This window comes from Ovis aries, chromosome 4, assembly GCF_016772045.2.
Source record: "Ovis aries strain OAR_USU_Benz2616 breed Rambouillet chromosome 4, ARS-UI_Ramb_v3.0, whole genome shotgun sequence".
In the NCBI taxonomy this organism is placed as follows: Eukaryota; Metazoa; Chordata; class Mammalia; order Artiodactyla; family Bovidae; genus Ovis; species Ovis aries.
Genome location: NC_056057.1, coordinates 51,476,654 through 51,603,834, shown reverse-complemented (window position 1 = coordinate 51,603,834; position 127,181 = coordinate 51,476,654). Strand labels below are relative to the sequence as shown.

At 40.1% G+C, this 127,181-nt stretch overlaps 1 protein-coding gene and 1 gene segment (V, D, J or C); one reads left to right on the top strand and one right to left on the bottom strand.

Moving 5' to 3' along the window:
- Positions 1-6,344: 6,344 nt before the first annotated feature.
- LOC101108647 (T cell receptor gamma constant 2-like) lies at positions 6,345-31,449 on the top strand. The segment is given in 8 exon segments: positions 6,345-6,503; positions 6,590-6,893; positions 16,279-16,331; positions 20,973-21,302; positions 26,886-26,945; positions 27,475-27,522; positions 27,807-27,848; positions 30,849-31,449. Coding segments are annotated over 8 exon segments (1,056 nt in total).
- On the bottom strand, positions 18,161-95,254 carry STARD3NL (STARD3 N-terminal like). 8 transcript variants are annotated; one of them, XM_012176754.4, is made up of 9 exons: positions 95,058-95,254; positions 60,680-60,962; positions 53,760-53,837; positions 51,098-51,175; positions 49,131-49,184; positions 48,908-49,025; positions 46,101-46,196; positions 40,274-40,347; positions 18,161-22,809 (listed from the first exon to the last, which is right to left on the bottom strand). In XM_012176754.4, the coding sequence occupies exons 2-8, from the start codon at positions 60,902-60,904 to the stop codon at positions 40,289-40,291; spliced, it is 708 nt and encodes a 235-aa protein (XP_012032144.1). In that variant the 5' UTR covers positions 60,905-60,962; positions 95,058-95,254; the 3' UTR covers positions 18,161-22,809; positions 40,274-40,288. The 8 variants fall into 8 exon arrangements, with proteins under 8 accessions (XP_012032144.1, XP_042104501.1, XP_004007917.1 ...); XM_004007868.5 differs by lacking the exon at positions 18,161-22,809 and adding an exon at positions 35,518-39,095; XM_042248561.2 differs by lacking the exon at positions 18,161-22,809 and adding an exon at positions 35,518-38,406.
- Positions 95,255-127,181: the final 31,927 nt, after the last annotated feature.

The following is a 127,181-nucleotide window of genomic DNA, read 5'->3' as shown; positions in this document are numbered from 1 at the left end:
TCTGGTCTCAACATATCTACTTCCTTGGATGTCAACATGGTGGAAATCCTGCCTTATTCTATGTGTGTGGTTTTACAGCTTCTTTTTCTTTTCTGCTGAAATGTTTGTTCGTGTCTTTCAACCATTTTTCCTATTGAGTAATAATATTAATAAACAGGACACTCACTTTATGTGTTTCTGTGTATTTCTGTAAGTGCAGACATAAAACAAAAAGGTAAATCCATGGTAGAAGGAAGAAAAAATAAGTTAGTGTACATTTTCTATTTTCTCTAATGAATCCTTTTAAAGGAAATTTTTTATGTATTAGAATTGAAACACTGTTTTATTTAAAATTGGAAAAGCTTTCTGTTTGTTTCTTTGTGTATAATCGGCTTCAGTGTGTATGAAACAAGTTCTTAGGAAATTAAACAAAGGTTCCCATTTGAAAACAAAAAGAGACCAACCAGATAAACAATGGTTTTTTTTAGTTGCTAAGTCTTGTCCAACTCTTGCAACCCCATGGACCATAGTCTGCCGGGCTCCTCTGTCCATGGGATTCTCCAGGCAAGAATACTGGAGTGGGTTGCTATTTCCTTCTCCAGGGAATCTTCCCAGCCCAGGAATCAAACCTGGGTCTCCTGCATTGCAGGCAGATTCTTTACCGACTGAGCTATGAGGGAAGCCCTTAGATTGAGCCCTTCATTCCCGTTAATTTGATCTGTGCTCTTTAGGTAAAATACATTGCCCTCAACTTAGAGATCTGGAAATATTTATTCACTGGAAAGAATAATGTAGTAAGTACAGAAGCCAAGAGGGGAAACTCACCTTGGCTATTGTACAAACTGCTGTGATGAACTTTAGGATGCAAGTATCTTTTCAGATTCTGGTTTTCTCCAGATATACATCCATGAGTGGGATTGCTGGATCATATGGTAGTTTTATTGCAACATGGATGGATCTGGAGATTAATATACCAAGAGAGGTAAATCAGCCAGAGAAAGACAAATATCGTATGACAACACTTATATATGGAATGCAAAAAAAAATGATACAAACAAACTTATATTTTAAAAAACAAATAGATCACAGACTTAGAAAACTGTTTTACAGCTACCAAAGGGGAAAAGTTGGGGGAGGGATATATTAGGAGTTGAGGATTAACATATACAAACTGCTAAATATAAAACAGATGATCAACAAGGACCTACGGCATAGCACCAAGAACTCTGCTCAATAATCTGTGATAACTCATATGAGAAAGGAATCTGAGGAAGAATGGATATATGTATGTGCATAACTGGATCACCTTGCTGTACACCTGAAACTAACACAGCATTATAAATCAACTATACGCTACTATAAAATAAAGATTAAATTTTAAAAAGGAAGCAATAAAAATTTTAACAAGGGGAAATTTGCAAATCTCTGAAAAGTTGTGTGCAGCTGATTTCCCAGCCAGGACCATACTGGACAGCGTCTCCTGTGGTCTCCAACTTCCTGCCCCTCTCGCCCTGGGCTGCCCTGGCCTGGGAGGGGTGGAGAGGGGAGGGCAGTGGGGCTGGGGCGGCAGCCTGAGTGGCAGCAGGAGGGCGCTGGTGTGGCTGATGGGGGTTCATTCTCTCCGGCTTCCATTTTGTTCACATGCTCAAAACCACATTTTGGTTGATTTGTGGAAACTGTTTAAAGTCAAACAGGCCCTACTGGTTGAAACTGTACAAGGGGTAGCTGAGGTGTCAAAAAAATATAAGCACAGTTAAACCACAACCAACTTTACTCACTTTCAAAAGGTCACAGCTAATGGAAGAAAAGATCTCTCTACACAGGCATGTAATTGTTATCAAACACACTAGGCTGTGGGTCATGGTTCCCCATTATGGAAGTATACACAAGTGGATACTCAGTTGCTTCAGGCGTGTCTGACTCTGCGACCCTATGGACTGCAGCCTGCCAGGCTCCTCTGTCCATGGGGACTCTCCAGGCAAGAATACTGGAGTGGGTTGCCATGCCCTCCTCCAGGAGATCTTCCTGACCCAGGGATCGAACCCAAGTCTCCTTTGTCTCCTGCATTGCAGGCAGATTCTTTACCGCTGAGCCACCAGGGAAGCCCATTTAAATATACAGTTCCTCCAATTAGCTCCTAAGTGAGTTGGGAAACTTATGCCCAGAATGTTCAGATGCTGTACCTTCAACCACGCCCTTGACCCTGAAGGAAAGAGCAGACAGGACTCCTTGCAGCACTAAGATCATCCTTGACATTCCTCCAGCCACTAGTGCTCTTCCTTAATCTGTGACTTACTGAGGGTGGTACTTCTTGGTTTCATTTTCTCAGTGTAGATGGGAGGACACAAGACCCAATCCCTGAACCAAGCTGCATGGACAGATGTGAGATGCTTTTTTCTCACAAGAAAATAGACACAGAAGACCAAGGTTGACCTGTGCAATTGAGTGTCATATACTGAGTCACCCAAGACTCTGTAAAGGGACTAAATGATTTTAGAGTCAACCTGAGCAAGGCTTACTAGGGGATAGTAAATCAGATGACAGTATGACAGGTGAATAGCAGAGGGTTGTTCAGCAATGTGAGCATGAAGAGCAGGTGTCTCCCCCTACACACACCCAGTAGGTCCAGACCTTGCACTCCATCCATCCAGTCCCAGAGGGAGGCAGGGCTTCACGGCTGAGGTCAAGGCTTCATCTCTCACAGTCCGACCACAGGGCACATTCAAGGCGCATCCTCATTCCTCTTGTTTCTGCTCTGAAAGCCAACATCTAGGGGGACATGCCCTCCTAGGGAGACTAGCCGAGTCATACTGGTCCAGCCCAAGACTTCGGGGGAGAGCATTTCTCAGGTTAAAATCACACACTGCTGTCTGGCTCAGGCCCCAGCTATGATCATGGTGTAGACACGGGTTCACTCCTGGGACAGGATGCTCTCATCTAATAACATCACTGAGGTTTTAGTCCCAGGCCAGACCCTGGAGCTCCCCCCTACCCTCTCTCCATGTAAGAAGCTCCTCCTGGTGAAGCCCCAGATCCCCAGGGAGCCTCCAGCTGCATTTCTGTCCTGTGGCCCATTCTTAGACTGAGCATGGGTGGAGTCAAATATATCCACACAAATGACCATTTCCACCCAAACCAGTGCCATTTTATTTATATACAGCTAAGTGTTTCCTGACTAACACAATGAATATATTAAAAAAAAATCCAAAAATGAGTAGACATGCCGCCTTCCTATGAAGCAGTATGTTGAACATTCTTGTTGAAAAAGACTATCTCACAATATAATTGAGTTTATTTTTATTCAAACTAACTAAATACAAGGGAATATGATGGCAATAATTTCATGGCGTAGTTTCAAAGAAGAGTATCCAGACTAATTTAGATCATTCTCTTAAGATAAAGAAACTGTTTCTGGAGAACTTTGGTATGTATTCATAATCCCTTGTGTCCCCCTTATTCCAACATGTTAGGCCAAATGCATGATGCAAAACAGGAAAAATAAAATTAATTATTTTGATATGTAAGAACTTGTTACTTTTTAAAACTGTACAAAAAGGGCATATGCATGAGTTGGTTTTTTTTAAAGGCAAGACAAATGTAGGGTCTTAAGAAGTATTGGAGTAGGAATGGCAACCTCTCCAGTATTCTTGCCTGGAAAATTACATGGACAGAGGAATCCAGTGGGCTACATCCATGGGGTCCCAAAGAGTTAGATACAACTGAGCACATACACTAAGAAGAAATAGAAAAGAAATCTCAGACATGAAACAAGAAATTCCATTCTACAAGTCAAAATAAAAAGATATTTTGCTTACGATGAAATACTACTGGCAACTTTTCATTAAGAGATCAGATTCAGTCTCCTCTGAATACAGGGTGGACCATGATATTGTCTTACCATCCTCAGGCAGGTGACTAAATGTATATGGATATGGCACTATGTCGTGAGATATTACATTCAATAAATTCTTTATTAGCTGTTCAATAACATCAGCAGTGAATGGCACCTTTTCAGCCTTCAAAAGGAAGATCTCATCTCTGGTGTTTTTCTCTTTTTTGGTGACTTTCAGTGAGGTTCTTCGGAGAAGGTGATAGCAGCCCACTCCAGTACTCTTGCCTGGAAAATCTCATGGACAGAGGAGCCTGGTGGGCTGCAGTCCATGGGGTCGGCCATGACTGAGCGACTTCACTTTCACTTTTCACTTTCATGCATTGGAGAAGGAAATGGCAACCCACTCCAGTGTTCTTGCCTAGAGAATCCCAGGGACGGGGAGCCTGGTGGGCTGCCGTCTATGGGGTCACACAAAGTCGGACACGACTGAAGTGACTTAGCAGCAGCAGTGAGGTTTTTTTCACAGTTACAGAGAAAATAAAAATATTTGAGATGTGGTGTAAAAGGGCAAAATGGTACATTTTGCCCTATGTTTTCATTAAGAAGTTTATGTACTGAACATGAACTGTGTTTTAGACACTTAAAGAACCATATGGAAGGCTATCGAAGGATTTATTTTTAGAATAAATTTTAGAAAGGGATCTACTATTTACATGCCCACATTTTTGTTTTCTGTCTGAACACTATTGAAGAAAGACAGGTTGGAGTATGTTGAGTACCCCTGATGCAGTACAAGGCTTCCAGCTGCCACTGCTTGTCTTTCTTTCCACTGTTGCTTTTCTATGTAGATGTCACCTCAATTGTCATTTTATTTTCAACTCAACATCTTACCACAGCTGGGCTATACATCTCAGGATGGTATAAATGATAGTCCTGGAATACTCTTTCAGCAAGTATTCCATTAGCTTTTTATTTGGCCCACACCTCGCCAAAGCCTTCATTTCAGGACACTGAGTCTTGCATCTAGGTTGCAGCTGAGCATGTCTGAATTTGTGCTGCAGAAGAGAAGCTCAGCAACTAGGCCTGGTGTGCGTGCTGAGGGACTCAGCTTCCCTGCCCAACCCAAGTCCCTTTTCCTCACCATACCTTCACCACCCCTTCTCCTGGGCTTCAAGGCATAATTAGCCTGAAAATTAGCATAGCTATACACACAACTGTGTGATTAAAAAAAAAAAAATACTAAAGAGGCCTTGGGTACAATTAATATAACTGGAAAGGAACTTGTATTTCATGGGGTCACAGACAGTTGGACACAACAGAATGACTGAGCATGCACGCACGTCTGGGTTCAAGGTAAACAATAAGCCCTACCATTTCCTGACTTCTTCCTCTGCCTCTGGGACTGGACTACACACTGCTCACATGATCCTGTTTACTCTCCAAGCAAACCCATGACTTCCCTTTTCACAGACGGAAAAAAGCAGGTGAAACCCCTTGCCCAAAACTACACAGCTTTCATATTATTAGGAAAATTTAGTGCTCCTCTGATGGGATCCTTGGAGGATACAGCCCAATGCTGTCTCAGATAGTAGCAGGACTTTTCAGCAAGGATGGTTGTTCTGAGTTTGTCTTCTCCTCCCAAATTAGCAGGGCACTCATTGTTCTGTGGGTATGAAGTGGCCAAAGAGAGCGTGAGATTTGTCTCCAGCCAGACCTAGCTTCAAATCCCAACCTAATTCTTCTTGGGCATGCAGTGACTTAAAAACCATCTCCTTTGGGGAAGGGATAAATTAGGAATTTGAGATTAATATATACACACTACTATATTTAAAGTGGGCTTCCCTGGTGGCTCAGTTGGTAAAAAGTATGCCTGCAATGCAAGAGACCAGGTTCGATCCTGGGTTGGGAAGATCCCCTGGAGTAGGGCATGACAACCCACTCCAGTATTCTTGCCAGGAGAATCCCCATGGACAGAGGAGCCTTGTAGGCTACAGTCCATGGGGTCGCAAAGCAAAGGACACAACTTTGAGACTAAACCACCCCACCTATAAAATAAACAAGGACCTACTGTATACCACAGCGAACTCTACTCAATATTCTGTAATCAACTATATGGGAAAAGAATCTGAAAAAGAATATATATATACATATATATGTCACTTTGCTGTACAGCTGAAACTAACACAACATTTTAAATCGACTATACTATAAAATAAGTTAAAACAAAATGAAATAAAATAGCCCCAGCTTTCCCCATTTCTAAACCGAAGATATTATTTATCCCACAAGGTTTCAGAATTTAATAAAACAATGAACATAAATCAGTTAGCACACTGCCAAAATATATTTGATGCCCAGTCACCGATCTCTATATTCCTATTTCATTATTCCACCAATATTCGTTAGTGTTCCTCAGAACATTCTCGTTTATCATTCCTCCCCTCACCCTGTGGTCAGACTCTTGTCTCCTCCCTCTGGCTCCTCCCTCCTCCACCCCTCCCTTATTTCTCTCACCAGTTCCCCCGGGGAGCCTGGGAGAAGCACCACTCAGACCCTGACCTGACCTCCATCACACGCCCAGGTGTGGAGCCTCAGGGCAACTTGAGCCCCACCACCATGGGCTTTTCCCTCGGGGCAGAGGGCAGAGCCGTGCTAGGCCGCCTGGCCCTCCTCTGGGCCCTCATGGTTCCAGGTGAGTCCCCGCGGCTTCCCCGGTGGGCCGAGCGGGATGCACCCGGAGGCTGCGGACTCAACCTGCCCTCATCTCCTCCCTTGCAGGTATCCAGCAGGAGATCAGGCTGTCACAGCGGTCCGTGATGGTGGGGTCCGCGGGTGGAGCTATGACTATGCCTTGCCATGTCAGTAGGTCTGTGGATTACGTCCACTGGTTCCGCCAGCTGGAGGGCCAGGCCCCTGAGAGGCTTCTCTATCTAGCCTTGTCCAAGCGGGATGTGCAGTGGGATTCAGTCCTAGGAGGTGATAAAGTCAGCGCAGCCCGCGGCGGGGATGGCAAGAGCTGCACCATGTCCTTGAGGAAGCTGGCGAAGAGCGACGAGGGACTGTACTACTGTGCTGCCTGGGGATCGGCACAGCAGTGTGCGCAGCCCCGGGATCTGCACAAAAAGCACTGAGACCCACTGCTCGCCCAGACCTGGCAACTGCCACCGCCTCCGGGTCCCTTAGGTTGCCTCGGGGTGATCTCTCAGTATCCTGATGACTCCCCCTACTCTAGGGCTTCTGCAGATAAAATCTGATGGGAGCTGAAGCTGACCTGGGTAAAAAGCTGTGCAGGTGGCAGGGACTTTTCCAAAGATCATCCAGTTCAGCTTGTTTGGAGCATTTGGAGGAAAATTTGGGCTGCTCAATCCACCAGCTACTAAACACATCCAGCTATTGAGCCCTTGAAGTGTATTTAGTTCAAGAGTCCAAGCTGAGATGGGCTGTATGTCTACAACACAAGCTATACATTGAAGATAGTCACGGAAAAAAAAAGTGGAATATCTCCTTACTTATTTTTATATTGACTTACTGTTGAAATATTTTGGATATCTTGGACTAAGTAAAAATAGTCCTAACATTCATTTTAAGTGTCCTTTTTTTAATGCAGAAGCCAAAACATTTTCATCTATGGCTTGAATTGGTGACTCACATTTATTTCTAACGGACAGCTCTGGTATTGACTGAAAATATAAAAATCCAACCATTTCCCATGAAGGATGCACAGATAAAATGTCACATAAATGGTTTCAATGGGTGAAGGACTGTCTAGATCTGCCACAAAATATTTGAAAGCTGAGCCTGGAAGTGTATGCCTGATTCCAGTCTCTAAGTTGTTCACCCATTGTTACCATTTTGTGGGGGAAGAGACAGCAGTTAGTAGCCCAGGAAACAATATTGGCAATGTCTCAGTGTCCTCATCTATCGGCATGCCTGGCACTCATGGGTTTGAGTTGATAAAAATCCTCATGGTGATGAAGTTAACCCTGGATGAGACATCAGGTTCTCTGCTTTACACTTCTCTTTGTTGTTGTTTTTTTTTAATTTAATTTATTTTCATTGACGTATAGTTCACAATAGCCCAAACATGCAAACAACCTAAACTTCCATCAGCAAATAAATGAATAAAGAAGATGTGGTGCATATACACAATGGAATACTACTCAGTCATAAAAAGGAATAAAATAATGCCATTTGCAGCAACATGATACAACCAGAGATTATCATACTAAGTGAAGTAAGTTAAAAATAGAAAGAGAGACACCCTTTTATATCACACATATGTGGAATCTGAAATATGGCACAAAGGAACCCATCTATGAAACAGAAACAGACTCAGGGGCAGAGAGAACAGACGTGTGGTTGCCAAGGGGAAGGAGGGTGGGGGAGGGAAGGACTGGAGCTTGGGATTAGCAGATGCAAACTATTATATACAGAATGGATTGGCAAAAACGTCCTATTGCATAGCACAGGGAGCTATATTCAATATCCTGTTATACATGTCTCCTTGAATGTCACCACAGATGGAATTTTGAGTGAATCTCTGGCTACTCTGCTCTCTTCTATAAAATGAGGAGGCTGAACAGCTAAAAGTATATGCCTCTGATCTCTGCATTTATAGCAAAATCACACAAATCACTTATCACTATATTCACTAACTTCTTATGAAAACAAGAAGAAGAAAAAAAGAAAGCCTGTTGTCACTGATTCTTCAACCCCCAAACAGGAAAGCCCTTGATGCTGCATGAGGGAGAGAAAGAAAATGTTTTTGAAGTTTAAGCTGAATTTAGACCCTTTTCAAGTGGAAATTCAAAGTTTATGTACAGCCTAATAGCAATGGTAAAACAATTAATAAAAGATTCCTAAACTCATTGTCTACCTCCCTGAGCTCTGATTTTGCGGTAAGAAATGTATAATTCATATATGCTTTCCTTCTGAAAGAGCCCAACCCTTCACTGAAGGCCTAATTCAAAGCTAAGATCCCCTGGTATGTGTTAGAGAAGGTGGAGGTAAAGGGGACAGAAACTTACTCTAGCTCTGTTTCATGTTCGTTTGCTTCATCTTCCCCATCTTGCTAATACAACTCTTTCCTATTCTTGCAGCCACACCAATGCCTGACTCCACAGAGAGTGAATTTTTTGAACTGGTGACAATGTGGCCGACAAGAAGAACCAGCTCGTCACCTGTGTCCTTACAGAGCTATTAGTACATGGTCCACAGTCCCTGGGAAGAGACAGCCCAGTGCCTCTGCTGTGAACCTCGACTATGGCGTGAACCCTATTCTCACCCCTCACTGACTCCAGCTTTTCCCTTATGAGCTCTGTGACCTTGAGCAAGATCTTCACGCTTTTAGGCACCAGTTTTCTCAGGTCTAAAACAGAATATAACCGTTCCAAAATGTCTCTCTCTTGGAATTATACCACTTAATGTCAGTTGCAACCTCCACAGTGATAGAGCTCTTTTCTGCATGAAAATCCTACTGAGACATATTTAGAAACCTAGCGTATATCTTTCTTGGGTCATCTCATTTTCAGGGTAATCACTGCCAGGATGAAAGAAATGGCCCCAAGACTGTCACTTACTTTGGGAAGCATTTCAGCTAGTCGTCTGCATTTCAGCTAGTCGTCTGCATTTCAGCTAGTCTGTCTCTCTCAAAGTGGGGGATGTAGGATGGCAAAGGCATGGCTGTATATTGTGCTGATGCCCCAGGTCATGTTCATTGAGGGCAGTGTGATAGAGTAGAAGAGTAATAGATTTTTACTAACTTTTAAAATCTTTATTGGTATATAGTTATTAACTTTTGAATCGAACTTTTCTGACATTAATTTTCCATACCTCTTTGGCACAGAAAAAATAGGACATTTACAGTCAGCTCCTTCCTTGCTCGCATTAGACGGATGTGGCTGCGCCACAGCCTTGACCATGAAGCTCCATCACAGAGTGCATACTGGGAGGCAAGGCTGAAATCTCTAGCACCCTATGACAGAGAAGTCTTCTGTCAGGAGATACCAATGATATCATTCAAGTCAAGGAATTAAGGGGATGCAAAGGGTGTACCCCAGTCCACATTAGGTCCCCTCAGTGGTATCTCTGTGATCTGCCTCTTTCCAAAAAGAGAAGGAGCAGAGAAGAAAGAGATCCAGGTCATGGATCCACTGAACTCCTGTGCTATGTCTGAATTGTGCTACGCGTCTTCCTTATAATGATGTGAGACATAGGTGTTCTTACTACATTTTCAGAGTTAGAACACGGAGTGTTAGATAGCAAATAAATCAAGCAGGTAATAGGCAAAATTAGAATTAAAATCACTTTGTTGTACACTTGAAACTGACCGAACATTGTTAATCAACTATATTCCAAAAGGAACTAAAAATTGTTTTAAAAAGAATGGAAAGCAGTATTGAATGATTCCCTATTCCCTTTGTAGCACACTGTGGGCACTTGGTATTACAGAAATGTTTGCATTCCAGCTCTATCATTCTCTACCTGATCATCCATCCTTATGTTACATCCTCATCTCTGTGGAGACTTGTTTCTTGGTTCAAAATACCATCATTTACATAAAAGGAGCTAGTGAGTATAACTGGTTTTGAAAATATAGTGTAAACACTATATTAAAGAATTACAGTTTATTTTAACATTTTTCTTTTGTACCAATAATATCGATCATATAGATTTATCTCCATAGGGAAGGCACTGTGCTTGATACATAAGGGATTTAACAACGACAGGGTGGGTCTGGAGCGGACTGGGGAAATCAGGGTCGGTCATGTCTCTCTCCTGGCAAATGGACAGCTTATCTGTGCTCAGAGGAGCATTCAGTTATTTCTGACGATTTATTTTTCTCTTTATCCAATTGAGTGGCTTAAGATTACAGAACAGCCTGGAAGACATTTCTTCTTTCATCATAAGAGAACTGGCCTTAGCTCTCAAATTTTGGTTTAAATAAAGAATCTATAATTTCAAGGAAAATAGTATTCTACAAATTTGTTCTTTTATCCTATGAAAGATAATAAGTCATCACAGAACTTGTGTTCTCATTTCTAATTATTGTGGTAAAGAATCATGTTGCCTGTCACTAATTATTACAGAAATGCAAATTAAAACAATGAAGATTCACCTCACACTGGTCAGAATGTATCATTAAAAAGTCTACAAATAACAAATGCTGCAGAGATGGTGCAGAAAAGGAACCCTCTTACACTGTTGATGGGAATGTAAGTGGCTGCAGCCACTGTGGAGAACATTATGGAGGTTCTTTAAAAAACTAAAAATAGAGTTGCCATATGATCCAGCAATCTCATTCTTAGGCATATATCTGGACAAAACTATAATTCAAAAAGATGTATGCACTCAAATTTCATAGCACCAATTATTTACAATAGCCAAGACATGGAACCTACCTAATGTCCACTGACAGAAGAATGGATAAAGAAGACGTGGTATATATACACAGTGGAATACTACTCAGCACTAGAAAAGAATTAAATAACACCATTCGCAGTGACATGGATGGGCCTAGATATGATATGCTAAATGAAGTCAGACAGAGTAACACAAACACCGTGTGATATCACTTACATGTGGAATCTAAAATATGACACAGATGAACTTATTTACAAAACAGAAACAGACTCACAGCTACAGAAAACAAGCTTATAGCTACCAAAAGGGAAAAGGGTGGGAATGGGATAGATTAGGAGTTTGGGATAAGCAGATACAAACTATTATATATAAAATATATAAACAACAAGGTCCTACTGTATAACACACGGAACTATATTTAATATCCTGTAATAAACATATTGGAAAAGAATATGTATATGTATATACATCAGTCAGTTCAGTTCAATCGCTCAGTCGTGGCCGACTCTTTGCGACCCCACGGATTGCAGCACGCCAGGCCTCCCTGTCTATCACCAACTCCTGGAGTTCACCCAAACTCATGTCCATCGAGTAGGTGATGCCATCCAGCCATCTCATCCTCTGTCGTCCCCTTCTCCTCCTGCCCCCCAATCCCTCCCAGCATCAGAGTCTTTTCAAATGAGTCAACTCTTCGCATGAGGTGGCCAAAGTACTGGAGTTTCAGCTTTAGCATCAGTCCTTCCAAAGAACACCCAGAACTGATCTCCTTTAGAATGGACTGGTTGGATCTCCTTGCAGTATATATGTATAATTGAATCACTTTGTTGTAAATGGTCTATTAAGAGCCAAACACTTTCCTGAATTTTCTTTTCTCTATTGTTTAAGATAAAAAAAAATATCCTTCTCCTTTCTCCAATAATTTGCAAAATATGTATTATTGGTTTTCATTTTAGAAACTAACAGCATTGTAAGTCAAGAATACTCTCCCTCCCCCAAAATAGAATTATGTTACTCAATGAATGGAGAACTTTGTCCACATTGCTCAAGTACACTTGAATTGGCAAATCTGCATTTTCAGTTACTGAAGAGTTTCCTCCTTTCAGAAATATATCCCCAAATCACTAACTGAGCAGCCCTGGTGTTTGTGAGAACGGAAGAGCTTTTCCTTTGATGTGAACTCCAAGCAGTTTCAACACAGATGAACACCTGGAAATTGTTTTAAAAATTCTTAATTCTTTGAATACTCTTCCTGGAAATATGGGAAAGCAGAACAAGTGGTTAACCTACTAGCGTCAAACTCTTCTTTTCCTGCTTTTATCCTTTTCATTGTTAATCAGTATTGTCAATGATTAGTCCACCATGCTGCTGCTGCTGCTGCTAAGTCGCTTCAGTCATGTCCGACTCTGTGCGACCCCATAGACAGCAGCCTACAAGGCTCCACCGTCCTTGGGATTCTCCAGGCAAGAACACTGGAGTGGGTTGCCATTTCCTTCTCCAATGCATGAAAGTGAAAAGTGAAAGCGAAGTTGATCAGTCGTGTCCGACTCCTAGCGACCCCATGGACTGCAGCCCACCAGGCTCCTCTGTCCATGGAATTTTCCAGGCAAGAGTACTGGAGTGGGGTGCCATTGCCTTCTCCGTAGTCCACCATGGAAAACAGATATTTGGGCCCACTGATCTGAGGAAAACTGATAAAATATCAGATGCCACAAAACCCATTATCAAGGATTTCCAAAAGAACTCAGAAGGTCAAATTGCCAGCCCAAAGTTGTTAAACTGCTAGTCACTTCATGAAGGTAGGAGAAGGCTGAGCTCACTGTAGGAGCCTGAACCAGTGTGACAGCTCAGGTTGGAAGATGTTTGGAGAAGGAACTAAGCTCATAGTAGCTCCCTGTGGTAAGTAACTTTTTTCTATTTTTACCTTATCATGAAAGACTGATAGCTGCTTTTCAGAAAGAATAAAAATAAAACTTACAACCCCCCTTATCTGACTGCCACATACTTGCCCTCAGCATGCAAAGAGCAATTTTGCAGCTAGTGGTCACTGTATATGGATGTGCATGGAAACAAAGCTACTTCCTGTTGTAAGCCACTGAAATTCATCTTTTAGAATACACACACACAAACATACACACATGCACAATAGACTCAGGCTAGATATTAAAATATTTTAAGGACCATATCTGTTTCATTGTTTCATTTATGTTTCAATATACTTACACCGTTACCATAATATGTCATTATGTCAGTAAAGTTGTTGGCAAAGTTTATGTCAGTAAAGTTTTTTTTGTAAAGGAATTTACAAAAAAAAAATCCTTTTCTTATAAATGGTTTATTAAGTGAGAAACATTTTAAATTTTCTATTCTGTATAGTTTTTCCCCAATAACCTTAAAACCTGTATTACTGATTTTCACCTAAGACCTAACAGCAGTGCAAACACAATTTCTTATAATAAGTGACTATATAACATTTGCAAATCCCACTTCTTAATACTCTAGTTTCATAGAGGGAAGCTGAGAGCAGTCATGACAATTCTTGCTGCATTGCTTGGAAATGGACCACTGTAATGGAATTTGTGAGCTCAAGCCATCTCAGCTCCAAAGTCCATGAAAAAAGTCTGCATGGTTGAACATCCTCACTTGCTCATTCTCTCAGCAAACATTTTTTGAGGACAGTTTCTATGTGGATGCTGGAGACAGAAGTGTGAACAAGACACAGACAGAACAAATCCCAACACTCAAACAGCTTATAGTCTAGTGGAAAAGCATTCTAGATGCTGGCTTGAGTGGGCTCATATTCAATGGCTTGTGGCTACCAGAGAAACAACAGATCTTGGATTGATGAACTTGTTTCTTTCTCAAATGATGTAATATTTGCCACAGTAAGTATTGCTTATAAAATTCATATATTTTATCTGTCCAAAGAATTTGATAAAATGACCCCAAATCATCCCATTAAAGAGAATAATAATAATATCAGCTACTATTTACTGAGGGCTAGACGTCATGATTTCATGCATTGGAGAAGGAAATGGCAACCCACTCCAGTGTTCTTGCCTGGAGAATCCCAGGGATGGCAGAGCCTGGTGGGCTGCCATCTATGGGGTCGCACAGAGTCAGACACGACTGAAGCGACTTAGCAGACATCATGATACGTAGTTTCAGTGCCTTATCTTTTCCTCAAAAGGAATCCTTGTCTTCCCATTCCACAGATAAGATAACTGAGGTTTAGAGAAGTTCAGGTGCTTGCCTAAAGTCACATAACAAGTTACTGTGGCAAATATTGTAATTCAGTAGAGACTTGTTTATTCCAAAGGACAGAGTCTGGACCATTACATAAGGTGAGAAAAATGAAGTCTAAGTTTTTATATTCTGAACATTTACTCCTCTGTAGCTTGATCTTTTAAATGGATTATTTAATTGACTTCTTAATTTGTAATAGGTTATAATTTGTATTATTGCTCATGTGTGAAGACAGTGCTTCTGTGTATTTAAATTGCGTGTTTCCAAAATTTGTTTGTGAAGACCTAAGATAGAAAATGCCATGTACAGGAAGGGCATGAAATAAGATCAAAGGCATTCAGGGAAGCAGGAGGGAAAAGGACTTCTAGCAGAAAGCACAGGTTAAGATTTTAATGCTCAAGGGTAGGAGAGTTATGTGTCTGCTCTAGCTCAATTAAAAAAGTGAATATAAAAAATAAAAAAATGAAAAGGTGGTGGAATACATACTTTTTATTAGCTGATAAAATAAGCACACCAAAATTTTTAATATGATTTGTTCTTACAACATAAAATTAGAAAAGGACTTAAATACAAGAAGTTAAGAGAAAAGTGAAATAAAGATGGGATATAGTCTTCAACATCCACTTTATAAAATGGAAGAAATGGTCTTTAATCAAACCCATTTATACTACCAGTTCATCAATGCTATGGATACCATAACATTTAATGCCATTCACAGATGGTGACCCTCAGCAGATAGGGTCAGGCAGGTAAGGTTTTCACAACCCAACATGAAAATAATAGGATTTGAGAACCAGGCATCCTACCATTTCTCTTATCATCTTGCCTTGAAGACCAAGAGTTGCAAGCTCAGTTCTACACATGAGCTGGAGAGAAGTCAGTCTGAGGCTGAAATTCCTAGTAAAAGCTTGGAAAAACATTAATTGTGCTGTTGATTGGGCAGGAGGGGGAAACCATTTGTTTTGGACAACAAAAGTGAAGTAATTCCATATACTGACTATACATATTAGGCTTTAGACAATGTTCCCTTATTGCTTCCCCGGTGACTCAGAGGTTAAAGCGTCTGCCCGCAATGCAGGAGACCTGGTTTCAATCCCTGGGTCAGGAAGATCCCCTGGAGAAGGAAATGGCAACCCACTCTAGTATTCTTGCCTGGAGAATGCCATGGACGGAGGAGCCTGGTGGGCTATAGTCCACGGGGTGGCAAAGAGTCAGATACGACTGAGTGACTTCACTTGTTCAATGTTCCCTTTGAGTTGCTTAACCCTGGAAATACAGTGGGTAAGACTAGACAAACAATTGCCTTTAAGGTGTGTGTATGAAAAGCACGTGCCCTATGACAATGGCGTTAAGAATTCCTGACATGTGGAACATAGCAGAAAGCAAACAAAGGAACGAATCTTCAGTTAATTGCCATAGACTCAGCTGCAACCCCAAAACACTGAATTCCCATCAGTAAGGGCAAGCCCTGGTCCCATGATATTAGAATATTATGTTGGAGCACACAATCAGCTAGTAATAAGAAATCACTAATAATAATGATAATAATAATTATTATGGTCTTTCTTTTCCATAGCATTTTTAATACAATCACTTTTTCAAATCTTATTTCATGTTGGTCTCACTTCAGCATTAAAAGGGATGTCGAACTGATTCACGCTTTTTACACTATGTTTTCAAATAAACAGACACCGAAAGCTTTAATTTACCTGATTAGCTCAGCCATGGAACCTGTTATGAGCAAAGTGAATCAGGACCAGAAACTTGGTCTCTTGTATCCCAGGCTGTCATGATTCCACTAGGATTTAAAGAACTCAGACAAGCTAGATTAGTCTAAAGTTTTTGCCACAGGTTGAATCACTGTGGAATTTAAACTACATGATCTTTGGTGGAGGAACAAAAGTTTTCGTCCAAGGTAAGTACCTGAAGAAGGGCATTTTTTGTCAAGATAGTGAAGGGAAGGTAAGAAACAAATTGGAATAATAGTTTAAAATGTTTGGGAAAATGGGAATGCGAATGGTGATTAGACGTAGGAGTTTAGGAAAGATATTAAAACAAATCCTTAGAGCATACCATAGACAACTGTGTACAAACATAGTCGGATTTGGCTTTCTGAACATGCGGACTTATATAGAGGGATATATGTGATCATCATGAAAGTGTTTGGTTCAAGGCCAAAGTTGGTTATTACAGGTAAGTTTTGTGAGCTGACACATTTCCTTTCCTGATGGCAAAGGGGTGTTTTCAAAGAACCTGGCTTTGGAGTCATCAGATCAGGATGTCTGAGTCTACCATTTCCTGTTTATGAGCACTTGGTCAGTTATCTTTGCCCTCAGTTTCTGAATCCACAAAATGGAATAGCCGTATGCATCCAGCAGGTATCGTATGAGAATTCAGTGAAACTGTCAGTAGTGTCCCTGACACACTGTGTAACACATCGTCGGGGCTGGATAGGTGTATCCACACTCTATTCAAATGCAAAGGGAAAACTGCACTCAGGAAGGAGAGTTGTTTGCAGCCAAAATATTGACAGAAGAGAAATTCTTCAGAGGATGCAGTTGTACTTCTAACTCCTTGAACAAAAAGTTATCTTACTGTCCACTCACACACACAAAATTGAATTGGGAGGTATTTGTCTCTCTTTAACAGACTGCTTTCTATTTGTCAAGAAAAATGAAGTTAAAATGTATTTGTTTTTATATTTGTTGTTCTATATGTTTTACATCTGAATCCTTTCACTTAATTGATATCATCTCTAACACAAACATTTATTGGCCCTTAACCAATAAACTTGGGCTTCATGATCATATTTATCAGAAAAATTTTAATTCATAAATTAAATGATCATGATGTGAAGTCAATTAAATACAGATGCAAAGGTCATAATGTAATTTGCTTATTTAAATGTGAAATAGTTGTAATTAATTTATAGAATATAAGGAAAAATAGTACTCTTAAGCAATAAAAACAAAGTATGTGATAGGAGAAATATACAGTATCTTACTATTATAATCAATAAGATACTATTTACACCATGAGTAAGGTGTATAAAATTAAACACATTAAGACCTAATTGTATTTACAACGTAAGTTTTAAAATGACCTCTGTTTGCTTACTTCTTTAGTAGAAAACTCAGGAATTTTGCTACAGAGTAAAAACTTCTCAAAAATTTTTTTCTTTTTCTTTTCAAATGAGAAGTTTAATTTTTCTGTTCTTAAGAAACTGCCCTCAGAATGATTAAACCAACTCTAAACTAGCTCAAAGAGAATATGAGTAAAGTATTTGTGTTTCATTTGGAAATAAATTGGAAAGAGTTTTAACATTTATAATTCCAACCATTACTTTAACCATAAATATATAATCAAGAAACATTCCAGCATTTAAGTGGGATCATTTATAAACTATGTTTTTGTTATATATGTTGACATCATGTCTATAAGAAATTCAGGAAGCATACATTTAATTTTTAATTATATGTATACTTTATTTTGGAGAAGGCAGTGGCACCCCACTCCAGTACTCTTGCCTGGAAAATTCCATGGGCAGAGGAGCCTGGTAGGCTGCAGTCCATGGGGTTGCTAAGAGTTGGACATGACTGGGCAATTTCACTCACTTTTCACTTTCACGCATTGGAGAAGGACATGCCAACCCACTCCAGTGTTCTTGCCTGGAAAATCCCATGGGCGGAGGAGCCTGGTGGGCTGCAGTCCATGGGGTTGCTAAGAGTCGGACACCACTGAGGCAACTTAGCAGTAGCATACTTTATTTAGCAGGTGAAAACACAGTAAACCATGGAACTCTAAAGAAGTTCATCAATCTTATAGGGTAGATTTAACACTGGGGGAGATACAGAGTCAAAATACTGGGCATTCTTAATCATGCTTAAACTTGAAATTTCAAAAGAAATTGGTAAAGAATTGTGCTTTGGTAAACATTCTCTAAAGTGAATCAAAATTCTGATAAATGCATTACTTGATAAGGTTTATATAAAACATGCCAGAAAATTATACATTTTTAATAGAAGTTTTGGAAATATTGCTGTTTTGTTTCCAAATTCAAGTCCCCCACAATCAACTCCTCCACTCAAAAATCTGCAAGTTTTCAGATCTGAAGGTCAGATGTTATATAAAATTAGAAACCCACCAGAAGAATCCCATCACTTCAGAAACAGGCAGGTGATCCACATTTGAAGCTGTAAGTTCAACATCACAGATTGTCAAGTACACAGGGACACTAATTCCCATTATAAAAAATGACTGTATATTGTTTAAAAATACAAATAAATTTCCTACTGACATTTATTTATATGAGAAGTAAGATCAGTTCAGTTCAGTTCAGTCGCTCAGTCATGTCTGACTCTTTGCGAACCCATGAACCGCAGTACACCAGGCCTCCCTGTCCCTGTCCATCACCAACTCCCGGAGTTTACCCAAACTCATGTCAATTGAGTTGGTGATACCATCCAACCATCTATCTCATCTTATGTTGTCCCCTTCTCCTCCTGCCTTCAATCTTTCCCAACATCAGGATCTTTTCAAATGAGTCAGCTCTTCGCATCAGGTAGCCAAAATATTGGAGTTTCAGCTTCAACATCAGTCCTTCCAATGAACACCCAGGGCTGATCTCCTTTAGGATGGACTGGTTGGATTTCCTTGCAGTCCAAGGGACTCTCAAGAGTCTTGCCCAACACCACAGTTTAAAAGTATCAATTCTTTGGCGCTCAGCTTTCTTTATAGTCCAACTCTCACATCCATACATGACTACTGGAAAAACCATAGCCTTGACTAGATGGACCTTTGTTGACAGAGTAAGATAAATATGGTTCATTCCAGGGTAGTTAAATGGAGTTCCACAGAGTTGCAAAACATGAGGATGAGTTATGTGGCCAAAGAGAGCACAAGTTACAAAACAGGATAGGAAGGGAAAGCAGTGGAGAGAGGAGAACTTTCCTATACTGTTGGTGGGAATGCAAATTGGTGCAGTGACTATGCACAACAGTAGGGATGTTCCTTAAGAGACGAAAAATAGAGCTACCATATGATCCTGCAACCCCACTCCTGGGCATATTCCCAGAGAAAAACATGGTCTGGAAAGATACAAGCACTTCTATGTTCATAGCAGCACTATTCACAATATCCAAGAACTGAAAGTAACTTAAGTGTCCGATGACAGAAGAATGGATAAAGAAGATACGGTGTGTGTGTGTGTGTGTGTGTGTGTGTGTGTGTGTGTGTGTGTGTGTGTGTGTGTGTTCTGGAATATTGCTTAGCCATTAGAAAGGATGAAACAATGCCATTTGCAGCAACATGGATGGACCTAGAGATTGTCGTACTGAATGAAGTAATTCAGACAGAGAAAGAGATAAATATCATATGATATCTCTTATATGTAGAATCTAAAAAGAAATGATACAATTGAAATTATTTACAAAACAGAAACCAACTCTCAGACTTACAGAACAAACTTGTGGTTACAGGGGGGAAGTGTGGAGGGAGGGACATTTAGGGACTTTGAGACTAACATATACACACTGCTATATTTAAAATGGATAACCAACAAGGACCTACTGTATATAGCACAGAGAAGGGAACTTTGCTCAATATTCTGTAACAATCTAATTGGGGAAAGAATTTGAAAAAGAAGAGATACATGTATACGTATAACTGAATCACTTTGTTGTACATTTGAAACTAACACAGCATTGTTAATTAGCTATACTCAAATATAAAATAAAAAGTTTGCAAAAAGAAAAAAGTCAAAGATTCTCACCTCTAGAGAAAGTATCAGAGTTACCCGGACTTCTCCCCCATTCTCATTCCCACCACACACCCAAACGCTTCATTTTTAAGCATAATTTTATTTTTTTAATTTTTGCCCTTGCTGCATCTTCTTTGCTGTAACATGGGCTTTTGTCTTTTCAGAGTGGGGCTACTCTTCACTGAAGTGCGGGCTTCTCATTGCAGTGGCTTCGCTTGTTTGAAGCTTGGGCTCTAGGGCACAGGGCTTCAGAGTTGCCGCGCAAGGGCTGAGCAGTCATGTCTTCAGGGGTCCAGAGCACAGGCTCAGTAGTTGTGGTGCAGGGGCTTAGGTGCTCGAGGCCTGTGGGATCTTCCGGATCAGGGATCAAATGTGTGTCTCCTACACTGGCAGGAGGATTCTTTAGCACTGAGCCATTAGGGAAGCCTATCCATCCACTTTAAACAGGCTCCACTATGATAGAACAAAAGAGATGTTAAAAAATAAATGTGTTCATGAATTTTGGAAGGAGATAAAACTCATACCTCATCTTACCATATGGAAAAAGAACAAAGGCCAACGTGTGATCCAGGTTCTACTACGCTAGCTGTGACTTTGGTCAAGTTACATAACCTCTTGAACGTCTCTTCCTACTGAAAATAAGGATAGTAAGTCCCTCACAATCTACTGTGAATGGAAACCATGGCGAGCACTAGTTCAGTGACATGTTTTCTTCCTTTTATTACACGCTAGTTTATTCCATGGTTCTCCGTGTTTCTCTAATAACTATTTTAAATTCTTTTCTATCTCCCTCTGCAGATAAAAACCTTCCTACAGATATCGTCCCCAAACCCACAATTTTTCTTCCTTCAATTAATGAGGTCAACCATCAACAGACTGCAACATATCTTTGTCTCCTGGAAAATTTTTTCCCTGACGTTATTAAGGTTTCTTGGAAAGAGAAGAATGGCAAAAGAGTTCTGCCATCCCAGCAGGGAAATACCATGAAGACCAATAACACATACATGAAGTTCAGCTGGCTGACAGTGACAGAAAACTCCATGAAGAAAGAGCACATGTGTATCGTCAGACTTGAGAAAAACGCAGGAGGAAAAGATCAAGAGATTCTTTTTCCTGCAGTGAATGAAGGTATGTGAATAGAAACATAAATATAAATATAACCTCCTTTGGGCTTCCCTAGGGGCTCAGTGGTAAAGAATCCATCTGCCAATGCAGGAGACATGGGTTTGAGCCCTGGGTTGGCAAGATCCCCTGGATTAGGAAACACAAACCCACTCCAGTATTTTTGCCTTGGAAATTCCAGACAGAGGTCACAAAAAAAGGTCACAAAAGAAGAGTCAGACACAACTTAGCAGCTAAACAATAATAACCTCTCAGAACACAGTGTTTCAAAGACAATACCCCAACTTTTCTGTCAAGTCAAATAAACACATCTTTCTAAGATGTTGTTGTGTTTAATGGTAGCATAAATGTCCTGAAATTTCCACTAGAATTAAAATAGTAGAGTCATGGGAACATTAAAACAAAAAAGAAAAAATATTTTTAAGCTTTCTTAGCCTCAGTTTCATCTTCCAAAATGTTACAGTCACAATGATGATTTTAGGGTCTTTGTGTGGATTAAATGAAAGAAAATATATGAAAGCGTCTAGCAACTTAGTGCACAACAAATTTGCAAAAAGAGATTCCACTTTTGATTGTCTTGGTTGATCAGGAAATAAGAACATTTATATATCTTTCAGGAATGCTCTACTCACCAAGCAAAGTCATTCTCACCTTACTCCTGCTTTTACTCAAAGTATAAGTCAGAAACAGTGGGTTATTAAACGACACAATGATGTTGTTATGAGGAAACCAGATTGCAGTTCAACAAAAAGTATTGAGTTGGCTAAAAAGTTTATTTGGGTTTTTCATAAGATGTTATGAAAAAACTTGAAAGAACTTTTTGACCAACTGAAGAGAATAATTTATTGCTGCAGTTTTATTATGGTCTTAGTTAAAATTTGTACTTTATTTACTACCTTGAATTTAACATTTGTAATTAAAGATGGGTGAGACTAAAGTGTGCAAACTTATTCCCACTGTACATAATGAATGTATAACTTGCCATTAGAAAAGGTCTTTCAAGATACTTTTACTGTAGCCCTAGCACATGCTAGGTCTGGAGGGATGTGTGGATGGACACACTTGGGTGAATTATTGTCCTAGGGAGGATGCCCTGCAGTCAAGAGAATATACACTTTTCTGGATGTCTCAGGGTCACTCGTGATCCAGGCATGATGTCCCAAAAGCAGCCCCTGTGAGCAGATGTTAGACATGTCCACACAGGGGGGGCAAAGTGCTGGGTCTATCTTGACCTAGACAGTGGTCCTCTAACTCACTGGACTCGGGGCTTAACATTCTGAGTAATTCACCTAACAGACCAAAGGCCACAGAGTGCACATCAGAGGAATCGTTTTGTGCTTTTCTCTGTGGTTAGGAAGCCTTTTTAAGCAGTGGGAACCAAGCACATAAAATGTGCACAGATGTTTGCTGTGCACTAGTTTGAATTTCTGAAGTAAGTCTTTATCTTCTCTGATTCTTAGTTTGTCCAATGATCAAATCAAGCTTGAACATTTGCCTTGGCTTTGTCCTGGGACTGCAATGAAGAGCAAATGAAATAAAGTCAGCAAAAAAATTGCATTCTAAAACATAAATGGGTGTATTTATTCATGCATCTACTGTTATTATTTATATTCTTTCATTAAGCTAATCAAAACTAAGATTATAGAAACTGCCCTAAATCTCTATTTCCATTCATTCTACTCTAAGAAATACATGATAAACAAATTTGCTAAGTGCAGTTTAATATAATCATGGTTCTAACTGTCCTATTAGGTTTTAACTTTTCTGGGATTAAGGAAAAATAAAAAGGGTAGTAAGTCTCATGGTGATAATTATCAAAAAGGAGACAAGTTCCCTTTTATCATGTGTGATACTTGGCACTTAATTTCTGAAATAAATGTTTTCCATGGATTTCATGCCCATATAGCTAAAGAGGACATTTCTGTAAATGTCACTCTTTGACTCTTTGCGACACTATGGACTGTAGCCCACCAGGCTCTTCCACACATGGGATTCTCCAGGCAAGAATACTGGCATGGGTTGCTATTTCCTTCTCCAGGGGATCTTCCTGACCCAGGGATGGAACCACTCTTTAGTAAATTTCTAATGCTATTTTTGGGAAGTTTCTTGTTTTTGATAAAAGTTAAGAATATTATATGGGCTTCCTTGGTGGTTCAGATGGTAAAGAATCTCCCTGCAATGCAGGAGAATTGGATTCTATTCCTGGGTTGGGAAGATACTTTGGAGAAAAGAATGACAACCCACTCCAATATTCTTGCCTGGAGAATCCCATGGACAGAGGAGCCTGGTGGGCTAGTCTATAGGGATGCAGAAAGTCGGACTCGACTGAGAGACTAACACTTTCACTTTCAAGAATAGTGTGTTGTTGTTCAGTTTCTCACTTGTGTCTGACTCTTCGCGACCCCCATGGACTGCAGCATGCTAGTCTTCCCTGTCCATCACCATCTCCCAGAGCTTGCTCAAACTCATGTTTATTGAGTTGGTGATGCCATCCAACCATCTCATCCTCTTGTCCCCTTTCTGTCCTGCCTTCTATCCAGAATCAGGGTCTTTTCCAATGACACGGCTCTTCCCATCAGGTGGCCAAAGTACTGGAGCTTCAGCTTCAGCATCAGTCCTTCCAATGAATATTCAGGGTTGATTTCCTTTAGGATTGACTGGTTTGATCTCCTTGCAGTCCAAGGGACTCTCATGAGTCTTCTCCAACACCACAGTTTGAAAGCATCAATTCTTTGGTGCTCAGCCTTCCTTTTAGCCCAACTCTCACATCCATACATGACTACAGGAAAAACCTAGGTTTGACTATATGGACCTTCGTTGGCAAAGTAATATCTCTGTTTTTTAATACACTATCTAGTTTTGTCATAGCTTTTCTTCCAAGGAACAAGCGTCTTTTAATTTCATGGCTGAAGTCAACATCCACAGTAATTTTGGAGCCCAAGAAAATGAAGTCTTTCACTGTTTCCATTGTTTCCCCATCTATATACCATGAAGTGATGGGACCAGATACCGTGATCTTCTTTTTTTTAATTTTAAGTTTTAAGCCAACTTTTTCACTCTCTTCTTTTAACTTCATCAGGAAGTTCTTTAGTTCTTCCTCACTTTTTGCCTTTAGGGTGGTGTCATCTGCATATCTGAGGTTATTGATATTTCTCCTGACAATCTTGATTCCAGCTTGTGCTTCATCTAACCTGGCATTTCACGTGCCACATTTCATACTCCACCTCTAAGTTAAATAAGCAGCTCTAAGTTAAATAAGCAGGGTGACAATATACAGCCTTGATGTACCCCTTTCCCAATCTGGAATCAATCTATTGTTTCATATTCAGTTCTAACTGTTGCTTCTTGATCTGCATACAGGTTTCTCAGGAAGCAGGTAAGGTGGTCTGCTATTCCCATCTCTTTAAGAAATTTCCACAGTTTGTTATGATCCACACAAAGGTTTTAGCATAGAAGTAGATGTTTTTCTGAAATTCTCTAGCTTTTCCTATGATCCAACGTACATTGGCAATTTGATCTCTGGTTCCTATGCTTTTTCTAAATCCAGTTTGAACATCTGGAATTTCTTGGTTCATGTGCTGTTGAAGCCTAGCTTGGAGGATTTTGAGCATGACCCTTCCAGCACGTGAAATTATTGCAATTGTGCGGTAGTTTGAACATTCTTTGGCATTGCCCTTCTTTGGGACTGGAGTGAAACCGATCTTTTCCAGTTCTGTGTCCACTGCTGAGTTTTCCAAATTTTCTGACATATTGAATGCAGCACTATCACAGCATCATCTTTTAGGATTTGAAATGGCTCAGCTGGAATTCTATCATATCCACTTGGAAGCACAAATCATGAAGTGATTTTTGAAGAGATAGAAAACTATCAGGTCCAAGTTCTTTGACCAATCTTGACTGAGAAACAGGGCTTAGTATACACTGCAGTTTATGCTGAAACTTTTCATTTTTTCATCTCAATCAATTCATAGTAACAAGAGGCTTGTTCATCTTTAATGAATATAGTCACTGCAAGCAAAAGAAGTAAAGTTAAAAATTTTTTTGGTTGTCCTGGTCTTTGTTGCTATGTGCAGGCTTTCTCTGGTTGCAGTCAGTGGGGACTACTCTTTGGGGTACTTGGATTTCTCATTGCAATGCTTCTTGTGCTATGGAGCACGGGCTAAGTAGTTGTGGGGCGTGGGCTTAGTTGCCCTGTGGCATGTGGAATCTTTCAGACCAGAGACTGAAACCATTTCCCTGGATTGGCAGATGGATTCCCATCCACTGTACCATCAAGGAAGTCCCAGAGAGTTTTAAGACACATTAAGGTCAGTTCTTGAGGATGATTATATTAATATTTTCACTCTTGGCATTTACTGCAAAGCCTTTACACCTCACATTCATTTTTTATAGTGAAAACTGATCTCGATGAGGGCATAAAATAGCATATCAGAACCAAATCTATATGGATAAGAACATATCCAGAAGAAAAGGAATAAGCCAAACAACCACTGTGACTCTGTTTTCCTGGATCCATTTTCTTTTTAAAAATATTTATCTTTGTATGTTCGCCTTTTAACATTGTAGATAAGTACAGCTTTTACTTCAAGTTTTATCGAGTCAGAAAACTATAAATGCAATTTGGCTGATTTTTTTTTGTATCTGGAATTTTCTATCCCTGGAATTGCACTGAAATGTTGACCTCCTATAATAAATGAGGTCACTGATAAGAATAATTAAGATATCTGGAAAAGAAGATGCTTTTAGTGTCTACAGTAGTAGAATTCTGTTGTTCATTGGTTACTTTCTTTCTGTGGCTTATTTACAAAGTACTTTACACAGGCCCTGTCTCATTTAATCTCTCACAATGATCCTTTGAAAGCTGGCTCTGCCATCACTGGTACCATTGGTACAACTCTCTGTCAGTCACTTTCCCTCTGATCCTTATTTCTTCTTTTGTAACATGGAATCCTCCAAAATATACTTCACTCCAGTGTCATTGGAAGATTAAAGAAGGTAACACATGTTAAGTAGTTAAGCTAGTTATAGTTGCTCACTAGCTATTAGCCTTATTAATACTGTTTTCATTATGCTCACAAACACCACAAATGCAGAAATCACGTGGATGAGTCAGGGATACTGAGAACATGTGTGATATGAAAAGGTGTGACTGCTTTCCTTTGCTTAGAAGGGAAATTTACCTGAGCCAGACTCCCTTGAACGTGGGATTCTGTTGCAGATTCTAGGATTGGATGTATTCATCTTGGGAACACCTTTTCATGTCAGCAGTGGACGCTGAAGATGTAGAGCAGCCACTTTTTCTGTTTGCCTTTCTGCAAATATTTCTTGAAATTGTATTTTGGACAGACATTGTCATGTGTAGGAAACAATATATGAATTAGACCTACTGAATTACATAGTGTCAGATGAACTATTTCTGGATTTGTAGAGCTCGTATTTTAATCTGTCAGGAGATTATATATATAATATATATATATATGCTACATGCATACATACATATATATGTTACACATACACATATAAACACACATGCACACTGTCAAATAATGAACATGAATAACTGACAATACTTTCTCTCATTTATTGTAGTTTTCAGCCCAGTTGTCGCTACTACTGAGCCTCCGGATGATTGTTTGCAAGATGAAAGTGGTAAGTATTTGTGTATGTTTGCTTTTATGTTGGGCTTCCCTGGTGGCTCAGTGGTAAAGAATCTGCCTGTGATGCAGGAGCCACAGGAGACATGGGTTTGACCCCTGGGTCAGGAAGATCCCCTGGAGGAGGGCATGGCAATCCACTCCAGTAGTTTTTCCTGGAGAATCCCATGGATAGAAAAGCCTGGAGGGCTACAGTCCATAGGGTCTCAAAGAGTCGGACATGACTGGAGCGTCTTAGCAGGCTTGCCTACACCTTTATGTTAAGCTGTAGTATTTTTTTCCCTTCTGATTAATTAACTTCTTTTGAATTTCTTTGGCTAAAAGTAGAAAAGAACAAATATCTGGAATGGTGATGCTAAAAGTTTTCATAGTTTTAAGAACCGACTGACTTGTCTCTCAGCACATTATATATATATATATACATATATATATATATATATATTACACACTTATATATACATACATACACACACTGTCATAATGGGCGTGAACAATTGATTAATATTTGCTCTCATGTCTTCTAGAAGTCACTGATACTGATTTTACAAAAGTTTGTTCAAGAGGTGAAAGTGGTAAGTTTTTGTATATATTTGCCTTCATGTCATCCTATAGCATTTTCCTTTCCTCCTGATGAAATTACCTTTTGAATTTTCCTGGTTTATGGTAGGAAAGACCAATTATTTCTGAAACTTTAAGATTCATACATTTGATCAGTATCTCTCCTGTCTCTATTGGCAGATTTTATATGTGTGTGTGTGTATTGTGTACATATATACATATGCACAAACATACATATACATATATATCATGTATCAAATAGTACGTATGAACAATTGACTACTATTTTCTCTTCTAGAAGTCACCGATTCTACAAAAGCATGTCTGAAAGATGAAAACAGTAAGTTTTGTCTGTATTTGCCTTTATGTCATGTTATAGCACTTTTTTCCTCTAGATAAATTAAACTTTTGAACATGGTTTAAGGTAGAAAATCAGAAAGTCTGGATATTGCAAAATAGACTGCTACATGGTCTATAAGGAAATCTTAAGTAAGTCTATTATATATTCTGTTACACTGTCTATATATTTTAGGCTACACATATTTTAAGTAAATCCAACATTCTGTAAGAGTCATCTTAACACAATAAACACTGGTTTTGGTGTGAGATGACTCTCAATCAGAGGATGCAGTGATAGGCTCTGAATTATTCAACAATGGGCTTCACTCAATTGTGCAGCTTTTGATTATAGTGACTATGCAAAAACGATACCAAGTTGCTTTTATGTATGTTGAGTCTTTGGTTGTTGCTAGTACCTAATAACATAAACTGATGCTTATAGAGAGTTTCATATTCTTACAGACAGCTTTATACTATGTCTCTCATGTATTTTAAGTATGATTTTTATAAAGCTCCTAAGAGGGCATATATTCAGTTCAGTTCAGTTCAGTCGCTTAGTCATGTTTGACTCTTTGTGACCGCATGAACCACAACATGGCAGGCCTCCCTGTCCATCACCAACTCCCAGAGTCCACCCAAACCCATGTCCATTGAGTTGGTGATGCCATCCAACCATCTCATCCTCTGTTATCCCCTTCTCCTCCTGCCTTCAATCTTTCCCAGCATCAGGGTCTTTTCCAATGAGTCAGCTCTTCGCATCAGGTGGCCAAAGTATTGGAGTTTCAGTTTCAACATCAGTCCTTCCAATGAACATTCAGGACTGATCTCCTTTAGGATGGACTGGTTGGATCTCCTTGCAGTCCAAGGGACTCTCAAGAGTCTTCTCCAATACCACAGTTCAAAAGCATCAATTCTTCTGTGCTCAGCTTTCTTTATAGTCCAACTCTCACATCCATACATGACCACTGGAAAAAACATATTAATTTCCCCCCATTTTACAGATGAGGGCAATGAGCTAAAATTAATTAAGTCCCTTGTACCAAGTCTCACAGCTAGATCTGGAATTTCAACCTAGGACATTTGAATCCCTCCTCTAAGACCCTGATATAGAGTAAGAAATCCAAAAACCAAGGCCTTGACACAGTGGACATCTGGCCAGGGGTGTAAGTGCCTGGGCTTCCAACTATCACAGATTACAGTTCTTTGGTTGCATTAATGTGGGTATATTACTTATATCGCTAAACAACAGAATCCTCACCTGCCAACAGGGAACAATTACACCTAACTCAGTAATCGAAGGGGAGTGCTTCCCTGGTGGCACAGACAGTAAAGAATCTGACTGCAGTGTGGGAGACCCGGGTTTGATCTCTGGGTTGGGAAGATCAACTAGAGAAGGGCATGGCACCCCACTCCAGTACTCTTGCCTGGGAAATTCCATGGACAGAGGAGCCTGGTGGGCTACAGTCCATGGGGTCGCAAAGAGTCAGACATGATTGAGCAACTAACACTTTCACTTTCAGTTATTACAGAGACAAGGTCACCTATGTGGAATGTCTCCATAGGGTATCCATTTAGCTGGCACAGGATCAGTACTAGTTGGTGGCCCCTTCTCCCTGCATGAAGGTTCTTAGTGAATTTAGAAGCACTGGCTCCGGTCCTGCTGATCCCTTTTTCATTCCCAATGTGTCAGGAGGCCTGAAACTCAGCTAACACCTGACCTGACACACACCATATACTAGTGATTTTGGAGTTCTGACTCTATAAAGAGAGAAATTTCCACAGGAACAGACTTCAGCCTTGTGGTTCATTTAGCCAAGTCAGATCCATCATCACTGTTGTTAATTATTCCTTGACATCATATATTTCTTGTAAAACTTCAAAGGAGAGTAAACGCAATTAGCCTATAGCATCACAGCCATGATGAGAGATAGGACAGACAGGTGACTGAGGCATGAGCGCCTAAACTTTCTGAGAATTGGGCTAACCCCTCTCTTCCATTTTGCACAATGTTCACTTTACCACACCCTGCCCCACCCACTGTAGACGCCACCAAATTTCACAGATCATAACCTGATCGTAATCTCACTGATGCACAAGGTGTAATCCATCAGATCCTTCCAAACCCGTGATTCGACTTGATATTTATGCCAAATATCAAAGGTCTGGGGTATGCACTGAATGTGGAGATGCAGAACTACATGACAGCTAAGAATGTGCTCATTAAAATCGTGCCGCTGGGACTGAAATGTGGTTCCTGGTACTTTCTAAATGTGTGACGTCAGGCAAATTACTCCTCTCTGTCCTCAGTTTATTTGTAAAATGGGGGTTGAAAATAATGATCTTACAGGTTATCGTAAAAATTAAATAAGATTAAAAATTTGCATGCAAAGCTCTCAGAAAAGTGTTTAGCATTTGGCTAGTGGTTAATGAATATTACTCGTTATTTTTTAGACATATGGCAAGGGTGAAGAAAATGCTGAAAGCAATTTATCACAAATGACTTTCCCTACTGGACTCCATTAAAAATATAACCATACTTTTTAATATTTTGGAAGGTTCTAGTGAATTTAGCTGAGGTTGTTGACTTGAACTGTGAGCTGAATTCTGAGCTGTCCTGGTGGTGGTGGTTGTGATGATAAATGTTTACCTTAGGGTTTGGTGTTACAGGGGTGTCATGCTAATGTAGACGATCATAAGTAAATAATTGTGACCACACCTCTTATTGGGCTTCCCTTGTGACTCAGATGGTGAAAAATCTCCCTGCAATGCGGGAGACCTGGGTTTGATCCCTGGGTTGGGAAGATCCCCTGGAGGAGGGCATGGCAACCCACTCCAGTACTCTTGCCTGGAGAATCCCCATGGACAGAGGAGCCTGGTAGACTACAGTCCATGGGGGTGCGAAGAGTCGGACACGACTGAGTGACTAACACACACACACAGTGTTAGGAAGTGTGCCCTATCCTTTTGAAAGAATGGGTAATAATCACATGGCTCCTCCTAGATACCGTGGAGCTGCAGTTGGCGTACAACTCTGCTTACTACACCTACCTCCTCCTCCTCCTCAAGAGTGCCATCTACTTTGTCACCACCTCCTGCTGTGTTTTTAGGAGAACAGGTGTCTGCCATGATGGGAAGAGCTCGTGACACAGGGGACAGCAAAGGGACCAATTTCCCTTCTTCACCTATTGTCCCAGAAACTCTCTACTACAGACCTAGCCAGGCTTGCTTTCTGGGTTTGGGTTATTTCAGATGTTGTGTGTAATTTCTATCATTGTGTAAGGGTTTTTCAAACCACTGGGCAGACGGTTTTCCTCTGTAACAAGGAATTCTGCCATGACTCAAAGGCACGGCCCAGGGCTAGTCCAGGGGAGCCTCCCCCACCACTTTCCCCACAACCTCATCAGCTCCTCTGCACCCCCAAGTCCTCATGCCCCTCTGAGCACACACAGCGGGCAGTTCCCTGTTTCCTCCTTGAGCACCTCCACCGAGACCACGGCTCTGATCTTCCCTGTCACACACCCTGGAGATGCTGGCTTTGCTACTTGAATCCTGTACTTTGATTTTCACAATAAGCACAATAAATTTTTAAAAAGAAATCAAAAGTCCCTTTTTGTCTGTGTACTTTAATTTCACGAAATCTAATCAAGGTGAGAAACAGCAGGACAACAGTGATATCAAATTCAGTTCTGCTTATAATAATGGCCAACACCACATTTCTAGGTCTTTCCCTGTGACTGTGGTCATGGTGCTCTCTTTGGGGCACTGGCTCCAAGGGGACCCACAGCCAAAAGAAGGTGCCCGGTTCCTTCTCTTTCAAAGTCACCAGATTCAGACTCATTGGTTTGAGATGTTCCTATGGCAACAGTGTGACTGACACCAGCATGACTTGCACTTGTGTGTGTTCAGATCCGTAGTAGTGCCTCATAAGCACTGCCTCCTGCTCCTCACATTAACCCCATGAGAACTGCACCAACACCAGAGGGGCACTGGGTGGAGGGTACAGCATGAAGACTCTGACCCCTGAGGGCCTGGATTTGAACCCTGGGTCTGTATTGGTATCTGTGTGACCTCAGGTAGCCATGTGAACTCTCAGTACCATCATTTCCACATCTGTGTAACAGAGTTACAGCTCTGTCTCCTGGAACATGAGGAGCAGATATGTTAGTGATGCTTGGACCATGCACGCCCTCAGCAATGTTAGCATCTACGGTCTGTAGCTCTACTGCAAGTCGGTAGATGCTACACATACACGGAACTGCCAAGAATCACCTGTAATCTCATGCCCCTGCGGACAAGTTGGACTCATCTTGAGGGACTCAGTTTTAACAATTCACCAGGAATCCCATTAATTGTATAAGAGCCCTTGGAGGAAGGTACAGTTAAAGTCGATAGTTTACAGATTGGAGAGATTGAGTATTCTGCTCGCGGTCACTCTTTTGCAAGTAATAGTCATTTAGAGCCAGGTCTCGAAGATCTCAGAGCCCATATTTTGTTTCCTAGGATCTTGTGGCTTTCCCTTGACTCATTTGCTACTGGGAAAAACAAAACAAACCCCAACAAAACAGAACATGCATTGCTTCTTTGCTAAAGGCCTCCTCCAAAGAGTCCATGAGAATTTTCTTAAGGACTTGCAGGTGCGTCTGCCTTCTCCTTACGTATATTCTCTGGAATCACCATAGCTTCTCCCTCTGTTATCAACACTATGGAAACTCTGCCTGACTCTGCGAGTGTCTAGGTTAGTAACTGTTCTTTCGGGAGTATAATGAACTGGACTGAGAGTCTCAGACCGAGCAAGACGGTGGATGGTGCTCTGAGCATCCTGACACCCCAGCTCCTGCCCTAGAATCAGCAGACCCCAGGGTACTCAGAATCCACGTGGAAGCCTTTTAGGTGCCCAGGTGCATTTCTGAGGTGGGAGGAAGGCAGACATCAGTTTGGTCCAGTCCTTTCCAACTATAGCACAGCTACCATGTGGTATAGGGGGAGGAACACTCGACCAAAGGTCCACCACACTCCTCAAGAGTTAGAACCTTCACTTCCTGGTCTGTTCTAACCAGCTGTATCGTGTCTCCTTGACCACATCACGTTGTCTAAGTTTACCTATATTTAGAATCAGGTGTTCAAATTAAGTCATTTCAGATTTCTATGGCAAGTTACAAATTCAGTGATTAATAACCCAATGAAGTAATAACAGCAAAGGCTTTCTGGCTCTAGTCTTAGCATCTGTTAACTTATTGAACTCTCACAAGACATATGCAATGATCTCTGTTCTATAGATGAGGAAACTGAGGCAGAGAGGAGATAAGGAGGGTTCCCAGAGTTAGACCCTCCTTGTCTCCTCTCTGCCTCAGCTTCTTCATCTATAGAACAGAGTCTGGAGAATCCCCTGGACAGAGGAGCCCTGAACAGAGGAGCCTGACGGGCTACAGTCTTTGCAACGGGAGTTGCGAAGAGTCAGACATGACTGAAGTGACTTAGCGCGCATACACACACACACACACACACACACCAGAGTTAAACAGCTAATAAGGAAACAAAGAGTCAGACATGACTGAAGTGACTTAGCGCGCATGCACACACACACACACATGCACACACACACACACCAGAGTTTAACAGCTAATAAGAAAGAGACCTAGGATTTGAACCCAAGCAGCCTGGTTACCAGAACTCTGCTCCTAACTTCTACATTAGTTGCTGCTAAAATAGATGTTTACTTTTACTTTCAATTGGAGGTTCATATTTGCAGGACAGAAACAGAGACACAGAAGTAGAGAACAAACATATGGATACCAAGGAGGAAAGGAAGGTGGGATGAATCAGGAGACTGCAATTGACAGACATGTACTATTGATACTATGTATAAGATAGATGACTAATGGAAACTTACTATATGGCTCTGGGGACTCTACTCAATGCTCTGTGGTGACCTAAATGGGAAGGAAATTCAAAAAGAAGGGATATATGTATACATAAAGCTTACTCACTTCGCTGTACGACAGAAACTAACACAACATTGCAAAGCAACTATATTCCAATAAAAACTAGAAAGATAATAAATCCACTTATCAAAAAAAAAAAAAAGGAAAATTTCTATCCTCATTAGGCTAAGAGCAGGTGAAGAGAATTGCCTTTTATCTGTTTTCTCTCCTTACACCTAGGCTGGGTGTGCAATTAGAGGGTCATAAGTCAACCCATCCCCAAATTCTTCATGCTGGAAAGGCTTTTATACACTGACTTTCCATCTGGTAATAGGACCTCTGTGACTAAAGTCCATGACACTTGGTTGGATAAAATAAATATCTCAAGAGCAGTCTGCATCTGCAGGTGTGCAATGGAAAAGTGAGGCAAGAATGAGTACAGTTCCACATGAAAACCCTCACGTCTCAATAGTCTTTACAGAATTGGAGCACTTCATACACTTCTCAAGAATGAAAAAGGGAAACTCCAAGGTAACAATTCTCAAAGTCTTTCCCACTATGAATTGTCTCTACTATTTTGGAATGCTTTCCCTCATAGACTTCATTTTTTGAAAGCTCGTTGTCAATCAAGTGGGTCACGATTAAGTAATACAGGATTTCCCACAAAGTCTTATATAATAGTCAATTAGAAATTGAGTAAAGAGATAACTAGAGATACTGCACCAAGCTGGTAAAACTCGGCTGACAAGCTAGAAATTCAGTGTTTCTATTAGTCATGAGAATGAATCTGGGTAAACGCATGGTCCCTGTAGTGCGCTCTTAGGCTACTTCCTGTATGTTTGCTTTCTTTCCTTTTCTTTGAATTACAGGAAGTACCGACCACTTAGTGAGCATCAGTTCTGCTGGGCAGTTTGCTTGCTTCATGTCTGATGTTTTCACTAAAATACAGATCAGGTATGACTCATTTCACTGATGAGAACACCAGGTTCCAGAGAAGCTAAGAAATGTACTCCAAGTTAACATGGAGCTGTGCCAGAGTCCACATGGGCCGTGTCTGCCTGACCTAAGTCCTGCTGCTTTATCCATTATAATAGCTGGTATCTTTTGGGGAACCTATGGTATGTGAATTCTAACTCAAAATAAATGGAAGGAAGGAAGGACAGAGAAAAGGAAGGCAGAGAAGGAAGATTCACTGAGATCCAGACTTCATCATAGGCCAGGCATCAGACTTTAAAAAATTTTCTTTCAGTAATTTGAATGTGCAACTGGTTGAGGCAGCAAGTGGTCAAAACAGTTCCAACGTTGCCAGCTCAGATCTCAGGCAGCAAGGAACCATCACAGGGCTCATTATAGTATAGAACTTGCTTCCCTGGAACATGTTCTGACCACTGACACATCAATTTCCTAAGGAAATAAAATATAAGTACTAAGATCTAGGTGCCAAGATGTTGGTTCACTATAGCACCATTTACAGAAATCCAAAGTAATCCAAACACCCAATTAGAAACTAAAAAATAAAGGATGTCATATGATAGACTACTATGTATCTTCCCCCAAAATGTAAGTTATTTAATGAAAAGGAAAATTAAGAAGTGTACTTGAAAACTATTCTGCCTGGGAAACCCCAGTTAAACCATTAGATTATAGCATCACATGAATCAAAATCAACAAACACTAAAAACTGCATTAAGATATCTTGCTTCAGCCACTGTTATGTACCTCCCTACCTCTTACAGGTTACACTTCCACTTCCTCTGCATCATTCTAGCTTTTATTTATTTAGCAAATTCAAATGAACATACAAATAGTAAATAAATAAAACACAAATGTATATGCATGAATACATACTCTAATTTCCTGCTTCATACACAAAGGTAGTAAACAATTTACATTATTCTGCACTTCTTTGCGCTTACACAGCATAGGGTTCTTTCATCAGTCTCTAGGGATACATAGAAAGCTGTGTGATATTTCACTGGTGAATACACAATACTTTACAAAATTCCCCCATGATATATTATTGGCTTTTTCCCACTCTTTCGCTATTACAAAAAATGTTGAAATTGTAAGTGTTTTGTGTTACTCTGACTATGTGTATTGGGTCATTTTGACAGCAATGGCCAACTTGCCCATGATGGTTGCTCAGTTGTGTCCAACTCTTTGCGACCCCATGAACTGCAGCACCCCAGGCTTCTCTGCCCATCACTATATCCCTGAGCTTGCTCAAACTCATGTCCATTGAGTCAGTGATGCCATCCAACCATCTCATCCTCTGTCGCCCCCTTCACCTCTTGCCCTTAATCTTCCCCAGCATCAGAGTTTTTTCCACTGGGTCAGTTCTTTGCATCAGGTGGCCAAAGTATTGGAGTTTCAGCATCAACATCAGTTCTTCCAATGAATATTCAGGGTTGATTTCCTTTAGGATTGCCTGTGATGGACATAGCACCAACCTGCACCTATACCACAGTGTAGGTTAATGCCAGAAGAGTGATGTCATAGGACAGGATTTTGCTGATTTGTCAGGTGAAAAATAGTATCTCATTTATCTCATTGCGGTTTTAATTTGCTTTTCTCTTTTTGTGAGTGAGGGTAAGCATCTCTTCATATATTTAAAGTCAATTCAGATTTCCTTTCCTCTGCAGTATTTATTCATGTCCTTTGATCACTTTTTCTACGGAGTAATAATAGTAACACATATTATAACAGTGCTCATTTATACAAGTGTCTATTTTTATAGGTACAGACAAAACAAAAAGTTCACTGCATGGTGCGTGGGTGAAAAAAATAAGTGATTCGAAATCCTTTTTGTGTATCAGAAAAAACATTGTCTCCTTTAAAATTGAGAAGGTGTTTTTTTGTTTGTTTGCTTACAATTTGCTTCAGCTTACGTGAAACCAGTTCTTTTGAAAACCAAATAGCAGTTCAGATCTGGAAACAAAAGAAGAGCAACCAGATACAAGAAAGAAGAAATCTAATTTAGTCTTCTTGGTTCTGAAGAATGTGATCAGGCATCTTTAGCCCAAATATCTGGCCCTCCTCTTAGCAATCTGAAACTATTTCTGCATTGGGAGAGCATAGAAGGCAAGATGGAAAAACAGCAAATCACCGAAAGTTTTGTGCAGCTGATTTCCCTGCCGGGGCGAGGGCAACACTAGGTAATTTCCAACTTCTCAGCAACTTCCTGCCTCTCTCACCCTGGGCAGCCCTGGCCTGGGAGGTGCAGAGAAGGGAGGGCAGTGGGGGTGGGGAGACCGCCTGAGTGGCAGCAGAAGGGTGCTGGTGTGGTTGGTGGGGTTTCACCCTGTCAGGTTTCAATTTTGTTCACCTGCTCTGTCAAGTGTGGTTGATTCGTGGAAAAAGCTCAAAGTTAAACTGGCCTTGACTGGCTGGATCTCTGCAAAGTGTAGCTGGGGTGTCACAAAAAATTGAGAACAGTTAAACCACAACCAACTTTGCTCACTTTCAAAGGGTCATAGCTAATGGAATAAAAGGTCCTTCTGCACAGTCTTGCAGTTGTTATCACACATACTCTGGGCTGGGGGTTCAGGTTCCCCACTTTTATAGACAGAGTTCATCCAATGAGCTCCTCTGTGAGTTGGGAACCTTATGCTCAGATGTCCAAATGCTGCACCTCAAGACCCTGAAGGAAAGGGCAGACAGGACTCCTTGGAACACAGGACTCCTTCCCCCAACCACCTGTGCTCTTCCATGATCTGTGAGGCTGCTATGTCTTGGTTTTGTTTTCTCAGTGTAGACCAGGTAACATGAGACCCGATCCCCAAACCCAATGACATAGAAAGACTGCAGATGTGTGCAACAGGGATGTGCTTTCTCCCTCTTGAGAAACAAGATACAGAAGGCCCTGGGGTCACCTAGCTGTGCAATTGAGTATCATATATACTAGTCACCCAAGCCCCCTAAAGGGACAAAATGACTTCAGACTCAATCTGAGCAAGGCTTTCCAGATGGTAAATCAGATGACAGTGTGAAAGGTGAATAGCAGAGGGCTTCTCAGCAACATGAGCATGAAGAGCAGGTGCCCCCCTTCCCCAACCAGCAGGTCCAGAGCAGGGGTCCAGGCCCTGCACTCCGTCCATCCAGCCCCAGAGAGAAGCAGGGCTCTATGGCTGAGGTCAAGGCTTCAACTGTCACAGTCTGAACTTGCAGCACAATCAAGTCACATCCTTCCTTCCTCTTGTCTTTTCTCTGAGAGCCAACATCTGGGGTCCCTGCCCTCCCAGGAGGACTGGCCACGTCCTACCAGTCCAGCCTGAGTGTAGGGGAGAGCTCCTTCCTAGGTTAAAGTCACACACCGATGTCTGGCTCAGGCCCTGTGTGGTCGTGGTATAGACGCGAGTCCACTCCTGGGACAGGGCGTTCTCACTGTGATGACACCATTGAAGTCTGGAGGTTTTAGTCCACAGCCTGACCCTGGAGCTCCGCCTTTCTCCACATAAGGTGCTCCTTCTGGTGAGGCCCCAGGCTCCCAGGGAGCTCCAGCTGCACTTCTGTTCTTAAATGACATAATGAATAATGACAGGGAACTGACAGACATGCTGCTTCCCATGAAGCACTGAGTTGAATATTTCTTTTTAACAAAAACCGCTCACAACAGAATTGAGTTCATTTTGATTCCAGCTAACGAAACACAAGGGGAAATAATTTCATAGAAAGGGTTTAAAGAAGGGTATTCAGACTATTTTAGATCATACTTCTAAGAGAAAGAGTCTATCTCTGGTGACCTTCTATATGTATTCACAATCCCTCAGGTTCCCCTTTTGTAATTTTAACACTTTAGGCCAAATACATAATGCAAACAGGAAAAATAAAACTAACCATTTTGATATGTTGGAGTTTATTACCTTCTAAAATTGTACAAATAGCGCATGTGCATGAGTTAAAAAACATAAGGGAAATGTAGGGAGTTAAAAAAAAATACAAAAGAAATTCAAAACATGAGAAAAAAATTCCATTCTGCAAATCAAAATAAAAAGATATTTTGCATACTAAAAAAGTGTTATTCCAATATATTAAGAAGTCTCTTTGATTAGGAACACAGCACAAGACTTTCTGCAACTATTCATTGACAGGTCAGATCCAGTCTCACTGAATATAGGGTGGACCATGACATTATCTTTCCAGCCACAGGCAGGTGACAGAAATGGGTATGGGTGTGGTACCATGTCTGTGAGGTATTACAATAAATAAATTCTTTATTAGCCGCTCAATAATGTCAGCAGTGGATGTCACCATTTCAACCTTCAATAGGGAGACCCCATCTCCAGTTTCTTTTTCTTTCTGGTGACTTTCAGTGAAGGTTTTTCACACTTAGAAGAAGAGAAAACACAACAATGTTTGAGATGCAATGTAAAAAGGCAAAAGGCTACACTTGCAAAACCATGGGTGGGGCAACACAAGAACTTAAAGCCTTTTAGAAAAGCATCTACTATTCACACGCCCACGATTTTGCCTTATGTCTGAACACTGTTGTAGGAAAAGGGCCCGAAGCACGGTGGATACCACTGATGCAGGGCCTCCAATACCAGGACTCCAGCTGCCTCTGCTGGCCTATCTGACTCTGTGCCAACTGCCCACCTTCTATGAATCAGTGCACTACTTTTTCCTGCTTTAAAATTTTATTTCATTATTTTTCATTGAGATATAATTGATAAATAACACTTTATTAGTTTAAGCTATATCACATAATGACTCTATATTTGTATATATTTTGAAATGGTCACCACAATAAGTCTACATAAGTTAACATCCTTCACTATACATAGTTACAGATTATTTTTTCTTATCCGATGAAGTTTTAAGATCTACTCTTTCCCTTCTGTGGTTAAATAATTAAGCAGAGTTACGGCTTTTGCAATTGACTGTTTGTTTGCTCATATCTGTGAGGTTGAAATGTTTCCTTTGATGATTTGAAGGGACTGAACACTGTGCCCTGACCTGGAGGCACAGGGAGCCTGACTGCCGTGACTGGACCACACCTGTCATCTCAGAAGCTCCAACACACTCCAGAGACGACCCGCCTGTGAGGACCAGAGTGGATGCTGGTACAGACAGGGCGCCTGAGTCCTGGCTCTGCCCCTGCCAGCTGTGGGACCCTGGACCAGTCACTCCCCCTCAGTCTTCCCTGCCAGTGGAGACAAGGACAGTACCACCTCCCGCGACTGCTGCCCTCGCTGCCCTCAGAAGTTAGGGTTTGTCATTAAATCATGCCTGACATGGAAACATTCTGGCTCCAATAAACAAAAATGAACTAAGTAACCCTTATTCAGAAATGTGGGACTCTGACGTAGTTTTCATCCTCCACCAATTTATACCTAAAAAATGTTAAGAGATTTTACATAATGAAATGTGCCTGACAAATTCACATAATTAGGAGAAATATAACTATAATTACTCTCATATTTTCTGAATTTAACTTTGAATCTACTTGAAGGAAGGCTCCATATTTAACTACATCACTATTACAGTTTCATTTTCAAAGACTTACTTTAACAAGTCTTACTCATAGTTCTAAAAGTGGTTTTTCACTGTCCTGCTTTTCTTCAGCTTCATTTTCAGATCCTAGATGGTAGAGAAGGGGAAGGAGAAAAAGTACCACATTCAATTACAGTAACAAATGATTTCTTTAACATTATAATATACGTGCATAAAATTTTAAATGAGGGCTACATGTGTTTAATCCACAAGAGATTTAAGTTAATGAAACTGTAAAATAGTTGTACATTATATCTTATAGAAGGAAAACCTTTAAATATCATTCACACTAATCTGTCCAATGGATTTCATGTATGTTCTTCTAAAAATATTCATATAGACCAAGAACTATTATCCACTGATCCTCCTCGTCTGCTTCTTTGCTGAAAAGCTTACCTGGTTTTCAAGTGAAAAATCTCTTTGGTATAAATAATTTAACATACGTATTTGAAAAATGGCTGTATTCAGTGAGTGAGAGAGGGAGTCTAAAGCATGGGGGAAGCTGATAGTCACCACTGTGTGCTGTTTCAGCAACCATAGTTACAACCATTCTGAGCCTTCTATTATTCTGTTCTTTTAAGAACATACTTTATTTTTCAATTCTTATTTTTATTCATTTTTTGGCCACAACATGCAGGATGTGGGATCTTAGTTCCCTGACCAGGGACCGAATCCATGCCCTCTACATTGGAAGCATGGAGTCTTTACTGCTGGATCACCAGGCGAGCCTCTACCTTCTACTATTCTTGAATTTGACCCAGTCATTTTTCTGGGATGATATCCTTAGGATATATTCTTGAGGAAATAACACTTTTTTCCATTATGAGATTTTCCCTCTAAAAATAAGAAGAAAAATCTAATGTCTGAGTATAGAAAATTATTATATTATTATATTTCATGGAAATATAATTCTATAGTACATAATACAGGAAATATATATGCAATAAAAGTAAAAGCAAATATATAACAACAAATATAGTATAAGATCATATTTGATAAAAACTTATAACTTTATATACTAGCATGAATCAGTAAGACTAGGAAAAAAAAAGACCATCCCTTTATATAAGACCAGGTGACTTATGTACATTTTGGATATTCCAAAATTTCTACAGTAAACTTAAAGTGACTTTACAACTTTTTTAAAAGGGTATAAATAATATAGACAGTATAGCCAACACACATTATGTAAATTACAAACACAAAAGTAGAAAGAAACAAACTGTCAACACTAATGTTGCTCAATAGTTTGAAGGACAGTTATCTTCTACTTTTGTTCTTTTCACATTTTTATAGCAATTACACATTCCTCTCATACTTAGGGAAGGGAACTAAAGACGGTGGTGAGGAGACCAAGGGGACAGGTTAGGATGTTACCTACTCACCTACAAGAGCAGCCTGCTTCACTGCCACTTTACTCTTATCGCATAATACAGTTCAAAAAGGACACTTTCACCAGGAGGGAAATTGGGGGGCAGGATAAATGGGGAGAGTGGGACTGACACAGACGCAATACTATATACAAAATAGATAACTTATAAGGACCTATTGTATAGCACACAGAACTCTACTCAATACTCTATAATGACCTATAAAGGAAAACAATCTTTAAAAGAGTAGATATTACATATGTGTATAATTGATGCATTTTGCTATACAACTGAAACTAACACCACACTGTAAATCAACTATATTCCAATAATTTTATTTCTTTTTTAAAAGGGGCACTTTTGGGAGAACGTCTGCCTGGATTATGGCCAAGAACAAATCTGGCACAGAAGAATGAACCCCCAAAGAAGCTTAAGAAAAGTCTGTGTCCCACACCTAAACCTCACAAATGTCATGTCGTTCAGATTAGGTTTGTGGTAAAGCAAATACATAAAGATACAGCGGCAGGAAGGCTTCACTTCCCAGCTTATTACACTGCCGGAAATCTTAGAGACTCCAGGGTAGTTTAACTGCCATCTCACTTGCAAGGAGTCTAAGGAAGGTGGTCACATGGAGCCTTCCTGTTATCAGGCTCACTTTCCACCTGTGAGGGTAACGGCATTCAAGCCACAAAAAACTGACATGCTTTTGAACTACTGGGAAGTCCTAAATAAAGTCAAATTTTTAAAACACAATAATACATATGCTTGCCCTAATCCCAAAGTGAAAGCTACCATGGTGTTCTGGCTATTGTCAAAGAACAAGTTCAACCAGTCTTTTCCGAAAAGTGACTATAGAAACTAATGAACCAAACAGCAAATTCAGTGCTAGGGAGGCAACCTAAAGCTTGAAACTTTGTGAGAAGTGCTTGAAAAACTGCAGAAGTGAGAGAACAATATTGTTCCTCCACCTCCCATCACTCAGCTTCATGGTATGAAGAAGGTTCTTCCGAGTATGGCAGGCTGTGAGGACTGGCAGCAGATTTACACAGTTGAAGGAGCTCCTTTCATTTGAGGTGAGGAGTAATGCAATGGTGCAACTGGTGTGTGAACATAAAGCCCAGGGTCTCTGCTGGTTTGAGGTGATGGTCAAGGCTGCAGCGAGCATATGCTTGCCTGAAGCTGTGTGCAAACTCAACGGAAACCCAAGAGAATCCATGCTAGACCAGGCGACTTTGAGGCTGTAAACATGTGTAGAAGAGATGCAAAAATATTCAGCAAAAAGCACAAGCGGAAGAAGACTCGAAAAGACCTGAAATTCAAATGCGCTATCCAATACATACAAATGGCCATCTGGCCGAGGATACAAGTCTTAACCAAGGTGAGAGATCACAAAACCTGTCCAATCACTGGTTAGCACTACACTCTATGGACACAAGGATAACTCCTAAGAACTCAGGCTTAAAAATGAAAGAATTAACAACAACTGAGAAGACACATCTGCAGCCACACCACAGGGGACATAATTTCACAGGCAGCCCACACCAGCGTGGATGGTATCAAATTAAATTTTCAGTGCCTCCATCTAGACTTGTTTAGCACAGATGACAGGATGCAACTGAGTTATTCTTTAAGTCAACCGTTCAGTGATTCAGGATGTGATAAATTACCTTTTATCCAACATCACAACTGGTTCATTTAAATTATCTGAGCACATAAGAACTTCAACCCAACCATCTGAGAGAGAAGTGGGCTTCCTCATTCTTTCAACTTAACACACAGGCAAACAGGATACGGCTAAAGCAGCAAGGAAATCTGCAAACAAACCACCTTATATCCTTTAAAATACATCCACTAAAATGCGCTCATTTTCCAAGGCTCTGTGACTCTAAAATTCAAGCCATTCCTTTACAAGCAAAAATGCTAACATTTAAATTTCTGGTGTTTCCAATTTCTTTCTTCCTCTCTTTATTCATTCCTTCAAAAGTTCTAAGTTTACTATGTACCAGGTACTCAACTTGGTACTAGAGAAAGACAGACAACAGGCAAGGCAGGCCCCAGCTGTCCTCTTAACGACTAGGGGCCAATCAGCAGGGTATTAGGATAAAAAGCTTATAACTTTTGCTGCTGAAAACCATTTAATATTTGTCCACTGACCTAACAAGAAAGTTTTAGAGTAAAATCTTTTCTGGGCACATTAATTCCAAGAATAGTTTTTAATCTTAATTCTTTCCTAAATTGAACACAGACAATGAAAATATACAGTAAAGTAAGTCACCTTGAACACTCCTCTGCCCACTATCTGGTCTTTGTCTTAAACAATGCAGCCACCCAGTGGAATGCTTACAGTGTTGCTTGTTTAGCTTCGTAATTCTATGACGTTGGTAATGCTTTCAACTGCCACTAGGGGGTGGTAAAAGTCAAAGGAGGAAGCCCATGGCTTGCTTGATGGAAAATGCCTGAGGAGGTATTCCTCACATTACTATCCTGCTGTTCTGAACTTCTGATTTTTAAAAAAAAGTACACATAGGTGCTGAGAAATTCTATTAGTCTCAGGAAAAAGGTACACAAAATCATGAACTATAATGTAAACTTCAAAAAAAAAAAATGAGTCCTCTGACATACAAAAATCTCAAGGAAATCATCCTTATAATGAGGTAATGAAAAGTTTAATACTCATCCTAGCGTCTGTTGACTGAGAAATAGCTTTTCTGCTCAATCATATCTTTATTTCATCTGACTCTAAAATTTTGTTGTTGTTTTTTTTTAAGATTTACTTATTTATTTTATTTTTTAGCTGGGCTGGGTCTTTGTTGCTACCTGCCGGCTTTACTGTTTGTTGCAGAGCACAGGCTTCTCATTGCAGCGGCTTCCCTTGATGCAGAGCACAGGCTCTAGGTCACGGGCTTCAGTAGTTGCAATGCATGGGCTCAGTAGTTGCAGCTCCCGGGCTTTAGAGCTCAGGCTCAGCAGTTGTGGCACATGAGCTTAGTTGCTCTGTGGCATGTTGGATCTTCCTGGACCAGGGACCATACCAGTGTCCGTTGCATTGAAAGGCAGATTCTTAATCACTGCACCACAAGGGAAGCCCTATGATTTTTCTTTTATATTGCTTTTAAATTCAACACCAATAGTCCAGAATATCAAGTTACTTCAAGTTCCCCTGACTCCCTATGTCACAATGGGATATCTTTGATCTTCACATGGCTCTTTTTGCCTGGAGTTTGTTTTACTCTATTGTGTGTGTGTGTGTGTGTGTGTGTGTGTGTTTAAAATATTTACTATGTGTAGTGTGAGAATAAAATAATGTAGTCTCTAACTCAAGTTTATATCCTAATAACAGAAATAGGCCAAGTCACTGCCAAAGTCAGTGCAGTCAACACAGGATGACAGTGCTGTGGAAGGGATCTTACGAACATGAGGCAAAAAGATGCCCTACCTATGACTTATGGGAGTCAGGGGGAATGGTAGGGTGGGGTTAGGAAGGCTTCTCAACATCTGAGTGGACACTGGGACCACAGAGGTATGTCAAGGGTAGAATAAGCAAGATGCATAATGGCTTGGGGGCTCTGGTGTATTTTCAGAAATCTAAGAATGGCACACAGGAGCATAATGAGAGGAGAGTTTGGACCATGGTAGGTGGACACACAGGTGCTTCCTGCCAGGCTTAGGATCCAATCACTTTCTTAATCTTTTGTGTCACTGAAGGCTTTTAGGCAAGGGAATAATAACATGGTCAATTTTGCTAATATTTAAAAATATATAAAATTTGCATATATTAGCTGTGATCATAGATGCTAGCCCTGGAGCTGGGGTTCAAGTCCAAGCTCCACCCTCTTACTCTTTGTGTAATATTGGATGAACTATCTCACCTCTCTGGGCCTCAACTTGCTGATCTCTAAAACAGGAATAATGAGACTTTAACCTCCTTAGAGAGGTTATGAGGAACCCTTAGAACAATGCAGTCATTCTATCTAACATGGTATTATGGTGGCTGGTTGGGAGAAGGCAACTAAGGAGGAGGCTGTTGCAGAAACAGAAGTGATGACAATTTAAATGAAATCAAGGAGGTAGCAACAAAGAGGTTCAAAATGGCATGGTGAACTATGGGCCATAGGAAAGGGGCGGAGTCCCCAGTGAGGCTCTGGTTTCTGACATGGGCAAAGGGGTGGGTGGTGCTCTCAGACATGGGGGATTCTGCAGGAAGGTCAATCAAGGGGTGACAGATAACAGAGCATCAAGACTCTCCCCTGTTTACGTATCAGTGTGTAAGGCCCTCTATTATGTTTATTTTTGCATCTCTGTATCTCATCATGAGTTGCACATCAAGACCACATCTTATTTATATTCACATCCTAAGTGTCTGGTATGTTAAATGTTTGCTAAGTGTATTGAGACGTACAGGGGGTTAGGTGAGGGGGGAAAGCTTTTGAATGATAGACAAAAACACAAATGATAAATCAAATTTTCTACCTGCTTCAGATTCAGGAGGAGAATAAAACTGACCATCAGAAAGACCCCCAGGAATCAGCGCTGCCCTCTCCGAGGCATCTTGAACTATCAAGAGTCCTGGAAGAGAAGAAATTCAGATGCTGGGAATGATGCCACTGTTCTGGTAGCTTTGTGGCCAGGTTAAACAAAATAAAAGTGTTATTATTACATTTTTAAAACTCTTAGTAGGATAGGATACTTTCAAAAATCTTTCAACCAAAAACTAAGTGTTAATAGAATCTTCCCATCTGGAAATACCTACTTCCCTATAGAAATCAACAACATCAAAACCAAAGCACAAAGCCAAACAGAAAAAAGAACTCATGAGCTTGTACAAATGGCCTCCAGTCTACATCTGGTTAGAGAAATGTCAGCATAAAAGCAAAAAAAAACACTAGCAGAGAGGCTGTCAACAATGCATTCTTCTGCCTAAAGCTGAGTTACACCGAGATAAAGCTGGAGGAAGCACCAGGCCAAACAGCAGGTGCTAGATGTGCATGTAATATTGGTTACAGTGAAAATAAATGTTATTTTCAATGTTTTCACTAATTATGTGTTTTGCTTTATTAGTGACTTTAGTTTAATCACATAGGCATGCAAGCCTCAGTCACACGAACAGTTGACATACTTTCACTAAAGTTCAGTTTGATGTTTATATACAACTTAAACAATTTTTATTTTTTTACTTTTGGCCAGGCCTGGAAGCACGAGGGATCTTAGTTCCCTAAGCAGGGTCTGAACCCACACCCCCTGTAGTGGAAGCCCAGAGTTCTAACCACTGAATTACCATGGAATTCCTCTTTTTAACAAGTGGCTTCATTTAGCTTTACTTGTCCCTTTTCCATAATACAGTTTCATTAAAGAAGAGAGGGCACAGGATAGAAGATGGATCTTAGTCTGATTAATGTGTTTTAAAATCTCTTCTTGAATGATAATTCCTTTCTCATCGATTTCATCTTTGTATATGAACTTTTTTTTTTTTAGCTATAATTACCTGACTAGTTCCTTTTTTTTCTTTTTTTTTAAATTTTATTTTTAATTTTAAAATCTTTAATTCTTACATGTGTTCCCAAACATGAACCCCCCTCCCACCTCCCTCCCCATAACATCTCTGTGAACTTTTGAAAAATAAAACCATTTACAAGGTTATTTTTCCTTCTACTATATCTTGAGGTTATAATCATGTTTAACTTTCCGTAAGACATAAGAAAATTTTTTTTTGCCTATTAGGTGGGGCAAATCCAGCCAAATGACAGAGAACATAAAAACGGCAAGTTTTACAACTGTCTGAGTCTCTGCTTTGAACTTATATTATATGTGTCTAAGGGGACAGGTGGAATGTGTGTGCTTCCACTAAGGCCATTATGCAGAGAAGAATTCCAGTCTAAAGTTCAATCATTTGGATTTCCAGTGAACATGCTGTGATGCTCAAAGCCACACAAGGAGATGATAACAACTTTAACAGGATTCATGACCACACAATGCCAGCTACTCAGAGGAGGATGGAAAGCCTGAGACGGGTGAACATCTCTCTGGCTGGCTAACTTCCTCCTCTCCTTTCCATCTCCATCAGCAACCCATCAACAGTCCCCCTGAAGGCACTCAGTTATTCACATGGCAGCCCAAAGGCACCACCTGTGGGATGGCCAGTGATAGGAGACTCTGGAGAATCAAAAACTTCTATGTAGAACTGCTACCTTGGCACCAAATGCTCCTTTTCTCAACAGGGAGAAAAGGTCAACCTGTCTGAGGAGAAGGAGGCGTTGGCTACTGTTGTTGCTGCTGGAATGTCTTTTTCACCAGTATTCACACTTCCTTCCAGGGAAGTCTCCCCTAACAGCTGGAGCAAGGGGCCACATCCTGTCCCTGTCCCTTCATCCAACTCTTCCGGCAATGTCTCCTGCAGCCTGCAGAGCAGAGACTCCAGATCTGCCTAACTCCACCCACAGCTCCATGCAAAGCCAGATCTCAGAACCCTCCTGCACTTTTGGTGGGAATGTAAATTGTCCCAGCCACGACGACGAACAGTATGGAGTATAAAAAACTAAAAATAAAGCCACCATGTGATCCAGCAATCCCACTCCTGGGCATATATCTGGAGAACACCATAGTTCAAAAAGATACATGCACCCTGATGTTCACTGCAGCACTATTTACAATAGCCAGGACACAGAAGCAACCTAGATGTCCACTGACAGATAAATGGATAAAGAAGAATGGTACATGTATACAATGAAATATTACTCAGCCTTAAAAGAAGTATGAAATAATGCCATTTGCTGCAACGTGGCTGGACCTAGGGATCATCATACTAAGTGAAACAGGTCAGACCAAGATAAATATGATAATTACTTACACATGGAATCTAAAAATCGATACAAATGAACTCATTAACAAAACAGAAATGGACTCATAGGCTTAGAAAACAAATTTATGGTTACCAAAAGGGAAAGGTGGGAGAGGAAGGGATGAACTAGGAGGTAATCCCAATTACATATATACACTAAATATATAAGATACATCATCAACAAGGACCTACTGTATAGCATAGGGAACTCTATTCAATACTCTGTAATATCCTGTATGGGAAAAGAATCTGGAAAGAAATAAATATATGTATATGAACAACTAAATCACTTTGTTATACATGTGAAACTAATAAACACTGTAAATCAACTATATGCCAATATAAAATAAAAATTAAAAAACTAAAAAACACAAAGCCAGAGCTCTGCAGCCCCTCCCCCAACCTGGCTAGTCTCAGGAGGTAAACTCGGAGAGAAACTTACTGTTTTCTTCTTCTGCCTCTTGAGGTAACACTTTGAAGTCCAGGAACCACGTCTCGATCCAGGCAAGGATGAAGGAAATGATAGGCAGCACATAGCCAAAAGCCCCTTGTGAGAAAAGCTGGAACAGACATGACCAGGAGAGAGAGACAGTTACCATGAGCTTATTCTAGAGAACAAGACATCAGCATAGACAGTCACGGCACAAAAAAGTGGAAAGCCATACCTTTGAGAGGATCACTTTTGCTAATAAAAAGGCACTGGTCACTGCTGTTGTCAACTGAAAGACACATAATCCAGCAACATTCAAATCAGATATGTGGCACTGTAAAGGCATCTCTCTCATGCAGGAGAACCATCTGAGCCAGGATCAGGTAATACTTGAAAAGGCCCTGGCGCACCTGGCTTCCTCCCATGTCACTCTTCCTTTGTCCCCTAAACCAGATGGAGGCAAAGAGGGCTTCCTCATGGCACGGACGCCCTGCGTGGCAGCTTGAGGTTTCCCTTCACCCACAGGCTGCTATGTTGGGAAACTCAATTCTGTCCACTGGAGGGTACAACATGTAAAGATGCTCTCTGCGTAGAAGGGACCAGTGAAAGTGAGGCAGGGCTCCCCCAGGGCTCAGGAAGCCCAGAGATTATTCCCACAGGACCTGGGCCTTGTGTCTTCATCCTCTAACTAATATATGCAGCAATAAGAAACCTAACCAAAGTGAATGCCAACAGGAGCCTTGACTGACAAAATGGAGGTCAAGAAATACCAGGTGTCATACTTGGTCACTATTAATAAAGTTGCAGAGTCAGTTTTGTTAGCAAAACACAACACACACAGACACACACACACACATGCACATATACATGTTAATACATACACACACAGATACCCCAGCATTGGGAGAGGAGGCATCTTACATTCTGATACTAATTAATTTTTCTGGCTGACACCAAGTACTTTTCAGGAACCAGCTGACTCCTTCCAGCTGCCTGGCCCCCTCTCTGTAAATGTTTTTAGAAAAAAGAATCAGAAACAATAAAATGGATGTGCTTAAAGTGACCCTTTGATAATTTCAAGCTAGAGATTGAAGAAGGTTTCTTAAAACTCACTGCACAGTCAACCACTTTCTAAAACAAACATTGAGACAGATTTTCTGAAAGATACCAGTACACATCATGGAAACTGAACAGAATGTCCCAAATTGGGATGGCTGGAGAAAATGGGCAAGTGACAACCATCACAGCTGTTTGGGATCAGCAATAGCGTACATTCAGGAAAGGGAGCTGAGTCTGACTGAAACTCATGGCCTCATCCATGAAATGTGAGCCTGGGGTTCAATGGATGGTTTGATAGCAGCCCAGGGTTCTGTGGATGCTCAGAAGAGATGGTCCAGGCAGACAAGGCACATGGTGGATGCCCTCTTAGGACAGCGCACAACTCCATGCCCAGCTGGACAAGCCTGTGCCAGGCCCACACAGACCAAGGTCCCACACAGTTTAGTCCTGCCCAAGTCTTCCAGTCTGGGGAGCTTCCCCCATATACCTGCTTTGTTTAGAGCTCTCAACAAGGTGACTGTTCAGAGGTCCATGGAAATGGCAAAAATAATTCAGGCAGAATTGCTTATAATTCTTCCTTCAACCAATGAATATTTATTGAGAAGAGGTTGTGCCAAAGCTCTGGGCTGGATGCCAGGAAATGGAGGTGAGTAAAAAATGCCACTGCCTTCTAGAAATCTGAAGGCAGCAATAAAAGGGAACTTTTACCTCTAAGACTGGAGGGAGGCGGGTATCACAGGGAGGAAGGCAGGGATCAAAATCAGCAGAGACCAAATGGCGAAAAATCACTAAGAAGTTTTCAAGAGGAAATGGTCCAAACTGCTTTGAGACAGAGGGACCGAACTTATCTCTCATTTGCAAAATGAGGTAGACGGTGGGCTGGTGCTTGGACCACAATCACTGCTAGGCCCCCCTGGATTCTTCATTTGTCTCAGTTTCCATAGCAATAAAGATAGCTACTCATCACCTCTGGAGAGAAGCCCTGGAGAACAAAACCTACTGAGGTGTGAAGGACAGGGATTCAGGAGAAGCCAGGGGGATTCAACTCAGATGGAAACCACACATGCCCCCAGCTCAGCCCACTTGTGAGCAGGCCTTGGCCACCAGCACTGGAGGGGGGAACCACTCACCAGGCATACTCACCGCTATGGCCCACCAATGGCGCAGTCTGCACACCGCATATGCAAGTATTAACACTTTAAATCGAAAAACTGCCAAAAGCTATATTAAAAAAAAAAAAAGACAAGTTTTCAGGAATATACACAAAGGTATACATTAAGTTTTATGAAGAACCCACCAAAGTGTTTTCCTTATTCTGATTTAGTTGAAAACTGTCACAGACGGGTACTGGTCTATAGACCAGTTTGGGATCTCTGCTCTAGAATTTGTGGAATATCGTGTAGACAGGGACTCAAATTAACTTCCCATTATCAAAAGAATATATAGTGAGGTGTTTCTTTTACCTTTCTATTTGAGTCCACATAGATTCTGATATCCTTTTAAGGTTGGAGAGAATGTTTTCAAAGTCAACTTTCTACTCCAAGCACCTTTCCACTCACTTTTGATACCGGATTGTTAGTGAAGTCCGCTGGAAAGCTTTGAGTTACTGGGGTGTTGCTAGAGTTCTGCAACCCCAGGAGCTAACCTCTGATTGTTCACCATGGTTTAGGGACTTTTGTAAAAGGTTTTATGTGCATCACTGTCCCACATAATCCCCCACCCCAGCAATTCCATGAGTCAGCAACTATTATGATGGATACAGAAACTGTCCAAGGCCACACAATCTTAGGACGAAGCCAAGATTGAACCCAGGTAGCCTGATTTCAAAGATCAGGCTCTTAGCCACTAGTCTAATTGTCTTAGTAATTCTCATTTACTAAGGAATAAACATAGAATAAAATTTTACTTGAAAAATATGCTTATTCTGAGTAATAAGAAGTCAGGTGGCTCTTGAATAATGCCTCAGGGTGGGGTCTGCCAACTGTTCCTTACTAATCAAAACTGCTGAAGGGCTGGAAGCTGACAACTTCATTGCTATCATTGACTGTATGACCTCACTCAAGACCCTTTCATGTAAATGAAGTTTGCAGCTATATTTGTTTCAATTTGCAGCTTTCATTAAAAATGGGTTTACCAGTAATGTGCTCACCATTTAGTTTCTTTATTTATCCTACTCCTATCTCTGCATTTTGGACTTGGCAAAAGCATAAATCTTTATTCCTTTATCTCAAAGTCTCCCAGATCCCAGGGTTTCCTGGAGGCTGTGTCCATTTCCAAGGCCAGGCGTGACAGTCTTTCCAAGCTGAGCTAATAGGTCCCACCTAATTGTCCAATATCATTAACTCTCGAAGCAGAGTTCAGACAACCCTTGGCCAGAGATCTGGCCAGAGGATTAACTTGGCTTCCTAAGAATTCCTGGCTCAGACTACTGAAGACAAATTCATCAGAGGAAATAAAAGGAAAGAGAGAAGTCAATTTTGTTATTACATGTCAATAGATTTACAGAAAAAAATTATCAAGAGATTTAGGATCTAACATGCTCTGCCACAAATTCAGTGATGTGGGGTAGGTCAAGACACTGACCCATGAGACTCAATGTCTTCCTCTAGAAAAGCAGATTAAATTATATCAGTGGTTTTCCAAATACTCTGTGGCAGCCAAACACTTTTTCAAAACAATCTTACTGGAACACTAACATACTGTACAGATGAAAATGGAATCTACTCAGATTGCAAGGGGGTGATGATAAGGAACCTGGATTTCTATTTACTGGGAATCCCATCTCTTTCCTGCTACACACTTCAGCAGGGTAAGTCACAAAAACAAAACAAAGCCAGACTTTTTAGAGCATTTCAAAAGCCACTAGAAAATATAACCATTAATATTCTCAATCAAAACTAATGATGATGGTAACAATGGTTAGAGGTAAATCTCTGAGCTTCTGAAACATACCTTTCACTGGGCTAAGTGTTTTCTGGGTATTATTTTATTTTCAGAACTATGATGATTTCATTTCAAATAGGAGCAAAGTGAAGTTTAGACTTAATATATGCAAAGATATACAATTAGTGACTGTGTTGTGAATAAAACCCAGGTTTTGCTGACTGTAAGGGTCTTAATCATTGTGCACACAGCTTCTCAGGATAGTGAATAAAGTAGTTAAAGTGAATTGGGGGGAATTTTTAATGAATTTTAATTGCCTATACTGTGTAACACAATGCTGAGACCTGACTTATTCACACTATCACCTGTAAAAAGATACCATGGAGATCTATCAAACCCATTCAAAGTCACAGTGCATCCTAGAAAGATACTACAAATATTCCTTTGACTAAAATGAACACCTCAACTACAGATAACTGCATCTATACAATTCTACAATTGACTAATGTTGCCCAAGATTGTCAATATATAAGTTTTCTCAAAAACTCCTATTATGGAAAAATGAAACAGAATTATTATTAAAAATACACTTAGAAATCTACCACAAGACAGAAAAGGAATGGCATTTTCACTGTGCTATTATATAAACAAGTAAATTTTCCTTTTTAGCATCTGCTGATGGCTTCTATCTCAGCTACTTTTGAAAGAATAAAGGAAAATCTGAATGGCTTCTTCTGCTGTGCTCCCTTATTTCTCATTAATCTTTTCTTTCCTTGAAATGACCAGAGAGAGCAATGAATGGTTCAGGGGAAAGATAATGCTTAAAAGAGGAAAAAAGAATTGCATAGAAAGGTCTACTGAGAGGAAATCTGCCTTTTGCTTAGTCTCATCATGTCCGAAATATACAACAGAGAATACTTACAAATATATCAAAATAAGAAGAGTAATAGTCATACTGCACCACCTCTTTCTCTAACGTGTTCTCAATACCTCCATTCACCTGGGAAGGACAGGAAGAAATGAAAATGAGAGTGTTATGTGCGAAAATAAAACAGGAGAACATACAAGTAAGGTTTTACAAACACTTCTCTATCTTCTTCAGAAGACAGAGAACAACAACCAGAAATTTTAAAACATGTCAGAACCCTCATATTTCGAACAGAAAAATGGTGAAGGGCATTTCCCACTTCAATTCTGAATTCAACAAATAGATAATGGCAAACAATGCCCTGCTATAGCTTATATTTTGGCACACTAAAATGTTAAACATGATTTTTTTCTTTTATAAGAGAACATCTTCAATCATACAAACATGTATTTTGATGGAAGACAATTTAACATTTATCCAGGGTTTCCCTCACTTTCTGATCACTCTTCACTATTTTAAGTCTTGGAAGGCCAAGTTGTCCCCTAATCGCTTAGCAAACATCCATGACAACAGTTATCATGACACAGAAGAGAAATGTAAAAAATCTCCCTGGTTGTTCCTATTTGCTCCTAGCATTTCAAAATTCTGCACTCTTGAATAGATAAAAGAACGAAGGCTAAGCTAGACCTACAATCATATGTGACAAAGTTATAGTAGATGATGTAAAGTAAACCTATTATGATAAATTTTCTGTCCTCTCCCAATTCTGTCAAGATGAATTTTAAATGATCAAGTTTAAAATTCTGCATATCAAACTACAAAGAATACTACTTTTTTAAAAGTAGTATTCTTTAAAAAAAAAAAAAAATCAGAAAGGAACATATCTCTGACAGCTAAGAAAGGGCCCAAGGAGACCCTCTGTAACTGTGAGGACCCGTGAATTAGCTGATAATAGGGAACATGATGTACAATAGCAAATTCAAGTTTCCAATCTGTAGTACAGACACTGCCGGTCTTGACAAACCAGTGCAGTTGTCTGAGGACAAATTAGAGGAAAATTAACCATAGATCTGGGTAAAAGAAAAAAGGGGGAAAAGTCAATAAGGAATACCTTTGTACGATTTACTTGTGTGTGTGTGTGTGTGTGTGTGTGTGTGTGTGTGTGTGTGTGTGTGTGGAAGTTGCTCAGTCGTGTCTGATTCTTTGCAACCCCATGGATTATAGCCCACCAGGCTCCTCTGTCCATAGGGATTCTCCAGGCAAGAATGCTGGAGTGGGTTGCCATGCTCTCCTCCAGGGGATCTTCCCAACCCAAGGATCAAACCCAGGTCTCCTGCATTGCAGGCAGATTCTTAACCGTCTGAGCCACCAGTGAAGCCCAAGAATACTGGAGTGGTAGCCTATCCCTTCTCCAGCAGATCTTCTCAACCCAGGAATTGAACCGGGGTCTCCTGCACTGCAGATGATTTCTTTACCAGCTGAGCTACCAGCGATTTACTACGATTTACTGATCGGTTGTATTAGAGTAAAAGTTGACACGAAGAAGAATCCTTTTGGCTTAGATACCTTTTCAAGCACAGTTGACCCTTGAGCAACAGGGATTTGAACTGCATGGGTCCACTTACAGGTGGCTATTTTTCAACTTTAAATATTATAGTCCTACATAGTCCACAGTTGATTGAATCCACGGGTGCGGGGGAATCATGGATATGGAGGAACTAGTCCTAGTGAGTGCCAAGGACTATTCTACACATAGGAAATACTTCAGTAAACAAATGAATATCTGTCTTTGTGGAACTAACATTCTAGCAAGTGCAGATAGATAACACATAAGAAAATCAGAAAAAAAGGAAAAAAGAAAATCAGTGCTAAAAGGACAGAAGCAGGACAGTGTGGCGGAATAACTGTTGACTCCTTTGTGATGGGTGGTCATGGAAATCTTCCCTTGGTGACTGATTTTAAATGAATTAAATCAGTTGAAATGACTGATACTAGCATAGTAAGACAAAATCTACATCAAGATGAAGGAAATGAACCAATTCATATAGAAGAATGGGTCTAAGACAGAAGAGAGCTTTGTTCCATTCTGTGAATACAAGTCTGGCTGACCTAGGTGGGCCAGGAACCAAGGGTGGGAAAGGAAATTGGGGTTGGCTTCTTGGGGGCTTTGGATTTTAAGTGCTCTGATAGGTCAGTGAAAAGTTTTAAACAGAAAATGTTATCTGATTTATATTTCTACTTATTCTACTTTTAAAAGTCACTCTGGCTTCTATCAGAATGGATTTGGGGAGGGCAAGAGTGGAATCCAGGACTTCCCTGGTGGCTCAAATGGTAAAGAATTTGCTTGCAAAGCAGGAGACCTGGGTTCGATCCCTGGGTTGGGAAGATCCCCTGGATAAGGGAATAGCTATCCACTCCAGTATTCTTGACTGGAGAATCCTATGGACAGAGGAGCTTGGTGAGCTACAGTCCATGGGGTCACAAAGAGTTGGACATGACTAAGCCACTAACACACACACACACACAAGCATGGAAGCAGGTAAACTGGTCAGGCTCAGACAGGGCGCCGTAGTTTGGATGAGTTGCTTGGTCAAGGGTGAGTAATGGTAGAAATGGAAAGAAGAGGTTACGTTGTGAGTGTGTTTTGCAGGCGGATTTGACAGGCCTTACTTTTAAGGATAGGAGGCATGAGAATGACAAAATAAACCAAGCAAATCAATCAAGGATGAGTCTTAACCATTGGCCTGAGCATCTGGGTATCATTTCCTGTTAAAGAACAAAGCGAAGGAAAGCAGGGATGTGTGTGTCACTGGGGAGCACGTCACGGTAAGCATCCAAACAGATCCAGCAGGTAGGTCATGATGCGACGTGGAGTATGAGTCATTAACTTCTGGAAGATCTCAAAACTGTGTTTTCCAATCTGCTCTAGAATCTATCTCAGCTCACAACTGCAGTAAGTCCAACACTTCTCTGTAGGTGTTTTAATATTTTCAATAGTCTGGAACCAACTTACCTAGGCAATTTTGTTTCCTATGGGAACCTTATTTCTAGACAGGCTAATATTTTCTCTGTGTCTGCCCCTGTCCCCTCTGCAAACCATACACACACACACACACACACACAAGCACACTCTTGCCTCAGTGCTTCTGTTCACCTCCTTCACCAAATTGTCTCTCCACTGGTCCCACCATCTGATCTTACATCATCCTTCTATCCCCAATTCCTTCTACCCACACACAATTCCTTCCATACACAATTCAGTTCATCTCCTCCACTCACTCCTCAGATAATTCCAATCCACTGAACTCTTCCGGTGAATTTCTGTTATCACTGGTGATCACAGTTTAACCACAGAACATAGTGACAGTGAAATAATAAAAATCAGAATCAGTAGGATAATAAACACCTGAAACGTAAGTGTAACAGTAATGAGAGAATAATAAGCAACTTGTTTATTTCTGTTTCTGGGTACAACTTACTTTTAGTGTGTGTGGCTGTCTGCGACCCTATGGACCCTATGGCCTGATAGCCTCCTCTGTTCATGAAATTTTCCAGGCAAGAGTACTGGAGTGGATAGTCATTTACTACCACAGGGGCTCTTCCTGACTGGAGGATCAAAAACCCATGTCTCTTGCATCTCCTGCACTGGCAGGCAGATTCTTCACCACTGCACAACCCGGGAAGCCCTAAAATTTACTTTAGGGCTTTACATAATCTATAGGGCTTTACACAATCTATAGTTATACAGAGCTTCATAACTGCCAAGGGGCTGTGGTATATATCTTATTATTTGATCCTCACAAGAAGTCACAAGGAAGGCAAGACAGGTATCAGCTCAGTTACCTGACTGAGAAACCAAGGTTCCGAGAACTTAAATGGCTTGCCTGAGGCCACACAGCTGGTCATGATGGCTCCAAGGCAAACCAGAAGCATCCTGGCCCTTTCAAATACATCAGTTGGAAAATATAGTAAGACAGGCAATAAGCACTGATAATGGCCTTTCTTGATCTATAATCTTAACCCAGGTATCAAAAGCTGCGAAAGAAAAATGATTTCTCTTCTGCTGCCGTTTTGATCCCCATGCCTGTCAGTCTAAGAGTCTAGGGGAAAAGAGAAATAGAATCTTCAGGCACACCAAGTCAACGGTGAATTCTAGATCTAATTTGAGAAATCAGTCTACTCAGGCATGTACCAAAAGGTCTGACACAGAACCAGAACCATCCCTTCAACCAGACCCAAAGAAATCAGCCACCCCAAGGTCTTTGAGCAGGAAAATTAACCACGGTGCTCTTAGGCCGCTCCAGCTTGCCCAGGCCATGTGTTCCAGGCTGGGTTGGTGCCAGTCAGCTCCCTGGAGCCAGGAGGAAAGTGGCCAACTTGGAAATTGTATGTGAAGGCAAAGTATTTTGGTTATTGCTATGATTGCTTAGAACATCTGGGCCCTCATATTCCTTTGAAGGCCTAAGTTCCCTTTATGCTGTTGCTTTCCTCTTCTAAAGATTAACACCAGGAGGCAATATAAGATACCTGTTATATCTCTTCAGCTAAACTTTAAATCTGTAGCTTTTTGTGAAGCCTGCAACACCTCAGTCAGAATCCTGTGTCTTGGCACTCAGTAAATGTATAAGCATGTAAAAATAACAAGGGACCTGAGTGATTAGAGAGGTTTACAGAAACAGACAACAAAAGAAAAGGGATGGTCAGGACTGACGATTCTAAACAAATAGAACTAGAAAATTAAATGTGCCTTTAGAGGAAAAAAATAGCCTCTCTAAGAAAGTCAAGATATACTATCTTAAAGATCATATACTCTTTTTTGATCTTTTTACAAATCGGGAAACTGGCAGTCAGAGGAAAAGTGAGGATAAAAACACATTTCTCAATTGCTAGGCCTGGTGATTTTTCATTTATAACAAGTTGCATGCAGATGGAAACTGGTCCCTTATGTTGAATGAAACAGGGAGCATTCCACTTACTTCACTTCCATTCTAATTTCCTCAAAGCAGTAAGGAAGGAAGGAAGGAAGGAAGGAAGGGAGAAGTGTAACCCCATGACCCACCACAGCCCCAAACCACAGCTTCTCTTACTTAAAACGCACTCAGTATGATCATATCAGTGGCAAACCAACAAACGCCTTGATTTTGTGCTATCACTATAATAATGTTAAGTGTGCTTCCTTAAAACTGTTAAGCTTTCCTATTAAAAGGTGTATTTCTTTTTCATCTCTCATTCCACAGCTGATTGTTTTGAAAATATATCAAATGAAATATGTTCTTTGATGCAACACATAGTAAAAAGAGACACTTGAAATTACTGTTGTATCGCCGGCTTCTCTGGCTTTAAATAATAATAGGGCACACCCACAGAGTTAGATTAAAAGAAGGACAATCTGTGAACAGAAACCTAACAGCAGATTCATATTGCACATGACCTTGATTCTAGAGCCAATCTTCTCTTCTTAAAAAAAAAAAGCTTTTTATTTTCTAATATAAGTATATATCTGTTTTCAAAAAGAGCTTTATTCCTCTATTAGAATTTATGATGAAATTAAATGACTCCAATGATGCTAATCATTAAGAGTCTAAAATCTAAAACAGAAATTCTTGGTATGAATCAGAATGCTAATCGCTTTAGATTTAGACACTCACTCTATTATGAGGCAAAATTAAAAATAATTTTCTAACAGGAATCTCAGCATCCTTTCATATTTTCTATATTTTAATAAATTTCTTGTAAAGCACCTAGCACCATGCCTGCAAAGAGCAACCTCTTAATAATAAACAATGGCTAATAACTATTGCTACCCAGGCTTTAGCAAATATTTCTTTGAAATAAATGAATTGCTGAAAGTAAAGGAAACAGACAATTTTTGCCTGAGAGGAAAGCATTCTGAAAGAGTTCCCTCCTGTGCTTATAAGAAATATAAACAAAGGAACGGTTTTCAAGAAAACAGATATATTGGGTAAATAAAATATATTACTAAAGTGAGTATCACCTGTTTATATTTACTTTTATGAAGTATAACAACTAGAGAACTTAAAATTACATACAAGGCTTGCATTGTATTTCACTAGGACATTGGAAAAGACCCTGATGCTGGTTAAGATTGAGGGCAAGAGGAGAAGGGGGCGACAGAGGATGAGATGGTTGGATGGCATCACCCACAGTGCACGTGAGTCTGAACAAACTCAAGGAGATAGTGAGAGACAGGGAAGCCTGGTGTGCTACAGTTCACGGGGTCACAAAGAGTCAGACACGACTGAGCGCATGAACAAGGACAGTACTGGTCTAGACAATTATTTGGCAATATAACCACAGAAAGCTGACAAAACAAACCTCCACATGTCTCTAGGATTTCTTCTGGATAAAATATGAATAAATAGTCTCTTTGAAAAAAGATTAAAAAATAAGCGCATGCAAAAATCTTAAATGTAGGAACTACAAAGTAGATGTAACATTAAAACATATTCTAGAAGCATGCTACACTTTTTTGAAGCAAGGACCAGCACTTTTTTTTTTTCTTTAGAAGGCCAGGGGATAAAAAATTTTCCCATTGTGGCCAAATGGACTTTGTCGAAACTACTCAACTCAACCACTCAGTACGAAAGTCAGCCACAGACAATATGTAAACAGATGGGCAGGGCTATGTTGCAATAAAACTTTATTTATAAAACCAGGCCACCTGAATTCGGTTCTCAGACTGCAGTTTGCCAACTCCTGTTATAAAATAAAACGCCATGAATTCAACTTTCATAACAACAAAATACATTTTAAACTAACTAGGTTTGTTTTAAACAATAACAGTAAAAAACAAGGAAAGTTCAAATCAACTGGAGAAGATCAAGAATGCCTGATTTCAAAGAAAGACGGAATTCATGAAAGTGAGACAGAAATGATGAGAAAAGTAAGAAACAACTTTGTCTCTGGAAACAATTCATATAATGTCACAGAAAACAAAAACAAAACCCACTTACATTTAACTCTATTATCCACAGTAATGTTACAAATAAGAGGTCAAAGGTGACAAACAAACAGAAAGTCCTCCTGACATCAGATATGCCCTTCTTCTCCCTTCCTTCATAGGACTCGATCCTGGCCATGAGCTGCGTAGGGTTGATGGAGTGGACGTCGCGCACAGAAGCGTGTGAGCTCTGACTCCCCGTGAGAGTATTCTCCATGTCTTCTGGCAGGGAGTTCATCCTGCAGGAGGGTTAAAGGAGCCTCTCTCCAACTTCACCATCCCTCGAGGGAAGAGATCTTTGGGGAACAGAAGAGAGACACCGCGTTAAATCAGAGCCCACCTGATACTGCAGGGTGACCCCCGTCCCCGTGCAACAGTCCATCTCTCTGAGCATCAGGGTGTCTGAACTGTCATGCATTTCTGTCCTGATGAAGACACAGAAAGTGAAATGAGAAGCAATTCTTGATGTTATCCATCGATACTACTCCAAAAAAAACTGTTATGGAAAAGACTGTCAATAAAGAAGAAAACCAATTTACAGTAAACGGTAAAGACAGGTTGTTAACCACAACAAAAATGTGTGCCTGGAACCTGGAGAATGCCTCTGGGTGAACAAGCCAAGGCAGCTCCCTTGCTGCACTAGGCAGAAAGCTGCTACAATTCTGTCAGTGCCACTCCCTGTGGACCAGGAAACATTTACCGAACAGCTTCACTGAGAGCGTGTAACAAAAACACGTAAATCAGCTATGAAAAAATGTACTTCCTATAGAGGAACTGCTTTCCACCACAGGTATCTAATAAACCAAATTTGCATTTCTGTTACCTGTTAATAAGTACGTTTCCACATCTCTCCTTAGAAAAGAACTATGCCCACCCTAAGAAGTTTACCATATGCAAACACCCCACTGATAACTGCGAGACACAGGATCCCTCCCCTCAAGGCCAGCATGTGCTTCTAAACTAAGTAAAAGATTGGAAATCTGAATGATCTGATCTCCCCAAGGATGGGGCAAAGTCAGCAAATAGGGAGTATTACGCTGGATGGTATTTTTCTTTGCTAACTATTCTGGTTTCCTTTCCTACATTAGCTCTCCCTGAGGGAGGATTATACACCCCCGGTTCTGCTGAACCTGGTGCCTTCCTTTGGCCAGTGTAATGTGTGTCACTTACGTCCAGAGCTTAACCAGCACAAGGCTACCATGCTCTCCTTTCTGCCACAATGGGGTGAGTGGCAAAGTCCAGAGAAAGAACACTTTTCAGGTGGGCAAAATACCACTTCAAAACATTGCCGGAATTTCCCTAAAGTCTCTCTATCATTTCTCTCCTTCCCCACACTCATTTCTCTCCATCCCCACACTCAGGAACAAAAGTGCTTCCCACATGTTCATACAGTGTAGTGATTTAATGACATAACACTTTTGAAAGCAATTTGGTTATATGACCTATGATACTTTAAAATATTTGTATTTCTTGATCCTGTAACCCTACTCCTGGTAATCTAAAGGAACTTAACTGTAGACCTTCAAGGCAAAAGTTGATCTGTGTCATTAGAGGCTGGGTCAGTGATTACTCCCAAGCAAAAGGAAGGAAAAAGTGACTAGCGGGCACAATCGCGGTCTTGGCCTGAGTCGTGCTAATAGGGCTGTACTGGTTTTTTAAATAATTTATTGTCATATCAATGGCTCAAATCCACTAAACTGTACAGAAAATCTAAAGAAGTCACAAATCAAACAGAGGACTGTTTTTTGGAAGAAAACCATTTGCAAGGTAATTAGATCATTTTCTTAGTCTTACTCATTCTCCTTTCCCCTCATCAATGAAAAAGGACAGCAAACACCAATAGCCGAGAAATCTGAAGCTATTTCCAACTGAAAACTGACATCATGCAGCGTTGTACACCTGACTTGGGAAATGAGAATCATTACCTTATTTTTCATACGTGTGTTTATATAACTGCTAATTAGCTAGAATGTTTAGATGCTATTTGCAATGGCTTTAATAGTAAAGTTACCCATGGCACAGACTGCTCTGAGAAGCTTGACTCTTATCAGATGGACCTCTGTTTGGGACAGACTGAAATTTTAAAAGGGAGTGAAAGCTTCCTTTTAATGAGTAAAGTGGAAGATACTTCTAAAGCCTCTTTTCTGCTCTACAACTGCAGGACTTCACCTTAACCATGTCCTTCAGAAAGATTCGGTTCAAGTGTCAATTCCTTCAGGAAGACTTCCTGGAAATACTCCCCACATTCCTATCTCCTTTTCTGCTCTACGACTACAGGACTTCACCTTAACCATGTCCTTCAGAACTATTCAGTTCAAGTGTCAATTCCTTCAGGAAGACGTCCCTGAAATACTCCCCACATTCCTATCCCCAGGCAAGGCCAAGTACATCTCTTCCAAGCTCCCACAAGCTTGTGGATATGCCACTTAAGATAAAAGTTGGCTTAAAGCTCAACATTCAGAAAACGAAGATCATGGCATCCGGTCCCATCACTTCATGGCAAATAGATGGGGAAACAGTGGAAACGGTGTCAGACTTTATTTTTTGGGGCTCCAAAATCACTGCAGATGGTGACTGCAGCCATGAAATTAAAAGACGCCTACTCCTTGGAAGAAGAGTTATGAGAAACCTAGATAGTATATTCAAAAGCAGAGACATTACTTTGCCGACAAAGGTCCGTCTAGTTAAGGCTATGGTATTTCCTGTGGTCATGTATGGATGTGAGAGTTGGACTGCGAAGAAGGCTGAGCACCGAAGAATTGATGCTTTTGAACTGTGGTGTTGGAGAAGACTCTTGAGGGTCCCTTGGACTGCAAGGAGATCCAACCAGTCCATTCTGAAGGAGATCAGCCCTGGGATTTCTTTGGAAGGAATGATGCTAAAGCTGAAACTCCAGTACTTTGGCCACCTCATGCAAAGAGTTGACTCATTGGAAAAGACTCTGATGCTGGGAGGGATTGGGGGTAGGAGGAGAAGGGGACGACAAAGGATGAGATGGCTGGATGGCATCACTGACTTGATGGACGTGAGTCTGAGTGAACTCCAGGAGTTGGTGATGGACAGGGAGGCCTAGTGTGCTGCGATTCATGGGGTTGCAAAGAGTCGGACACGAGTGAGTGACTGAACTGAACTGAACTAACTCGCCCATCTCTCCTACTAGCTGAAGTGTTCCTTAAAGCCCTCCAATTTGATTTGCACACCCTTGTGTCCTTAGGGACCACCTCAGCACATATGCAGCAGAAACAAAACAGATATTGACTAGATAAATCCTGCCTAGCATCTAGCCCACACAATAATGCAGAGTAGGCTCTCGGAAACCTCTATTTCTCATTTTTGAGGAAGAGTTTGGATATTTTCCCAGATATAATGCAGAAAGTATTAAACACCCAGTTCTTGTACTGAGTCCTCTCTGGAGTTGGCTTGAGGAAAGCTATGCCTCTCTAAAGAGGTGTTAAGTACTGATCAGCTGTACATATGGGGGCCTGAATCTACAAAGCAGGGTTTATTCCAATGATGGAAGGAGCATGGGAAACGGGGCAAGTGAGGAAGAGTTGAGTGGAGGGTTATATAATAAAGAAAAACATCATCTTATTTTTCTCTAGAATTTGTGTGAGGAGATGAGAATCCTCTTTTGTTGTTCTGGTTTTTGAAAAGGAGATTCATATCTTAATTGTTTTATCTGGATAGGTAAGGCTCCTCCTCTGTGTTGGCTATTTTGACAGTCAAGCTGTGTTCACAAACCACTCCCAAATTCTGAGGCTTAAAACAATCTACAATTTATTCCCAGGTTCATGGGTCTAGTTCAGTTCAGCTGATCTAGTCTGAGCCAGCTGGCGATTCTGCTTCAGGCGATGTGTCAAAGAGCTTGGCTTCAAACTGTGTGTTGGGTCTAAGTCTGTCTTAGACTGTCCTGTCTGTCTTTCCCCTTGGTCCAAGATGACCTGGGGCATGTTCTCTTCATGGCAAATGGCAAGAGCACAGGAGACAAGCTCAACCATCTAAGCACAGTGGAATCTCGGTACACATTATGTTTGCTCATATTGTATTGGTTAAAGCCCAAAGGGCATGAAGCTGAGATGTATACACTCCATCCAAAGAGGAGAAGAAGGTTAAGTGAGTATTTGCTCAAATATTCCAATCTATCATAGCTGTCAATGTTCTAAACTAGGAGTCAACAAACTGTAGCCTGTAGGTCAAATGCGGCAGGCTACTTGTTTCTGAATGCAGAGGTTTTATTAGAATACCACCACACCCATTCCTGTGGTTGGTATCAATTGCTATGGATACTTTCACAGGAAGAGAGCGGAAGGGAATAGTCACAACCGAGATTATATGGTTCACAAAGCCTAAAATACTTCATTATTTGTAATCTTCTAAAAAGCAGGACTGCTGCTTCCATCACCTTCTCAGAGAGGAGCTAGCTGAAATTTAGAGTTACTGTGTTGTAATCAGCAAAAAGTAGGCTAATTGATGAATATTAGTTTTTCCAATGCATGCTCTGATTCTTCAATGAGGAAAAACTTATAATTCCTTCTCCTCTTTATTTTTCCACAGGTGGCCCTCATGACACAGCACAGCTCAGGCACAGGTGGTCGTATCTCATGCTGGCTTACCTGAGGGCCACTTTAGCAGTACTTTTAGCCCAATACACGGGTCTCTGCCTTATTCTATTCCCTTAATCCCACACCACTAGAGCTGGAGAAAAACGCTGTCCCATCTATAATGGTGGCTTCCTAAACGATAATACCCTTCACACCTGGAGAAAAACAAAAATCCGAGATCCTTTTGCTTCCAGAAACAAGAGCTTACATCTTCGAGCGGCTATATCTTTGAGGTGTCTCCAGGCTGGCTGTAAAGCTGGTTGGCCAAAACTTCAGCTCCATCTGCTTCGACTCAGAATTGATATACTACCCAGATGGTAAACAGCAGCTGCTCTGGGGCAGTAGCCACCACAGCAAGCATTTTACACATGTCCAACAGTCTCCTGGGAGAAGAGGAAAGGGCCTCTGGGCACCTACTGAAGTGAAGAAGTGAAGCGAAGTCTCTTAGTCGTGTCCGACTCTTTGCGACCCCATGGACTATAGCAGGCTCCTCTGTCCATGGGATTTTCCAGGCAATAGTACTGGAGTGGATTGCCATTTCCTTCTCCAGGAAATCCTACTGGTGGCAGTCAAATCAAATCTCTCAACCCAGGCTCCCAGCCTTCTTCTCTGAATTACTTCCGGCCACAGCAAGACACCGTATGTTCTACCCCGAGAGAGAATGTGAGAATAACAGACACTAAAAACACTTAACTCAGCAAGACCTTAGTCATCAACTTATCCAGAGGCCTGGGGAGCAGATTTGGCTTACAGAAATGTTTTGCTTGGTCTTGTACAGGATTTCTAAAGATTTTGAACTAATTGCTAACATTTTAAATAATGATCTTTCAAGTAAAATTCCAGATGTCTAGCTTCTCTGGAAAAGTTAAAAGACACAGAATGCCAGGCCTGCATTCCCTTACCATGAGAACAAAGCCAAGAAACTGCTGAGCTCTTCAGATGGAGCCCACACTCTCCACTTGGCCTCAGCCTCGACCTTGCCTGGGGGCATCCAAGTCCACCACTCTGATCTACTCCCCCTCCCTTGCTTGACAGGCAGAGAGTCCTACAACTGAAGATTGTGTCTCAAGGTGCTATTTCACAGCTTTCCTCATGCTTGTTATTGAAATTACTCTTGCCTAGAAAGGTTTGCTTACAGATGGAGAAAACAAAAAAAGTAGCAGCTGAGGCCTACGTGGATTATGAGGATTCACCCATCCAAAAAATATTTTAAGACGTATTTGAGGATTAAGACTTGGGTCTTCCACTTCCTCCCTCTCTGTTGGATTCCTGGAAGGAAACAGGAGGAGCATAAGAAGGTGTTCAAACGGCCCTTGGGATACAGTGACTGGGCTTGTCCCTAAAGACCAGAGCTGCCTCAGGGGTGCCCACTCTGTCCCAGGACTGGGTTTCTCAGGGGGCAGGAAGCACCTTGAGTTGGCTCTCCTCTTGCAAGGCCCAGCACCTGTTATGAGACCTGGTACATGATGATTTTTTTAAAGTCCTGTTTAGAGCTGACAGTTTCCAAAATGAAAACAGCTAGAAGTGGAGAACGGGAATAACATGGGAGTAACCTGACATTTACAAGCATAATGTGCCAGTATGAGAAAAAGGCATGATAGCTAAAAAAACACAGATGCTTTCAGAGTGAGTAAGCATGCACAGAGAAGACAGTGCTGTGGAAAGGAAGCTAATCCAGAGTATCAGAAAAACATAATAGACAACCTTCCTATTCTAAAGGTATCACTGTGAGAGGAGGAAAAGTTCTGCATGCCTAAGAAGACCTGGGGATTCTACATGCCAGAATTCAACTAACTATTCAAACTTTCAAAAAATAAAAACTTCTATTTAGTATCTGTTTAGATGAGCTGCTTATATTTTTAGAATATCCCAAAGTTGCTTTGCAGTAAAGATATTCTAAGCAGCAACAACAACAAATGATTTATTGTCCTGGGCTTCCTGATTCTAATGCTCTAGTGTGTCCACCCTACCTTGGAAGGTAAAGAAAGACCTGGTAGAACTCTGATGACAGTGGCTTTAGTAGAAAGTCTGGCAGTGGCCCAGGTTAGGAAGCTAATGAATTTGTGTTACACTCCAGCTTCCTGGGCTAGAGGATTATCACGATGAAGAACTACAGGAAGTTTAACAAAATCAAGATCAAACAAACCTGTTTTTGGCAAATGTCCACTACCATTATGCTCACATTTCAAAACAGCCCTGGCTTACTTTATGTCTTATATACTCCAAGTTAAATACAATGTCTAGAAAAGCAGTTCTAATATCTAGACAATAGGATTGAAATTTAAAACACCTTCACATCACTTCCAAATTAGCAGCTGTAGCAATAGGAAATTACTGTATAGAGAAGTCTGGAAAATAAAGTTATTTTTAAGTTAATAAGTAAAGAAAAAAATTTAAGCATCTAAATAAAATCACTCACCAACTGTTCGATATAAATTTTAAAATCTTTCCTGAATCAAGGAGTCAAATTTTTCCAGCAGATTCCTATTAATTTTCCAACTGAAAATGAGTGAAATACTTAGAAGAAGAAGAAAAAAATCTATGTGTATGTGTAAAACTCTACTGGGCGTTTTATAGATTTGCCTATATCACCAGGACTATAACAGGAAATTAAGATAATACTGTCCTCTGAAAGTTAAACCATAAAATCAACACACAGTGAATCAGAGTAGATGTGCTCCATCCTTAAAGACACAAAATGGCTCACAGGCCAAGAAACAAGAGCAAGGTGACTGGACATATGTTCAAAGGTGGGAACATGCCCACCAGAAAGAGGGGTGGTCAGTCTGCAAAACACAGGGAAAACAGGGTCATGAAAAAATGGCAGCTGTGCCCAGCCTGGCACTGTTCAAATAGGGGCACCTTGTCTATTGGATTTTAAGTCTTCAACACACTGGCTAGATGATTCCTACGATTACTATGATGGCATCAGGGCATCATCAGTGTCTTTTCATTACTGAACAATTTAATAATTCCCGACATGCCTCCTACAACCTGTCATAATTCTGTGCTTCTTATTAAGATGCAACAGGGAAACAGCACACCAGTTAGTCTGAGATTAAACAGCCTACACGGCAGCTACACTGTTAACTGCAGATTCTGAGATGTGAGTTTACCTGTGTGAGGAAGTGTCCCTTCTCATAGGGCTCCGGACACAGAGGCTGACAAAATCAATTTTTTCAGTCAACAAGAAAGATGGCTGGACTCAAAGCCAACAAAGTCACGAATGTGATACCACTGAAAAGCTTTTTTGGGGAGGTGAATGTTGAGATGTCTCCTGATGACCCTCAGTGGTATTATCATGCAAAATTGCTCTAGTGGCTCCTAGAGATATCACCCAGAGACCATCTTAGTGATGGTTAGCCACCATAACAATTAGCATATCCTATATACAGTATGCAAGTGGGAATACTGCAAAAGAGAATTATAGAAAGGTTGTATCATCACACCAGTATTCTTCTAATATCTCTTCATAAGCTTACATGTGATAATCATTTTTCTTAAGTAGACTTATTAACTGAATGACAGTTACCAAGCTCAACCCAAAGCTGTAAGAACTGAACTTGACTATGTGATGGTGATACAATATTTGCTTATTCTCAATCTGACTTGCAAGCATTTAGGTATGATTACAAATTCATACTCAATAAAAAGCCAGGGAAGGTACAGAGTTCAGTTAGAGATTTTTAATAAGTACACAAAAACTTAAAAGCTCAAGATGCATAAAGTTCTGAAGATACTCTGAAGTTACATACTCTTAACCTAAGCAACTGGAGAAGGCAATGGCACCCCACTCCAGTACTCTTGCCTGAAAAATCCCATGGACGGAGGAGCCTGGTAGGCTTATAGTCCATGGGGTTGCACAGAGTTGGACACGACTGAGCGACTTCACTTTCACTTTTCACTTTCATGCACTGGAGAAGGAAATGGCAACCCACTCCAGTGTTCTTGCCTGGAGAATCCTAGGGACTGCAGAGCCTGGTGGGCTGCCATCTATGGGGTCACACACAGTCGGACACGACTGAAGTGACTTAGCAGCAGCAACCTAAGCAACTATAGCTACAATCTGGTAGTAGTCTAATATATCTGAAGGGCTTCCCAGATGGTGCCAGTGGTAAAGTATCTACCTGCCAATGCAGGAGACACGGGTTTGATCCTTGGGTCAGGAAGATCCCCTGGAGGAGGGCATGGCAACCTACTCCAGTATTCTTGCCTGGAGAATTCCATGGACAGAGGAGTCTGATGGGCTATGGTCCTTAGAGTCGCAAAGAGCCAGACATGACTGAAGCGTTAGCACACATGCTCACATACACAATATAATTGAAATCAGGTTTAAGATTTACCAATCAGTATCCATGTACTCCTTATGAGAAAGAACAGAAATACAAAACACATCTTTAAAAACTAATAAAATGCAAAAGCTTACTTAGTGATAGATTATAATCATAATGGGAAGCTTTACTTTTTTATCTATTTAGTGTGTTAAAGACACAAATGGATATAGATTATTCAAACACTGCGAGTTTTAACACTGTAAGTTTATTAAACACTGTATTTTTTAAACCCTACAACCCTACATACATATATGCTATTTTAAGGATATAATATGCCATGTTCAAAATATTGATCATAAAGCTAGACTATTAAAAATATATAATTTGGCAAGCCTTTCAATTAGGTGCAAAATACAGAATAAATAATAAATAAATAAATAAGTTTTCTAAATTAACTACTAAGATAAAAATAGTTAAAAATTAAAAGACTACTTAGAAAATACAATGGAATGTTGTCAAAATCAGGCTTATTATCAAATTCACTTCTTTAAAGTGCACATGAAATTAAAAGACACTCCTTGGAAGGGAAGTTATGACCAACTGAGATAGCATATTAAAAAGCAGAGACATTACTTTATCAACAAAGGTCCGTCAAGTCAAGGCTATGGTTTTTCCAGTGGTCATGTATGGATGTGAGAGTTGGACTGTGAAGAAAGCTGAGTGCCGAAGAATTGATGCTTTTGAACTGTGGTGTTGCAGAAGACTCTTGAGAGTCCCTTGGACTGCAAGGAGATCCAACCAGTCCATTCTAAAGGAGATCTGTCCTGGGTGTTCACTGGAATGACTGATGCTGAAGCTGAAACTCCAATACTTTGGCCACCTCATGCAAAGAGTTGACTGCTTGGAAAAGACCCTGATGCTGGGAGGGACAAGGGGCAGGAGGAGAAGGGGACGACAGAGAATGAGATGGCTGGATGGCATTACCAACTCGATGCACATGAGTTTGGGTAAACTCTGGGAGTTGGTGATGGACAGGGAGGCCTGGTGTGCTGCGATTCATGGGGTCGCAAAGTCAGACACGACTGAACGACTAAACTGAACTCTAAGTGCTCTAATTACTTTTTCAATATAGCATAAGATTAAAGAATTAGGCATTTAAACAATAAAGTTATAAAAGCTCTAAGTATCCCATGGGGAAAAAATTAAAAAATGAAAAACAATGATACAATTAATAAATAAATTCAAACCAAGAATGATGATAATTGTTTCAATCTGAGTGATTGCTACAATGTAATTCATTATATTAAACCCCCTACTTTTGTACATGAATGAATATTTCCACAAATTTAAATTACATACATAATCACCCCCCCCCCAATCAAAACCTAGTTTGGGGAGAGGTGATTAAGAAAGGAATACACGGATCATAATATAAATAGGAGAGGCTATTTTTCAAAGTGTAAGTGATACTTTATATGCATCACATTTAAATATCATAAATAAGTCAATACAAAAGAAATATATATGATGCACCAAGAAGACATAGATGGCTTGGACAGAATGAATCTTCATGAAAAAATTGACACAGAATCACCTAGAGTCAGAGTATGCCAGAAGTTTCAAATTTGAAATAAAGATAAACAAACATTAAAAAGAAAGAAAAGCTGTCCCATCATTAAACAAAGTTAGCATAATCCTAACATAATCTGACCAACAACACACAAGAACAAAAGAACACAAGTATAAACCTATCCCACCTATTAACCATCATTATATTATGTAAGAGTGGATGCCTTATATTAACATAATAAAATCCTTCCCTCAGTCAGGCACAATTCTGAGTACTTAAAACACATTATGCCATTTAAGTCTCACAATAGCTCCCACAAGTAGGTCGCAGGTATTAGAATGTATTCCTGAAACATCACAAAAATAAGTCAAAATTCACATGAAAGAAAAAAACTAAACCTAACTGGAAGGCACATATTTCTGTTTACACATTAAAATGTTTCACTGCATTTTGAAAGCATGCATGCATACAATTTAAACTTATGTGGGCGGAAGAAGTTTGAAATTATATGTGTTTTGACTGGTTTCAAATCTTGGAGCGGGGAACCCTACCTTTCCACAAAGATATCCACCATCTTTCACTTTTTTTAAACTATGGCTCTCTCAAGTCTCTTATTCTCCAGGTTTTGAAACATATGTGATAATGAGAAAAGCTGAAGGAAAATCACTGTAAGCTGAAGGAAAATCAGTGTAAGCAACTGACAATCAGTGTCAGGAGACAAGGAAAAACTTGTAAATGAGAAAGATGTGTGCCCAGTCTCCCAGGGTCAAACGTGTGGAAATAGAGGTCACAAGATTATTCATCAGGAGAAGCCAGAAACATGGACTCTAACACCAAATTTCTTAAATATTAAGCATTAGTTCAATTAAATCAATAATAAGCATACTGATGGTCAAGGAAAACTCATGACAGACAAGCCACTGTGTGGCCTGTACTTCCCTAAGCTTCTCTGCAAGGAAAAACTTGCGTAAACCAAAAAATATCTACAGATGATAAAGATACCATCAAAATTTAGTTGCAAAAGAAAGCTATTAATCAGTTGTTCAAGTACATGGAGACAGAAATCTATGCATCAAAATATATTGAAGACTTTACTAAAAAGTTAACAGAGCAAAATCATTACTATGGTTTATGCAGCAGAAGAAACTGTGGTAAATGACATGATTTGGGGATGAGGAATTCCTTCTTAGAAAATCTACAATGGGAAACAGAACTGAATACATAAAAATCAAGTTTTTATTCAAAAACATTAGACGCTAAACAAGAATATTGAAAGACAGGTCGTTAAAATCTTAAAATTCAGCTTGAAAATGGGCAAAGCACATCAAAGCACAAAAGAAAACTAAATTTGTAAATAAACTAATGTAAATCTCACCCAATACCTATTCATTTTTTAGAGAAGCAAATTAAATTCACAAGATTATTTATTAAATACTTTTCTGGGACCTTCAGGTAGAGGTCAAATTTCTTAATCTTGCCTAACCTAATACATGGCTTACTTCCTCCAACCTCTCCAGAACCACTTCAGCACACCACAAATCACAAGCTTGTGTTCCCTAGAAGAATTACCTGGGTTACACAGCCTGTGGCATAAGCCTTCTTGGAGGAGGTCACCATTAACCCCACCACAGAGCCGCCAAGCAGATACCCACAAACTGAAGAACAATTATACTAAAGAAATTCTCGCACTGTTAGGAGAGTTCTAGGACCCATAACAGATTTTCCAACCTGGGGATCTGGCAAAGGGACTGAGAACCCCCAGGGAATTTGTCTTTGGAGGCCAGGGGGATTTGATTACAGAATTTGCACAGGACTGGGGAAACACTCTTAAAGGGCACAAACAAAACATTGTACACACCAGGACTCAGGAGGAAGGAGCAGTGACCCCACAAGAGACTGACCCAGAGTCTCCAGCAGAGGCTAGGGTCAGCAGTGGCCTGCAGCAGGTTCTGGGGCACTGAGTCCAGCAGTGCAAGCATGGGACCTTTTGAAGGGGTCACCATTATCTTCACTACCTCCACCAAGGTTTGTTCTCAGATCAGACAACAGGGAGGGGACACAGTCCCGCCCATCAACAGAAAATTGGGTTAAAGATTTAACTGAGCATGGCCTCACCCACCAGAACAAGACCTAGTTTGCCCCACAGGCAGTCTCTCCCCTCAGGAAGTTTCCATAAGCCTCTTATCCTTATCCTTCAGAGAGCAGACAGAATGAAAACTAGAACCACAGAAAACTAATCAAGCTAATCACATGGACCACAGCCTTATCTAACTCAACTGAACTATGAGACATGCTGTGAAGGGCCACCCAAAACGGACAGGTCATGCTGGAAAGTTCTGACAAAACGTGGTCCACTAGAGAAGGGAATGGCAAACCACACCAGTATTCTTGCCGTGAGAACCCCACGAACAGTAAGAAAAGTCAAAAAGATATGACACTGAAAGATGAACTCCCCAGGTCGGTAGGTGCCCAATATGCTACTGGAGAAGAGTGGAGAAATAGCTCCTGAAAGAATGAAGAGACAGAGCCAAAGCAAAAATAACACTCAGTTGTGGATGTGACTGGTGATAGAAGTTAAGTCCAATGCCGTAAACAACAATATTGCATAGGAACCTGGAATGTTAGGTCCATTGTTAGAATCAAGGTAAATTGGAACTGGTCAAACAGGAGATGGCAAGAGTGAACACTGACACTTTGAGAATCAGTGAACTAAAATGGACTGGAATGGGCGAATTAAATTCAGATGACTATTATATCTATGACTGTGGGCAAGAATCTCTTAGAAGAAATGGAGTAGACCTCATAGTCAACAAGAGTCTGAAATGCAGTACTTGGGTGCAATCTCAAAAATGACAGAATGATCTCTGCTGGTTACCAAGGTAAATCGTTCAGTATCACAGTAATCCAAGTCTATGCCCCAAGCAGTAATGCTGAAGAAGCTGAAGTTGAATGGTTCTGTGAAGATCTATAAGGCCTTCTAGAACTAACACCCAAAAAAGATGTCCTTTTCATTATAGGGGACTGGAATGCAAAAGTAGGAAGTCAAGAGATACCTGGAATAACAGGCAAATTTGGCCTTGGAGTACAAAAGTTTTGCCAAGAGATGCACTGGTCATAGCAAACACCCTCTTTGAACAACATAAAAGAAGACTCTACACGTGGACATCAGCAGATGGTCAATATCGAAATCAGATTGATTATATTCTTTGCAGCCAAAGATGGAGAAGCGCTATACAGTTACCAAAAACAAGACTAGGAGCTGACTGTGGCTCAGATCATGAACTTCTTATTGTAAAATTAAGATTTAAATTGAAGAAATTAGGGAAAACCATTAGACCATTCAGGTATGACCTAAATTAAATCCATTATGATTATACAGTGGAATTGAGAAATAGATTCAAGGGATTAGATCTGATAGACACAGTACATGAATAACTATGTACAGAGGTACATGACATGGTATAGGAGGCAGTGATCAATCATCGCCAAGAAAAAGAAATGCAAAAAGGCAAAATGGTTATCTGAGGAGGCCTTACAAATAGCTGAGAAAAGAACAGAAGCTAAAGGCAAAGGAGAAAGGAAAGATTTACTCATCTGAATGCAGAGTTCCAGAGAACAGCAAGGAGAGATAAGAAAGCCTTCCTCAATGATCAATTTAAAGAAATAGAGAGAAACAATAGAATGGGAAAGCCTACAGATCTCTTCAAGAAAATTGGAGATACCAAGGGAACATTTCATGCAAAGATGAGCTCAATAAAGGAAAGAAATGGTATGGACCTAACAGAAGCAGAAGATATTAAGAAGAGGTGGCAAGAATACACAGAAGAACTATGCAAAAAAGATCTTCATGATTCACATAACCACGATGGTGTGATCCCTCACCTAGAGCCAGATATCCTGGAATGCAAAGCCAAGAGGGCCTTAGGAAGCATCACTAAGAATAAAGCTAGTGGAGATGATAGAATTCCAGCAGAACTATTTCAAATCTTAAAGATGAGGCTGTGAGAGTGCTACAGTCCCTATGCCAGCTGCTGCTGCTGCTGCTAGGTCACTTCAGTCGTGTCCGACTCTGTGTGACCACACAGACGGCAGCTCACCAGGCTCCCCCATCCCTGGGATTCTCTAAGCAAGAATACTGGAGTGGGTTGCCATTTCCTTCTCCAATGCATGAAAGTGAAAAGGGAAAGTGAAGTCGCTCAGTTGTGCCTGACTCTTTGCAACCCCATGGACTGCAGCCTACCAGGCTCCTTCGCCCATGAGATACTCCAGGCAAGAGCACTGGAGTGGGTTGCCATTGCCTATGCCAGCAAATTTGGAAAACTCAGCAGTGGCCACAGGACTGGAAAAGGTCAGTTTTCATTCCAATCCCAAAGAAAGGCAATGCAAAAGATTGCTAAAACTATTGCACAACTGTACTCATTTCACACTCTAGTAAAGTAATGCTCAAAATTCACCAAGCCAGGCTTCAACAGTAGGGAAACCATGAACTACCGGATGTTTGAGCTGGATTAACAAAAGGCAGAGGAACCAGAGATCATCAAAAAAGCAAGAGAGTTCCAGAAAAACATCTACTTCTGCTTTATTGACTATGCCAAAGCCTTTGAGTGTGTGGATCACAACAAACTGTGAAAATCTCTTAAAGAGATGGGGATACCAGACTGCCTTACCTGCCTCCTGAGAAATCTGTGTGCAGGTCAAGAAGCAACAGTTAAATCTGGACATGGAACAACAGACTGGTTTCAAATAGGGAAAGGAGTACGTCGAAGTGGTGTACTGTCACCCTGCTTATTTAACTAATATGCAGAGTACATCATGGGACATGCTGTGCTGGATGAAGCACAGCTGGAATCAAGATTGCCGGGAGAAATATCAATCACCTCAGATACACAGATGGCACCACCCTTAGGGCAGAAAGCAAAGAACTAAAAGCCTCTTGATGAATGTGAAAGAGGAGAGTGAAAAAGCTGGCTTAAAACTCAACATTCAGAAAACTAAGATCATGGCATCCAGTTCCATCACTTCACGACAAATAGATGGGGAAACAATGGAAACAGTGAGAGACTTGACTTTGGGGTCTTCAAAATCCCTGCAGATGGTAACTGCAGCCATGAAATTAAAAGATGCTTGCTCCTTGGAAGAAAAGCTATGACTAAACTAGACAGAATATTAAAAAGCAGAGACATTACTTTGCCAACAAAGGTCCATCTAGTCAAAGCTACAGATTTTCCAGTAGTCAGGTAGTCCAGTAGTCATCTGAACTGAACAGGAATCACATTCTCACCAACCTCAGCTTGTACTTTCCTCCCTACCCTGAGAGCAACTTTCCTTTATCTCTATGAGTCTTCAGTTCAGTTCAGTTGCACAGTTGTGTCCACTCTTTGTGATCCCATGAACTGCAGCACGCCAGGCCTCCCTGTCCATCACCAACTCCTGGAGTTTATCCAAACTCATGTCCATTGAATCGGTGATGCCATCCAACCATCTCATCCTCTGTCATCCCAGTCTCCACCTGCCTTCAATCTTTCCCAGTATCAGGGTCTTATCAAATGAATCAGCTCTTCCCATCAAGTGGCTAAAGTATTGGAGTTTCAGCTTCAGCATCAGTCCTTCCAATGAATATTCAGGACTGATTTCCTTTAGGATGGACTGGTTGGATCTCCTTGCAGTCCAAGGGACTCTCAAGAGTCTTCTCCAACACCACAGTTCAAAAGCATCAACTCTTCGGCACTCAGCTTTCTTTTCAATCCAACTGTCACATCCATACATGACCACTGGAAAAACCACAGCCTTGACTAGAAGGAACTTTGTTGGCAAAGTAATGTCTCTGCATTTTAATATGCTATCTAGGTTTTAATTTGCTATCTAGCTTTTCTTCCAAGGAGTGAGTGTCTTTTAATTTCAAGGTTGTAGTCACCATCTGCAGTGATTTTTGATCTCCAAAAAATAAAGTCTGTCACTGTTTCCACTGTTTGCCCATCTCTTTGCCATGAAGCGATGGGACCAGATGCCATGATCTTAGTTTTCTGAATGTTGGGCTTGAAGCCAACTTTTTCACTCTCCTCCTTCACTTTCATCAAGGGGCTCTTTAGTTCTTTGATTTCTGCCATAAGGGTGGTGTCATCTACATATCTGAGGTTATTGATATTTCTCCCAGCAATCTTGATTCCAGCTTGTGCTTCTTCCAGCCCAGCATTTCTCATGATGTATTCTGCATATAAGTTAAATACGCAGGGTAACAATATACAGCCTTGACATACTCCTTTCCCAATTGGGAACAAGTCTGTTGTTCCATGTCCAGATTTAACTGTTGCTTCTTGACCTGCACACAGATTTCACAGGAGGCTGGTAAGGCAGTCTGGTATCCCCATCTCTTTAAGAGTTTTTCACAGTTTGTTGTGATCCACACACTCAAAGGCTTTGACATTGTCAATAAAGCAGAAGTAGATGTTTTCCTGGAACTCTCTTGCTTTTTTGATGAGCCAATGGATCTTGGCAATTTGATCTCTGGTTCCTCTGCTTTTTCTAAAACCAGCTTGAACATCTGGAAGTTGTTTCCGTACTGTTGAAGCCTGACTTGGAGAATTTTGAGCATTACTTTACTAGAGTGTGAAATGAGTACAATTGTGCAGTAGTTTGAGCATTCTTTGCATTACCTTTCTTTGGGATTGGAATGAAAACTGACCTTTCCCAGTCTTGTGGCCACTGCTGAGTTTTCCAAATTTGCTGGCATATGGACTGTAGCACTTTCACAGTATCGTCTTTTAGGATTTGAAATAGTTTCGTTGGAATTCCATCATCTCCATTAGCTTTGTTCTTAGTGATGCTTCCTAAGGCCCTCTTGACTTCACATTCCAGGGTGTCTGGCTCTAGGTGAGTGATCACACCATCGTGATTATCCTGGTTGTGAAGATCTTTTTTGTATAGTTCTTCTGTGTATTCCTGCAACCTCTTCTTAATATCTTCTGATTCTGTTACGTCCATAACATTTCTTTCCTTTATTGAGCCCATCTTTGCAGGAAATGTTCCCTTGGTATCTCTAATTTTCTTGAAGAGATCTATAGGCTTTCCCATTCTATTGTTTTTCTCTATTTCTTTGCACTGATCATTGAGGAAGGCTTTCTTATCTCTCCTTGCTATTCTCTGGAACTCTGCATTCAAATAGGTATGACTCTTACTCATTCTAATAAGCCTTAACTCACTTTCTCAGGGAAGCTTTTGCTTCCTCCCATTTTTCTACACCTGTCTGCTCCTATCAGAGAATAATGTACATAGATATCTATCATCCTGCTTAAGATTATTTTTGATCTACTTTTAGTTCAGTTCAGTTGCTCAGTCGTGTCTGACTCTGCGACCCCATGAATCGCAGCACGCCAGGCCTCCCTGTCCATCACCAACTCCCAGAATTCACTAAGACTCGCCTCCATCGAGTCAGTGATACCATCCAGCCATCTCATCCTCTGTCATCCCCTTCTCCTCCTGCCCCCAATCCCTCCCAGCATCAAAGTCTTTTCCAATGAGTCAACTCTTCGCATGAGCTGGCCAAAGTACTGGAGTTTCAGCTTCAGCATCAGTCCTTCCAAAGAAATCCCAGGGCTGATCTCCTTCAGAATGGACTGGCTGGATCTCCTTGCAGTCCAAGAGACTCTCAAGAGTCTTCTCCAACACCACGGTTCAAAAGCATCAATTCTTCGGCACTCAGCCTTCTTCACAGTCCAACTCTCACATCTATACATGACCACAGGAAAAACCACAGCCTTGACTAGACGGACCTTAGTTGGCAAAGTAATGTCTCTGCTTTTGAATATACTATCTAGGTTGGTCATAGCTTTTCTTCTAAGGAGTAAGCATCTTTTAATTTCATGGCTGCAGTCACCATCCGCAGTGATTTTGGAGCCCCCCAAAAATAAAGTCTGACACTGTTTCCACTGTTTCCCCATCTATTTCCCATGAAGTGATGGGACCAGATGCCATGATCTTCATTTTCTGAATGTTGAGCTTTAAGCCAACTTTTTCACTCTCCTCTTTCACTTTCATCCAGAGGCTTTTGAGTTCCTCTTCACTTACTGCCATAAGGGTGGTGTCATCTGCATATCTGAGGTTATTGATATTTCTCCTGGCAATCTTGATTTCAGCTTGTGTTTCTTCCAGTCCAGCGTTTCTCATGATGTACTCTACATATAAGTTAAATAAGCAGGGTGACAATATACAGCCTTGACGTACTCCTTTTCCCATTTGGAACCAGTCTGTTGTACCATGTCCAGTTCTAAGTGTTGCTTCCTGGCCTGCATACAGATTTCTCAAGAGGCAGGTCAGGTGGTCTGGTATTCTCATCTCTCTCAGAATTTTCCACAGTTTATTGTGATCCACACAGTCAAAGGCTTTGTCATAGTCAATAAAGCAGAAAATAGATATTTTTCTGGAACTCTCCTGCTTTTTCAATGATCCAACGAATGTTGGCAATTTGATCTCTGGTTCCTTTGCCTTTTCGAAAACCAGCTTGAACATCTGGAAGTTCATGGTTCACCTATTGCTGAAGGCTGGCTTGGAGAATTTTGAGCATTACTTTACTAGCATGTGAGGTGAGTGCAATTGTGCAGTAGTTTGAGCATCCTTTGGCATGCCTTTCTTTGGGATTGGAATGAAAACTGACTTTAGACAAGACAAACAAATAAAAGAGATTAGCTTATTCAGGATGTTGTGATTCACCTGTTTATCAATCCCTCTATTCTGGGCAGCTAGGAGTAGGAATAAATAAGTAAGGCCTAGAGTGCAGTTAAAATAGCATCGAAAACATAAAACACTAAGCAAAAAGCTTAAAATATATGCAAGGTCCCAACAGTGAAAACTGTAAAACACTGTCGAAAAAAATCAAAGAAGATGAAAATAGACAGGCAGGTGACCAGGTTTAAGGATTGGAAGGAATCATGGTTAATATTTCTGTTCTTCCCAAATTGATCTAGAGATTCAAATCAATCTCAACCATAATCTCATCATGCTTTTTTGGTAGAAACTGACAAGCTAACTTTAAAATGTATGTAGAAATGCAAAGAAATGAGAATATCCAAAGCAATCTTGAAAAAGAACAAAACTGGAAAACACACTACTTAAAGACCTTCTGCAACACTTCAGTAATGAAAACAGGGTGGCACTAGCATAAAGATCAACAGACAGACCAATGGAACATAAGGGAGAGTCTAGAAAGAGATCTGTACTTATATGATTGTTTTACTTCTGACAAAGATGTCAAAGCAATCCAACTGGAATAAGAATGTATGATGCCGAGACAACCAGATATCAAAACTTAAAAAAAAAAACAAGAAAAAACAATGAACTTCAAACCCTAACAAACACCATGCAAAAAATAATTCCAGATGGATCATAGGTCTAAACATAAAAACTAAAAAGATAAAGCTGTTATAAAAATTTGCAGAGAATATTTTAAAAAACTCTTTATAGGCAAGTTTTCTTAAGAGAAGACGCAAAAAGCCAAAATCTTTTTTTTTAATGTGTAGGCTTTCATGAGGTGTTTCCATTGGCCAGATGCAGTGACTTGATTATAAAAATGAATAATGACTGTGATGTTGGAATTTACGTTGGAAAAATTAAGAAGTTCCATGAGTCTACAGTAATACTGCAAAAGAGGGAGAGGGTAGTTCTCTTTTACAAGAAACAAATGTTAGATTAAAATGTAGAAGAAACGATAAAATAAGAAATATCAACAGTTTGTAACCCCCAGCTGGAGTAACTAATTCAGACAAGGATCTTTACTAGATGCCTAAAATTATTAAAACATTGTTGAATAGATATTCGAAGTCTCAAAGTATCAACTCTTAGATTATATAATTATTTCATTAGGAATAATGTACCTTTATAGTAGAGAGATCTGGCAGTCTCCACCTGTACCAACTAACCAAACAGTATTACCAATACTAGAGCAAGTTGACACTATGTGCCTTTTAAAGTGATACAATCAGAAGTCTGTAACATCAATTATAACGTTCCTGTGCAAAAAAAATTTAACCTAAATTCCATAAGGATACAATCAAACACAGTATGTGGGATATTCTACAGACAGTTATCCTGAATCTTGAGCAAAGTCAACATGATGAAAAACAAAACAAAAACAAAAGGTTAAGAAAGCGGTGTGGACACTCTTCAAACTTAAAAAGTAAAAAGAGCCACAACCATCAAAAGTAACGCACAAGCCTAGACTGAATCCTAAATAAAACAAAAACTAAAAACCCAAACGGATAAAGCTACAACAAACAACTGAAAAACTGACTATAGTTTCGTATTCTGGTTATGAAATTCTTAACCTCTGAATAGTTCAGAAAAACAAGGACAGAAGGATGTTTTGGGATGGGGTTGCTCTATCAATCCATCTAGTATATACAAAAATATATATATATAATATAAACATATATATATTTAAATACAATATGTATATTGTATATATATGCATATGTGTGTGTTTATATGTGAATAAAAGTAAATTCTCACTGTGAAAAATCATTAAGTAAACTTTAAGTACGAGCTACCTCTGAGAGCAGAATTAAGGAACTGGAATGATCCTAGAAAACTTCTTAAATTGTTTTATAAAAGAGAACACACACATGGAGATTTTGTAAACACATCTTTGTACCACAGGGTGGCTAAGAGTTGGACAGAACTGAAGCTACTGAGCACACACACATATGACAACGGAGACACATTAACAGACTCGAAGGAAAACCTACGTAAGATTTCTGGGCATTCAAATCATTCTGCCCCTAATAAAAATACTGAATTTCCAAGACACAAATGGAGATGGCTGAAGACTTCTAAAATGCATGTGACTGAAGATAGGAGTCATCCTGTCTGGATTTTTGAGCCAATACCGAATATCTAATAATTGTTTGTTTGGTTTTTTATTATTGTCATCAACAAGGCTTTATTAAATGAAACAATAAAGTGCACATCACGCAGTGGTTTGGGGTCTAAAGTTTGATCTGATCTTTAGTGAAAATGTACACAAGCCATTACTTTATCGTAAGCTTTTAAAAAGTCAAATTTACCCTTCATTTGTTCCATCCGTTAGTACTCATACTCTTCCCAGACAGTGGGGAGAGACAGGTCTACCACACAGCATCATGTACCACGTGTTGTTTCACTCATGCAGCTGACTTATTCCACTGGGACCTACATTTCAACTGCACTTCCTTCTTTTTCTTACTTTTTTTCAAGAATTAGAAGTCCAACTCCATAGCAATATCCCTATATACTCACTCCATGGTTGTATTCTGAATACTGTACTTATGCTCCAGATGTCTTATTTTCTAGAGTTGTTAACACTGAGAAGTAAGAAAAGCTTTTATTCCATCCTGATATGTCTGCTCACCATTTGCTGCTATGTGTTCTGCTCTCTTCCCCCTTCCACACATTCAAGGCTCTCCATTTAAATTCTGTGCCATTTCGTGCAGTCTCATCTCATTTAATAATTTCTCTTAATATCAACAGATTAATTGTGTATGTATAACGAGAATTTAACTTTTTGACAATCTGTTTCAAGATTCTCGAATTTATTTAGAATTTAACACCAATGACTTGGAAAAAGTAAAGCAGAAAACAAGTATATTATGAAGTTTTTAAGTCACTCCTCTCACTGATACCAACTGATCTCTCCCAAGAATAAACCTGTTCTTATGGCAACTACTTCCATACCAATATTAAAAATATCAGTGCACTTTTATTTGACATATAACACAGAAAGAAACATTAAGATTTAAAGATAGCTGGGCAAACATATATTGTTTTCATAATTTATGAGGCAAATCTAAAGCATTTATTAAGAAACTGAATCTGGATATATACTACAAGATTTAAGAGTTGTACCTGATAATTTTTGAAAATTCAGCGTCTGCCAACAATATACCGCATCTACTTCACTTACTCCACAAATACACTTTTAATACCAAAAATATGTCAAGTCCTCCTCTGAGCACTGCGGATGCGGCAATGAATAAAACTGAAAGAATGCTCTCCTCTAACAGTTTACTGTCTAGAGGGCAGGGACAGAGGATAAAGAAGCACTAACCGGAACCCTAACTGTAAACAGCTTGCTTGGTCAGGATGATGTCACTGAAGTCATTACAGGTGAACAAAGGTGGAGCAGAGACTAGTACGAGATAAGGAAGAGATGCCACATAGGTATCAGGAAAAAGAGCAGGGCTACTGGAGGGAAGAGGATGGTGAGGCCCTGAGGAGGGGCAGAGCTGGCCAGGCAGGCGTTCAGCCAGGTCATCCATCAGCTCCCAGCTTTGCAAGAACTGACAGACAGGAGACAGCAGGAGGTGCTGAGAAGTTAACAACCTGGGGGAGCCTTGGAGGACCTCACAGGCCACAGTAAGGATGGTGAATGAGGTGGGAAAACACCAGAAGCTCTTCAGAAGAAGAGAAGCCTGATGCAACTTAAGCTTTAGGAGACTCTCTGGCTGAGAGAGGCAAAGAAGCAGGGAGCCTATTTAGGGGACTATGGTGGCTGTAATTCAGGAGACAGAAGACGTAGTGCCTTAGTAAACAAGTGTGGTGATGGTGGTTGATTCCAAATACAGAGCCAAATTAGTAAAAGGATGGATTGGGCATGGGATACAGGACAAAGAGAGGACTAGAAGTCAGCTGCCAGACTTACAGCCTAAGAAGATGGAGGGAGGGACTCGCTATTTACTGCAAGGGAGAAACTGGCGGAAGGGTGACTCATAGGGAGAATATCAGTGCAGCGTGGACACGACGAGTATAAGATACTTATTCATATCTAAGTGAAAATAAAAGCAAGCAGTAGGGTATGAGTCAGGAGTTCAGGGGAGAGGTCTGAGTTAGAAATATAAATTTGGGAGTCAACAGCACGTAGATGGAGGTTAACAGCCATGAGATGTAACAGAAATTAGAATAGTCTCCCTTCTCTCCATAAAAGAGGGGGAGGTATAAAAAACAAAGAAAGTGCATCTATTTGTAGAACAGAAAATAATTATGAGGTGCTGCTAAGTCACTTCAGTCGTGTCTGACTCTGTGCGACCCCACAGACGGCAGCCCATCAGGCTCCCTCATCCCTGGGATTCTCCAGGCAAGAACACTGGAGTGGGTTCCATTTCCTTTTTCAGTGCATGAAAGTGAAAATGAAAGTGAAGTCGCTCAGTTGTGTCTGACTCTTTGCGACCCCATGGACTACAGCCTACCAGGCTCCTCCGCCCATGGGACTTTCCAGGCAAGAATACTGGAGTGGGGTGCCACTGCCTTCTCCGAATTATGAGGTGGGCCCTATGTAAATCCTCTAGTTCAGTTCAGTCACTCAGTCATGTCTGACTCTTTGCAATCCCATGAACTGTAGCATGCCAGGCCTCCCTGTCCATCACCAACTCCCAGAGCTTGCTCAGACTCATGTCCATCAAGTTGGTGAACCAACCATCTCATCCAACCATCTCATCCTCTATTTAAATCCTCATTTAAATCATAATTTAAATCCTCTAAGAGTTCTCATTTTCTTAAATTATAATCATCGAACACCTACAAAATGTAAAACTCCCAAAAGGTAATGCAATTTTTCTCTGTTCTCAGAAAAACTTCCAAATAGTCACAGAGTGCAGGTGTGTGTGCTGTCACTTCAGTCGTGTCTGACTCTTTGCTCCCCTATGGACTAAAGCCCACCAGGCTCTTGTCTGTGGGATTCTCTGGGCAAGAATAATGGAGTGGGTTGCCATGTCCTCCTCCAGGGGATCTTCCTGAGTCAGGGATTGAACCTCCATCTCTTATGTCTCCTGCACTGCAGGCGGAGTCTTTACCCATTGAGCCACCTGGGAAGCCCCAGTCAAAGAGGCAGATATGTAAATATTACAAGGGGGTGATCGAAGAGAAGGGAAAAAAATCAAGTATATACTCTTGATAATAAACATGTCACTAGGATGTTGCTTGGTCCATGGGAGGATGAGTCAGCTGGACAGAGGAAGGTCTTTGACAATGTATATCTGTTCTACTAAGGATCACAGGTTGACAAAGTTGCACTATTCCACACAGTAATCAGAATCACGTTGGGTGGCCTATGTTGTCGGCTCACCAGCCTGCAGGGCTCAACAACTCAGTAGTCAGTCACATCACCAACACTGGCTGAGTCAGATGGCTGGAATGTTATAGCTATATCTCATCACTTTTCAAAGGTCAAGAGAGAGAGACAAACAAGAATATTATTTTATTTTTCTCTCATTTTTTTTCAGAAGCTGCTATCAAGTGGCCCAGAATAACTGAAACAAAAAAAGTCATTCCAATATTCTTGCCAGGATTCTTGGCCCCTAAGAATCCTTGACCTTTGTATATATATACACACACACCTGTAAATACATAAAAAATGCTTAAGGTAAGAAAAATTAGCCAGTAATAATCAGTAAGATCTCATACTTAAGCTTTCATAATTAAGAGAAGGTGTTAAACTTGATTCTTCTGCTGGCTCCATCTTTCAAATATTACATTCTTAACTGATGACCATGTCATTCCTCCCAATAGCTCTCATCAGTTTATTCCATGGTTTTCCCAGTCAGCGTTTATCTACGTTACTCCAGTAATTCAGTCTACTTGTCTCCAAAACATTCTCCATACTGGAATCATGCTAGTTTTTGTAAAATGAAAGCCTGAAGGAACCACTTCCTCCCTCTGCTCAAAACTCCATTTCCTCACACCCAGAGCTCTAGATGGACTAATTTATGGTTGGTTTCCCTGTACACGAGGTGGTTCACACTATCACTGTCTTTGTCCTAATACTCCAGCCTGGAGTGACTTTTCCTGCAACTGCCAAACAATTAACAGCAATGAAAGCCTATTCATTGTTCAAGGAAGCTTAAGTACCACTTCCTCAAGGAAATCTTCTCTGATCCCATGAGAGATTATCTGTCTTTACCAGTACTTCTAATCTTTCATACAATTTTACATATTGTTTACATGTCTTATTCTCAGTATTATACCAAAGGTCCCAGAAGACACTTCTGTATCCTTAGCACCTAGGGAAATACCTGGCCATGTGTTTGTTAGGCATTTGTTTGTTATTATAAATTTGTTTAATAATAAATATTATTATGTTTAATAATATATATTATATATTATTTATAATTTATTTATATAATTATAAATAAATAATAAATATTGCTGTATAAAAGTTTGGTGTCTGGGTACTTGCTGCCTAAAGTTAGCCAAGTTTACACAGATGTCTAGAGTTCCAGCATCAATAAATGAAGAATATTTCACCTCTGATTACTAGCATTGACAATGAAATTAATAAAAATGGTCCAACCTTCCCAAATTAATTTGGTTAAGACTTCTTCCTTCCTATTTTGAATTCTATTTAGTGAAGTCACTCTAACAGCACACTAGATAAACTGATACAAACATACTGGGAAAAAAGAAAGAAATCACTATATGACTGGGAACCTACCAGGACCCCCTGAATAAACTGAAATGTATGAAGCATCTACCCCACAGAAAACACTCTGCTAGATGCTGTGGGGAAAAGTGAGATGGGAAAGACTGTTCCCCATCCTCAAGTAAAATATAACTTTATGGAGGAGGTAAAGTAGTTATACAAATAATTAGAAATCAAAGTCTAAGATGATTGCAACACTAAAGGACAGAACTTTAGGTTCTTATAGCCAGAAAAAAAGCTTGATTAAAAAAAAAGCTGGCCTAAAAGAAAACGTATGGCTTCGAAAGAAACGAAAAGGTAACATCCAGCAAGGAAGAGGCAGACTAAATTAAAAACAGAGGAGAAGCAGGAGCACGTCCAGGAGACTGGGCTGCCCACAGCCTCAGAGGGCCCACGTAAGGAGGCACAGGGCAGATCCCAAGGCCACGCACAGACCGTGTGAGAGCGGGAAGCCGCTCTCACGCCTAGAGCAGGGGTACGAAGGCACACAGGCTCACGGAAAAGGCTACAAAACCTGGAGAAGTCCACCTGTTACCGAAACAGACAGAGAGCCTGGTCTTTTCCTACAGGGTTAAACTGGACTCCATTGGTTACTGGCTGTCAAAAGACTGAGGTATGGCTGTGGTTCACTTCTCCAGGATATAAAATTACAGAATTTATGTTTCCTGGTTGTCCTATATGATATTGCCTTTAGTACCGGTACAAGCAGAGGTCATAAAAAAAAAAATAGTTATTGGTGACGCTGCTAAAGGACAAAGTACAGAACTTTCAAACTGAGTCCGTGCTGAGCAGCAGAGCATTAAAATTTCAAAGTGTGATGGATGGTCAGCCTAATTCTCACACTTTTTTTTTGGCTTAAAAAAAAAAAGACAACTACCTCTAGTCTAGAAGCACCACCCCACCAATCTATTTCCAGAGACTTCCAAGAAGTGAAAACTTTTGCCCTCCACACAGAATCTATACCTGTGCTTTTAATCAAATGAATATACAATTCTCTAAGATATCACAATGTTGCAAAGTCTCCACAAAAAAGACCACAAACTGATGGCCTGGGACCAAACCTTGTCCATACGTAGGTAATACTGCTTGTCTGTCTACTGGCTTGCATGGTATTTTTAGTCACTAGATTAATTAAAGAAAAGCATTTTTCATACAACTAAAATCCAGATCTCTAGCTTCTCTTGAAAAAGAGGCAATTCTCGCAATGCTCCCCAGTTCACTCAACCACCTCACTTATAGCCCTGTTTGGTCCTGCTGGCTTTTGTTTTGTCCCCTGATTTACCTCCAATACTTTGGCCACCTGATATGAAGAGCTGACTCATCTGAAAAGACCCTGATGCCGGGAAAGATTGAAGGTGGAAGAACAAGTGGATGACAGAGGATGAGATGGTTGGATGGCATCATTGACTCAATGGACATGAGTCTGAGTAAACTCTGGGAGTTGGTGATGGACAGGGAGGCCTGGTGTGCTGCAGTCCATGGGGTTCCAAAGAGTTGGACACGACTAAGCGACTGAACTGAACTCACATAGTCTTTGGGTCCCTAACAGTCTGTAGCCAGTCTGCTGGCTGTGCAGGGCCAGAGTTCACAAAGAACACTGGCGAGTTTCACATCCAGTATGACTGCTTACTACTTGTGTAATCCCGGACAAGTCACTTAACCCTCTCCAGGTCTCAGGTTCTCCTTGCACAAAATGAAGACAATAATATGACTGATCTGAGAGGGTTGTTGAGAGGAATAAATTAGTTTAGTAAAGCAGTGGTTCTTTACGTGTCTGTGGAGGGAAGGACTCTGCTCACTCACTCCAGGACATGTGGCAAAGACTGGAGACAGTTTTGGTTATCACAACTGGGGGGACGGGGGACTGGTATACAAGGTGGGTAGAGCCTAGGTTGGAGAAGGCAATGGCACCCCACTCCAGTACTCTTGCCTGGAAAATCCCATGGATGGAGGAGCCTGGTGGGCTGCAGTCCATGGGGTCGCCAAGAGTCAGACACGACTGAGCATCTTCACCTTCACTTTCCACTTTCATGCACTGGAGAAGGAAATGGCAACCCACTCCAGTGTTCTTGCCTGGAAAATCCCAGGGACAGGGGAGCCTGGTGGGCTGCCGTCTATGGCGTCGCACAGAATCGGACATGACTGAAGCGACTTAGCAGCAGCAGAGCCTAGGTATGCTGCTAAACCCCTTACAACTCATAGGACAGCCCCCACCACAAAAAATTATCCAACCTAAAATATCAACAGTGCTCAGGATACCAAATCCTGACATAAAGCATTTAAAAGGAATGCTTAACACAGAGGAAGCCCTCTCAGTTATTATCAGTAATAACAGAAGCAAGCCCTAGCTGGGGCTCCCACCTCAGCTGGAGAAAACTCTTAATTTCTCAAGAGCTCCTTTTGCTACCTTGGAGGAATTTAACAAATAGAGAAATGTACTTGAAATTCCTCGGTTCTATGTCATTCATTCAGCAGGTCATTAATCAATTAAAGAACCATGAGAATATATTTTCCTAAAACAAAAAGCAAACAAGAACATCCTCTAGTGAGCAACAATGCACAGTGTCAGAAAAGTAAACTGTCCTGGAAAACATGGGACACAGAAACTGGTGATTACTGCAACTTAGAAGGCACTAGACTGAATTTCCTCCAGCTCCTAGTTTAATACAGAGGATGTCCATTAATCCCAAGATAGTTTTTAGAAAACTGTGATGAGAGGGGAAGTAGAAGAGAAAGGTTTTGCTCTTTCATTTTATTAATTAATTTTTATTTTACCTGTTTTGGCTGCCCTGAGCAGCATGTGGGATCTTAGTTTCCCAACCAGGGATTGAACCCATGTCTCCTACCAGCGAAGCTCCAAGTCTTGACCACTGGATCACCAGGAAAGCCCCAAGAAATAGGCTTTAAATTAAAGAGCCTACCACCCGGATACCAGCCACCGCTTGCCCAAGATCCCATGGGCTTAAACAGCTCAGTTGGGGATCCTTGGGGAGAGTTCCTGCTTTGACCTGGAGTCACAAGAAGAGGTGTCTTCCAGATGTAGGGCAGCTCAGTAGCCAAGCAGTCCGGAAAGGCCTCAGCCGTGCTGAAATACAATTAAGAGGCTACCAGGAATTCTGCAGCAGGATATCAGAACGAGTGCCAGCCCCTGTTGCCGTGAACCAGGAGTGCTGATCAAGCTCCGTAGCCCAGCACTACAGGAGTCTCTGACTTGTCCTCTGGGCTTCAGTTTTCTCAGTCACTATTAAAAAGTAGAACTGCTGTTATTTTTTTCCCAAAACCATAAACACAGAGAACACTAATTCTTATTTGCAACAATGTGCCTTCAATACTTACAGCACAAACATCTGAGTTCCTCTCAAGGGACCCCTTGGTAACTGTAGCAGTCAGACCCTTAACTGCAACAGGAAAGAAGTTCTGCTGAATCAAACCCAAGAAAAGCATTAAAGATGCTTCTAGCAAAGGTGAGGTAATGAATGTTCTACAAATCTAAAAAGGCTAAACTAAAGGGCTCTATCATTTATTAAAAAAAAAACAAAAAACCACTTTTCAAGTCTAAAACGAATTGTTAAATCTCTTTTAAGCTCAAGTTAACATATATTTGAACACCCACGTACAATATAGTATGCTACCAAAGATATCCAGATTGGTAAACTGCATCACAGAGCAAGATTACCAGAAGTGCTGTCAAAGAGAAGGCTTCCACTAAAGAGACGGCTTCCACTAAAGAGACAAAGGAAACAGCTCATTGAGAAAGGGGCACAGATGGACACAGTGGCACAGGCAGAACTTTGGCTGCAATTGTTTAAGTAGAACGCATTTCAGGCTGCAGGCGGAGCACAAGCAATGGCACTAAAGCTGGAATGGCCAGGAGTCCAGTTTGGGGCACTGGGTTCATGGTGGAAGGACAGCACTGTAATCTGAGGCCAAATCATGACAGCTTGGACCTTCAGAAGGTGTAAGTCAGTTGCACAAACTAATTCCAGTAACATTATTCCAATTTGATTAATAAAGAAGTTGATCACCATTAAGTTACTGTGCTGCGCTTAGTCACTCAGTCGTGTCCAACTCTTTGCGACCCCATGGACTACAGCCCACCAGGCTCTTCTGTCCATAGGATTCTCCAGGCAAGAATACTGGAGTGGGTTGCCATGCCCTCCTCCAGGGGGTCTTCCCAACTCAGGGATCGAACCCAGGTCTTCATCATTGCAGGCAGATTCTTTACCATCTGAGTCACTTACAGGAGAGTCAAAAAGCTATCAGAAAGTAAATTCAGCTATTTGTTAATTTAGTATAATTCATCAGTTATATCCCAATCATAATTAATAAAATAAGCAAACGTTACAAATAAAGAATGGGTATTTTTAAATTGTAGAAAGAAAGTGACCCTTTTCAATAATATAATTTAGAAATGAATTTTGACTCATTTTTAAAAATGATAATGCATTACTAAACACAAGCTGGAATCAAGATTGCCGGGAGAAATATCAATAACCTCAGATATGCAGATGACACCACCCTTATGGCAGAAAGTGAAGAGGAACTCAAAAGCCTCTGGATGAAAGTGAAAGAGGAGAGTGAAAAAGTTCATTCAGAAAACAAAGATCATGGCATCCGGTCCCATCACTTCATGGGAAATAGATGGGGAAACAGTGGAAACAGTGTCAGACTTTATTTTTTGGGGCTCCAAAATCACTGCAGATGGTGACTGCAGCCATGAAATTAAAAGACGCTTACTCCTTGGAAGAAAAGTTATGACCAACCTAGATAGTATAGTCAAAAGCAGAGACATTACTTTGCCGACTAAGGTCCATCTAGTCAAGGCTATGGTTTTTCCTGTGGTCACGTATGGATGTGAGAGTTGGACTGTGAAGAAGGCTGAGCGCCAAAGAATTGATGCTTTTGAACTGTGGTGTTGGAGAAGACTCTTGAGAGTCCCTTGGACTGCAAGGAGATCCAACCAGTCCATTCTGAAGGAGATCAGCCCTGGGATTTCTTTGGAAGGAATAATGCTAAAGCTGAAACTCCAGTACTTTGGCCACCTCATGCAAAGAGTTGACTCATTGGAAAAGACTTTGATGTTGGGAGGGATTGGGGGCAGGAGGAGAAGGGGATGACAGAGGATGAGATGGCTGGATGGTATCACTGACTCAAAGGACGTAAATTTGAGTGAACTCTGGGAGTTGGTGATGGACAGGGAGGCCTGGCGTGCTGCGAATCATGGGGTCGCAAAGAGTCGGACACGACTGAGCGACTGAACTGAACTGAACTGAACTGAAAAAAGAGAAGTTGTCTCCCTGAGCTGGCTCAACAGCTTCCTCAATTATAGGAAGAAACCATACTTGCCAACAGAAACTATGAACCAGCAAATGCTCAGCGATGTTCCTGTACTTGTAAGCAAATGGTTAAAGCTGGGAAAACAACACATTGTAAACTCCCTACAAAGATTTGTGAAATTGAAATGTAAATTTTAAAGTCATTTTGAAGCCACTTTCTACTAAGAAAACCAAGGTTCACAAAGAAAGCTTACATCTGCTCACTCCTGAAAAAGAGAATTAAAATACAGTAAGGGGCTGTTTTGGGGCTTCCCTCATAGCTCAGTCAGTAAAGAATCCGCCTTCAATTCCTGGGTCCCTGGAGAAGGAAATGGCAACCCACTCTAGTATTCTCACCTGGAGAATCCCACGGACAGAGGAGCCTGGTGGGCTACAGTCCATGGCGTCTCAAGAGTCGGACACGACTTAGCGACTAAACCACCATATTTTAGCCCAAGCAGCAGCACTGGCTGGATGGCATCACTGACTCGATGGACATGAGTCTGAGTGAACTCCGGGAGATGGTGATGGACAGGGAGGCCTAGCGTGCTGCGATTCACGGGGTCGCAAAGAGTCAGACACGACTGAGCGACTGAACTGAACTGAACTGAGCAGCACTGTCTCATCTTTTTAAAAGATGCCTTGTATAAGTTTATTTAAAACTGCCTTATATGAGTTTATGGACAATAAATTCACGATGTTGAAATATTATATTTCTCTATATACCAAAACCCCTTGTGATGGACCGTCCATGAAGTATAGCAGAAAAAACATTAGGCTGCAAATTAGTAGGATGAGAATCTGATGCCAGTTCTGTCTCGAAAAGCACTAAACAGGCTTCTCCAGTCTCACCTTTAAACTACGAGGATTGAATCATGATGTCTAAAGTGCTATTTCATAAAATATTAATTTCTTAGTAGAGAGTTGTTGTAATACACTCAGGGAGGTAGTGTATCACGGATCAAGGTTCAGTGGCAGACTATCTGGTGTGTTCAAACATGGGCTCCCTCAGTACCAGGTGGTAGCCTTATGCAGAAGTTTCCTCTTCTATCAAGAAAGGATAACATTTACCTTTGCAACAGGAAAGAAGAATCAGAAAGTATATAATGCATCTGGTATACTGCAGGCACTAAATAAAGGCAGACATTAAGTCTCTGGCCAGTAAGATAAGTTCTGATGGAGAAGAGGAATACACTTGACAAAGCAGTGTCCTAGAACTCAGCCTGGAGAAGAGCAGGGACTGAATGCCTGGCACATAAATACTGGGGAGGACTCACAGTTGGGAGTAAGAAGGATCAAAGCAGGAAGGAGAAGATAAGCAAAGGCTCAGAGTACTGCACATAGTAACAATGAACAGGAAAGAAACAACAAGGGACACAGTGCTTGAGGGAAGAAGACATTTTTCCATTAAGAATGAGGACCACTGGTGAAAAAACATATACAGTGATTTACTATAATGATTTCATGACCAATATAAAGCAGAAAGCCAGGTTAGCACTATATGAATGTCACTAAGAAAAATGAAGAGGGCTTTGACAATTCTTTGCCTGCAATTCGCACGCGGGATTGAGATGATCGCAGTACTGCCCACCTCTGAGTGCCACTTCCCCCACTACTGTCCTCCCACCTCACTCTCCCCCAGGTAGACCCCACTCCAGCCACACAGCTTCTCTTCTATCTCTGGAACATATCAAGCTTCTTTTTCCTTTAGCTCCTTTGCACTGTTACTTCTGCTTGGAAACTTCCAGCAGATCTTCCCATGGCTGACTCATTCTAAACATCCAGATCTCCTCCAAACTTGCTCAAGGAAATCTTTCCTGATCACCCATATCTAAATTTCTCCCATCCCAGTTGTGCTCCAGCCCCTGGTAATGTCTTTTCTAGCATTTATCATTATCTAAAATTGTCATTTTTGTTTATATATGTATAGTATCTACATCAAAATGGAAGGTCTTGAGGGCAAGACTATTATTTAAATGTTTCCACATTCAATCCTCAACATCTAAAACAAAGCATGAGATGAGGCGATCATCAGATAAATTTGTCCAAAGACTAAAGTTAAATGATAAAAACCATCCTTCTGTGAACCTTAGTAAGGAAAAGTCCCCTGAAGTGGTTTTAATTTCATTTCTTTAATGCAGTTTTATGCAATAATGCAGTCTTAAAGGTCAATGTCTGAGACAGAAAGATTTAAAAAGAATGAATTCTTTAAAACAATACAAAACATATATGGATACATATATTATACAGTACACATTTTTACTTTATGAGCATGAATTATGCCCCACCTTATTAGAACCCATAAATAAAGCATCTTAGGTATCCTACAATGTTTTGTTTCATGAGGATGTATGGGTAGATGGAATATACATATGCGAATTATCTTTCAGAACTCTTCTCCACAAAGAATTCTGAGATAAACTGAACTAATTTCAGTATTAGTGTGGAAAGGTTTGACCTGTTGTTACCTAGCTAAGCTTATGACTATTACTGAGTCAAGTGAGGAATTCAGTAATTCCATCTGTGAAACAAGAAAAATGACACGAAGATCAATTGGCACTTTAAGAGAATAAGAAAAGTTCCACAATGTTAACTTATGTTTGAACTAAAAGAAAGAAAGAAAGAAATATCCCTCTCTAATCCTAAACCAAAAAATAAGCATGCTACTGAGATTTCAAAATATGACCAGATACCCACGAGTGAGCAAAGCAGTGAACTGAAACCAGAGCTAGAACATTCGTGATTTGTGCTTTAATTTTTAAATTTTGTTTGGAACACAGCTTTCCTCGATGAAAAAAAAAAAAAAAGAGGTCAGTAACCGACGCATCAACCTAGTCACCATTCTTGGTCACTATGGAGGGCCCAAGGGGCCAGTAGAGGGCTTGATTTCACCGAGGGCTCCGCAGGATGAAGGAATGGAGACCTCTCTACTAGCATCCATGCCCTGAATGCCCACCCAAACCTTGGATGAAAAGGGGCGCCGCAATCTGCAACTTCACTTCTGTACCCATTATAAACAAGACCGCCAAGCCCCTCCTCCTCTCCAGAGGACGGCGAGGGCCGTACAAACAAGCCGGGATGCTCGGTTCTGGCCTCCGTTTGCGGGTCTCCAGTGAGCCCCGGGCAAATCATCTGATCCCGATGACTCAGTTTTCCAATCTGTCAAATAGGGTGACTAGAAACCCAGCCTACCTCATCGGGTGGTTCCGGGCCGGCCGCCCCAGGCTGGCCGGGAGACCGCGGCTCTGTGGCTGCGCCCGCGGCAGTGTCCGCCGGCGGAGGGGCGGGGCTCGGCAGGGTGGGACCAGGAATCTAGTCCTGCAGAAGTCGCGCAGCCCACCGCCCGCGTACTGTCGCCCCAGGACCTCCTAGAGTACCCGGCCTATGACGTCAGCACGCTGACGTCGACGCACAGAGGTCGCATCTCGCCCCAGGGACCAAAGACCGGTAAGGGCCAGAGAGCCCCTATAGCAGAGCGGCGATTGGTGAGTGACTCTATCAATCATATACTGTCCAGTGAGCGTCGCGGGAAGGCGTGAGGGGCGGTCCGGCCGGCCCTGAGGCGAGAGTGGGAATACAAAACTCCGGCTGACTGAGTTTTCGCGAGTCCGGTACCGCACGGTTTTCTGATGCGTCCCTTCTCTCTCCTGATAGATTCTTCTGGCTTCCCCCATTCTCTTGGTGGCAATTTAGGGTCCAACTCTGGAAAATAATCATGGGACTGGATTTCAGGGCCTTTGGGCGCTCCAGAAGTGAAAAAGTAGGATATTCAATTTCCCTATTCAAGAGTTACCCCATCTTTGAATTCTCGGCTCCAGCCCCACCTCCTCCCCGTTTAGGATACTCTCTCAGCCCTCCTAGCGCATAACACTTCAGTTTTAATAGTGGTGGTGGTTTAGTTGCTAAGTCGTGCCCGACTCTTGCGACCCCATGGACTGTAGCCCGCCAGGCCCCTCTGTCGTAGGATTTTCCAGGCAAGAATGATGGAAGTGGGTTACCGTTTCCTTTTCCAGATCTTCCCAATCAGTTTTAATAGCAGTCAACATTTTTTTTTTAATATTTGTATAGGTTTTCGCTCTAAATTGACCTCCTTTATTGTTTGACTAAAGGTTATATTTTAATGAAACTACTACAGTTAGACCGTTCAAGTATATGAAGGACTAGAGAGTTACATAGAGGGAATTCTGCTTCCAGGTCCTGAGGCACTTGGTTCGCCTATTGAATGAAGTCAGTAACTTGAGTGTTGCAGATTTTTTGCGTATCCTTCCAAAGACATTATGAGTGCTATTATTCATGTTAAATTACATATAACCATAAATTTAAACGTCACACATTAGCTAATCGTTTTCAGGGAGTAATTAAAAACCAGTCCCTATATGGTGACTTCTGGGCTTCCCTTGTGGCTTAGGTAGTACAGAATCCGCCTGCAATGCGGGAGACCAGGGTTCGATCACTGGGTTGGGAAGATCCCCTGGGGAAGGGGACGGATATGCACTCCAGTATTCTGGCCTGAAGAATTTAATGGCCTGTATAATCTGTGGTGTCGCAGAGTGGGACACGACTGAGTGACTTTCACATATGGTGTCTTTAGTTTTCTGCATTTACATACCAGTAGATGTTGGTTTTTTCCCTCAGTCAACATTATATCCTTGAGATCTTTCCATATATATATATATATAAATTTACCTCTTTGTTTTAAAAGACTACATGGTAGTTCTCAGAACCAATAGATTTATGATTCCCTTTCCCTCGGACATGTTTGTTTCTTTTTTAGTTAGAAATGTTGCGACCTTCAACGTGTGTTTGTGCCTTTTTACACGTATATCCAAGTGTTCTCTAGGGAAAGAAACTTAACATGTGGAAGTGCATGGATGGAGCACATTTTAAATCTCAGTAGTAGATTCCTTCCCTTTACTCCTTTAAGTAGCTGCTACAACTGACATTTGTACATTAAGTATATGAGTACCCCTTGCACTACGCCTTCGCCAAAAATTAATGAAATACAATTTCAAAAATTTTCTTAATGGATGTGTGTGAAAAATTGTTAAGAGATGGCATATGTACAAAAGTGCAATAATTCTTAGTGTGTATCTTGGTAACAAAATGAATGAACTTGTGTTACTACCTCCTACATCAAGATTTTTAGATGTTTACCATAAATATAAAAAATCTTATACCCCATCTGAGTCATCACAACCCACACAAAAATTGCCACTATTTTGAATTTTATAAGCAGAATTAGCCTTGCCTGCTTTTGAATGGTTATAAATGACCACACATAGTATATTCTCTTGTGTGGCTCTTTTCACTCAATAAAAATTTGTAAGATTGATACATATTAAAGAATATAGTAGTAGTTTATTCATTTTCATGTAATTCCAAAATTTATTTGTCTAGTCTAATATTGCTTAGCAATGAGTTGTTTAAAGTTTGGAGTGAGTAAAAATGATGCTGCTAAGAATATTTTTGTACCTGTTGATGCACATAGTTATACATTTGATTTTGATATATACCTAGTATAATATTACCAGAAAATGTATGTATATTCAGTACTAGTAGCCACAGGATGTACATATATTCAGTATTAGTAGATACTGCCAAATAGATTTCTGGTCTTAATGATTTAGGCAATGGCAACCCACTCCAGTACCCTTGCCTGGAAAATCCCATGGACGGAGGAGCCTGATAGGCAGCAGTCCATGGGGTCGTTAAGAGTCCAGCACAACTGAGCGACTTCACTTTCACTTTTCACTTTCATGCATTGGAGAAGGAAATGGCAACCCACTCCAGTATTCTTGCCTGGAGAATCCTAGGGACAGAGAAGCCTAGTGGGCTGCCATCTATGGGGTCGCACAGAGTAGGACACGACTGAAGCGACATAGCAGCGGCAGCAGCAGTGAATGAAAATTCCAGTTTCTTCATGTATTTGCCACCGCTTAAAATTCTCAGTTTTGTATTCATCTTCTTTTTTTATTTTTTTTAATTTTACTGAGACAATATACAAAAGTTGCAAGTATTTAATATATACATTTTAATGATTTTGGACCCTGTGATACCATCACCACAAACAAGGCAATAAACATATCCATTGACAAACCTCTGATTTGAGGTTTGTCCATATGCTCATATGTTCTTAGCAGCTCTATTTACAATAGCCAAGATACAAAAATTACCCAGAAGTCCACTGACAGATGAAGGACAAAGATGTGGCACATATATACAATGGAATACTACTTAGCCGTAAAAAACAAAGAAATAATGCCATTTGCAGCAACAGAGATGGACCTCAAGATTATCATACTAAGTGAAGTAGATCAAAGAGAAAGACAGAATAGCATATAATACCACTTATATGTGGAATGTAAAATATGCTAGAAATCAACTTATCTATGAAACAGAAATTACTCAGATGTAAAGAACAGATTTGTAGTTGCCAAGGCACAGGGGAGAGGGGAAGGATGGATTGGGAGTCTGGGATTAGCAGATGCAGACTATTATATATGGAATGGATAAACAACAAGGCCCTACTGTATAGCACAGGGAACTATATTCAATATGCTATAATAAACCATAATGAAAAAGAATATTAAACAGAATTTATATATATAACTAAATCACTTTCTGTATACCAGAAACCAACACAACATTGAAAATCAACTATACTTAAATAAAGTAAAATTTTAAAAAATACTTATCACCACTAAAAGATTTCTTGTGTCCCCTTGCACTTTTTTTTAATGATAAGAACATGTAGCAAGAGAACTACTTTCTTTAAGTGAACAACCTATGTTAACTATGTGCCCTATGTTGTACAGCTAATCTCTAGAGTTTATTAATCTTATGTATAACTGTAACTTTATAACCAGTGAAAAATCCCCAGTTTTCTCCTCCCCCATCTTCTGGCGACCACCATTCTGCTGTCAGCATCTGTGAGTTTAACTAAATACTTCATTTAAGTGGAATCGTGCAATATTTGTAATTCTATGACTGACTTATTTCCAGACATCATAATTTCCATGGCAGTGCTGCATCTCCAGCTCTTCCCTCTGAACTTCATATGAGCTGCGAGCTAAGCTGGACTTTGATGTCTACCTTTCAGATGGTCAGTGCCATAAGAGGAACACATGTATGCAGGTAGGAAATGCTGCTACAACTGTAGATTGCCCTCTCCCCTCCCCCAAGTACAGTCCAAATTAGCCCTCACCTCACACTCCTCCAGACCAGGTACCTGAGCCCCAAAACTTCTCTGCCCCTTCCAAGTTTGAGTTCTGGGACCACATAACTGCTGAAATAGCCCATGAAAGGTTTTAGGTCTGAACTTTGTATTCCAGAAGTCTCTGAGAATTGACTAGAAAAAACAGATGCTATAAAGAAAAAGTGATGATTGAACCAAATGAAGCAATGTCGGAGTAAGAAGGTGTCTCCGGTTGTGCAGCTGATTTATATAACATGCCTTTTAAGCAGTTAGAACTAGATGATGCAATTATTTGTCACCCAATTGAATTTGAAAGGCAAGAAAAACATGGAGTAGCACTTTAGCTTTTGCTTCAGTCAAAAAAAACAAACAGTTGTTACTTAGATAAAAGAGCATTTTAAATGAAAAATGAATTTTTTGATAAAAATGTAGAGCTATAGATGGACTTCCTGGTGGCTCAGTGGTAAAGAATCCACCTGCAATACAGGAACCACAGAAGATGTGGGTTCAGTCCTGCGGTCAGGAAGATCCCCTGGAGGAGGGCATGGCAACCCACTCCAGTGTTCTTGCCTGGAGAATCCCAAGGATAAAGGAGCCTGACAGTCTACAGTCCATGGGGTCGCAAAGAGTTGGACATGGCTAAAGCAACTTAGCACACACAAAAGTATACATAATATTTACTTCTGGGCCCATCCACGGTATCCCAAATGGTAGGATTTCCTTTTTTAAAAATGCTGAATAACATTCCATTGTTTGCATATTCCACATTTTCTTTATCTATTCATCTGTTGTTGGAAGTGTGGATTGTTTCCACATCTTGACTGTTGTAAATTATGCTGCAATAAACATGGTAAATGGGCTTCCCCCATGGGTCAGAGAGTAAAGAATCCGCCTGCAATGCAGGAGACACGGGTTTGATCCCTGGGTCAGGAAGATCCCCTGGAGGAGGGCATGGCAACCCACTCCAGTATTCTTGCCTGGAGAACCCCATCGAGAGAGGAGCCTGGCAGGCTATTGTCCATGGGGTTGCAAAAAGTCAGGCACTACTGAAGCAACTGAGAATGCACACAAACATGGTAATGAAGATATATGTTTAAGATCCTGATTTCACTTCTTTTGAATATATATCCAGGAGTAGAATTACTGGATCAGATGGTAAAAGTTATAGAAAATATAAACAGACTAATAACAAATTAGGAAATTGAATTAGTAGTCAAAAATCTTCAAACAAGAAAAACCAGGACTAGGTGGCTTCACTGGTGAATTCTACTAAACATTTAAGGAAGAATCAGCACCAGTCTTTCTCAGACTTCTCCAAAAATTCAAAGAGGAGGCAGCATTTCCAAATCTATTTTATGAGGCCTCTATTGCCTTGATAACAAAACCATAAAAAGGCATTTCAAGAAAAGAAAATTGCAGCTCCATATCCCTGGTGAATGTATACCCCAAAATTTATAACAAAAATTCTAGCAAACAATTCAAGAGTATATGGACTTCTCAGATGACTCAGTAGTAAAGATCCACCTGCCAATGTAGGAGCCTGAGGAGATGCAGGTTTGTTCCCTGTGTCGGGAAGATCCCTTGGAGGAGGAAATGGCAGCCCACTCCAGTATCCTTGCCATGATAGTCCTCTGGACTCAGAAGCTACAGTCCACAGGATCACAAAGAGTCAGACATGACTGAGTGACTGAGAACACACGTCTATGCCATGATCAAATGGAATTTATTTATGGAATGCCATGATGGTTCAACATAATCAAATAAATCAGTGTGATTTACCACATTAGCAAATGAAGGATGAAAATCATATGATCATCTCAACAGATGCAGAGAAAATATTTGACAATATTAAACCTCCCTTCCTGATAAAAACTCTTAGCAAATTAAGTGTAGACCGAAGACACCTCAACACAATAAAGATCAGATATGAGAAGCCCACAGTTGACATATTCAATGGTGAAAAATTTAAAGCTTTCCTTCTAAGATAAGGAACAAAGCAAGGGTACCCACTCTTACCATTTATGTGCAACTTACAGGCAGTCCTAGACAGAGCAGCTAGTCAAGAAAAAGAAAGAAAAGCCATCCAGGGAATTCCCTGGCAGTCCAGTGGTTAGTCCAAGCCTTCACTGGTTGGGGCCTAGGTTCAGACCCTGGCTGGGGAACTAAGATCCCACAAGTTATGTAGCATGGCCAAAAAAAGAAAAATATTAAATAATCTTTAAAAAATTTTAAGGCATCCATATTGAAAAGGAAAGAAAATTGGCCCTATTTGTAGATGACACGATCTCATATATAGACAACTCTAAAAATTATACACACACACAATCCTATCCAGTTAGTTCAGTCACTCAGTCATGTCCGACTCTTTGTGACCCCATGGACTGTAGCATCCCAGGCTTTACTGTCCATCACCAACTCCCAGAACCTCCTCAAACTTATGTACATCACATCAGTGATGCCATCCAACCATTTCATCCTCTGTCGTCCCCTTCTCCTGCCTTCAATCTTTCCCAGCATCAGGGTCTTTTCCAATGAGTCAGCTCTTTGCATCAGGTGGCCAAAGTATTGGAGTTTCAGCTTCAGCATCAGGCCTCCCAAGGAATATAATAGGACTGGTTTTCTTTAGGATTGACTGGTTGGATCTCCTTGCAGTCCAAGGGACTCTCAAGAGTCTTCTCCAACACCACAGTTCAAAAGCATCAATTCTTCAGCTCTCGGCTTTCTTTATAGTCCAACTCTCACATCTATATATGACTACTGGAAAAACCATAGCTTTGACTAGATGGACCTTTGTTGACAAAGTAATATCTCTGCTTTTTAATATGCTGTCTAGGTTGGTCATAGCTTTTCTTCCAAGGAGCAAGCGTCTTTTAATTTCATGGCTGCAATCACCATCTGCAGTGGTTTTTGAGCCCCCCAAAATAAAATTTGTCACTGTTTCCATTGTTTCCCCATCTATTTGTCATGAAGAGATGGAACTGGATGCCATGATCTTAGTTATCTGAATGTTGAGCTTTAAGCCAACTTTTTCACCCTCCTCTTTCACTTTCATCAAGAGGCTCTTTAGTTCCTCTTCACTTTCTGCCATAAGGGTGGTGTCATCTGCGTATCTGAGGTTATTGATATTTCTTCTGGCAATCTTGATTCCAGCTTATGCTTCATCCAGCCCGGCATTTCACATGATGTACTCTGCATATTAGTTAAATAAGCAGGGTGACAATATATAGCCTTGACGTACTCCTTTCCCGATTTGGAACTAGTCTGTTGTTCCATGTCCAGTTCTAACTATGCCAGCAAATCTGGAAAACTCAGCAGTGGCCATAGGACTAGAAAAGGTCAGTTTTCCAATCCCTAAGAAGGGTAATGCCAAAGAATGCTCAAACTACCACAAAATTGCACTCATCTCACAATGGTAGCAAAGTAATGCTCAAAATTCTCCAAGCCAGGCTTCTATAGTACATGAACAGTGAAATTCCAGATGTTCAAGCTGGATTTAGAAAAGGCAGAGGAACCAGTGGTCAAATTGCTAACATCTGCCAGATCATTGAAAAAGCAAGAGAGTTCCAGAAAAATTTCTACTTTTGCTTTATTGACTATGCCAAAGCCTTTGAGTGTGTGGAGCACAACAAACTCTGAAAAACTCTTAAAGAATTGGGAATACCAGATCACCTTACCTACATCCTGAGAAATCTGTGTGCAGGCCAAGAAACAACAGTTAGAACTGGACATGGAACAGTCCTATTGGAACTAATAAACAAATCCGGGAAAGTTTCAGGATACAAAATCAATATATAAAATTCAGTTGTATTCTCATACGCTAATAATGAACCACCAAAGGAAAGAAATGGTAAGACAGTCTCATTTTCAATAGCATCAAAATCAATAGAATGTTTAAGGATAAGTATAACAATGGATGTGAAACTGCGGTGCACTGATGAAAAATATTAAAACACAAATAAATGGAAAGACATCTTGTGTTCATGGATTGGAAGACTTAATATTATTAAAATGTTCAAACTATATATTCACTGCTGTTTCCATTAAAATTCCACTGGCATTTTGAAAACAAATATAAAATAATTCTAAAATTCATATAGAACACTAAAAGCCCCAGAATACCCAAAGTGACCTTAAGAAAGAAGAACAAATCTGAGAACATCACGTTTCCTGATTTCAAATATATTACAAAGCTGCCATAGTTAAGGCAGTGTGATAATGGGATAAAGATAGACATACAGACCAATGGGACAGAATAAAGAGCCCAGAAATAAACCCAGACACATAATAGGCAGCTGATCTTCAACAAGGGTGCCAAGAATACACAGTGGGGAAAGGATCATCTCTTCAGCAAATGGTGTTTGGATCACTGAATATTCACATGTAAAGGATTGAAAATAAACCCCTATCTTAGAACATACACAAAAATCAACTCAAAATGGATTAAAGATTTAAACCTAAGACCTGAAACTATAAAACCCAAACCCCTAAGAAGAAAATGGGAAAAGCTTCATGAGAGTAGTCTTGGCAATGATTTCATGGATCTGACACCAAAAATATAGGCAGCAAAAGCAAAAAATAGACAAGCAGGACTACATCAAACCATAAGGTTCTGCACAGTAAATGAAAAAAATCAACAGAGTGAACAGGAAACCTAAAAATAGAAGAAAGCATTTGCAAACTGTAAATTTAACAAGACATAACTTCCTAAAAAATATAAGGAACTCCTACAACTCTTTAGCAAAAAAGCAGAAAAGAAAACAATGGGTGAAGGATTTAGACATTCTCTAAAGAAGACATACAGATGACCAACAGATGAATGAAAAAGTGCTTTATGTCACTGATTATCAGAGAAATGCAAATCAAACCACCATGAGATATCACTTCACATCAGTTAAGAAGGATATTAACAAAATAACAAGTGTTAGCAAGGATATGGAAAAATTGGAACCCTTAAACACTATTGGTCAGAATGTAAAATGGTGCAGCCATTATGGAAAACAGCATGGTGGATTTTTGGTAATGTTATACAGTCTGATGCATCTGTAGGGTATCACATTATGGATTTAATATGCATTTTGTGAATGACAAAAAATTTTAGCATCTTTTCATATGTTTGTATATCATTTGAATATTGTGAAATTCCTGTTCAAGTATTTTGCCCTTTTTAAAATTAGATTATCTGTGTTTTTCTTGCTGATTTTTGGTTAGTTTGCTATATTCTAGATATGATTCTTTGTCAGGTAATTGTTTTTTTTTCTTATTCTTTGACTTTTTCATTACAAAATGAATCTTTGACTTATTAGAATCTTCTGCAAATTAATACTTTTATTTAGCTTCTGGACAATGCAAGGACTTTGAACACTTTAATTTCATTTACTCAATTTCTGATTTTTATACAGTTGTTGCTTAGTTTAATTGTATTTAATCATTTTAAAACCCACAAAATATTATTTATTTTAAATGGACAATATTAGTTTAGATCTATAGTATCTTATTTTGCTTTCATTGTGTGTGTGTGCTAAGTCACTTCAATTGTGTCTGACTCTTTGTGACCCTATGGACTGTTGCTCTCTTGGCTCTTCTGTCTATTGGATTCTCTAGGCAAGAATACTAATGTGGATTGCCATGCCCTCCTCCAGAGGATCTTCCTGACCCAGGGATTGAACCCATATCTCTTAGGTCCTCTGCATTGGCAGGCAGGTTTTTTACCATTAGCACCACCTGGGAAGCCCTTGCTTTTGATTACTTTTTGCTTTTCTGAGATTAAATTTGAAATCATTTCTTTCTTTATTAAGTTTTAGAACGTATCTCCTGGTGACAAAATTTTCCTACCAGGCTATCTAAGATGAGATACTTAAGCTAGGTTTCCTAACTGCTTTCCATACTCTCAAATGCAACTGTTTCCTTTTCATACCTCAAGTTGTTCATGGTGAGAAGTTGGTCTGATACCATATAATCAATTATAGCTCAAAAAGAATTGAGCATGTTGATTAGTGTCATTAATATTTTAGTGTCCCTTAGCCTAGTATAGTGCTGTCCAGCACAAGAAAAATGTTTTGGAATGTCAGTGGTGAAAACAGCAGACTAGGCACCTTCAGTAGTCTATTCCCCTACAGAAAAATTGAAAAATGAAGCAGAAACAGTCAGAATAAAGTTTGCTGGAAGTCAGGAAAACAGATAAAGTTTCAAACAACCAAGCACGTGCTGAATCAAGACAAGGCAACTTTATAATGGTAGAAGTATTTTGGGTGTTTTGACTTGCCCGTGACCAGCCCCCTCCAAGATACGGCAACCATCTTAAAAATATGAGAATATTTACTTAAAAAGATAAATTGTACTTTGGAATTTTAAGGATGTAAGTGATATAAAGCAGTAAGAAAGTAAGTGGAAGATGAAGGACAAGAATTATAGGAAAATAAATGGTAATAATGTTTTAATAACCTCGGGGGTAGCCGAGGTTATTGAAGGTAGATTGAATGGTGAATACATCAAACTATAGGCCCCTGAATTATCTTAATTGATAAATCATTTTAGATTCTGAGAGGACCTGTGATTGGTCATATGATGAAAGAAGAGGTTAACACATTTTTCCTAACATTTTTCTTATATTAATATTCCCTTTATCACTAGTTTGCAACTAAAATAATCTTAGAAGTTTGTCTAAAAGGGACAGTCCTTTCAGTAATTTAATAATTAGACATATTGTTACCAAACCAAACTTGAATCTCTTTGTCTAATGCACAGCAAAGCTGATGCTTTGACACTAGGTTGTGGTGAAGGAAAATGCAATATTTATTGCAAGGAAAATGTGCAGCTTGTGCTAAAAAATTGGAACTCCCCAGTGACTTTCAGAGAAGGGTTTTTAAAGATAGCCTGAGGGAAAGGGTTGCAGTGTGTGATCAACTTGAGCACAATTCTCTGATTGGTTGATGATAAGATAACAAAATACACTTCTGGGCACTGAAATCCTCTACCTCTGATTCCAGCTGGTCTAGTTTTGACATGTTGCTGGTCAGCACACAGTTAACTTCTCCTGGCTGGTGCAGATTTTATTATCTGTAAAACAACTCAAGGATATGGCTCAGGATATTATCTATCTATTATCAACCTAGACAGCATATTGAAAAGCAGAGACATTACTTTGCCAACAAAGGTCTATTTAGTCAAGGCTATGGTTTTTCCAGCGGTCATGTATGAATGTGAGAGTTGGACTATAATGAAAGCTGAGCACGAAAGAATTGATGCTTTTGAACTGTGGTGTTGGAGAAGATTCTTGAGAGTCCCTTGGACTGCAAGGAGATCCATCCAGTCAATCGTAAAGGAGATCAGTCCTAGGGGTTCATTGGAAGGAATGGTATTGAAGCTGAAACTCCAATACTTTTGCCACCTGATGTGAAGAGCTGACTCATTGGAAAAGACCCTGATGTTGGGAAAGATTGAGGGCAGGAGGAAAAGGGGACAACAGAGGATGAGATGGTTGGATGGCATCACCGACTTGATGGACATGGGTTTGGGTGGACTCTGGGAGTTGGTGATGGACAGGGAGGCCTGGTGTGCTGCAGTTCATGGGGTTGCAAAGAGTTGGACATGACTTTCTGCTTTATTGACTATGCCAAAGCCTTTGACTGTGTGGATCACAATAAACTGTGGAAAATTCTGAGAGAGATGGGAATACCAGACCACCTGACCTGCCTCTTGATAAATCTGTATGCAGGTCAGGAAGCAACAGTTAGAACTGGACATTGAAACAACAGCCTGGTTCCAAATAGGAAAGGGAGTACGTCAAGGCTGTATATTGTCACCCTGCTTATTTAACTTCTATGCAGAGTACATCATGAGAAACGCTGGACTGGAAGAAACGCAAGCTGAAATCAAGATTGCCAGGAGAAATATCAATAACCTCAGATATGCAGATGACACCACCCTTATGGCAGTAAGTGAAGAGGAACTCAAAAGCCTCTGGATGAAAGTGAAAGAGGAGAGTGAAAAAGTTGGCTTAAAGCTCAACATTCAGAAAATGAAGATCATGGCATCCGGTCCCATCACTTCATGGGAAATAGATGGGAAACAGTGGAAAGTGTCAGACTTTATTTTTTTGGGCTCCAAAATCACTGCAGATGGTGACTGCAGCCATGAAATTAAAAGACACTTACTCCTTGGAAGGAAAGCTATGATCAACCTAGATAGCATATTCAAAAGCAGAGACATTACTTTGCCAACAAAGGTCCGTCTAGTCAAGGCTATGGTTTTCCCAGTGGTCATGTATGGATGTGATAGTTGGACTGTGAAGAAGGCTGAGCGCCAAAGAATTGATGCTTTTGAACCGTGGTGTTGGAGAAGACTCTTGAGAGTCCCTTGGACTGCAAGGAGATCCACCCAGTCCATTCTGAAGGAGATCAGCCCTGGGATTTCTTTGGAAGGAATGATGCTAAAGCTGAAACTCTAGTACTTGGGCCACCTCATGCGAAGAGTTGACTCATTGGAAAAGACTCTGATGCTGGGAGGGATTGGGGGCAGGAGGAGAAGGGGACGACAGAGGATGAGATGGCTGGATGGCAAAACTGACTCGATGGACGTGAGTCTGAGTGAACTCTGAGAGTTGGTGATGGACAGGGAGGCCTGGCGTGCTGTGGTTCATGGGTTCTCAAAGAGTCGGACACGACCGAGCAACTGAATTGGACTGAACTGAGTGACTGAACCTAACAAAACTGGTTATCTATGGCCTTTGAGGAGGAACGAAAAGTCTTTGATCTTGTTTTATGGGTAAATTATAATTATTTTGTCTTGCTTGACTATCTTTGTTTGTTCGTTTGTTTCAGCATTTTGTCACCTCTCTGATTAAATTTGCCCTTTAGAACTTGATGAGGCTAAAGCTTTTCTAGGGACAGAAGGTGGGGGACAGGTAGGGATCTGTCCTCTAGAAAGCTCAGCAAGATTCTGCTTGGTTTCAAAATCACTGATGTACATTGCAGTTTAGTTCCCACTAAATATTACTACTAAATATATAAATAAGTGAAAAACCTAGGATAGGTGATTCTGACTTAAAAAAAAGAAAAACACACCAATCCTGGAGAAGAATGAAATAGTGGATACCTATTAGGAACAGCAGTATCTATACCATCTAAAAAGACATAAGTTATGAGACAAGTTGGGATATTTGGGTCTGATCCAAGATAGACTTTAAATACTAATTTACTCTTAAATAGAATATAAATTCCTATAGAATTTATTGAAGATACAACTTCAGTTGTAGCAGTTTAAGTATTAGAAGTCTAAAAGACTAAGTAAAACTTGACTTATGGGACCAGAGGTAATGTTAGAACTTCGTAGAAGTTTGCCAACCCAAAACATCAGTGAATTTGGTCATTCTCATCCTGTTCTCTCCTAATTTGAGGGATTTGGTTGCATTTTGGTGAATCTGTTTAGCTCACCATGGTCTCTCACGTAATACAGGACCACAATCCCAATGAGCATCCTCTTCTGCTCCAGAGTGAGTCAAGACAGCCAGGAAGGAGGTTTTCTTCTGCCACTGTGACTCACAGAGCATGAGACTGAGTTGGTGCTCTGGAGTAGGGAACCACTGCACCCTCCCTTGCATGTGGACCTGATGTTAGCCAAGGCTGGTCAAACCACCAAATCCACATATCAAATTAGGCCTCCATATTGCAAAGTTGCTAAGAAGTCACACAGAGGTCATTGGTCTATTCTTCCCAGCTATGTTTTTAAAGTTTCACACAATGCTTATGTTGGCAGGAGGCAGCTCCTATAAGATTCTAGTGGTAACATGTGAGGAAGGGCCAAAATAATGGCAGAATATCCAGGAAAACAATGTTTGTCATTATCATTAGTTATTTTCAAAGAAAGTTTTCCACATCTCTTTTTTGACTTTTGGGGGTTTTGTTAGTCTTTTTGTAAGCCTCTGTAGTCTGATGTTCTTTCTATGTTAAAAAAGGAATTCAAGTAAAAAGCACTGTTAGTAATCCTTAACTTTTGGAAGCACTATGTGCTTGATGTAAGATTTCTCTATAAAACTATGCTATCCATAAAATTTTTTTTAAATAAAAGAATACAGGCAGAACTATAACGCTGTGTTTAGTCTTGGTGAACTCATTCACTATTACCAGGAACTGATAGAGTTAGTGAGTTATTTTTTCTGTTTAGAAAATTAGTTTGTTTAAAATTTATAATAGTGATTTTGACCCTGCTGAAGTTGGAGCTAAAGGGGTCGGGAATGGGGAAGAAGGAGAGATGGGATGGGAGACAGGTAGGAAAGGGGTAGAAAATGGAGAAGAAAGAGAGATGGGATGGGAGGCAGGTAGGAAATGTAACTTACATTATATTACATTAATTGTAATTTTGTAAGATGGTGCTGTGATCTCTGGGCCTGGAAGTTTTGTATGATTTTAACTTTTTTTAAAAACACGTAAGATAAAATTTACTTTCTTAACCATTTTTAATTGTAGTTGTAACTATATGCACATTACTATGAATGTTAATTATATTCAGTAGTGTTAACTATATTCACACTGTTGTACAGCTCTCTAGAGCTTTTTTATCATGCAGAACTGTAACTCTGTATCCATGGAACAATAGCTCCCTATCTCCCCCTTGCTCCAAATCATGGCATCTACTATTCTAATTTGTTTCTATGCATTTTACTACTTTAGATACCTCATGTAAGTGGACTCATATACTATTTGTCTTTTTGCGAATAACTTATTTCCAGTTTCACTTAACATGATGTCCTTAAGTTTCTTCTATGTTAAAGCATATGACAGGATTTCCTTCTCTTTTAAGGATGAATAATATTCCATTGTACATATTTACCACATTTTCTTTTATCTATTCATTTCTCCACGGACATTTAGGTTGCTTCCACCTCTTGGGTATTAGGCATAATACTAAAATAAATATGATTATGCAAAATATCTTCCATCCTGCTTTCAATTGTTTTGGTTGAATACCCAAAAGTGGGATTGCTGGATCATATAATAATTCTATTTTTATGGTTTTGAGAAACCTCTATATAGTTTTCCATAGTGATACATCATTTTGCATTCTCACCAATAGTGTACAAATCTCAAGTTTCTTCACATCCTCACCAACTTGCCATTTTCTAAGTCTATCTGTGTCTATTTGTGTGTGTGTCTATGTGTGTGTGTGATATCTCATTACACTTTTCTAATGATTAGTAATGATAAACCATCTTTTCATATGCTTCATGGCTGTTTGTATATTTTCTACTCAAGTCCTTTGCACATTTTAAAATTGGTTTTTTATTGTTGCTGAGTTTAGTTCACTATTTTGGACATTAACCCTTTATCATATATATGATTTTGCAGATATTTTCTCCTATTCTGTAGGTTGCTTTTTCACTTGTTGATTATCTTCTTTGATGTGCAGAGGTTTTCAAGTTTGTCTCTTTTTCCTTTTTCTGTCTGTGTGTTTGATGTAATATCTAAGAAATCAATGCCAAATCCATTTTCACGAAGCTCTTTGCCTGTTTTCTTAGATCTTATGTGTAGGCCTTTAACTGTTACCATTTTGTGTTATTTTTTTGTATATGCTGTAAGATAAAGATCCAACTTCATTCTTTTGCACGTCAATACCCAGTTTTGCCATCTCCATTTGTTGAAGATACTCTCCTTTTCCCATTTTGTGAGCTTAATACCTTTGTCCAAGATCATATAACCATATGTGTGAGTGTTTATTTCTGTTCTGTTCAGTTAATCTATATGTCTATCTTTATGCAGTACCACACTGTTATAATTCAGTTCAGTTCAGTCGCTCAGTTGTGTCCGACTCTTTGCCACCCCATGAATCTCAGCACGCCAGGCCTCCCTGTCCATCACCAACTCCTGGAGTTCACTCAGACTCACGTCCATCGAGTCAGTGATGCCATCCAGCCATCTCATCCTCTGTCGTCCCCTTCTCCTCCTGCCCCCAATCCCTCCAAGCATCAGAGTCTTTTCCAACGAGTCAGCTCTTCTCATGAGGTGGCCAAAGTACTGGAGCTTCAGCTTTAGCATCATTCCTTCCAAAGAAATCCCAGGGCTGATCTCCTTCAGAATGGACTGGTTGGATCTCCTTGCAGTCCAAGGGACTCTCAAGAGTCTTCTCCAACACCACAGTTCAAAAGCATCAATTCTTTGGCGCTCAGCCTTCTTCACAGTCCAACTCTCACATCTATACATGACCACAGGAAAAACCATAGCCTTGACTAGACAGACCTTAGTTGGCAAAGTAATGTCTCTGCTTTTGAATATGCTATCTAGGTTGGTCATAACTTTCCTTCCAAGGAGTAAGCGTCTTTTAATTTCATGGCTGCAGTCACCATCTGCAGTGATTTTGGAGCCCCCCCAAAATAAAGTCTGACACTGTTTCCACTGTTTCCCATCTATTTCCCATGAAGTGATGGGACCGGATGCCATGATCTTCATTTTCTGAATGTTGAGCTTTAAGCCAACTTTTTCTCTCTCTTTCTCTCTCCTCTTTCACTTTCATCCAGAGGCCTTTTAGTTCCTCTTCACTTTCTGCCATAAGGGTGGTGTCATCTGCATATCTGAGGTTATTGATATTTCTCCTGGCAATCTTGATTCCACCTTGTGTTTCTTCCAGCCCAGAGTTTCTCATGATGTACTCTGCATAGAAGTTAAATAAGCAGGGTGACAGCCTTGACGTACTCCCTTTCCTATTTGGAACCAGGCTGTTGTTTCAATGTCCAGTTCTAACTGTTGCTTCCTGACCTGCATACAGATTTATCAAGAGGCAGGTCAGGTGGTCTGTATTCCCATCTCTCTCAGAATTTTCCACAGTTTATTGTGATCCACACAGTCAAAGGCTTTGGCATAGTCAATAAAGCAGAAATAGATGTTTTTCTGGAACTCTCTTGCTTTTTCCATGATCCAGCGGATGTTGGCAATTTGATCTCTGATTCCTCTGCCTTTTCTAAAACCAGCTTGAACATCAGGAAGTTCACAGTTCACGTATTGCTGAAGCCTGGCTTGGAGAATTTTGAGCATTACTTTATTAGCTGTGAGATGAGTGAGATGTAAAGCTAGGTTATTAATGTGAACACTTTCTTGTTTTTTAAGTGTTTACTGCCATAAACTTCCTCTTAGTACTGCTTTCACTGTATCATATAAGTTTTCATATGTTGGTTTTTTTAATCTTTATTTTCCTCAAAGTATTGTTTGTTTCTTCTTTGACTCATTTATTCTTTAAGAATGTGGTGTTTAAATTCTACATATTTGTGAATATTCCAGTTTTCCTTTTGCTATTGATTTCCAGTTTCATCCCACTGTGGCCAGAAAAGATACTTGGTATGATTTCAATCTTCTTAAATTTGTTGAAACTTAATTTTGTGGTCTATCATGTGGTCTATCTTGAAAAATGTTCCATGTACAGTTAAGAAGAATGTGTATTCTGCTGCTGTTGGGTGGAATGTTCTCTATGTCTGTTAGGTCTAATTGGTTCGTTGCGTTCAACTCGTCTATTTCCTTACTGAGCTTCTGTCTAGTTGTTCTATCCATTATTAAAACTGGAGTATTGAAATGTCTTACTGTTGTTGGGTTGCTGTATATTTCGGTCTTCAGTTCTGTAATTCTGTCAATATTTACTTCATATATTTGGGATTTCTGATGTTAGGTGCCTATATATTTATAATTGTTATATCTCTGTGGTTAATTGACACTTTTATCATTATAAAATATCCTTCTTTGTCTCTTGTGACAGATTTTGACTTAAAGTCTGTTTTGTCTGTTATAATTATGGCCAGACCTGCTGTATTTCAGTTACTACTTGCATGGTGTGTCTTTTTTCATTCTTTCACTTTCAGCATACATATGCTCTTAATTTAGTCTCTTACAGGTAGCATGTGGATGGATCTGTTTGGGTTTTTCTCTAATCTATTTAACAAATCTTTGGGAACTTTAATCTATTTATATTTTAAAGTAATTATTGATAGGGGAGGACCTACCATTGCCATTTATTAATAGTTTTCCATATGTCTTGCAGCTATTCTGTCTCTTTTTCTCTCTTGCTACCTTCCTTGTGTTTCACTGATTTTTTTTATAGTAATATACTTTGATGCTTATGGCAGAAAATGAAGAACTAAAGAGCCTCTTAATGAAAGTGAAAGAGGAGAGTGAAAAAGTTGGCTTAAAGCTCAACATTCAGAATACGAAGATCATGGCATCCAGTCCCATCACTTCATGGCAAATAGATGGGAAAACAGTGGAAACGGTGGCTGACTTTATTTTTTGGGGCTCCAAAATCACAGCAGATGATGATTGCAGCCATGAAATTAAAAGACGCTTACTCCTTAGAGGGAAAGTTATGACCAACCTAGATAGCATATTAAAAAGCAGAGACATTACTTTGTGAACAAAGGTCTGTCTGATCAACGCTATGGTTTTTCCAGTAGTCATACATGGATGTGAGAGTTGGACTGTGAAGAAAGCTGAGTGCTGAAGAATTGATGCTTTTGAACTGTGGTGTTGGAGAAGACTCTTGAGAGTCCCTTGGACTGCAAGGAGATCCACCCAATCCATCCTAAAGTAGATCAGTCTTGGGTGTTCATTGGAAGGAATGGTGTTGAAGCTGAAACCCCAATACTTTGGCCACCTCATGCGAAGAACTGACTCATTGGAAAAGACCCTGATGCTAGGAAAGACTGAGGGCAGGAGGAGAAAGGGATGACAGAGGATGAGATGGTTCAATGGCATCACCGACTCAATGGACATGAGATTGGGTAAACTCCGGGAGTTGGTGATGGACAGGGAGGCCTGGCATGCTGTGGTTCATGGGGTCGCAAAGAGTCAGACACGACTGAGTGACTGAACTCAACTTTGACTCCTTTCTCATTTCCTTTTATACATCTTCTATATGTCTTATTTGTGGTTACCACTGAAACTGCTAAAGATATTTTAAAGTTATAGCAATCTGTTTTAGACTGATAACAACTTCAACTGCATGTTAAAATGCTACTTCTTTACCCTTATCTACCCCCCAACTTTATTTTATTGATGTCACAAATTACATGTTTTATATTGTGTATCTAGTCACATAGATTTATAGCTATTTAAAATTCTTTTGCTACTTAAATTCTATTCCAGGACTAACAGTGATTCATGTGCTAACATTATAAATACTTGAGTATTTTATAATTGTCTCTATATTTACCTTTTCCAGAGAGTTTTATATTTTTGTATATTTTTATGTTACTATCTAGCATCTTTTCTGTCAAAATACAATTTATGTTGTGTTAGTTTTAAGTGTACAGCAAAGTGAGTAAGTTTTATTTATTTATTCTTTTACAGATTATTTTCCATTATAGATTATTATAAGATATTGAGTATAGTTCCCCATGCTATATAGTAGGTACTTGTTGTTTACCTATTTCAAACAAAGTAGTATATATATATGCTAATCTCAAACTCCTAACATGTCTCTCCTCTGCCCCTATAATCCCCTTTGGTAACTGTGAATTTGTTTTCTATTTCTGTGAGTCTATTTCTGTTTTGTAAAGAAGTTCATTTGTATCATTTTTTTTAGATTCCACATATAAGTGATAGCATAGGATGTTTGTCTTTTTCTATCTGACTTATTTAACTCAATATGATAATCTCTTATTTCCTGAATTTATTTTTCCAGTATTTTTTATTAGTGTATAGAAATGCAACAGATTTCTGTATATTAATTTTGTATCTAGCAACTTTACCAAGTTCATTGATAAGCTCTAGTAGTTTTCTGGTAGCATCTTTAGGATTTTCTATATAGCATCATGTCATCTGTAAACAGTGACAGGTTTACCTTTTTTTTTTAATGATTTTTTTTTCTCTAATTGCTGTGGCTAAGATTCTAAAGCTGTGTTTAATAAAAATGGTGAGAGTGGCATGCTTATCTTGTTCCTGATCTTAGACATAGTGCTTTCCCTTTGAGTATGATCTTGGCTTGCTTTGTTAGCTAGATTTGTCATATATGGCTTTTATAATGTTCCCCCTATGCTCACTTTCTCAAGAGTTTTAATCATGAATGGATGTTAAATATTATGTAAAATTTTTTCTTCATCTATTGAGATAATCATATGTTTTTTTATTTTATAATTTGTTAATGTGGTATATCACAGTGATTGATTTACAGATATTGAAAAATCCTTGCATCCCTGGAATAAATCCCACTTGATCATGATGCATGATCATTTTACTGTATTCTTTGAGTCAGTTTGCTAATGTTTTGTTAAGGAGTTTTGCATCTATGTTCATCAGTGCTATTGGCCTGTAATTTTCTTTCCTTGTGATATTTTTGTCTGGTTTTGGTATCTCAGTGATGGTGGCCTTGTAGAATGAGTTCAAAAGTGTCCCTTCACCTGAGAAGCCATCTGGTCCTGGACTTTTGCTTATTAGGAGTTTTTAAATTGCTCATTCAATTTCAGTACTACTAATTAGTCTGTTCATATTTTCTGCCTTCCTGGTTCAGTCTTGAGAGATTGTACCTTTCTTATAATTTGACTGTTCTTCTAGGTTGTCCATTTTATTGGCCTATATTTGCTTGTGGTAGTCTCTTATGACCCTTTGTATTTCTGTGAGGTTGGTTGTAACTTCTTTTTCATTTCTGATTTTGTTGATTTGGGTCCTTTCTCTTTTTTTTTCCTTAAGGAATCTGGTTAAAGGTTTATCAATTTTGTTCATCTTTCCAAAGAACCAGCTTTTAATTTCATAAACTTTTCTATTGTTTTTAGTCTATTTCATTTATTTCAGCCCTGAATTTTATGATTTCTTTCCTTCTACTAACTATGTTTTGTTTGTCCCCTCTCTGGTTGCTTTAGGTTGCTTATTTGAGATTTTTCTTGTTTCCTGAAGTAAGCTTGATTTGCTGTAATCTTCCCTCTTAGAACTGTTTTGGTGATTTACATAGGTTTTGGATTGTTGTGTTTTCATTTTCATTTATCTGTAGGTATTTTTTTATTTCCTCTGATTTCTTCAGTGATTGGTCATTTTGTAGCAAATTGTTTAATCTCCACGTTTTTGTTTTTGTTTTTGCTTTTTTTTCCTTATAGTTGATTTCTAGTTTCATAGCTTTGTGGTCAGAAAATATGCTTGATATGATTTCAGTTTTCTGAAATTTATCAATGCCTGCTTTATGGCTCAGCATGTGATCTGTCCTGGAGAGTGTTTCATGTACATTTGAAAAGAATGTGTATTCTGCTTTCAGATGGAATCCTCTATAAATATCAATTAAGTTCTTCTGGTCTAATGTGTCATTTAAGGCCTGTGTTTCCTTTTTGAGTTGCTGTCTGAATGATCTGTCTGTTAATGTAAGTGGAGTGTTAAACTCCCCTACTATTGTTGTTTTATTGTCAGTTTCTTGTTTTATGCTTGTTGCAGACAACACCACCCTTATGGCAGAAAGCAAAGAAGAACTTAAAGAGCCTCTTGATGAAAGTGAAAGAGGAGAGTGAAAAAGTTAGATTAAAGCTCAACATTCAGAAAAAATCATGGCATCCAGTCCCATCACTTCATGGCAGATAGATGGGGAAACAGTGGAAACAGTGGCTGACTTTATTTTTGAGGGCTCCAGAATCACTGCAGATGGTGACTGCAGCCATGAAATTAAAAGACACTTACTCCTTGGAAGGAAAGTTATGACCAACCTAGACATTAAAAAGCAGAGACATTACTTTGTCAACAAAGGTCCGTCTAGCCAAGGCTATGGTTTTTCCAGTAGTCATATATGGATGTGAGAGTTGGACTATAAAGAAAGCTGAGTGCCAAAGAATGATGCTTTTGAACTGTGGTGTTGGAGAAGACTCTTGAGAGTCCCTTGGACTGCAAGGAGATCCAACCAGTCCATCCTAAAGGAGATCAGTCCTGGGTGTTCCTTGGAAGGACTGATGTTGAAGCTGAAACTCCAATACTTTGGCCACCTGATGTGAAGAACTGACTCATTGGAAAAGACCCTGATGCTGAGAAAGATTGAGGACAGGAGGAGAAGGGGACGACAGAGGATGAGATGGTTGAATGGCATCACCGACTCAATGGACATGAGATTGAGTAAACTCTGGGAGTTGGTGATGGACAGGGAGGCCTGGTGTGCTGTGGTTCATGGGTTCACAAAGAGCTGGACACAACTGAGCGATTGAACTGAACTGAACTGAACTGAACATTTGCCTTGTATGTTGGAGTGCTCCTATGTTGGGTGAATATATATTTACAATTTTATATCTTCCTCTTGGATTGATCCTTTGATCATTATGTAGTGTCCTTCTTTGTCTCTTTTGCAGTCTTTATTTTAAAGTTTATTTTGTCTGATATAAGTATTGCAACTCCAGCTTCCTTTTGATTTCCATTTGCATGGAACACCTTTTGCCATCTCATCACTTTCAGTCTGTATATATCTCTAGATTTGAAATGACTCTTTAGACAGCAGATATGCAGCTCTTGTTTCTGTATCCATTCAGTCAGTGTATATTTTGGTTGGAGCATTTAGTCTGATTAGCAAAGTAAAAGAAAAATATGTTGATACATGGTTAGTTACTGTTGTAATATTTTATAGAACTTAGAATTTGATTTTTCTGTTGTGGAATTTGTCAGATAATTGGAGGACAGAATCATGTGGAAATTGTAGAAAGACTATTTTAACAAGTATATGTCTAGTATATATACAAATGTGAGCTTTTAACCCAAATTCCATTTGTTAATGGGTGTTCTGAGTGTGTGTAATGGGAAGTAAGCATAGTCATTACTAATACTAAGAAATTGTCTGTAACAATTTGTCTATAACATTTCTGGAAAGAAAGTGACAACAAGACTGCATTAGTTTTAGGGAGTTTTAGGGCTTCTTTAACTATGTACCACAAACTAAGTGACTTAAACAACAGAAACGTATGGTCTCTCACTTCTTGAGGTTAGGAGTGTCAGCAGGACCATGTTGTCTCTGAAAGCTTTAGTGGATGTTTTTCTTTGCCTTTGTATAGATTCTGATGGTGGCCACAATCCCTGCCAGTTCTTGGCTTGTAGCTGCATCACTCCGTTCTCGGCCTCTGTCATCGCATGGTGTTCTCTGTGTGTGTCTGTCCTTCGTTGTCTTCCTTTTGTTATAAGGGCACTAGTCAGATTAAGTGCCTATCCTACTCATCTAATTACCTCTGCAACAACTCTGTTCCCAAATAAAATCACATTTGGAAGTGATACATTTGAGGTATGGGGGGTTATGGCTTCAGTGTATTTCTGCAAGGAACACAATTCAGTCAATAACATTGACTAAACCCAGTTGTAGAGGTACTAGAATAGTAGTGGTCAGATTACCTAGAAATGTTATAAAGATCAAAGAATAAGACAGAAGTTCAGTTATGAGAATCAGAACAAAGGTCAGAAAGTAACTAAGATCAATGAAACTAAGAAACTAACTTACTGCCAACGCAGTCTATTAGCAAAAAGAGATAAGGAATTATGACTAAGGTTAAGATTTCTTCTTGAACTATAATATTGGGGCCAGGTATAGAGAGGGGGATTATGGAAATTGGAAGTCAGATAAGTACAGATAATCATTAACATTGGTATTTCACATTTTGTCCTGTGAATTAATTTGAATAGCCCTTTAAAGTTTTTCAAATTATCTTTTATGTACCAGGTCCTCTGCCAAGTAGCTAGACAGGTACAGTGATGGTAGATACTGTGTCTCCTTTAGGGCTATCTAGTATTTTGCCTAGATACACATATGGCATTTACAGTTAACCCTTGAATAATGTAGGGATCAGTGGCACTGACCCCAGTGCAGTAAAAAATTCATGTATAAATTCAGTCTGCTCTCCATATCTGAGGTTCCGTATCTGTGGATTCAACAAACAGTGGATTATGTAGTATTGTAGTGTGTATTTATTGGAAAAAAATCCATATATAAGTGGACCTGCACAGTTCAAGCCCATGTTATTCAAAGGTCAACTGTATACACATATGTTACTGGTATGAGGCAATCAGGTTGAACTTGATGCATAAAGTGGGTTATTAAATGGAGGGAAGACATGAATTGATTTTGACAAAGAGGATATATGTTTCTGTCCCTCAGCCCACCACTCCTTTCCCCCATCTGCTTTTGGTTTCTGCCTTCCTCACTTCCTTTTATGTTGATCTGATCTTTGCAAGCACATCTTCCAACCTTACTGACATTACTGTAGACCAAATACCTGTGTCCTCCCCAAAATTCATGTTGAAACCTAATGACCAATATGATGGTATTAGGAGGTAAGACCTTTGGGAGATGCTTTCATCATGAGAGTGGAGCCCTCATTGAGTGTGATTAGTGTCCTTATAAATGACATCCCATCAGCCTCCCTGGTACCTTCTGCTATGTGAGGTTATAGTAAGAAGATGACTATCTATGAGGAAGGGGCTGTCACCGTATATCAAATCTGCTGGTGCCTTGATCTTGGACATCCAGTGTCCAGAACTGAGAGACAGAAATTTCTGTCATTTATAAGTCATCTAGTCTATGGTTTTTTGTTTTAGCAGTCCATGTGGACTAAGACAGCTTCTTTCAGTCTTCATTTCTGCTTTGGTGTTTGATAGAAGGAAAGAAAGAAGGAAGGTGGCAAGGAAGAACAGAGATCCTTAGTGTACCAGAGAGAAAATGGGGTGGGGAGGAAATTATTTGGAAAACACACAGATTAATGCTGAAATATAAAGTGAAAGTGAAAGTCACTCAGTCGTATCTGACTCTTTGTGGCCCCATGGACTGTAGCCTGCCAGGCTCCTCTGTCCATGGAATTCTCCAGGCCAGAACATTGGAGTGGGTAGCTGTTCCCTTCTCCAGGGGATCTTCCCAACCCAGGGACTGAACCTGGGTCTCCCGCATTGAAGGCAGATTCTTTACTGTCTGAGCCACCAGGGAAGCCCACTGAAATATAATCCTGGCTCAAAAAGGCTGTTCAGCAAAATCACCTTCTCACCCTTGACTGTAATTAACTTTTTAGTCCTTCAGGTTACTAACCAGCTGCTAACTCTGAGAGAAAAATGATTGAATTTAAGCAGGTTATGATTTAGGGAAAAATATAATTTTAGTGGTTGACCTGCATGTATATACTTTTTCCCTATCAGCAAAGTGGGTAGATCAGCTGATGCACCATTGTCTATATTTGTCTTATCATAAGAACCACCTGAGGCAATAGTTGAATGTCCAGATTTCTGCCCCAGCCCCTATGCATCAGCCTCTCCAGGGGAGGGGCTCTGAACATCTATTCTTAAGAAAAGCCTCTTGATCAGGCAAGTTTGGAACCATTTAGCAAATATGGGGAAATATTTCTGAGAAGGAGATAACTATCATAACATATATTTGGAAATAACTACCCCATTGACTAAACACAGTTTTTAAGCAAGGAATATCCAAGTGAGAGCACAAGTCTTTTCAGAGTTTGAGGAGGATGATTTTTCAGATTCACAACCCTGAGATTTCACTTCTGCCTCATCTTCTATAATAATAACATCATCACAATGAATTCCCCAATCAGCATCTTTTAACTAAATCAGAATTCTAAGTAATTGCTTACGAAACATTATGTTATTTGTTTTTAAAAAAACAGTTCTATAGAAATAAAAGAAAAATTAACCTGCCTCTTATAGAAGGGAGGAAATGGTATTATTTTGAGCACTTATCAAGAATTTTATGCCACTGTGCCATACAACTTTTCAAATCTGAGCACAGTCTCTATTTTACTTATGAAGAAGTAGATTTAAAAAAGTGGAGAGGCTTTCCCATGACCACAGAGTATATGGTGGGCCAGTATAACAATCCAGATAATTTTTTAGGAAAGCTAGATCAGTAACTAAGCAGAGATGAAAAGTTTGAGATTTCATGTTGTATTTCAAAAATAAATCTGCCATAACCCATAGAAGAAAGGAAAAGCTTACAAGTGCTTATTTTAACTCCAAGAAAATGCACATTGCTTTTGCATTGGCAGTTGTATTGTTTATAGAACATTGGTGAAATAACAGACAGTGGATTGAATTCCATCATCCACAAGGGTGATGAGTAAGTTTTAACTATAGCAAAAAAATAATGAATCAACACCATTCCCACAAAATAATACAAAAAGCAAATCTGTAGGAAAATCTGTAGGAAACAAACTCTCAATTTTTTATGTCAAAATATAGTATAAATGGACTTAAATATTCTTTAGTGGTTTATTTGCTCCAAGCTTGTTTGGTGCTTGCCAGTAGAACTCACTTCCTTACCAGCCTCTGGTGGTTGGCCAAAGGTTACACTCAGTTCCTTGTCATGTGGGTCTCTCAGACATGTTGTTTAGGCTCACAATAGAGTCTAGCAACAATACAGAAGTCACAATTTTATAACCTAATCAATGGAAGTATTTTACTCATTAGATCCAAATCATTAGGCCCAGCCCACACTCAAGGGGAGAACATTAAACAGGGTGTGGCACCAACCTAATTCTTAGCAGAAATCCTCACCACTTATTCTTTTTTTAATTGTTTCTTACCACTCATTCTTGCTAGGCACAGATACTACTGCTGCCTGCTCAAATGGTGTAGATCCATCTCCATGAGTTACTGGGGCTGGACCCCTAAGGAAGTGCAGATAGGTGCCTCTCAGAATTATCCTTCCAACGAGCAGTAGTAGAAGTGATCATCCATCAATTCCTGACCCTCATTAGTTTAGAGTTCCCCAACTGTTTACTAAAGCGCCAGAGCTTCTAAGCTGCAAATGCAGGCATGCAGAGTCATTTGTGTCCTGTGCTATAGCAACAAGAAGCCTTGGACAGAAGATGTAGGCACCTGAAGTGTTAGTTATGTTAGTAAGACACAAGACAAAGTCTTTAGAGACTTTTGCCACAGCCACAGAAGCAAGAGTAAGACTGAGACGGTCTGTTCAGTTCAGTTCAGTCGCTCAGTCATGTCCGACTCTTTGCGACCCTGTGAATTGCAGCATGCCAGGCTGGCACTCCACTCCAGTACTCTTGCCTGGAAAATCCCATGGACAGAGAAGCCTGGTAGGCTGTAGTCCATGGGGTCACTAAGAGTCAGACGTGACTGAGCGACTTCATTTTGACTTTTCACTTTCATGCATTGGAAAAGGAAATGGCAACCCACTCTAGTATTCTTGCCTAAAGAATCCCAGGGATGGGGGAGCCTGGTGTGCTGCCGACTATGGGGTCGCACAGAGTTGGACACGACTGAAGCAGCTTAACAGCAGCAGGCCTCCTTGTCCATCACCAACTCCCAGAGTTCACTCAAACTCATGTCCATCGAGTCAGTGATGCCATCCAGCCATCTCATCCTCTGTTGTCCCTTCTCTTCTTGCTCCCAATCCCTCCCTGAGACAGGTACTAACGGTATGTGATACAGAAAAGGAGGTAGGAAGTTTCAGACAAAAGATGTTAGACAGACTCCTTCCAGAGTCATGATCCCTATGAGACATAAGAGAAACTTCATAAAAGGAAAGACAGATCCAACTTGCAGTTATCTGTTATCTGGTTCTACAAGGACAATGACATATTCAAATGAACCCCAGTTCAGTTCACTTAGTCACTCAGTCGTGCCTGACTCTTCACAACCCCATGGACTGCAGCACACCAGCCTTCCCTGTCCATCAACAACTCCCAGAGCTTGCTCAAACTCATGTCCATCAAGTTAGTGATGCCATTTAACCATCTTATCCCCTGTAGTCCCCTTCTCTTCCCACCTTCATTCTTTCCCAGCATCAGGGTCTTTTCTAATGAGTCAGTTCTTCACATCAGGTGGCCAAAGTATTGGAGCTTCAGCTTCAGCATCAGTCCATCCGATGAATATTTAGGATTGAAAATGAGCCCCAGGTGACACCAGCTCCTCACAACACTTCAGACTTGGTTGAAAGAATATGTTTAGATCAAGATGTATAAATATCACCCCAAACCCTCTTCCCATTGCCACTTTTTTACATTGGCTCCTAAGTTCACAATGCACCCAACACTGTAATAATTCACAACATGGCAGTGGGAAAGTAGACCATCAGAGGGTGATGTGAGGGTCACTAGTAGCACATGCTACTACAGCAGGGATGTTTGTCCGTGGAAATCTGCCATAGTTTCCTTTAGTTCTTTACTCCTTGTAATTTTTATCATCTTTCCACAAATGCTAAAGGATCCGGACTTTACCAGACATCTCAGAACAGCTGAATAACTTCATTTTCTAGAAAAAGAATAACAGAGTAAAAGAGAGATTGTATATAATTGAATCCTAGAGGACAAAATTGAAGAAAGTTATCAGAGGAGATAAACTTCTAATTCCTACTATTTATTAAAAGCTTCCGCAATCACAATTTCTACCAGATACTCCCCCTATAAACCTTTCATTTCAAAAACAAAAAAGGAAAAAGATATCACATGAACAAAAGCAACAAGGGAAGAAACAGTTTCAAGAATCTGGGAAATACCATCTGTTTGATGTTGCTGTAGTGATATCAAGTTTAAGGCAGGGGATCATGACATTTATAACTGAAGGGGTAGTGAGTGTTAGATCATGAAGGAGTAGCATAATAAGTTGCCCAGACGTTATTCTATAGATAACAATTGGTGGGTATTAAACATGAACATGATGTAACCAGTGTTAAATCTAACAAAAGTGATTGCAAGCTTTGTGGAGAATGAATTCAGATGGACAAAAATCACATCAGAGAATGTATGTAATCATTTTCTGTATCTCCAAGAGTGTTATGATGACACCCTGATGCCTGGAAGTTTTAGTGCAGATGAAGCAGAAGGTTCCAGAAACCAGAACATTTGAGATATAACTAATGATTAAGTTAAAGGTATGACATAAAACAGTGATGGAGTAGGGAGCTAAAGTAAGTAAGTAATTCTTTGTGACCCCATGAACTGTAGCCTGCCAGGCTCCTCTGTCCATGGGATTCTCCAGGCACAAATACTGGAGTGGGATGCCACTTTCTCCTCCAAGGGATCTTTGTGACCCAAGGATCGAACCCATGTTTCTTGCATTTCCTGTACTGCAGGCAGATTCTTTACCCACTGAGTCACCTGGGAAGCAAATTCGAAGGGTTTGGGTTACTGTGAACCAGGAACTGCAGTTGAGTTGAGTTCAGTCACTCAGTTGTGTCAAACTCTTTGTGACCCCATGGACTGCATGCAGCACACCAGGCCTCCCTGTCCATCACCAACTTCCATTAGCTAACATGAGTGCAGATAGGAGGTGCCCAGGTCTTACGAAACCATGCCTCAAAGTGTGATTTCCACAATTTGCAGACTTGTGTGCCTCAGCCCCTGCAACAAGTAGGAGAAAAGGTGGATTATTCCTTGTCTTTTATCCAGAGGTCAGGGAACATGCATACTGGGTATAGCAGGATAGAGTGTAAGTAAACTGAGTTGCTGATGAGAAGGTAGAGAGCAGACCAAGCCTGAAGTTTGAAGTAGGTAGTCAAGTTGCTGGTATGAGAGCACATACCCTTGAGAGAGGGGGAGATGAGGAACTAAGGAGGGAGGTCTATGGGGGTAAAGACAAGGAGATCTTTGGAAAAGTGGAAGGTCAGGAGGTGGTGGTGAGGGTCTGGAATATTGGAATCTATGTTTCTGAGGCCTAAACACATTCTTGAGGCCAAAATGGAACCAGACTTGTCTTTGGGCTTAAGGACAGAAGATGAAGACCCAAAGGATTACTCCTATCACATATAACTATCTCTTCATCAATGCCCCAGATCAGTACTTGGGTAAAAAGCAGCACAGTGGTTATTAATTCACAATTTTTCTGAACTCCCGTCCCTTTTATCTTATTATTTAAGGGAAATCTGGTTAAAAGCAGCTATCTCTGGGAGCCTGGGGTGAGCTGACTATGCAGAAAAATGGGAAAGCTAATCTATTAGACAGGCCCTCAATTACCATTCAAACATATGTGATGATGAGCAACCACTAGTAGAGATATTTGCAAGGTGGGAATATTGTACCACAGGAAATATCATGTTATATACTTGCTTCAGTATATTTTAACAAAATGCTATGTGATGGAATAATCTGATACTAGGTGCAGTGTTTAAAGATACGTCAAAGAGAGGATGACTTAGCTTAGAGGTTTTGAAGCACTGTGGAAAAAATGGAAATCTTGGGCCATTCTAATTAGCTACTGTGGATAACCACTGTATTTCCCAATCTGCCAAGTATGCAAATTGTGGAATATTCATGAAAAGGTCTTTGGAAAGTGGCAACAAGAAAACACATAAATGATCTTTCTTCTAGAGCGGACTATTAGAGCTTACCTTGGTTTTCCATTGTAGCCTTAAATATTATTACCAACAATTCTCCCAGAAGCTAGAGTACACTGTACTTGGTTTCTGTTTTAGTTACATGTCTGTTATCTTTGAAACCTTTATGAACTTTTTTCAACCCTAAAAGTATGTGACCTTTGGATCCCAAAAGAGTAGGAGTTATGGTAGTATTCTTTTATTCTTGGATCACTTCATAATATCATTAGGATTTTCTAGGCTCTTCCTTCAGGACTGATGCTCTAAACTTAGGGTAAAATAAGGTGAAAGTTTAACTGAAACAAGATCCATTGCCAGTCTAAGTGACTTTTTAACATATCTTAAACTGGGCTGGTAAAGTTCAATAATAGCAACATAAACACATCATTTTCTTTGCTGGCTTAGAGTGTTTATGTACTCTATGGGTCTAAGTAAGCTTTTAAAAAAGCCAGCCCTTATACTTAAATTTTCTATCCTATTGGCAAAGTTTAGCCGATTTGGACTAAAATATGCCTTCTGATAGAATGAGGCATCCTCCAAATTATTGACACTAAACTCTGTTGCTCAAATCAATGGTGTGTACTTTTAGAGAAACGATACTATGTGACCAGTCAGATGTAAATGTTTAATAATTCAGAAACGCGAAAGGACAGCTTGCTTTGATTTATTCCACAACTTTCCAGCTCCAACAAGACCTCAGGCAACTATGTAATAGAAGTTCTAGCCAAATTAAATATTTGGTTTTTTTTTTTTAAGAATAAGGGAAAATAAAAATTGAAATTTTAAAAGTTAAGTTGAAATCCTTAGCATTTTAACCATCTCAGGATCACAGAATGATGGAAAGACAGCCAGTAGAATGGTAACAAGATGAACCCAAACCAATAGGAATTGACTGGAACGCTGGGATGAACTTTTAGAATTCTTGTCTGCGTATGTTAGTTAACTCCACACACAATAAATTCCCTTATTTTGATTTTTCTGACTCCAGAATTCTAGTTTTGCTCAGTTTATTTTTTCTAGTTGTCAAAGGACACCTTCGTTTTATATTCTGTACCACCCCTTGAAGTCACTTAGGCTAAGTCTGAATACCTCTCTGCCCATTCAGTTCCCACAACCAAAGATAACTTGATAATACAGTTCCCATTCAAAGAAGGGAGGACATTCAATGAAAGAAGGTATAAACAGTTCTGAAACTCAGTCAGGTGTCTTCCTTGTAAAATCCCATGGGCAATTCATCTAGTGAGACAGAGCTATTGGGCATAGTGAGCCCTGAGGCAGAAATGTTTGTTTCTGAAGGAAAGTCCTCTCCTCAGACTAATTCAGAAAGGGAGGGAGAGTTCTAATGTTTCTCTGTGGTTTTGTTCTGCTTTACTGAACTTTGTAATAAGCACTCTGGCCAAAAGACTGAGTTCTGATGAAGTGGCACAAAACTGCGTGTCATCCCACAGCCTCAGAAAGGAGGTCTCTCTGTTTTTATTTGAAGCATACCATAACATGGGATCCCATCACAGTCTTTGAGAACTGAAATATAACAACACACAACTGATATTTGGATTGCCTTTAAACCACAAGAGAATAGCCACAATTCCAGCAACTTTCCTTCTAAGCTCCAGCCAAGTGTTCTAAAAGCTGTATCCTGGAATTATAATGTGGAATATCATTGGGTTTCTGTGGTGGGGGAGGGGGGCGGAGGGGTGGTTTTAGAAGACAGTGACTGATTAGTTCTAATTCAATATGGGGTAACAGAAAGTGCCTTAGATAGGAATTTTAGCTTTTTTTTTTTTTTTTCTTTCACCCAAGTAACTAACTCTTCAATTGAGGTCAAATCACTTGGAGCCCTTCATTTAACAGATGAGAGGATTAATGTTGAATGCAATGAGCTT

Coding starts and splice junctions, on each gene's coding strand:
- STARD3NL (XM_012176754.4), bottom strand. CDS start 60,904: ATGAACTCCCTGCCAGAAGACATGGAGAATACTCTCACGGGGAGTCAG. Junction 51,176..53,759: donor CTTCTTATTTTGATATATTT/GTAAGTATTCTC, acceptor TTTTTAATATAG/CTTTTGGCAGTTTTTCGATT. Junction 49,185..51,097: donor GCCATTGGTGGGCCATAGCG/GTGAGTATGCCT, acceptor TGTGTCTTTCAG/TTGACAACAGCAGTGACCAG.